This window comes from Molossus molossus, unplaced genomic scaffold (assembly GCF_014108415.1).
Source record: "Molossus molossus isolate mMolMol1 unplaced genomic scaffold, mMolMol1.p scaffold_m16_p_4, whole genome shotgun sequence".
Classification (NCBI taxonomy): Eukaryota; Metazoa; Chordata; class Mammalia; order Chiroptera; family Molossidae; genus Molossus; species Molossus molossus.
In genome coordinates this window covers 97,498,208-97,642,386 of record NW_023425377.1, presented here as the reverse complement: position 1 = coordinate 97,642,386, position 144,179 = coordinate 97,498,208, and positions in this window count along the sequence as shown.

Sequence of the window (144,179 nt, the reverse complement as noted above, 5' to 3'; positions counted from 1 at the left end):
TTTAGGCAAGTAACAAACAATTGCGGAAACAGTGGAGACGAGGATGGACAGCTACAGGGAAAGGACTTCGCAAAAATAAGAAAAATTCTTCCTGTTGACAAGCCTACATTTTGAGATAATATTAGGTTGAAAACAGGCAGAGACGGAAATCTCATACGAGTGACTAGTCTAAGAGTTACCAAAAAAGAAGATAGGAAAGAAAAGATAATTTCCTTGAAGAAAGCAATTCAGAAAATTATAGTTTAAGGTTTCTGTTAAAAGAAGAAAGGAGCCCTGGCCGGTTTGGCTCAGCAGCTAGAGCGTTGGCCTGCAGTCCAGAGAGACCCGGGTTCGGTTCCCGCTAAGGGCATGTACTTCGGTTGCAGTTTGTCCCCGGCCCTTATTGGGTTGTGCGGGTGGCAGCTACTCGATGTGTCCCTTTCAGGTCGATGTTTCTCTCTCTTCCTGTCTCTCCCTCCCACTCTGTCTGAATAAAAAAAAATGGAAAAACATCCTCGGGTGAGGATAAAAAAAATAAATAAATAAAGGAGACAATATTTTAGGACTGATCTTGTGGTCAAATGACAGTCTTGGCATCCTTCTGAGCATGTTATTCCTGGAAACCACTACGAATTGACCACAGATAGCATTCAGAGTACTCACTACCACATATTTCTCTCTCCTACCTGGCTTGCTCCTGAATGAAGTAGACCTGCAATCGTTGTGTTCCCACGCTCCACCTAAGCTATGCACATCTGTGAGACCTTAGCCATTAACATTCAATAGCTAGAATATAAAAGGTCAGATGTCAAATTATCTGTGTCCTGAGACAAGACTTCGCCAGTTCTGACTGCAGATGCTGCAGTTTTTCACTCCTCAGTCTTGCAGGAATGTGCCTATGCCGTTCATTTGACAGCCGTGACATTTTTATATAGTCTAACTGATACCAAAATGAATATTCAAAGAAGTCTTGAAGGGCATGAGAAATCATAAAATGATATTGTGAAATCTGAGTGGGGCTGCACACCTATTTTCAAAGTAAAGGAGTGACCCCACAAACTTCTGCTGTAGCTCAATGAAAGTGGGGATTGTTGTGAACTGTTTTATGTATTTCAACTTCAGGCATTTTTAGACCATGTGTGTAGGGCTTCCTCCTTTGCCATTGAGCAGTGACTCCCATAATCCTTCAGTGTCATTCTCCTCCAACCCTGCCTCATCCCACCAGCTATTATTATAGCTGAGTTACTTTGAAGTAGGCAATTATCTTCTTTGCACTGGACTTTCCTCCTTTAAAAAATGAGATATTTGAGCTAAATGTCCCAGTATGTCTTATATACCAGAGGTTCTATATAAAACAAAAATTAATAAAATATACTTTCTATATTTCAATGTAATATTTTTAGATATTTATGCACTGACAAGACCGGACAGAGCCTAATACGTACTTCTTGGCCAAATACCTTAATCAAATAGTCTAAGTAACAGGATTACAGCTGGATAATTGTTTTAGTCTCTGTAACCCAGACAAGGTATTTTTCTTTTGACTATAAATAAATTGGTTTTTAAAACTGAGTACCTTAAAAGTGAAGCGATTTTTCCAGGAATCATGAAAGTATTTAAGCTACATCACATGGGATTATTTTTGTATATTAAAAAGCATTTGCATTTATAAAGCTTATATAGATTAACTCAACAAACTCTATATTGATTGCTTTTCTAAACAATTATTTTAGGCATATATAACTAATAGGGATCAACATGAGTAAACCACAGACAGAATGAAGTGAGAACTGCAAGCTACAATTTAAAAAGAAAACAATAGCCCTGGCCGGTTTGGCTCAGCGGTTAGAGCGCCCGCCTGCGGTCCGGAGAGACCCAGGTTCGGTTCCCGCTAAGGGCATGTACCTTGGTTGCAGTTTGTCCCCGGCCCTGGTTGGTCGTGCGGGTGGCAGCCACTCGATGTGTCCCTTTCACATCGATGTTTCTCACTCTCTCTCTTCCTCTCTCTCCCTCCCACTCTGTCTGTACAAAAAATGGAAAAATGTCCTCGGGTGAGGATAAAAAAAATAAAAATAAAAATAAAAAAGAAAAAGAAAACAATAGCCTGGGCTGGGTGGCTCAGTTGGTTGAGGCATTGTTCTATACACCAAAAGGGTGTGGGTTCAATTCCTGGCCAGGGCACATATGTAGGTTGCAGGTTCAGTCCCCAGTTGGAGGCCACCGATTGACGTTTCTCTCTTGCTCTCTCTTTCTCTCCCTTCCTTTCTCTCTAAAATCAATAAAAACATATCCTCAGGTGAAGAATAAATAAAATAAAAATAAAACTATTTTCTTAAAAACTGATTGTTTAAGTTGTGGCTTTCTTCTTTTCCACAACTTTTCCCTTTTTCCAAGGTGTGGGGAAAATGGTGATATCTAAGGCAAGTCCCCTTTAAACCCAAACTCAGACTCAAAACCAAGCTATTTGTGGAGCTTCTGGGACAAAGTCCTCTACTCTTCTTTAGAGACTTCTGTTTAGAGAGAAGAGCATGAGAGTTTGCATTCTGAATGACAAAAAGGTGGGGGGGGGGGATAAAAGGAGGAATTCAGTGCAAAATAATGGGAAGGAGAGATAAGAATAAAAGATTCCAGACTCTACCTTCACCCCCACACATGAAATAATTTCTAAATCTTAATAAAGTGGAGAGTTTGAGCGAGAGATTAAGGGATTTGTTTCCCATGGAATTCTGTGGAGGCTGGAAGAAAAACAGTTACATTTTGGAGAGAATTTTAGCTTTGCGACCATTTCAACCTCAACACTGGGAGAGAGTAACCTGAGCAGACCACCCCCGATGGGCATGACAGCTGCCAGGCAGATGATTCAGTAGTCCTGCTTTCAAGCAGAACTAATTTAACATAAGCAACAGATCCCACGGTGACTAATGGAAATATTGGGATGGGGCACATTGCAGGGGACTCTAGTTCCTGGAAGGGTATGTAGGGACCGAATTCAGGGAAACTGTGTTAGACTGAAACTTCACCTACACGGCTACTGTTCTGGAAAAAATGTGTTTCAAGTTCCTTTTATATTTTTTATTTTTATTTTTTTTTATCCTCACCCGAGGACATTTTTCCATTTTTTGTTCAGGTAGAGTGGGAGGGAGAGAGAGGAACAAGAGAGAGAGAGAGAAACATCCATGTGAAAGGAACACATCGAGTGGCTGCCACCCACACAACTGACCAGGGCCGGGGATAAACCGCAACCGAGATACGTGCCCTTAGCGGGAACCGAACCCGGGTCTCTCAGGACCGCAGGTCGACGCTCCAACCGCTGAACCAAACCGGCCAGGGCTCAAGTTCCTTTTAGCATTGAAAAATCTTTGCATTCCTTTCTGCACTCTACACATTGGTCTCAATTAGACTTGTTATTATTTTCAAACCCATCATCCTTTATTCCAAACAAGTTAGACACTAATAAATCCTCTAATAGAGATTTGTTAAATGCCAACTTGATTTAAAATGAAAATCTATAGAAAATACCAGCTCTGCTTCGAAAGCAGTTTGCAGAAATTGGTTTCATGCCACACTGTGGAAAGCGAGCTCGTTCTGCCACCATGTCCCATTCTGCTCATGGGCAAGATAAGGCACAGAGGAATCATCTGAGCAGCCCAAAGCCACACAGCCCATTGCGCTGGGGCTGAGATGGCCTATGTTTAGCCCAGAGGGCTGTACTCTGTGCCTTCTCATCATTTACTGCAGTTTTCACCCCTGGCTTGCTGTCCTAAATAGCCTCTTTGTTCCACACCAAAATGGCTAAGGTCTTGGTCAACAACAATCCGGTGCTGCTACAGATATTTCTATGTGAACCTGTTCTCTTTAACACTCCAGGGAAAAAGAGGAAGTTTTTATTATTATTGATTTGCTCCTTTGCTGGATGATGTGATGTCAAATGAAGAGAAAGGCAAGACCAGGAGTAAGGACTCAATCATTTTAATCCCTGGTCTGTCTGTGGCTTTGGGCAAGGACCTTCATCTCACCAGACCTCGGATGTAAAAGGAAACTCAGAATCCACATTTAGGCAGTTTCTGAAAGAAACCCAGGTATTTTTGTAATATTACATTGGAAAGAATGTATTAAGTTTACATAATTTCTAATTATCAATGGTATTATTGGCATTCTGATCCTTTAATACCTTATTAACTAGACAACAATGATTTGAATTCTTTAAAGAATCTCAAGTTACTGAATTAACAACTGCCTACGGAGTCAACTAATCCTCCTCCTCTTTTTTCTTAAGAAATAGGACATTCTTGTAAAACCCCAAATAAAAATATTTGCTTCAGTTTATAAGAAAGAACTTTTCTACTAGTATGTTAAAAAATAGAATATAAGACAACCCTCAGAAGTAGACAAAATGTATTATCCCCCCCAAAAAAAGAAGTTTGGTTTGGGTGTTTTCATTTTCACATATGAGTCAAAGTGCCTTTCAGCTTTCTAAATCAGAAGTGCTAATAAAAGATGTAAAATCTCTGCCTTTATGACTGTGACAGCACTTTCCCAGAACACTCCTCGATGCCAGCCTAGGTGAAAATTCTTCTCTGTAAGTGTCTAAACGTGGTTTTAGATCTCTCCGATTATTTGCAGATGCAGTTTTGTGTTCATTTATTTTTTATAATTCATAAAAAATGTATAAAAACATAAAACCCCTCCATTCAATTCTTACATCTAAATGGACTCTTTTACTGCCTGCTCAGCCTGTGAAAACCTGCTCCCTTGGCCGGACACCTGCAGTGAATATTCACAATGCTGCATTTTGCCAGATCGACACAAAATGGGCCCTATGCAGGATTCCACTGCAAAGTAAGCCTGGACTCCCTGACTACCGGCGGGGGGGGGAGGGGGGGGGGGAGTACTATCAGGTACTGTAACAGGACAGCAAGAAAAAAGAACTGTAGATAGTAGGAGCAATCTTGAAGGACAACTGGATCAAGAGAGTGAAATCTGCTCCTGACGTTTATTTTAGATTCTCCTTTTATCACTAATATAAATGTTCGTGTCTTTCCTAGTCCTTCAGTGGCATTCTCCTATTTCTTCTTTCATCTATACTTTCCATGAACAGAATACTAGAAGTCAGGTGAGGAGGGTCGAAGAGGTTTGTTTTATTGCTCTAGACGAAGAAAAAGAAGGAGGAGGAGGTGGAGAAGAACAACAAGAAGAATGAGGAGGTCCTGTAGCCCCTACTCCCTCTTCCAATGTCTATTTGTCCATTCGCAGTATCCATGATTTACTTCCTCTGGTGAGTGAATTTATAGCTACAGCAAATGTACTTTCCTTCTTGTGCTTTTCTGGAGCAACTGTTATCAAATGAGCACAGTGCCATCAACAAGACAGATAAGTACCTTCCATTTCCCGATTACATGTGAGTGGACGACAGCACAGAGGGCCAGCAGACTGGATGACAATCCTAAAGGGCAATTTAGAGTCAGGTCACATTGCAGGGGGCTCTGGAGTCCTTTGTAATTGGACTTGCTACCTGGTAGCCATAATGGTTTTTCATTTTCTACTAGATATTTCAGAGAAGATTGTGAAAGAACTGATGTCTTTTAGTGGTATACTTCTACCTGACAGAGTCTAACATAAATACTGAATATAGTAGGCACTCGGGTGGTTTTTTAATCAAATCAGTAAAACTCTTCTCATACCCAACTGTCCAACTACAGTGATTCCCCTAGCCTGGCCCTAACCAACCTCAATGTATAAATAGATTTTAAAATTTTAGAACCAACCTCCTCAGAATTGGGTGTCTTTTTTATCATGGTCTATGCCAAATTATTATTTAATGTACCAATAGGAACAAAGCCACATCCAAAATAAAAATCAACCTAGGAAAATAGATATATAACCAGTCATCCAGTTTTATATGTGTGTGTTGTGTCTGTGTGTATTTATATGTGTGCATATCTATACACATGCATATATATTATATGTAATATGTTTATACACATTATATGTACATTGTGTGTGTGTGTGTGTGTGTGTGTATTCTTTCCCATAGTCATATTTCTTTTTCTTCACAAGGAAATCAAGTAACACCAATTCTAACACTTCACTATTCTACACAAAGCATATGTCCCTTGCTTCACTTTCTCAATCTTTACATTGAAAGAAAGGTTCAATTCATTATCTTATCTTCAGCTGCCATATGAATTATACATAACCAAAAGGCATGCTTGATCTCTTTTATTCTTTCATGTCCATTCCTGGGATACTACTTTTCTTCTGCTTTGTAAAAGACTAGTGTTTCTTCTCATCATTATTTCTGCTCAAGAGAGACTGCAGCTCGAGACCCACCAAATCAACAATATTGACTGGGACAGGGTGTGTGTGAGATTGCTGGAGTTTTTCTATACAAAGGAATGTTAAGGTTTTAAAAGTGCCCAGGGTCCACTAACACTTCCTGTTTTTGTTCTATTTTTTTTTCCAGAATAAAATGTATAAGGTATGAACAACTAATACTTCAGGTTCTATTGCCAGTAGGAAAATGGCTTGCATATGCAGTCAGAAAGACTCCGCTTTCACAGAAGGGCACTTCACCACTCACGGATGATGAGAGTTTCACGTCGACCAAGCAGATGTATTCTTTGTAGCATCATCTGTTGGGAAGAGAGCAGCATGGCAGGCTGAAGACCAGACTTCATTCCAGTTAGGATATATGCCAAATACATCCACAAAGCACAAGCTACAATAAGGTGGTCCATCATTTATATTCAGCATTCCAGAAATGCATTGAGAATGTGTCTTTTATTTGAATGGACTTTAGACAATGAGTGATTCAAGGCAAACTAAAATTGTGAGGGTCTTTACTAGATAAATTATACTGAGACAGAGAGAAGTTGGCCTCCACAGGGTGCCCTCAAGCCACTACTGCAGAGTAATTAGAACTCATTGACAACATTTAACAATAATTGAGATTGTCAGACTTGATTTTGAAAATAAGAAGAATGTGGGAATACAATGCTGTTTAGGCTTCCCGGTAAAGTTTTTCCAATTCTACCCATCAATTCCGTGTACCAAATATCACCTCAGATACCATATACATCTATATTTCTAAAACTAGCAACTCTAGAGCTTAGAGAGAAAGCTGCAACTTACAAGGGAATTCTTCAAAAAATGGTTAAGAGCATACATTTTGGAATAAGGTATAGATTTGAGCACTAATTTTGTAGTTCCTAAATTACCTTAATTATTTTTTTAACTTGCCTACAAAGAACATACCAAAATATGTGGCATAATAATCAATAAATGGTAGCTCTTATAATACTGTTTTAATAGATCAGTTTTAGACACACCTATTTCAGCTATACCTACAATTCTAAGAAAATTGCAAATCAGAAGAGTGAGACTTTAAGATCTAGTTAAGAGATATCTAATCCTAAAAAGAGATGACTCTTGTCAGAACTTCTTAGTTCCATTTTATGGATAGAAATAATAAAGAAAAACATCATGTTGATCATCTTTTTTTCCTTCATTATTGCCTTCTACTGGATGCTGAGTAACCCTGAATATGCATTATTGTCTTTAATCCTTACAAAAAGCTCAGAAAGCAAGTATGTTTATTTATTTTACATATGAAAAAAAAAAAAAAAAGGACACTTAGAGAAGTTAGCTAACTTGCCCAGGAACATAGTTATTACGACAGAAAATAAAGATTATAAACCAAGCGATTCTCAATCCAAAGACCAAAAATCTTAATTATACAATATACTTTATTCTGTGGTATGTTACATATCATGGAAGAACAGAAAATAACTTAATGAAGATAACGTCAGATCTTTCTTGTGTAAAGGCTAATACCTCTACCATTTTTTTTTCAAGATTTTTACTATCAATAATCCATGGTTTCTTAAAACAATGTTATATGGAATGCATGTATTAAGAGAAAAAATATAAGAGCAGTGTTTGTTTGCCACCACAGTTGTTTGTTCGTGTATTCATGCGTAACAGTGTTCTGAAGCATCGGCTTCCTGTGATAGCCTAAACCTCCGACATCTCTGAAAGAAAGCATCAAATCTGAGAAGTCGCTTGTTTTTATTTTTGCTTTCTCCTCATCTGGCTAAGTCACAGTCAGGGACCAAGGGCTGTTCAGTTTCCTTATGTCAAGACTGATGAGAATGAACAGCTTGTGGCTTCTTCTTGAGTTCTAAATTATCGTTAGTTGAGAAACGGCAATGTGGCAGGGGGAAATGCCCACTCCCCTTTCTGCCAGTTTCCACTGCAACATCAAGCATGAGGCAAACGATTTTAATTAGGTCCTTTGTCATCTGTATACCAATAATTCTTCTCTATAGGTAACAGAAATGCTGTGCTGTCAGAATCATGTAGCTTTTCTTTCTGTCACAGACAAGCAAAATCTATACTATCTTATCGATTTGCCCAAACAATTAATCCATTGATTTTTTTCCCTCATTTATAAAAACAACAGCAAAATAGAAGCATACATAGCCAATGAAAAAAGAGTGATAGAAATTAAAAGTCAGCTATGGGTAAAAATCATTAGTAAAAAATAATGCCTACTGATATTTGCTTTTCTTAGTAGCTTGCTTGTCATGGTTTTCCAACAGAATAGTTCACAGCATGTTGTTGAAGCATAACAGAATCCATGAAAATGATATAAGAAATGCCTTAGTAAAAGATGAAACTACGGGTTTATATTTTGTGTACATTTGGCTTCTAGTTCAAAAGTTTATGGTTTTCTTTTTACATTCAGTTGACACACTACTATATCCCGGGCTGACATATCTGAGCACTACCACTCATGAATTCTAAGGCTAAGACGTTTGGAACTTTTACTGGATTTATGGCATTGAAAAGCAAAAATAGAGCAGAAAATGAATGGAACTATAAAGTATATTTGAATCTATCTTGTAAGAAAAAGAAATGAACCAAAAAAGTTTGAAAATTCTAGAAGTTAAAAATGTATATCGGGCAATGGTGACTGACCAAGTGGGTTAGGTGAATGAATGTGCTGAATCGCTTCTGACTGATTATTATATATATTTTGCACTTTTGCTTAAGGATAAGAGTTTTAAAAGACTTTATTTAAATTTCAATCTGGGTCATATAAATTATAAGACAAAGATCACAATATAAAGAGAAAAAACATGTCTCATTCTAGGAAGCTGTGCCATTTTAATGATCCTTAACTACTACATATCTCACTAAGCAGTCTAAAGTTTTTAAGCTGAAATAACCCTGAAGACATATATGTCAATTCGGTAGTGATTATTCATCTTGCATAGGAAACTCCACGTTATATGAAACATCAAAAGCTAGATAGAATTTTAATTTTCTAATCACAGAGATATTCTACTGTTATCTCAAAATTATAAAATATTAGAAAATAACTAACCTTCATAGAATGTGATGTAAACCCAATACATACTGATTAAAAGGCTAGTGTAGCTAAGAAACAGTTCATGCCTGATCAGAAGCAATACTAAAGGAATTGACAGGAAAATCCAATAATAGAAATGCCATGCTGCACATCTTTGGATATTGGTGTTTAATTGGATTTGTGGCCAAGAATGTGGACTTGTGGAGGAGTCTAGAATGCCTCTCACAATTCCAGTTTAGGTAACTGGGGAGATGGTGATAATATTTTCTGAATATAAATAGATTAAGAATGAGATATAATAATTTATTTTGGAACGTGTTGTGTCCAAGCCACCCGCATGACAGGTGAGTGTAAAGATGTGGAATATGGAGCTGTATGTATCAATCAGTAGCTCAGAAGGAAAGTCTAAGCTTTAAGATATGGAGTTGAAGTCATTAGCATATAATCAAATATTTAAATCATAGAAGTGGATAAAATTTACCAAGGAGAATTTATAAAGGGGGAAGAGAACAGACTAAGCCCAAAACAATACCACCAACAAAAACTTGAAACACATTTAAGAAAATATCATTAAAGGAAACTAAAAAGAAAAAGGTACCAAAGAAGGAAATAGGAGAGTAATAGTGAGGGGGGCAAGGGAGCAGAAAAATGACCAGAGAGAGCAATACTTCAGAAGTCAAAGAGAAGGAAAAAAATCTAGAAAATTATTTAGTAATTTTCTTAATCTCCTAGGGCTGCTACAACAAAATACCACAACAGAACTGAATTTCTCAGAGTTCTGAGGGTTGTATGTCAAAGATCCAGATATAGCTAGATTTGGTTTCTCCTAGGCCTTTCTGCTTGGCTTGCAGACCATGCTAATGTGGTTTTTCCTTGCTCATGCACATCCATGATGTCTCTTCCTACAAAGGTATCAGTCATATTGGATTAAGACTCCTCTCTTATGACCACATCGAACCTCAGTATCTCTTAATTATCTTTAAAGGTCCTGTCTCCCAAATATAGTCACACTAAGTGGTAAAACTTCAACATATGAATTTGGGGAGAACACAATTCAGTCCATGAAATATGGACTTGAATGATAAAGACCGAAATGTTTGTGTCCCACTGAAATTTGTATGTTGAAAATTTATCCTCAATGTGATGTCATTTGGAGATGGGTTTGGGGGAGGAAACCAGGTCGTGAGGACAGAGCCCTTAGGATGGAATTAGACACCTTATGCAGGAGGCCCCAGAGAGGGCCTCACCCTTTCTGCATGTAAGGCTGTAGGGAGAAGGCAAGTTGCCTATGAACCAGGAAGCTGGCTCTCACCAGATATTAAATCTGCCAGAACCTTGATTGTGGATTTCTCTTCCTCCAGAACAATAAGAAATAAGTTTCTGTTGTTTATAAGCCACCCAGCCCTTTGGTACTCTGGTTTTGCAGCCCAAACAGACTAAGACATTGACTATTCAATGTGTATAAAATAAAATCCAAATTCCTTAGCATGACATAAAGATCCTTTACAAATTGGCCTCCACCACCTTCCAGTCCTATATCCCATCACTTTCACTAGTGTATATTCATATGTTAATCCCACTGGAGAAATTTCCTTTCTCCTGGTTATGTCTGATGTTTTTATGCTTCTTTACTTTTTTAGATCCATCTTGATTCTCTAGATGAGAAAGTCCTACTGCTTTTGAAAACCTTCTCAAATATCACCTCTTTTTAAAAGACTTCCCTTATCCTTCCTAGCAAGAAATACTTCTCTTCTCTATGCTACTGTTACTATGCCACAAGACACATATTAAATTCTATTATAAGTACCACTGTTAGAGTGTGAGCTCATCAAAGATAACCAATATCAGGTTTAATAAAGAGACTCTTTTTAAACTATAAACTATTAAAAAACGATAACCTATGTCTTATTCATCTTCTATAAATGTGTCCTTTAATATGGTTCCAGGTACATACCAGAGGTTTTCCAAAAGTAAGACAGTAAATAAATGAATGAATGAAACAATAACTAAATTATTCCTATGCTTTATATAATGACGTATTTCTCTAATATAGATGTTATTAAATAGAAAAATGCTCTCTCCAAATTTTTATATAATATTAGTGTTCAACTGCTCTAGATAATCACAGTTGATCAAATATTCATGATGTAAGTGCAAAAACAAAACAAAAAGAAAAAAAACACTATGGGAGAGGTGGTAGAAAATTTTAGATTTTATCAACAAAACAAAACATGTGAACCTCAGTAAGTTTATACATTAAGGGAGAAGTAAGTCAAATTGCATGCTGGAAAAAACAAACAAACAAACAAAAAACATAGGACCAAATTACATTCTTTGAGAACCTACTTGGTGCATGTTTAGTTTATCCTGACATTAGTGAGTACTAAATTTGGTGTATTTTAGACACAGAGGACTTGCATGAGTGGATGATTCATTATGGTCTTCCTCAAGTTCTTCAATATATATAGTCCATCATTACCCAGGTTTGAGTTTAGCAGGGAATGAGCTTTGTCTCCCTACTTTAAAACAGTTACAAAGCTTCGAATATCTGTAGTCTATTAATTAGCAATGGAATTATGTATCCTCCCAGGAAAAGACAACATTAATGTTCTCAAACTGCTGAGGCAAGAATCAAAAGATTTACCAGAAAAGAATATGACCAAGTAGAGGTCCGAAAAGCTTGTCTCCTTCCGTCTCTGTACCGGGACTTAGGAGACTCCATTTTCCTAGTTCCCAAGGCACCGCCTGTCAGTAAGTGATCTTGGAAATACATTAATTCTCTAAAAGCACCCGAGCACAGTTACTTTTCTTACCAGCTGATTTCCAGTGCAGTCTCCTAGCTCTTAGAGTATTGCCTCAAACAACTGAGGCAAGATTAAAATCATTAGTCATTTTCTCCAATAATCCTCCTGTGTCTTTGATTATTTTAATGACAGAGCATTGAGGTTCAGTCCACAGAATTAGTTCAAAATGACCTACTATAGAATTTCAAGATTTCTCCAGTGTCCTTTTTAATACAGTCTCTGTTCAAGTCATTCTGACCTCCAAGTAAAATGCTACATATCGTGTCTTGTTTTACCCAAAACTGAGCAAGTTTGTCAATAGTGATTTTCTTCACAGCTTCCAGAGTAATGCTTTAAAAATATAAATCAAGGAGGGTTGGGGGAATGTGTAAAAAAAGCTGAAGGGGTTGAGAAGTACAGATTAGTAGTTACAGAATAGTCATGGGGATACAAAGTACAGCATAGGGAATATCATCAATAATATTGTAATAACTGTGGATGGTGCCAGTGGGTACTGGAAATATTAGTGGCAACATTTAGTAAACTATACAATTGTCTAACCACTATGCGGTACACTTGAAACTCATGCAAAATAACATAGAGTGTAAATAGTAATAGAAAAATACATAAATCTGATCATTCACTCTCCTGTTCAAAACACTCCCACCATCCAAACTCCACGTGGCCTGCAATGCACTACATGCTCTGGTCCTTGCCTACCTTTTCTACTATTGCTTCTACAAATGTTTGCCTCCCTTTCTCTGCTACAGGTTCATTGGAGCAGCTCCTCTAAGCTTCCATGCTTAGTCTTACTTAGGACTTTTCATTCATTCAAGAGTCCCACTTCCTAGGACTCTTTATCCCTCAAGCTTTACAATGCTCATTTCTTCGCTTTATTCAAGTCTTTGATTAAGCATCACTTCACCAAAATACCCTTTCTGAACATCCTGCCTCTCTCTCTCTCTCTCTCTCTCTCTCTCTCTCTCTCTCTCTCACACACACACACACACACACACACACACACACACACTGATGGAATGGGAATGGGAGCCAACCAAAAAAGCATCCAATGGCTAAATCTAGAACAATTCTTGCAAAAAACAAATAACATGTTATTAGCTTAAATCTCATTGCATAAAATAAATACCAAGATTTCATGCTAACCTAAATAAGTGATTGGATAAATAAATAAATTAGTGAGAATAGACAAATATTAAATGTAGAAAAATTCCAAATAATTTAGGTAGATAGTGACCCTCAAGTTGGTGGAGCATAGCTCCCCAACCTTTAAGTGTGGCTTGCACATAGTGAATTCCTTCCAAAGAATACAATGTGGGAAAAGGGAGCAAAAGAAGATACCTGTGGTGGAAAAAGCCTGACAAATACTGTCTCAGCCAGGTGATCAAGGTTACCCTTAACAGTGATAAGTCATGTTGAGGGTATGTATCCTTGGTATGATTTGATGAGATGTCACTTTATCTCTGTGACCTTTCTCCCACATCACATAACTCCACTCTATTTGTGGGAAAAAGGAAAAGGTAAGACGAGCCCACATTGAAAAGCATTCTACAAAATATCTGACCAGTATTCCTCAAAATTGTCGAGGTCATTGAAAACAAGGAAAGTCTGAGAAACTGTCACAACCAAAAGTATCCCACGGGAACAGAACTACTGAATGTTAATGTGGTGTCCTGGATTAGACCTGGAACAATAAAAGAAAAAACTAAAGAAATTCAAAAAGTGTGTTCTAAGATTAATAATATTGTATCAATATTGGTTCACTAATTATGACAAATGTTTCATACTAATGTAAGATGTTAACATTAAGGGGACCAGGTTGCAGGATATATATATAAGAGAATTCTCTATACTGTCTTTGTAAATGCTTAATAAATCTAAAACTCTTCTAAAATAAAAGAGATTATTAAAAACTAATTGCCCTATTTGTATTATTAAAAGTTAAGCACAAGTTCAAACTCAACAGAATATACCTTAAATTTTCTAGGAACCAATTATTCACATTCTCATTTCCAAGTGAATTATTAAACATAACTTAGAATAGAGGTTTCAACAACTTTACCCTTGAAGTCTCTGTAGTTTTATTTATTTATTTTTTGAATCCTCACCAAAGATATTTTTTCCATTGATTTTGTTAGAGAGTGGAAGAGAGGGAGGGAATTAGGAGGGAGGAAGGAAGAAATATCAATATGAGAGAGACACATCAATTGGTTGCCTCTTGAACTGGGATTGGGGTTCCAATCTGCAACCCAGGTGTGTGCTCTTGACTAGAAATCAAACCCAAGACGCTTCGGTGCACGGGCCAAAGCTCTAACCACTGAATCAAACATGCCAGGACAAAATCTCTGTGGTTTTAATCAGGAAACTCAAATATACATACAATATTATAGATTCTATGCTCTTCTTTCAATTATTATAACAGGCATGTCCAAGAAGAAAGGACAGGACATCAAACTCTAATTTACTGTAAAGAAATGTCCTGAATTGAAGAGTGCTCTCAGAGATACATTTTACACAGGACACTGGGTTGGATATTGTTGCCCCAAAATTCATGTCTACTGGTTATCTCAGAATGTGGAAATAGAGTCTTTGAAAATGTAACTACTTGCATTAAATTGAGGTCATACGGGAATAGGGTGGACCCTAATCCAGTGACTGGGATCTTTATAACAAAGAGAAAACAGATAAACAGAGATAATGAGGGAGAGAGACAGACAGACAGACAGACAGACAGACAGACATGAGACATCGGAGGCAGAGATTGGCATACTCCAGTCAGTTACCACCAGAATGAAGGATCCTCCCCTAGAGATTGGCCTGCCCCTCAAAACCTTTTGATTTCAGACTTCAGCCCTCCAGAACTGTGAAAGAACAGATTTCTTTTGCTTTGCTGCAACCTAGATTGTGGTATATATTTGTTATGGCAGCATACAGATTTGCCAGGGTAACATTGATGCTTATATCTTTCTCAAAACTAATTCCTGGGTTGTACTCTTTTTCCCCAGCAGTGCCAGGGTACTGAGGGGCACAGGAGTGTTGAAATGAACACTTTGATTCTTAATCTTGTACAACTTTATATTACCATTATCTTCTCTTTTTGGGCCTATCTCTGCCTCTTATCTCTGACTGGCAAATTGTGCTATTTGGATGAAGACACTTCCATTTAATTAAAAATTCTTTTCATATGTGAATTATTGTTTCAAAGCCCAAGAGCTTAATTTTAGCTTATTAACCTCATTATGTCCGCGAGATCACGTCAGTGAAAATCTGAAGCTTCTCTCATTTACTTTCTCGACAAAAAGTAAAAATACACAGCAGACCAGCATATTAAAGATTCTCCTCGAATTAAATCTTTTATCTAACATTGACACAGCTGGGAAGGGGAAGCCTTTTACTTCTTCTGGAGTATGTAAAGGGTCTTTCTTTGATCCCAGTCTTCCTGACATGATCTTTTATTTTTCAAATCCATAATATGGTCTAGCTATTCTTTTATACTCTGCTGGGAAAAGGTCAAACCTAATTTTCCAGTCCTCAAAAAAGAAGGCCTGAGAATAGCAATACTTTTCCTCACCCTCATTCCTATTCCCTAGCCTAAGGAACCATGAGATATATTAAGATAAATAGGAAAGAAATGAGTTTTTAACTGCGAGAAAAAGAGAGTCTTTTCAGCAAGTTACTTGAGTTCATATCGTAGAAAAGTGATTTCACAGCTTTGTTGAGGCAGAATGGATCACTGGAAAAAAATCTTCTTTTTAATCAAGATTAGGAGGGAATGGAGAACTTCATACTAATATAAATGTCTACAAAGACCAGAGCAGTGTTTTGTTACCTGTGAAACAGAAACTAGGGAATATAAATAAGGTGACATTAAGTTTTCCAGTGATGTAGGTCATTATTTTTACAGAGAATGATTGCAAAACAAGCTTAGCACTTTATTCCCAGTATTTTGGGAAAAAGAAATAGATTGGCACTAACAAAATAAGACCTATCAAATGAATGATATACTCAACAACTCCAAACTCTCTAGATGACAACCCTACTTTTGCTTTCCAAATCTTTTTTGAATTGCTTATGTTCACGACAATCCATAGAACAATTTCTTTTTCATGTGCTCTATCGGTCAACATTTATTTGGTATTTGTATACAATAAAATTCAAAGTAAGCTGCAAGTGTTCAATAATAGAATACAAGTAGGATGTGTACCAGTAAACACTAACAATTATACATGTGCTAAGACTAAGCATCAGAACTTATTTCTGTGTATGCTCAGAATAAGTAAATATAACTAACAGCAATTACCATCTATACACTTGTGTAGAATCAGGTAAGAGTCATCATTCCCACCTTTGACAATACTGTAGTTAACTCCCAAGTTATTTCTGTTTTAGTTGGGATTCACAGAAGACAGATGTTTAGAAGGAAAATTGCTTGCTGGAGGTTTACCAGTATGCTCTTGCAGAGGGAATGAAAACACGCCTTAAGGAAGTGAGGCAGGCAGGATTAGGCAGAGGGAGACATTGAGCTGTGATGCAGTCTCAATGGTGACCTCAGTCAATCTCACAGAGAGCCCTAACATAGTAAGTCTAGGTCTTCCAAGATACTCCAAAATGAGGTAGGAGGGCTGGACTTTTGTAACCCTATATTGACAACTCATCAGAAATGGGCTACTGGTGGGAACTTGACTTAATACTAGGCAAGACGGGTCCCTTTCAAAGGCAATTGCCAGAGAGAGACTCAGCTATGAGCTATCAGCCAGCAACACTTTCACCAGCTGAGGATGAGGGTCACAGCCCTGAAGGGAGAAGTGGCAGAACACCTGTGCATCTACCATAGCTTCCCATTTGTTCCTAGCTTTTGTGTCTTTCTCTTTGTGCTTATTTACACCACTACCATATCTCATTCAACTGTTCTTTTCTCCTAAATTTCACTCTTTATAAATGTTGGTCCTGATGGCTTACCTATTCAAGACCCTAAATACTCACTGACTATTCCAATGCTGGCTTGGGGATCTCAATTCAGTCTGAGTGTAGCCATTAAGGTCACTGGTGCATACGTAGAGTCAGGGAAAGAGGAAGTTCTCTACTGCATGTAGCAGATGCCATTGGTGCATCCCACTGTCACCCCTCATCCTCAACATTTCTCTTCACGATGGCTGAATTCCATCTGCCATCACTGTATTTCTTTGACTTATAGTTTCCTCTGTTTTTTTTAAGAGTTCATGTTGCCCACCTCTATGCAAACCAGAGAAGCCTGGGGGAATCTAAACCAATGACTGATGAAAATTGGAATATAAAATACCTCAGTTCCCACACTTACCAGCTGATATGTGTGTTCTACCCTGGCTGTCAGATTCCCCAGTGGGATCAAGCTCCATTTACCCACAATGACTTGCTGGGTTACAAATCCTTTTGTGGAGGTCTTCCCTTCCCTGCCTCACTTTTACACTCCCTGATGAAGTTTACTGGGATCACCTCCCAAATAAAGTACTTAGAGGCAAGTCCTTGTGTGAGGGTCTGCTTCTTGTACAGCCCGATCTAAGATAGATACATCAGTTGAAATGCATATGGGGGAAAAAGACAGGTGGTGATGGAAGGAAAGAGCAGGAGGAAATATAAGCAGAAGATTAATTTATCAATGAAGATTATCTAAAGGGAAGATTAAAAGAATTAAGATAAAAAATATATGTCAGAGGAAAATACCAATATTTCAGAGGATTTATGATTGATGTATATATTTTTCCTCTTAGATACTGTGGTTTAGAACCAGTGTACTCTTCAAGTAACCACAATAATGAGATTTACAGATAAGTCCTCATCTTCATCCCATACAAATAACTTAATAATATGTTGGTTGTATTTATCCCAGGGACAAGAAACAAGATAGATCTGTGTAGTAAACATGTGTTGTACATTAATTGTCCGTCCTCAAATTCTCCCCACTTAGTGCTAGTCTCTCTCTTTGGGGAACCCTTCTTTAAGGATCATCTTTCGAGATGGTAGTCACCTCTCACTATGGAAGCCAAAGCAATAGTTTTCTCTTTTACTTTCCGGCTCTGGCACAATCAGAGAATAGGTTCATAAGATACTCTCTTCCAAGACTTTGAACCTTGAATCATCGCAGTGATATAGTGAGGCTGGAGGTCATATACATCAGTGTCACCATTTAGATCAAAATGTTTCCACGAGGTGACCATGAATGTGGATCCTGCACTATGTTCTTCCCAAGCTTCCACAGATCCACCCTATTTTCCCAGTGTAGCTTTCAGCCTCCAACCAATCCCATGAGTCCCTAACATCCTTTCAATAAATACCATTTTTGCTAAGGGAAGCAGATTAACACAGATATATCATGAGTATATAGCAGCCAGCAGTCCCTCTGGGAAACATGAAAAATTTGGTATTGGAGCAGCAGTCCATGGAACTCCTGTTCTTGTTTCTGTGAGACCATTTAGAGCTCCCTGATACTTGTCATTACCAAGCTATGATCTTTCCAGTATGTTTTTCCAATACATATTCCCTTTAAGGTGCTCATTTTATTGTTTTTAATCACAGAAATATAATATATAGGTTTTTTAAGTTATACATTCATAAGTTTTATAATTTATATAGACCTGAGTCCATGTGAAATTTCTTTTTTTTTAATCTAAAATTATACATTTATGTCAACCTGGTCTATAGTTCAAACATATATTTCACACTTGTATATTTTCTAAATCTGACCCACATTAAAAAAGAAATATATTTTCTCATTAATGGTTTATTTTATTTTTTCATTAATAATTTATTTCAATTTGCATTAAATGAAGAGAAAATTAAAAGCTATGCAGAAGAATTTGCTAAATTCACTAATCAAGTACTGTGAGAAAACATTGAGAAAGTGAATTTACAGTGCATATTTAAAGATCATGCTAAAGAGATGATCCCTTTATAAAAGCTTTAAAAATAATGATTTTCAAATATGTTCTTATTTAAAAAATCAAATTTCATATTGCCTATTTTTTAACATTTGAAATGAGTATCTTTTTATCTAAAATTAGTTAAGAAAAAGAAGAAGGTTAAGCCACAGAAGAACATCTGTGTATTCAATATGTAAGTGTATTCAACTGTACCATGTTAATTGATCCAAGACATCTTACACTCTGTTTTGATTATCTGCATGGCTTATCAGGAAATGGAGCGAGAAAGCAAAGATTATTTGTGTGATTATATTTATTGTAATTTTTAAACTGTTTAGTTTCATTTATCTGAAAGAAACACCTCTGTATTTCTTTGGTGACTTAGATTAATCGATTTAAATCTAGCCCTGGCAGGTTTGGCTCATTGGTTAGAGTGTCAGCCTGCGGACTAGAGTCACAGGTTCGATTCCAGTCAAGGGCATGTACCTCAGTGGCATTTCAGTCCCCAGCCTGGTTGGGGTCATGTGGGAGGTGTTCAGTTAACGTGTCTCTGTCATTGATGTTTCTCTCTCTCTCTCTCTCACTCTCTCTCCCTTCCTCCCTCCCTCCCACTCTATCTGAAGATAAATGGAAATAAAATATCCTGATTGAAGATTAAAAAAACAAAATTGATTTAAATCCAGGTGTGAAGTTTCTCCTGGGTTAGAGGGGCAACAGTAAGGACATGAGTACATAGGATCTAGCAGGGGAGTCTAGGTCTATACAATGATTAAATAAAAGCTTAGTTATTTAGAGAAGATCTGATTAATGCTCCTAAAAACAAAATTTATGTTATTTTTTATTTGTTGAGAAGTAAAGCCAGTAATTCTTTTTGTATCTTGACCTCTTTATAGAGAGGGAGGAATGTATTTTATGATTATACGTAACTTAGAAAATGGTCTCTACTGACCATAATAATGATCTACCAAATAATGAACTGAACTACCAAAAGGTGAAGTAGTTTTACTTTGGAGATCTGATGTATTACTTCCCAAACATACTTTTAAAAAACTTCCTTTGACAAACTAGATGAACAGTAGAATAAATTCTACTTTCCTATAGCCTACAGAAAAAATAAAACTCTTTACATGTCATACAAGATTTTTTAAGATCTGAATTCTCTAAACTTATTACTTCTTCACCTCCATATAAGCCATTTATTCTTGCAATATTGAACTTCTTGAAATGTCTTAAATTTGTAAGTTTTTGTCTTTCTATGTGCTTCTACCTAGTTATCTCTATGTTCTCATTAAATATTTCTTCATCTCAGATACCATTTCCCATGGTAAACTTGCCCTAATTCCCCAGACTTCAGCCTGTCCTCTGTGCACAGCACATGTTTCATAATTCTATGGGCACCCTGATGGCCTGTCTCAGTCATCTTGAAGGAAACTGAGAATCATGGCATCTCAGATAACCAGTATGGGAAGTGACATATACTGGGTCCTGATATATTTTTATTTTACAAATGAAGGAACAAATGTCACATTTCTCTATAAGAGTGATGCCTTGAAATATGCCATCCAATTATTGGTTGCAGTGACAAAAGACTGAGAAAGTCTCTTTGGCTACAAAATACAGATATTTAAAATTAGAAGTGTTTTTCTCATTAATTCATTCCCATCTTTACACAATGCCTATTTTTTATATATTATATATATCATCTGTGTTTTGGAACTTTCTTCTGATAGCTGGAAAGGCAGGCTTATCTACCTATGGTGTGAACTCACTGTGCAGATGTATAATTTAATTATTTAAATAGTATGTAATAAGTTAAAACATAAACCAAAACTAATGCAAGTCAAGAGGTACTGTATTGTGGAAAAGGATTAGGACTAGAAGCTCATTATTTTAATTTGCTAACTGTCAGATAGCAAAGGCTATTTGACCAAACTCGACAGAATCCCTTTTTAAGCTATCTTAACTACATTTACACTTTCTCATTATTCTTTTATTTTCTATCACTGTTTCTCTTTTGTCTACCTCCTTTTATCACTAATTTTTCAACTCTGGGGGTATTCCATTCTTTTTTAATCTGTGCCAATGATTCAACTATTTTACAAACCCAAGAATGGATGTTAGTGATTATAATTAGAGAGTAAAAAAAAAAATTATTAAAATGTGACAAGACACAGAACACTGCCCGGAGAAATGGATGTACAGCCTGTCCTGATTTCCTTCACCACTGGACAGATGCATTTCTACATAACTGAGGACAAAGCCAGAGTATTGCAAAGCAACCAATCATTTGTATAATTGTATTTATGGAAAAGGTTATTAAGGGGGTATTTTGTTTTTGAATCATAAGAAAACTTTGACTCCATTGTGGTGTTTTTATTACCATCAACAAAAAACATATAAATACTGGTGGCCACGTGGCCCCAAATGATAGATAGCCCTTCAAAACTGTATGCCCCTTATAGTAAAGACAGTACTTAGAAATAAAAAATTAAAAAGGTAAGTGACTCATCTTCCTTAAATAATATAAATTAATATAATGATAGTCAAAAAGGCAGATCCACAGACAGTAGTAATATTAGGTTTGGATCAGAAAGGAGCCAAAGGGATTTTGCTTCCACATAAGGAGAGTGTATTAAAGAATATTTCATTTAAATGACAAAAACATTAGCAGGAATTTCCAAAACGTGGAAAAAAAAAAAAGGAATAGAAGACTCGCGTAATGAATAAAGAATTGGTGACTATAAAAGTAACTGCTAGACTTGTGCTGTCCAATACAGTAGTCATTAGCCATATGTGGTCATTTACACTTTTTAAAGTACTTCTTTTTTTTAGTTTTAGGTTCACAGCAAAGTTGGAAGAAAGTACCTCGATTTTCCAAATTCACTTTCCCCTCATGCATGTATAGCCTCCCCCATTATCAACATCACTCACAGATATGTATATCTGTTATAATTGATGAACCTACATTGTGATATAATGTAAGTGTGTTTTTAATTTCAAATTACACTTGTTCATTGCTGCTACATAGAAAAGCAAGTGACTTTTCATACTCACTTTGATCCTGCAACCTTGCTGCAATGGCTCAATAGTTCCAGGAGATTTTTTTTGTTGATTCTGTTGGGTTTTCTACATAGATGATCACGTCATCTGTTAATAAAGACAGTTTTATTCATTCCTTCCCAAGCTGTACACGTTTAGATTTAGAAAATTTTTAAACATTAGCTGGCTTGACTAATGGGGTTTCAGAAAAAAATCAGAGTTCCTCCCATCCTTCTAGTCAGAAGAGAGGCTAGGACATTTACATTCAATAGCATAATACTCCTACAAAGCACTTCACGCAGGCCAAGAGATGTTTTCCAGAGAAAATGAAGTGTGAGCAAACTTCCAAAAGAGTCATATCTACCCAGTTGAAGGAGAGCATTGCAGAAGAGAATTGAACAGGATAACAAACTTTTTGCCATGCTTAAGAAATAGAGGATCTTACATAACTGGAGACGTCTGTGCAAGCTAGAGCACACTTGAAAATGAGTTTAAAAAAAAAAAAAATAGCACTGTGGCTTACTTGACACATGAGTATGACATGGATCATTGTAACATTGCAAGTCAAGTGACACAGTGAGATTTTGAAAGCTGTTCCTCAGAAGTCGTTCTAGGCTCAATCCGGAAGGTGTGTGGGGTTGAAGTGAAAGCAGCAGTTATCCCAGAGGAAGTGGAGTCAAAAAGAAGTGACACAGAAAGAGGTTATTTAAAGACAGACCAAAGTTTTGATCACTAATTAGCCAAGAAAAGTGAGCAAATGTGGAACCAAAAGCTTACCGTAAATCATAGTTTTCTCCACTATCATTCAACACCCCGACGGTGAGGTTTCTTGGTGTGTGTTGTTTTCTTTCTTACTAACCTTCCAATATAATTAAATTCTACCATCTTACACCTACTCATAAGTCGAAAAAAAATCAGATCTCACTTTATTGATTTCATTAACTCATTAGCAACTATTATTACAAGAACCAGCTCAGTAATTTTTAAGATGAGATTTAGATGCACCTAATTAAGAATAACAACTGCAGATTTTCCACTGGGAAAGTGTTTTCCTTACCATAAAGTGATAGTCATTTAGGCAAATTCATATTTAGTCATAAGATTAGCACACAGTATCATCTGTAGGGTTATAAACTGAAAGGGATCACTCAGAATAATCAACCCATGTGATTGATTTATCAAAAGATAATGATACATGAGATAAGCTTTGAGCCCCATAATTCTGTGGTCTGTTAATCATTATCAGCATTGGCTAACTATGAATCAGGTCAAATATATGTACATTCCTCCCCCACCCATGCCTCAGTTGACAGTCTTACTAGGAACTCGGTGTTCTTTTACGTTGACCACATTCCCTAACTGCCCAGAAACCTCAGTAGGACTGGTCCTCCTACAGATTCTCACTTCCTGCTCTTTACACTTTTTCCTACATAGTTAAGAGGCAGAAAACATGGATCTGAATCTCAGAGCTACCTTAATTAACTGTATCATTTTTTTAAGTTACTTAACATTTAAACATATGTTTTCTTATTTGAAGTTCGAGATAGTATTTGTATGCTTCATGGGCTTGTTAAGACGTTTGAATAAATTTGCACAGGTTTAATAGCCTGCAAAATGCCAAATACCTAGTAGCCTTTCAAATAAAAATAATAGTTATTAGTATAATTATTACTATCCCTATTCTATTAGGATACTATCCTCTGGAAAATGAGAGACCCTGTAATCTGAAAATTAATTAATAATGACACATTCATAAGTGTTAATATTGTAAACTTGATTGGTCTTGAATGTTAACTACCAGGTAAATATTTGCAAATAAGGAGTTTCCTTCTGCAGTTAATACTTACCCTTGTGTTCATTTTATTTATGTCCTTGATTTTAATAGGTATTAGTACCTCCAAAAAGTTTCCATTTCCAAATATGGGAAATGCTGGATTAAAGAAATTTGATAAGGAATTCCTTCCAGTATATAATTCTTTAACATGTTTATATACATTGTGAGCATTTGAATAAAAATCTTAAGAAACCAACTGAAGCATTTGAGCAAGAACTTGGGTTCCATGACACATAGTATGGAAACTCTGATACCCAGGGAGGCCATAATGATAAGAATGGAATGCAGTCAGCCACAGGGTCTAGTCCTTCTAATATATTTCCTCGCACAATTCAGGTCACTCCCCAAATTAGTTATCCAAGTTATAGCCTATAGACCACAAATATCCACATCAAGATTTCCTCAACTATCTAGTCAAATTCTGGTCATAAAATTAGCATTTCTAGTATTTCCCAAAGAGTACTGAACCATGCCACCTTTATTTGTTTTTCACTGCAAAGTACTTGAAATGTGGGACTTGCTTAGAAAGTATACCTATTCCTGTCTCTATTCATCTCTGCATAAGAATTTTCACCCAATACCTGCTGTAAGATGCTAACTCTCATATTATTTCTTCTACAATAAGCTTTGAATTATTTCTAGGTAATCAAAACCAATGCCTGTTCATGCTTTCTTCAAGAACTACATATAAAGAATTCAAATAACTAAAATGCTTGGCTTAGAATCTACTTGTTTTTGTCTTAATTTTCCAAAGTAAAAGTGGTAGCCAATAGCAACCTCAGTGTCATTTAATATACATGATGCTCACCAGCTGACTACAAAAGTGTTATTACTTTCAACGAACAGAAATTTGTTGCTTTGCCATCTGGGAGCATGGCAGCTGAAGATAATCATGTGACAATAAAAAGCAGCCTCCAGAACACCTGGGCTGGGGGGAGGGCACTTCAGATAGAGCCACAGGAATGGGACTGAGGTGAACAAAACAAAACAACAAATGGGAGGGGCACTATTATCTGATTAAGGACACTTATCTCAAAGAGGTTCATTATTATTCATTATACATCAGATTAATTAAAATAATTAAAGTTTAAAATAAACATTTCTTAGAATCTTAATAATAAATATTATACTTATTATACTTATAAAATATTATATATTTCCCTCTCCTTTTATTTTAGCTATAACCAGGAATGGTCAAATATATTCAAATAGAAATAATTTTCTTAAATAAGCAACAACCTGTATGGCAAAAAGTAACATTTTAATGTGTAAATATTTACATGCATTGTCTCATTTATAGAGAGATTTCTATAATTTTATAGACTGAAGCATAGACAGCATTGTACTTTTCCAAGACAAAAACAAAAACAAAACAAAACTGCCAGAGCCAACATTCTCAACTAGATCACTTCAGGGCCCAAACTTTTAACTGGCTAAACCATTATGTTATTGTCCTCTCTTGCATGAATCATGAGCAAATAGACTTCACAATCTGCTACATGTGCCTACAGCCATTCTACAATCAGACTTGTCTCCTTGTGAGTCCATGAACATATTTCTGGAAAACTAATTTCTATATTTTCTGAAAAGCATAGCGTATATTTGGAAGTCTACTGCAATATTTTGTCTTCTCAGTAGCTGCCTAACCCTTGACTCATACTGCATTTCTTACTGTCAGCCCACTTCTGTTACTTGGTGGATTTGACCTAAAACTTTCAGAGACACTGTTTGATGATCTAGCAGTGTGAAGGTGGCCTGACCTGGCTTATGGAATTGTCAAAATCTGTAACAGAATTTTCCCTTCATTTAACATATCTGTTAGTGACTATTTTTAAAACAGAATGATATGAGATTGAAAACTAGGTCGGTGCACTTTATATTAAGGACTTCACATAAGCATTGCCCTCTCAATTCTTGAATTTATATCAAAGAATATTAGAAATTAAAATTACTTTATGAAACATCTAGTCAAGTCTTCCATTTTCTAGATAAGAAAAACAGGATCAAGAGATTGGCCTCATGAGATGGCCTTTTCCATTCAAAATACAACTTTATTTCTTAGGTCTTCATTCAGAATCATGTTTGAACAATTATTTTTTATTTCTATGTAAATGGTTTAGCATGCAAGAGACTTTAAGAATACTACAAAGACCTCAGTAAGATTTCTCATACAAATAAGAAAATGCATTTTTTTTCTCTTTAATATCAGATTTTTCCCTTATAATAGGCAGATTTTCATTCCATTTCTTGATTTTCAATCCTTGAGCACACCCTTTAATGCAAGGTTAGGTTTATCTTAGTGTACTAGTTTACCATTTTATAAATGTGATTCTGAGTCTCCACATAGATTACCTCTGTGTTATCTCCTATGAAATTTTTCAAAGTCCAGTTTTCAAAGGAAGCAATTAATAACATTTTTTCTAGGAATTTAATTCAACTACCTACAACTTTTATGTAAATTTTCCTGTTGAAATCTATAAGCATAATTTTAAAATCTACTTTTATTTTCAAAGACAGAGAAATAGTATAGAGTATTTGGAGAAAAATACTTTTTAAAAAATTAACTAAGAATCAGAAATCTAAGACATTATTCTTATTCTTATGTGATTCGTTTAAACTTTTTAAGTATGGCATGTTTATCAATAACCTAGTACTAAAGTTACCTGTCCTGTTTATCATGTATGGTTTATTTGAGATTAAATGTAATAATAAATATGAGACTGCTCTGTTAGCTGTTAGTCACTATCAATCAAGTTATTCATTTATTCATGTATTTATTTATCCAACATTTAAAAGCTCCTACCCTATGTCAGGCTCTCTGCTAAGCAATGGACACACAGTAATGACCCAAAAGCTACGGAACCTGCCACTGTGGGTCTTATGGTTTAATGGGGGATGCAGACATTAACCAAAAAAATACAGAAATAAGTATGTAATCAAAGTGTGGTCAGTTGATGAGAAAGACCAGGAGACTGAGAAAGAGTGAGAGGGGAAACCTGCTTTAGATTCAGAGAAAGTCTCAAGTTAACAGCATTTGAACAAGGTTGAGCAGGTGATCTCCAGACAAGGAGGTTGGAGGTGAAGAGCACTCCAAGTATAGGACACATATATATAAATCCCTTAAAAGGGAACTATCTTGAATTTTCTAGAAATAACATCAGGTAGAAGAGAATGATATAAAATAATGTTAGAGAGAGAGGCAGGAAACGGATATCCCAGGAAATTTTACTTCTTATGAAGAAATTTGGTTTTTACTCTAAGTGCAATGAAAAGCCATGAAAGTGTGTTGAGCAATGGAATGATATAATATGAACAATAATGATAAAGAAACACTTCAGTGTCTATGTAGAGTATATTTGAGATATACTTGTGATTTAAAAAAGAAAAAAAAAAAAAAACAGAAAAGAATGGATGGTGAATTCAGAATTGACACAGAGTGCAGGAGAAGAAAATGTGAACAGAAATGATGTTTGATTCCTTGATTGATGACTAGCTGATGGAGTTGCTATGTGCTGCCATGGAAAAGCTAGACAGCTGCAGACTTGAAGGAGGGTCGGGGGTCAAGAGTTCATTTGGCAACTTGCTAAGATTAAAAATGTATGTTACCATAATGTACAAAGGTAGTCAGATAAAACTGGGGTCAACATTTTTAAAATACTTTGCTGGTCCATGACGTCACTAAACATTCCTTTTTGTGAGAGTTCATGGCTCTAAATAGGTCTGTACAATTTGGACACACATGAAAACTTTCTAGCAGTATGTTTCACTTCAGTACAGCTTCATTCAGATTTTAAGGTCCATCATCTCTTATGTGAAATTTAAAAATCTGAAAATTATAAAATCTAAGTGTGTTTTTATAGCTCACGAACAAAAGTTAATATAACTTAACCAAATTTGGCAGCAAAACCCACCCTGAGCTGTTGGGAAGCTTGATATTCTTTATTTCAGCTCACTCAGCTTGACTATATGCATGTTTCACAGAAATATAAACATATTTGATTATAAGGTGCAGCCCCTGTGGGCCATGTTGTGGAATATATAATATGTGCACCTTCAGAACTAGAACAAATACTTCAAAAGTTCATATGGAACCAAAAAAGACCCCGAATAGCCACTGCAATCTTGAAAAAGAAGGACAAAGTAGGTGGGATCACAATATCAGATATCAGATTATACTACAAAGCCACTGTAATCAAAACAGCCTGGTACTGGCGCAAGAACAGGCAGATAGACCAGTGGAACAGAACTGAAAACCCAGAAATGGACCCAAGGCAATATGCTCAATTAATATTTGACAAAGGTGGCAAGAGCATACAGTGGAGTAAAGACAGCCTCTTTAATAAATGGTGTTGGGAAAATTGGACAGCTACATGCAAAAAAATGAAACTAGACCATCAACTTACACCATACACGAAAATAAACTCAAAATGGATAACAGACTTAAATGTGACCCGTGAATCCATAAAAATTCTAAAGAAAATGTAGGCAACAAAATTTCAAACATCATACGGAGCAGAATTTTCACTGATACATCACCTAAGGCAATAGAAACAAAGGAAAAAATGAGCACATGGGACTACATCAAACTAAAATCCTTCTGCACAGCAAAAGAAATAATCATTAAAATGGAAAGGCAACCCACTGTATGGGAGAATATCATTGCCAATGATGTATCAGATAAGGGGTTAATTTTCAATATATATAGAGTGCTCATACAACTCAACAAAAGGAAGACAAAGAACCCAATTAAAAAATGGGTAGAGGAGCTGAATAGACACCTCTCCAAATAGGACATACAAATGGCCAAGAGACATATGAAGAAATGCTCAACATCACTAATCATCACAGAGATGCAAATTAAAACAACAATGAGGTATCACCTCACACCTGTCAGAATGGCCGCCATCAACAAATCATCAAACAACAAGTATTGGTAAGGGTGTGGAGAAAGGGGGACTCTAGTGCACTGCTGGTGGGAATGCAGACTGGTGCAGCCACTATGGAAAACAATATGGTGTTACCTCAAAAAATTAAAAATTGAACTTCCATTTGACCCAGTGATCCCGCTTCTAGGAATATACCCTAAGAAGCCTGAAACACCAATCAGGAAGAATATATGTACCCCCATGTTCATAGCTGCACTATTTATAGTAGCTAAGATCTGGAAACAGCCCAAGTGTCCATCAGTAGACGAATGGATAAAAAAGCAGTGGTACATATACACAATGGAGTACTATGCAGCAGTAAGAAAGAAAGATCTCTTATCCTTTGAGATGACATGGAGGGACCTGGAAAGTATTATCCTAAGTGAAATAAGCCAAACAGAAAAAGGCAAATACCACATGATCTCGCTTATATACGGAATATAATGAACATAACTGTTTGAGGTATATGGTAGAACCAGAAACATGGAAGTAGGGCACAGACTGACATCTCAGAAGAGGGGGTAGGGGGTGGAGTGGGAAGAGATAAACCACATAACTTACATGCATGTATGCATGACCAACGGACATGGACAACTAAGCCAGGGACGGGGCAGGGGTGGGGTGGGGAGGGGGGTGCCAATGGGGTAAAAAAGGAGAAATATCTGTAACAAAAAAATAAATAAATAAACTCATCTTTATTGTTGAATGTAAAAAAAAAAAAAAATTTAATTTTTTCCAGGACCAGAAGCCAATCAGGATCTTCTTTCGCATTGAATAGTTGTTGGCTGAATAGGACTTAGCCTTATTGCAGAACTCCAGAGTGTCTGCTGTGATCCTCCTATTAGAGCTTGCCAGATGCTCTGTGGTCTCGCTATCTGCCACCAACAGATAAAACAGACCATTGGTTTTGCTTGGTCACAGGGTCCACGTAGCCAAGACTACCAAACTTCAGCCTGAACTGATTCAGGGCTCTTTCTTATTTTAGGTCCCCCTAAAAACTGTCAGCTTATAAAGTTACCCAGTAAATGGGTTGATACAGCATGCCTAATTGTGATATATGTTGCCTCAAATACCCAAAATAGGATTACAAAGCATGAGTGATAAAAGGTACAATGGCTTTTCTCTCACTTCAGGAAGGATGTCCCAATAGGCTTTAGACCACTGATCCCCTATGAACTTCACTGATATTTTGGCCCTTGAATTTTCACAGAGTTTCTTTCTCTCACCCTTTGGCCAGCATGTATCTTCTTCCATCCATAGGTGTTGATTCCTAATAAACATTTTAAACGCCAAAAAATAAATAAATAAATAATATGTGCACCTTATTGCCTTTCTAAAATCTTAAAAATTCTGATCCCAACACACATCTGGGCCCAAGGATAAGGGAATGTGGGCCTATAACAATATACACCTTTTTTTGGAATCATGAATATTTTTTAATCAGTCAGTTGATTGACAAAAGGACAAGATAATTGTTTCTATGTTTAATTGATTTTGGAGATAGATTTGGGAGCAGACTCTCCTAATGAATAGATATTACCTACCCTCACTGCAACAGAGAAACTGGGATTTGGACCAATTTCAACAATTGTTTTATTTTTTGTTTTGTTTTATTTATTTGTTTTTAGATAAAGATAATCCAAAATACTAGCCAAGTAATAAGAAAAGGTTTAATTATTTGTCCTTTCCCAGATCTTCATTTGGTTTTGGTTCTGGTGTGTTAATAGGAAGAAGCACATGTATAGCTTAGGTACAGTCATGTAACCCATGAGTCCCCACTGATAGAATGGCCAAGGCCCAGAGTGAGAACAACATAGCAACTTAGATCTTTTTTTTCTTCTGGCAAAGTAATAACTGCTACTGTAAACCCAGAAGAAAAAGTTCTAACCATGTCCTGGAAGAGAAGGAATCAGACTTTCATATCAATGTGACTTTTCAGCAATCTTAAGTCTCTGTGTGCAACACAAATTCTAGATCCTTCATCAAAGGTTAGAGAGTAAATCAAGCATAATGCACATGTACACAGAGGCCAAAGATAAGGATCCACCCTCAAACAGCATGATGAGGCAAAGCTCTGGCTGCTTTATCCAGCCAAATGTGTCTGTCTGCCCATTTAGCTCTGCAGAGACAGGACCATATCTGGAAATGAGACACAACTGTCAGGGGCCTTTTGCAATTCCAGCCCTAGATAATTGGAGCATACTAGAAGACAGGTAATAATAAGGGCAATAATTATTACTTTAATATTAATAAGTAATTAGCCTTAAGTTTTTAATATCTCTGTCAGGCACTCAACTGGATACTTAACATGTATAATCATGCTAAAATGTATAACGACCATGCAAAATACTCATTGTTTTCCATTTACACATGTGGAATGAGAGGCACAGTGAGATTAATTTACCTGCCCAAGAATGCACAGCTCATAAGAAATAAAAGAATTCCAACTCTACAGAGCTCACGTGATGGTCCAGGATTTAAAACATGTTCTCAAAATAATAACAACTAACATTTGCATGCATTTGGAAGTGTAAAATACCTTAACTTTTCTGATTCTTAAAACATTTTGGAAAATATATGCGCAAGAGGTGAAAGAGGTGAAAGAGGTGGCATGTGGGCACCTCCTTTTCAGTCCTCCACTTAGACACGAGGGAAGTTCGCTGCTCAGGAGGACACGGACAGGACAGTGTTTGTGGGAATTTAGAGGCCCATGTAGGGGAAGAGATCCTTCAGGAGCTGTTCCTTCAGATTTGATCCACAGGAGATTCCAAAATGATGGCAGAGTGAATGGAAGCTACACAGACCATGTCCCAGGACCGAACTGGAATTACAACTAAAATAAAGACAAATCATCAGGCAAAAACAACAGAAAAGCAGCTTGAGTGGCCCATATAACCAGGGACACTGACTCGATTTTGATAGGATTGTGGAGGCACGAGAGGGGGGTTGGGAGCCCACAGACTGCAGTGGTCTGAGCTGTGAGCAGCGCCCTGGGCATTACACTCCTAAGCAGATCCACAGCGCAGAGCCAGGACAGACAATAAAATAGCCACAGCCACTCACCTGGGGCTCTGGCACAGGGAGGGTGGACTGGATTGGAACTGTGTACGGACACTCAGGATTTGCAGGGCACTCAGAGCGTTTGCTGAGTTGCGGCCATGCAGGATCATGGTCATCTTACTCCTTTTCAGTGCTCAGGGGAGAGGCAGCGGCCCCTCCCTCAGAGATTCAACCCCACCCTGACGGCCATTGAAATGCAAATTGAGGATATTTAACAATCAGCATCTGCCCCACCCTCTGGAAATCCCCTTACATTGAACACATGAGGGGGTTTTTCAGTCAACTGACAACCCAAGGATCTTCAAGTTACCATGACTAATAGCCTCCAGGTGAAAAGCCAGAGGATAACTGAGCCTTTCCTGGGCTTCCAACTGTACCCAGGAAAGTAAGACTTGACAGGGTTGTTTAACGTGGGTTCTCCCACATTCATCCAAACCCAGTAGAGGGAGCCATAAACAGCAGAACACCAAAACCCACAGGGAAAACTTGGCAGGCTCCAAACCCCATTGATATAGCCAAAATGGTGAAACAAAGGAACAAATCCCAAATGAAAGAACAAGAGAACTCTATCAAAGATGAGATCAAGCCCTGGCCGGTTTGGCTCAGCGGTTAGAGCATCGGCCTGCGGTCCGGAGAGACCCGGGTTCGGTTCCCGCTAAGGGCATGTACCTCGGTTGCAGTTTGTCCCCGGCCCTGGTTGGTCGTGCGGGTGGCGGCCACTCGATGTGTCCCTTTCACGTCAATGTTTCTCTCTCTCTCTCTTCCTCTCTCTCCCTCCCACTCTATCTGTGCAAAAAATGGAAAAAAAAAAATGTCCTCGGGTGAGGATAAATAAAAAATAAATAAAAAAATAAAATAAAAAGATGAGATCAATGAAATGCAGTTAAGCAAATTATCAGAGGTAGAATTCAGAGCCATGATCTTGAGGAAGCTCAACAGCATGAGTAAGGACATCAGCACCATGAGTAAAGATACAGAAACATTGAAAACCAACCAAGTGGAAATAAAGAATGACATAGCAAAAATTAAGAACACATTGGAAGGACTAACCAGCAGAGTAGAGGAAGCTGAGGATCAGATCAGTGATTTAGAAGACAGGGTAGAAAAAAATCAACCAATCAGAAAACCAAAAGGAAAAAAACAATTAAAAAAAAGAAAGCTTAAGAGAACTGTGGGACAACTGGAAACGTAATATTATTCGCATCACAGGAGTCCTTGAAGAAGAAGAAAATGAGCAAGGGTTAGAGAATATATTTGAAAAAATAGTGACAAAAAACTTCCCTAATTTAGTAAAGGAAGAAGGCATTCAAGGTCAAGAAGCACAGAGAGCCCCAAGTAAGAAGAACCCAAACAGGCCCACACCAAGAAACAGAGTAATTAAAATGCCAAAAATTAAAGACATAGAAGAATTTTAAAGGCAACAGAGATAAGCAACAGGTTACCTACAAAGGAACCCCCATAAGGCTATCAGCTGACTTCTCAAAGAAACACTACAGGTCAGAAGGGAATGGCATGAGGTAATCAAGGTCATGAAAAACAAGGATCTGAATCCAAGACTACTCTACCCAGCAAGGCTATCATTCAAAATAGAAGGTCAAATAAAGAGCTTTCCAGACCAAAAATAATAATAATAATAAAAGGCTAAGGGAATATATTAACACCAAAACAGCACTGTAAGATATGCTAAAAGGACTGCTGTAATTAGTAGAAGAAATAGGAAGAAAAATAGAACCACACTACACAAAAAATGGCAATAAATTATAAGTACATATCAATAATCACCTAAATGTAAATGGTTTGATTGCTCCAATAAAAAGACACAGAGTAGCTGATTGGATAAGAAAACTAGACTCATATGTTGTTTACAATAAACCCACCGCACAACAAAAGACTCATGAAGGGATGCAAAAAAATCTTCCAAGCAAACAGAAAGGTAAAAAATGCTGGGGTAGCAATACTCATATCTGATAAAATAGATTTTAAAATAAAGGCCATAACTAGAGACAAAGAAGGCCACTACATAATATTGAAAGGATCTATCCAACAGGAAGATATAACCTTGGTAAACATATATGCACCCAATATGGGAGCACCAAAATGGACTAAAAATCTTCTGGAGGATTTCAAAGGAGAAATCGACAGCAATACAATCATAGCAGGGGACTTCAACACCCCACTGACATCACTGGATAGATCCTCTAGACAAAAATTTAGCAAGGAAACAAGGACTCTACATGAGGCACTAGACCAAATGAATTTCATAGACATCTACAGAGAATTACACCCCAAAACTAAAGAATTCATATTCTTCTCAAGTGCACATGGGACATTCTCAAAGACAGACCACATGATAGGACACAGACTAAATCTCCACAAGTTCAAGAAGACTGAAATCATATCAAGCATCTTCTCAGATCACAATGGCATGAAACTAGAAATCAATTGCAACAAGAACATGCAAAGACATTGGAACACATGAAGTCTAAACAGCATGTTATTAAACAATGAATGCGTTACTGAGGAGACCAAGGAAGAAATTTTAAAATTCCTGGAAACCACGGAAAATGAACACACAACAACACAAAATCTATGGGATGCAGCGAAAGCAGTTCTGAGAGGGAAGTTCATAACACTACAGGCCTACCTCAAAAAACAAGAAAAATGTCTAATTGACAGTCTAGCCTCATAACTTAAAGAACCAGAGAGCAAACAAAAAGAAAACCCCAGAACAGGTAGAAGGAAGAAAATAGTAAAGATCAGAGCAGAAATAAATGACATAGAGACCAAAAAAAAAACAATTCAAAGGATCAATGAAACAAAGAGCTGGTTTTTCGAAAAGATAAACAAGATTGATGGACCCTTAGCTAGACTCACCAAGAAACAAAGAGAAAGAACCCAAATACACAAAATCAGAAATGAAAGAGGAGAAGTAACAACTGACACCACAGAAATACAAATGATTGTTAACAAATACTATGAACAATAATATGGCAACAAATTTGACAATCTAAGCAAAATGGACAAATTTCTAGAAACACATAGTCTCCCAAAACTGGACCAGGAAGAGATAGAAAACTTGAACAGACCAATAACAACAAAGGATATTGAAGAGGTAATCAAGACTCTCCCAGCAAACAAAAGCTCAGGCCTTGATGGCTTCATGGGGGAGTTTTAGCGAACATTTGGAGAACTACTACCAATTCTCCTCAAACTATTTTTTAAAAATCAAGAAAAAGGAAGACTTTCAAACTTGTTTTATGAGGCCAGCATAATACTAGTTCAAAAACCAGAAAAAGACACTACAAAGAAATAAAACTACAGGCCAATATCCCTGATGACCATAGACGCCAAAATCCTGAACAAAATACTAGCAAATCGAATCCAGCAATACATCAAAAAAATTATTCACCGTGACTAAGTGGGATTAACCCCAGGGATGCAAGGCTGGTACAATAATCACAAATCAATAAATGTGATACACCACATAAACATAATGAACAATAAAAACCACATGATCATATCAATAGATGCTGAAAAAGCATTTGACAAAATTCAGCACCCATTTCTAATAAAAATGCTCAGCAATCTGACAATAGAGGGATTATATCTTGAAATACTGAAGGCCATATATGAAAGACCTCCAGCCAAAATCAAACTCAAAGGGCAAAAACTAAACGCATTTTCCTTAAGAACAGGAACAAACCGGGATGCCCACTTTTACCACTCTTATTTAACATAGTACAGTGATACCTCAGTTCTCGAACATAATTCATTCCAGGGGACGGTCGAGAACCGAATTGTTCGAGAACCGAAGCAATGAAACCCAATAGGAAAGTGTGACTCCACAAAGCGTGACTCTCTCTCTGCACTCACACTGATGACGCAAGCAAGGCGCGCTGGGCCGAATGAACGCCATTCGGCTCAACTCGGCTCATCTCGGAAGTTCGAGTTCCAAATATTTGTTCGGATTCCGAGACAAAAGTTTCTCAAATCTCCTGGTCGAATACCGATTTGGTTGAAAACCGAGGCGTTCGAGAACCGAGGTATCACTGTACTCGAATTCTTAGCCACATCAATCAGACAGGAGGAAAAAATAAAAGGGATCCAAGTTGAAAAGGAGGAAGTGAAACTTTCATTATTTGCAGAAGACATGATATTATACATAGAAGACCCTAAAGACTCCATCTAAAATCTACTACACTTAATAAATAAATTTGGCAAAGTAGCAGGATACAAAATTAACATCAAGAAATTGACAGCATTCTTATACACCAATGATGAACTCACAGAAAGAGAAACTAAAAATACAATCCCATTTACCATCACGGATAAAAAATTAAGATACCTAGGAATAAACTTAACCAAAGAAGTAAAAGACCCATTTGCAGAAAACTACAGGACATTGAAAAAAGAAATAGAGGAAGATATAAAAAAGTGGAAGCACATACCTCATTCATGGATTGGAAGAATTAACATAATTAAAATGTCCATATTACCCAAAGCAATCTATAGATTCAATGCAATCCCCATCAAAGTATCAATGACATATTTCACAGAACTAGAACAAATACTTCAAAAATTCATATGGAACCAAAAAAGACCCCAAATAGCCACAGCAATCTTGGAAAAAAGGGACAAAGTAGGTGGGATCATAATACCAGATATCAGGTTATACTACCAAGCTACTGTAATCAAAACAGCCTGGTACTGGCACAAGAACAGGCATATAGACCAGTGGAACAGAACAGAGAACCCAGAAATGGACCTAAAACATTATGCTCAATTAATATTTGACAAAAGCGGCAAGAACATACAGTTGAGTAAAGACAGCCTCTTTAATAAATGGTGCTGGGAAAATTGGACAGCTACATGCAAAAAAAATGAAACTAGACCATCAACTTACACCATATGCAAAAATAACTCAAAATGGATAAAAGATTTAAATGTGACTCATGAATCCATAAAAATTCTAGAAGAAAATGTAGGCAACAAAATTTCAGACATCATACGCAGCACAATTGTCACTAATACATCACCTAAGGCAACAGAAACAAAGAAGACAATGAACACATGGGACTACATCAAACTAAAAAGCTTCTGCACAGCAAAAGATACAATCATCAAAATGGAAAGGCAACCCACTGTATGGGAGACCATAATTGCCAATGATATATCAGATAAGTGGTTAATTTCCAAAATACATAGAGTACTCATACAGCTCAACAACAGGAAGACAAAGAACCCACTTAAAAAATGGGCAGAGATGCTAAATAGACACCTCTCCAAACAGTACATACAAATGGCCAAGAGATATATGAAGAAATGCTCAACATCACTAATCATCAGAGAGATGCAAATTAAAACAACAATGAGGTATCTCCTCACACCTGTCAGAATGGCCGCCATCAACAAATCATCAAACAACAAGTATTGGTGAGGTTGTGGAGAATAGGGGACTCTAGTGCACTGCTGGTGGGAATGCAGACTGGTGCAGCCACTGTGGAAAACAATATGGTGTTACCTCAAAAAATTAAAAACTGAATTGCCATTTGATCCAGTGATCCCACTTCTAGGAATATACCCTAAGAAGCCTGAAACACCAATTCAGAAAGAATATATGTAACCCCAATTTTTTTGGCAGCACTATTTAGGATAGCTAAGATCTGGAAACAGCCCACGTGTCCATCAGTAGACAAATGGATAAAAAAGCGGTGGTACATATACACAATGGAGTACTATGCAGCGGTAAGAAAGAAAGATCTCTTATCCTTTGAGACGACATATAGGGACTTGGAAAGGATTATCCTAAGCAAAACAAGCCAAGCAGAGAAAGACAAATACCACATGATCTCACTTATATATGGAATATAATGAACATAACAGTCTGAGGAATTGGGTAGATCTAGAGACATGGAAGTAGGGTACAGACTGACAACCCTCAGAAGAGGGGGCGGTGGGGGGAAGGGAGAGATAAACCACAGAACTTATATGCATGTATGCATAACTGATGGCCATGGACAACAAAGCCGGGTATGGGGTGGGGGAGATCGGGAAGAGAGTGTCAATGGGGAAAAATAGGAGAAACATCTGTAACAAAAATAAATTACTAAAAAATTTTTTTAAAAAAGAGAGAGAGAACATATCAAACCCATGAACACGGACAATAGTTTGGGGGGGGGGGCATTTTGAAATGGAAAAATCACTTTTCTAGATAACCAGACAGAGACGCACAGAGGATGAATGGTTTTCCTTACCTTGTCCCACTGGAGAGTGGTAGACCCAGGACCAGGACGCAGAGCTTTGTCTCTAAGCTGAGCCCTCTTCTGTTACCCCAGGTGCCGCCTCAAGTTCAAAGATTTAGAATTGAAAATGATAACTTTATTGTCTCTTTGTTGTAACCTGAGAGTTTGAGTCTTATAGGAGATAAGGATCAGAATAATGACCTGTGGAATAAATTGGTCACTTGTTTGCTTATTTAAACAAATCCCAACTTTATTCACTGTGAGTTCACACTACATTTACTGTTCTTTGGCAGCTGATTTTGTTCAGTTCAGCATATCCTTTTGCAAACCTAAGACTCAAATATATAGGAATTATTGGTTAGCATCTGCCTTCATCTAACCCACATTATTTCATTCTTACAGGAGTTTTGTAGGTATACAATATATATAATAAATGAACCTGCCTAGAAATAAGTAGACAGCCCATCTAGACTTCCAGATCAGTGAAGACAATGCATCCAATTAAAATAAGAAAATATAAAGAGAAGAAAGAACTATAGTTCACGTTGTGTCCGAAATGGTGAGCTACTTCTCCCCAATCCCCACAGCCCCCAAATCAAGACCTAGAACTAATGTGGGGAGAAAGATGGGGCTTTAACTGGAGAGATTTAGAAGGTCCTCTTGAACTTCAAATTCTTTGAGTCTCTTTACTCTCTAGTTTGGGCTAAGAAGTCAACTTCTCTGCCTTAAGTATGTGTTCATCCCATAATTCAGAGGTGATGCGGAGGAAAGGAAGTAGAGCAGAGAGCTGCACCCTTTGGAGACTCAAAGGCACAAAGAGCCTTTGCAGTCCCTTTTGGGTTCTTTGGCCCAACTCAGTTCCAGTAGTACATTTAGGCACAAACCCTCTCTAGAAAAATAGACCGTGATGATGCATGCGCTGTTCTACTCAGACACTCATCACTGCTCCCAGCTCACACCAACTCATCTCTCAAGAATCAACTTATATTGCGTCTTTCTGAAAATGTGTTTCTCATGCCTCTTTATCTTTAAATGTTCCTCCCAAGTATTCCTAGGCTGCCCTATTTAATATCAATCTTTTTAAAATATATAATATCATAGATTTATATCCTCGAGGACAGGACTGCCTCACTTTGTTTCTCTACGATCTTATGGAATCATGAATGATGACATATTTTTGACACAACTTTATTTTTACTTCCTAGCCTCACTTTAAACATCCTCAATCATGACTTCTCTGCTTACTCTTAGACCCACTTAAGTAAGAACTATGTTGGTTTGTTAATTAAAATATCCCACCCAGTGCAGTAATAAAAACTCTGACTACGACTTGCAGTTAAATCTTCTCTCTTCCATCAGCGAGGTCTGGATTTAGGCAGGCACCTGACTTCTGAGAAGTGAGTATAAACAGTTTTTCCCTCTTTCTCTGCACTTCCTGGCCCAGCTTGCAGTCTACACCTTCTACCTCCTCTGCAATTTGAGTGCAAGGGGAGAAAAGAAAATATTCTTTCCAGAAAGTTTAGCTTGACTGTCTTTCTATTTATTCTCTGAGCATAGTGTTAAAGTTGACTTTTCCTCTCGGGTGATTTGATGAGTATGGGGACCCTTCCCCCTAGTGCCCTTCCCCCACTCACTTCTCCTCACTTGCCCCTCCCCCTCCAATTCTCCTATTCTTCAACTGCTGGTTTTTCGGCAGTCTTACAAAACAAAACTGTGATGTTAAAAAAAATTTAGTTGAGTGTATTTGAAGATGTAATTAGCTGTATTGGGTGAATCAGGAATTGGACATCATCCCATCTAGAAACTAGAGAGGTGCTCCCCAGGGCTATAAAGATTTTATAGGCAGAAGTATGGTGGGAGGAGCAAGTTATTTGCAAAAGAAGAGAAAGGATTGTTTGAGGCCAGGACATCGTTGGGGGGTGGGGGTATCTGGGGTCTTATCATGAAGATACCTCACTAGTGCTCATCAGGAAATTTCAGATTGACTATTTAAAGGTCACATTCCTGGGAAAGGTTAAAACTGCAATCCATAGTTTGCTGTTCTGGGGGCAGATGACACCATTTGAGATCTGTTTTATGTTTGCTTGTGTGTATGTTTAATTTGATTGTGAATATTTACTGAGAAACAATATAAAATTGATGTTGCCGAGAAGAGTAAAAAAAAAAAATCTTCAACCTGTATTAAACATCGTAAGTAATTTGGAAAAATCCTATGATTGAATTGGAACTCTAGGGAACAACAATGACAGAAAATGCTTTGTTATTTCTTTTTTATCCTCACTGGAGGACATTTTTTTCAATTTTTATTCAGAGCGGGAGGAAGAGAGAGAGAGAAACATCAATGTGAAAGGGACACATCGAGTGGCTGCCACCCACACGACCCAACCAGGGCCGGGGACAAACTGCAACCAAGGTATGTGCCCTTAGCGGGAACCGAACCCCGGTCTTTCTGGACCACAGGCCGTTGCTCTAACTGCTGAGCCAATTAACAGTGGTTACTGCAAAGAATGCCTGTTTGTGAGAGCCTTCTCACCTCCAGTAGAAGGTGTTGGGAGCAAAATGCCTTTTATGCTGATAGTGGGCTGGCATTTCTAGGGTAGGATCCCCATGGGAAGAGAGCAGAGTTACTTCAAGGGGGGCACCTGCACCCTCTCTCCGCTCTCCCACCTCGCTGCTTGCGGCAGCCTCCTGCCTGTGAATTACTCCACCGTGCATCTGACCACCGCCTATTCTCCTACAGAGCTCTCCTTGAGAGTGCAGATTGAGACATGAACCACCACCACCCCTACTCCCCTCAAAAGCTCCTTAACTTAATATCCACTCTTGATAAATCAATGACCTCAAAGTAGGTCAGAAATTTCAAATGTTAGAAAATTGCATTTTGGTGTTACCTTTGAAAATTCTCTTTTCTACCTGGATTTTCACTTTGGAATTTAAATATTTCATCCTAGTGCCTCAGTCAAATGCCCAATTGTCCTGCCCACCAGTAGAGTACGTGGCACGCAGTGGGCACTACTCATTTTTTAATAAAAAAGATGTCAATTTTATAACACTCTTTAGAGCATATAAATTGCCTCTTATGTATTTTCCAGAGAGAAACTTCTAGATTTAGTACTTTTTTACTGAGGTAATTAACAAGACCCATATTCTATTATAATAAACCTCTTGGCAAAGACATCTAACAATCACGATCTTATTTTAATAACTGCAGTCTCTTCTTACAGCTTATCTACCAGCAGGGCCAATGCTCCAAACTTTGCCTCCTTTTCTAAGTGCTGACTGAGCAACTTCTTTACATGGATCGTGCTTCTCACTAAATCAGACAAAATCAGGAACAAGAAATTGAATGTGTATAGGATGTACAAAGGAGAATTTGAGGTTGAGAAGATTGAGCAGACAACAGCTTTTGAATTTAAATGTTATCAACCAAAACAGGCCATTCTGTGCACTCATGGAAGATTCATAGTAAGCCCCTTGAACTTCAGAAACGAAGTTACCTGCTAACCCAGCATAATTTATATATAGTGAGCTGTATTTATAGACACACTGAAACATCTTTTAAGATTTCTATTTTTTTTTTCTCTTGGTCGTAAAAGGAACTTAACATCTGTACTAAATTGTTTCTCCTGTTCCTCCTATTTTTAGGTTCAATGTGAATGTCTACTATAAAGGAGGGTATATTTAGATAATTATTAATGTGATTATCTCATGTCTTTATGATTATCTTTATGAGATCTTTACCTATTCAGTTGAAAGCATACATTGGCCCATGGGATAAAATTAGAACTTTTTAAAGAAAGAATTTGAGTGGTTAGGGAAGCTTTTACCCATTAAACAAAATGTAATTTTGCAAAAACAAAGTCCTTACAAGCCTGATTGTTAGGTTGTTGTCTTGAGAAAGGATTTCTCAGATGCTCTTATTCCTCATCCCACCCCTTAGTAGCATAGTAAAGATCAAGCCTGGAAGACTTAAATCATGCAGTACTCTCACAAAGTAGAGGAAATATCCTTTATTCTTTGAAAAATGAGACTATGTGTTAACCTAGAAAATAGGGTAACTAAGTAAAAGTATGCTTCCTTTTGGCACAAGGAGGCTTTTAAGAGGAGAGAGAGAGAGAGAGAGAGAGAGAGAGAGAGAGAGAGAGAGAGAGAGAGAGAAGCGAGGAGAAAACAAATGGTTGACTATCTGTATCCAAATATCTTCCATTTCAGTAAAATATCCTCACTGTTTTGGGAGGTATTCACACATTGCCACCCATCCCAAACTTCTTCTATCTAAGAAAGTGAAAAGAGATTTCCTCTCAAAATGCTCTAACCCAACCCAGGGGCAGCCATTCAATTCTTTTTTGGAAAAATAAAGTCCAGAAGTAGCAGCTCAAGGAGGCAGACATTGAGTCTATCCTAGCAAACTGGAGTGCTCTACAATAAGAGCTGCATAAAAGAAACCTACACCCTTACCCAGGCTTGGACTGGCTAGAAACAGCAGCAAAAGTTCAGAGGTCCATGGATGTGATGCAGGCATTCTGGGGGTCTGGGTACCGGAGCGTCCACCACCCTCTGTGGGTTCTTTGCTTCATGCAGAAAATAAATGAAACGTAAGCCAGCATAGAGCTTTACGTGAAAGTGAGTTTGTTAGTGAAGCAGAGAGATGGAGAGTGGTTTACTGCACAAAGCAGCCCTGCTAGTGGAATTTGCTCCCTTTATTGGGGTTGATTCAATCTGAGGCTAGGGTATTCAATAAGGGGAAGGAATATTCAGGATCTTTGTGGGAGTTCCATCAGCCTCTTTGTGTCCTTATATGGGCTTTTCCATACTGGTAGCACAGGATGTGTCCTTTAGCATGCTGATGTGTTACAGTGAGTTACTGGTGAGGCTAGGGGTTATCTTTAGGTGAAATTAATTGCCATGTTGGATGAACTGGTATCTGTAGGTTTTAAGCCATAACTCCGGTTGGGGTGGTCTTACCATCTTCTTAACAATTTCTATAGCTTTTATCAATAGCAGCTCTTTCAGCACATACTCTGTCTCAGTTGAGGTGAGATGAAGCTTTACCCAAACTGAAGGTGGCCAGATCACACTATCCTCACAACTGCATTGCAAATGCCAGTGTGACAGGCATCAGCCAAGTGGGCTTGGTCTAGGAGATGGACAGCAGGCCACACCCACCCTGCCACCAGGAAGCATCAGCCACAACCTCTCCACAGAGACTAGTCATCATTCTTAGATAGAATGGAATGTCAATTTCAAGTAAAACAAAATGGGTCTTAAATACTATTTCTCCCTTGATTCTTTTATTTTCTCTAATTTCTTTCTGAGTATATATACTCAAAGCATTTTAATGATTACAACTGAACTGGATGGTCAATTATGTTTATAACTAGTTCAAAATGTACCTATTAAGTCAAAAGACTATAGTCAATTTGTATTTGAAAACCACCAACCCTCCTATCAAAAAACAAAACAAAAAAAAGACCACAACAACAACAACAACAACAAAAAAAACACCACTGTTTTCTATTTATCTTTCAAAGGTTCTTGTCAGGGAAATACATGAAAAAAAAATTACCTTCATCAAAAAACTATAAAAATAAACCCAAAAAAAGAAGGAACAAATGAGTAACTATATTACTATTGCTTTGTTTTTTGTTTCTCTGTTTTTTATTTAACTTATTGGGGTGACACTGGTTATACACTACTATTGTTTTAAAACAATTCTTTATACACTCCTATTTTATAACCTCAACCAGGATTTGAGATATGAACTCAAATTATTGTAGCTAACATTTATTTAGCACTTGATGTAAACAAGACACTGTATACTGGGCTTTCCATTAAATCTCATGAATATACTCATTCCATCTTCTCATTAAATATTCTCATTCAGCATGCATCTTCTTGATGTCAGCTATGCCCTAGGAACTGTGCTCGTTACTGGGTAGAGAGTGGTATCCTGTGTTAGATAGTATCTACACAGATACCACTTCTGTCCTCACTTGGCTTCACTTCTTATGGAGAATACACACGAAAAAGAAAGCCAACTGATAAATAACGAAATTAATCCAATTATAAGGATCATCATAGAAACATGTGAGAGATAAAGAGAATAACACACAAGGATTTTCTTTAGTGAGTGTAGTCAGGGCAGACATCTGAGGAAGACGTCTTTAAACTGAGGCCCAACGTGAGAGAACCACATGGAGCTGCAGGGAAGTGTGAGCCCAGGTGTGGGAGGAAAACATGCCATGCAGACGGCATACATGAAGCCAAACGGCCAAGGTTAGAAGGGGCTGGGAGGGGGCACAGGACTGAAGGAAAGCTTGAAAAGGGAATCGCACAACATAAATTGGTAAGATATGTACCAAACATTATGTACCTTAAGAGCCGTGGTAAGAAATATGTATTTTATATTAAATTCAGTGAAGCCCCTATAAAACACAAAGCAGAGAAAGATAATGTGATCCAACTTAGATGCTAAAAATATAAAGTAATAGCCCAGCTGCTGTGGCTCAGTGGTTGAGCATCGACCCATGCACCAAGAGGTGGCTGGTTCGATTCCTGGCCAGGACACATGCCCAGACCTGATCCCCAGTGGGGGGCATGCAGGAGGTGGCCACTCGATGTTCTCTCTCATCAATGTTTATCTCTCCCTCTTCCTTTTTCTCTCTTTAAAATCAACAAAGAGAAAAAAAAAACTACTTAAAATTTTTTAAAAAGATATAGAGGAATAAAGAAAATGTCACTTTAAATAAAAAAATCTTTCCAATTGTGACAACTTGGATGAACCTAGAGGGCATTATGCTAAATAAAATAAGTCAGAGAAAGATGAATACCATATGATTTAACTTATATGTGGAATCAAAATAAACAAACCAGCAAAATAGAGACTGACTCATAGATACAGAAAACGAACTAAGGGTTGCCAGATGGAAGGGAGTTGATGGACTGGGTGAGAAAGTCAAAGGATTACGGACTACAAATTGGTAGCTACAAAACATCACAGGCATGTAAAGTACAGCATAAAGAATACAGTCGATAGTATTATAATAACTACATAAGGTATCAGATGGGTACTAGATTTAATCGGGGCGATCACTTGATAAATTGCATACTTGTCTGACCACTATGCTGTCCACCCGAAACTAATATAAAATAATATTTAATGTCCACTGTAATTGAAGAAATAATAATAAAATAAAAGGGCAACACAAGGAAAACTAAATAAACATATGAAGGCGTTCAGAACAAGATGTGCTACTTTGGCATGTGGATTATTTGGAGCTGAAGATAATTAGACCCTGCAGGCTCATGAGAAACGTTTACTTCTCCCTTAAATAATTTAAATTGGGGTCTTGCCCATTTGAAGAGTTATTACTACCAGAAATAAGTCTTTATGACCTATTTACTGGATAGGGCAAACTTCGAATTACTGAACATCTGCTCCTCTTATTGTCCTGCTCCTTTGGATGACTTTCCTCCCCTCTGAAACTTCAGTATTTTACCTCATCCTTAACTTAGAATGTCATAAATACTTCATTTTAACTTTTTTTCTCTGAACCTCACATGTCTGTGGGGTCTCTGACTCTCTCATGTATATGGGGTTCCGGTATGTACATAAGTACTTAAATTTGGTTATAGTCTCTTGTTAACTGTCTTGTATCTATTTAATTATTAAAAAGCCAGAAAAATCTAGAAGGGAACATAAAAATATCTTCCCCTCCCACAATATCACAGCTGCAACAATGTGGAGCCTGAATAAGGGGGACATGAAAATGGAAAAGGACTGGATTGTAGAAGCTGGTAGCAATCTAAGCAGAAGATGACAGTGGTTTGACTAAGGAGGTAACATTGAAGATGGATGGAGAATGAAGGGGAGCAGAACTTGTCGCCCCAAAATATTTGGCATGAGGATTGTTTTGAGAGAAGGTACTCAAAACCCAATAGATTTAGAAAAAGACCTTTACCTTCTCCTCAACTGCCAAAATTCATATCAAAATGGGGGTCTATATCAGGTAAAAAGCTATTACCAAAGACACCTTCTCACCTAAGAAACCTATGTGCATAACTGGACAACCTTTGTTTTCTGAACATCTCCTCTTGCCTCCCTGAGAAAGGCATTCCTTCCCTTGGTATCCTCAGACCCCTACTCCTTCCCTTAGCCCAGGATGGTCTATAAGCCTCAACTACCTGGCTGCCCTTCGAGCCATCATTTCTTTTCAGTGCTCCCATAGGTACAAAATTAAATTTTTTTTTCTCCGATTAATCTGTCTTGTCAATTTGACTATTAGACCAGCCAAAGAACTTAAAAGGGTAGAAGAAAATATTCCCACCTCTTCAATAGAATAAAGCTATATTTTGGAAATAGAATCAGGACTGTTAATGGCTTTAGTGTTAGGGTATGAGTGGAGGGAGGAGTCAAAGATCATTTCTTTCCATGAAAAACAAGAGTTATTTGAGGTGTGGTATGAAATCCAAGTGGAGGTGCATAGGTTAAAAAGTTAGGAATGTAAGTCTAAAGCACAAAGGAGAGTCATGTGTTGGAGACATCATCATTATCTTGAAGATGGGATTAAGATTCATGATAATTGGGGAGAATCCTCAGAGGAGAGTAAATAGTAAAAGTAAGAAAATAAAAATGTTGTTCCAAATACCATACAATCCTTTGAGAGAGGTATTTTATAATATGCCTATGCGATAGCAAAGGTCATTTAACTTGTCCAAAGGTTAAACAGTTATTGAGAAACCCAAGGCCCATTTCAGTTTAGGGTCCAAGCTCTGATCCAAAGTAATTCAGACCTAAACATCCATCCAAGAAATATCAAACAAGCAAATAAAACCAGGCAAACCCCATCCGTTGGCTTCCTTATTTCACTTTTCTCCTATAATTTACCTAAAATTTCTTGAACATGACAGGTTATATATTCAGTATATTTTCTCAGTTTAAATCTATACATGATAGAAGGTGGAATAACTTAGTTACTCACATTCATCTATGGATAAACCCTGTTTACTACTTTGTTACAAGGTGAAGAAGTTGGTTTCCCACAGAGTCAACGTATGTAACCTTCTCAGCATCACTTAATGCAGTTGTAACTGTATTAACCATAAAATTAAAAGACTTATTAGCACTCCTTTTTTAAATTATAATTTAGCTTATACAGAGTGATTATTGTTTTGTGTTCTATGTAAAGTTGAATAACCCATTAGTAAAATTTCAAATAAATGTAATTTATGCATAATACACACCATGGGGTGAACATAATTTGTACTTATTTTTCAAATAAAATTTTTAGCAAACAAGAAAAAGTTCTACAGGGTTGTTATTGTTTTAAATTCATGAAAGTTAATAATGTTCAGAAAAGTTTAAAAAGGTGAATTATGATTTTAATTTAAGGATTTCATCCCCATCCCATTCCACAACTCAGTTCAGAATAAATATTGTTTTGCAAGAAAAATTTTGAATAAGATTTTTTTTAAGTTCTGCACAAATATTCTTTACTTTTCTGAAATTGGTTACAATCACATTGCTAAGCAACTTTTAACAATATAAAGAACAGGCTACCTCTGCCCTGGACGGTTTGGCTCAGCCAGCGGTTAGAGCATTGGCCTGCGGTCCAGAGATATCCAGGTTAGATTCCCGCTAAGGGCATGTACCTCGGTTGCAGTTTGTCCCTGGCCCTGGTTGGGTCGTGCGGGTGGCAACCACTCGATGTGTCCCTTTCACGTCGATGTTTCTCTCTCTCTCCCTCTCACTCTATCTGAACAAGAAATGGAAAAATGTCCTTGGGTGAGGATTAAAAAAAACAAAAACAGGATACCTCATGGATAAAAGATAAAAAGACATATACCTTCTTGAGATCTGGGGGATTGAATAGAATCAAATTCACAGGAGCTCTGGAATAGGCAGTACTTCCTAGAATGGGCTATAAAAATCTATTTTCCATATTATCAAAACTTTATAAATTTGAAATATCCACATTCAGAGTTGTATGTGTTTTATAAAATTAACAGAAACTAAAAGTCTGGTTTTTGATCCAGTAACTTGTATATGGTGCAATGAATATGAAATACAGTAAAATATGAGCATTTTGGCCTCCAAAAGGAAGACTAGCATATATAACTGAGGGAGTTTGAATAGATCATATGGCTATATCCAGTAACCTATTTCACAGAGTTGACATATTTTCAAATGCAATTCAGTAGTCTCAGTCTGAACTCTATAAAATGCATATGGATAGGAACAAATGGATCACACTTGAAGCACAGTACATTATTCAGGAACACACCCCAAGCATTCCTTACAGATTTATGGAGTAATTTATATGGAAAAATATATACATCTGAACATTTCCATTTTATTCCAACTACCTTCATTAAACTCATACCACTTTAACCAATGTATGCTAAAAAAAAAAAGTCAACCTGAAAAATAAAATAATATCTGTATGACTCATAGTTTTGAAAAATATTTTCAAAAAGATGAACTCAAACCTATTTATATAGACAAAGATTTTTAATATGACATTTTTACCTAGATAAATCTTTCTTATAGAATATTTTTGCAAATACTGAACTTGGTACTTATAATTTCACTATCTCCCAAACCAGAAAAATTTATTTATTTATGTCTAAGGTATTATATTGGTAAACTTAAGTAAACCAAAACCATAAGAGAAGACACTTAGGTTCCTGTGACTCAATGTAATGAAAAAGGGTTTCATTGTTAGTCAATTAAGCTTAATTTTATTTTCACAGCAGAAATGATAGCTTTTCAGGGACTTTTATTTACACTTTAATAAGAGTAGTATAGAAAACCGAAAAATGGCGGCGGAGTGAACGGAGCTACACAGACTGTCTCCCAGAACCAAACTGGAATTACAACTATAACACAGACAAATCGACGGGAAAAACCAACAGAAAAGCAGCTTGGAGGACCAGACAATGAGGGACACTGACTCCATCCCGGTAGGCTTGCGAAGGCGCGAGACGGGGCTGGGAGCCCACGGTCGGCAGCTCGGCAGCGGCCTCAGCTGGGAGCGGCGCCCTCGGGTCACACTCCCAGGCTGCCCCACAGCGCAGCCGGGACAGAGGCTGAAACAGCCACAGCCACTCACCTTGGGCTCCGGCGGAGGGAGGGCGGACTGGACTGGAGCTGTGTCGGGACACTCGGGGTTTGGAGGGCGCTCAGAGCTTTGGCTGAGTGCAGCCACTCAGGACGGCGGCCATATTGCTCCTTCCCAGGGCTCTGAGGAGAGGCAGCAGCCCCTCCCTCGGAGATCCAACCCCACCCTGTGGGCCAATGAAGTGCTAATTGAGGCTCACTAACGACCAGCATCTGCCCCACCCTCGGGAAAGCCCCTTGGCTGAGCACCAGAGGGAGTTTTTCAATCAACTGACAACCCAAAACTCATCAATTAACCTAGACTGCTAGCCTCCAGGCAAAAAGCTAGAGGATGACAGTACGTTTCCTGGGCTGGCAACTTTAACCAGGAAAGTAAGACTTCACAGTGGTGTTCAACGTGGGTCCTCCCTCGCTCATCTAAACACAGGAGAGGGAGCCACAAACAGCAGAACACCAACACCCAAGGGAGAACTTGACAGGCTCCAAAGCCCACAGTGATAGCCAAAATGGTGAAACACAGAAACAGAAGCCAAATGAAAGAGCAAGACACCTCCACCAAAGATGAGATCAATGTGGAGCAATTAGGCATGTTAACAGAGCTAGAATTCAGAGCCATGATTGAGGAAGCTGAACAGCATGAGTAAGGACATAGAGACACTGAAAATAAGCCAAATGGAAATTAAAAACCAACAAGAAGAGATAAAAAATGACATATCAGAAATGAAAAACACATTGGAAGGTTTAAAAAGCAGAGTAGGGGAAACTGAGGACCGGATCAGTGAATTAGAAGACAGGGTAGAAAAAATCAACCAATCAGAAAAACAAAAGGAAAAAACTATTAAAAAACAGGAAGACAGCTTAAGAGAACTATGGGACAACTGGAAACGTAATAATATTCGCATCATAGGAGTCCCTGAAGAAGAAGAAAATGAGCAAGGGATAGAGAATATATTCAAAAAATAGTGAGAGAAAACTTCCCTAATTTGGTGAAGGAAGAAGGCATTCAAGTTCAAGAAGCACAGAGAGTCCCAAGTAAGAAGAACCCAAACAGGCCCACACCAAGACACATAGTGATTAAAATGCCACAAATTAAAGACAAAGAGAGAATCCTAAAAGCAGCAAGAGATAAGCAACAGGTTACCTACAAAGGGAACCCCATAAGGCTCTCAGCTGACTTCTCACAAGAAACACTACAGGCCAGAAGAGAATGGCATGAAGTAATCAAAGTCATGAAAAACAAGAATCTGAATCCAAGACTACTCTACCCAGCAAGGCTATCATTCAAAATAGAAGGTCAAATAAAGAGCTTCCCCGACAAAAAAAGGCTAAGGGAATACATTAGCACCAAACCAGCACTGCAAGAAATGTTAAAAGGACTGCTGTAATTAGCAGTAGAAATGGGAAGAAAAATAGAACCACACTAAACAAAAATGGCAATAAATAAGTACATATCAATAATCACCTTAAACGTAAATGGATTGAATGCTCCCATAAAGAGACACAGAGTAGCTGATGGATAAGAAAGCATGACTCATCTATATGTTGTTCACAAGAGACCCACCTCTCAACAAAAGACTCACATAGGTTGAAAGTGAAGGGATGGAAAAAAATTTTCCAAGCAAATGGAAAGCAAAAAAAAGCTGGGGTAGCAATTCTCATATCTGATAAAATAGATTTCAAAATGAAGACCATAACTAGAAACAAAGACGGCCACTACATAATATTGAAAGGATCTATCCAACAGGAAGATATAACCTTGATAAACATATATGCACCCAATATAGGAGCACCAAAATATATTAAAAATCTTCTGGAGGACTTCCAAGGAGAAATCGACAACAATACAATCATAGCAGGGGACTTCAACACCCCGTTGACAGCACTGGATAGATCCTCTAGGCAAAAAATTAGCAAGGAAACAGAGACTCTAAATGAAGCACTAGACCAAATGGATTTAATAGATATCTACAGAGAATTACACCCCAAAACTATAGAATACACATTCTTCTCAAGTGCACATGGGACATTCTCAAAGATAGACCACATGATAGGACACAAACTAAATCTCTACAAGTTCAAGAAGATTGAAATCGCCCTGGCCGGTTTGGCTCAGCGGTTAGAGCATCGGCCTGCGGTCCGGAGAGACCCGGGTTCGGTTCCCGCTAAGGGCACGTACCTTGGTTGCAGTTTGTCCCCAACCCTGGTTGGGTCGTGTGGGTGGCAACCACTCGATGTGTCACTTTCACGTCGATGTTTCTCTCTCTCTCTCTCCCACTCACTCTATCTGAACAAAATATCGAAAAATGTCCTCGGGTGAGGATAAAAAAAAAAAGAAGATTGAAATCATATCAAGCATCTTCTCAGATCACAATGGCATGAAACTAGAAATCAATTGCACCAAGAACATGCAAAGACATTTCAACACATGGAGGCTAAATAGCATGTTATTAAACAATGAATGGGTCACCGAGGCTATCAAGAAAGAAATTTAAAACTTCCTGGAAACCAATGAAAATGAACACACAACAACACAAAATCTATGGGATGCAGCGAAAGCAGTTCTGAGAGGGAAGTTCATAGCACTACAGGCCTACCTCAAAAAACAAGAAAAATTTCTAATTGACTGTCTAACCTCACAACTTAAAGAATTAGAAAGCAAACAAAAAGAAAACCCCAGAGCAGGTAGAAGGAAGGAAATAGTAAAGATCAGAGCAGAAATAAATGACATAGAGACCAAAAAAACGATTCAAAGGATCAATGAAACAAAGAGCTGGTTTTTTCAAAAGATAAACAAGATTGATGGACCCTTAGCTAGACTCACCAAGAAACAAAGAGAGAGAACCCAAATACACAAAATGAGAAATGAAAGAGGAGATGTAACAACCAACACCACGGAAATACAAAAGATCGTTAACAACTACTATGAACAACTATATGGCAACAAATTCGACAATCTAAGCGAAATGGACAAATTTCTAGAAACACACAGTCTCCCAAAACTATCCCCGGAAGAGATAGAAAACTTGAACAGACCAATAACAACTAAGGAAATTGAAGAGGTAATCAAGACTCTCCCAGCAAACAAAAGCCCAGGCCCAGATGGTTTCACGGGGGAGTTTACCGAACATTCAAAAAAGAACTAACACCCATTCTCCTCAAACTATTTCAAAAAATTCAAGAAGAAGGAAGACTTCCAAACACGTTCTATGAGGCCAGCATAATTCTAATTCCAAAACCAGAAAAAGACACTACGAAGAAAGAAAACTACAGGCCAATATCCCTGATGAACATAGACGCCAAAATCCTGAACAAAATATTAGCAAATCGGATCCAGAAATACATCAAAAAAATTATTCACCATGACCAAGTGGGATTCATTCCAGGGATGCAAGGCTGGTACAATATTCGCAAATCAATAAACGTGATACACCACATAAACAAAATGAAGAATAAAAACCACATGATCATATCAATAGATGCTGAAAAAGCATTCGACAAAATCCAGCATCCATTTCTGATAAAAACGCTCAGCAATGTAGGAATAGAGGGATCATATCTCGACATAATAAAGGCCATATATGAAAGACCTACAGCCAACATCATACTCAATGGACAGAAATTAAAAACATTTCCATTAAGAACAGGAACAAGACAGGGATGTCCACTTTCGCCACTCTTATTTAACATTGTACTGGAAGTCTTAGCCACAGCAATCAGACATGAAGAAAAAATAAAAGGGATCCAAATTGGAAAGGAGGAAGTGAAACTGTCATTATTTGCAGATGACATGATATTGTACATAGAAAACCCTAAAGACTCCATCAAAAATCTATTAGACTTAATAAATGAATTTGGCAAAGTAGCAGGATACAAAATTAACGTCAAGAAATCGACGGCATTCTTGTACATCAATGATGAACTCACAGAAAGAGAAACTGAAAAAACAATCCCATTTACCATCGCTCCAAAAAAATTACGATACCTAGGAATAAACTTAACCAAAGAAGTAAAGGACCTATTTGCAGAAAACTACAGGTCACTGAAAAAAGAAATAGAGGAAGATATAAAAAAGTGGAAGCACATACCCTGTTCATGGATTGGAAGAATTAACATCATTAAAATGTCCATACTACCCAAAGCAATCTATAGATTCAATGCAATCCCCATCAAAATACCAATGACAAATTTTATAGAACTAGAACAAATACTTCAAAAGTTCATATGGAACCAAAAAAGACCCCGAATAGCCACAGCAATCTTGAAAAAGAAGAACAAAGTAGGTGGGATCACAATACCAGATATCAGGTTATACTACAAAGCGACTGTAACCAAAACAGCCTGGTACTGGCACAAGAACAGGCATATAGACCAGTGGAACAGAACTGAAAACCCAGAAATGGACCCAAGGCAATACGCTCAATTAATATTTGACAAAGGTGGGAAGAGCATACAGTGGAGTAAAGACAGCCTCTTTAATAAATGGTGTTGGGAAAATTGGACAGCTACATTCAAAAAAATGAAACTAGACCATCAACTTGCACCATACACCAAAATAAACTCAAAATGGATAAAAGACTTAAATGTGACCCGTGAATCCATAAAAATTCTAGAAGAAAATGTAGGCAACAAAATTTCAGACATCATACGGAGCAGAATTTTCACTGATACATCACCTAAGGCAACAGAAATAAAGGAGAAAATGAACACATGGGACTACATCAAACTAAAAAGCTTCTGCACAGCAAAAGAAACAATCATCAAAATGGAAAGGCAACCCACTGTATGGGAGAACATCATTGCCAATGATGTATCAGATAAGGGGTTAATTTCCAATATATATAGAGTGCTCATACAACTCCACAAAAGGAAGACAAAGAACCCAATTAAAAAATGGGCAGAGGAGCTGAATAGACACCTCTCCAAACAGGACATACAAATGGCCAAGAGACATATGAAGAAATGCTCAACATCACTAATCATCAGAGAGATGCAAATTAAAACAACAATGAGGTATCACCTCACACCTGTCAGAATGGCCACCATCAACAAATCATCAAACAACAAGTGTTGGCGAGGGTGTGGAGAAAAGGGGACTCTAATACACTGCTGGTGGGAATGCAGACTGGTGCAGCCGCTATGGAAAACAATATGGTGCTACCTCAAAAAATTAAAAATTGAACTTCCATTTGACCCAGTGATCCCACTGCTGGGAATATACCCTAAGAAGCCTGAAACACCAATCAGGAAGAATATATGTACCCCCATGTTCATAGCAGCACTATTTACAATAGCTAAGACCTGGAAACAGCCCAAGTGTCCACCAGTAGACGAATGGATAAAAAAGCAGTGGTACATATACACAATGGAGTACTATGCAGCGGTAAGAAAGAAAGATCTCTTATCCTTTGAGACGACATGGAGGGACCTGGAAAGTATTATCCTAAGTGAAAGAAGACAAGCAGAAAAAGACAAATACCACATGATCTCACTTATATACGGAATATAATGAACATAACAGTCTGAGGAATACAGTAGACCCAGACACATGGAAGTAGGGCACAGACTGACATCCCTCAGAAGAGGGGATGTGGGGTGGGGGGGTGGGAAGAGATAAACCACAGAACTTATATGCATGTATGCATGACCAATGGACATGGACAACTAAGCCGGGGACAGGGTGGAGGGGGGTGGGGTGGGGGGTGCCAATGGGGTAAAAAGGTAAAATATCTGTAACAAAAAAATAAATAAAAATGCATAAAAAAATATTAAAAATTTTAAAAAAAGAGTAGTATACATTTAAGAAAATAAATTCATATTTCTTCATCTGATATATTTTTACATATCACTTGGCTCTAAAATCTTATAAAATCTGAATTGCTAGACATAGAATTTAAATCTTACACTTTTCCAAGGCTTCATTTTCTTATTTTTAGAGAAAATAGCAAGAAAAACAATGAAATGAGTTAAAGATGTGTCAAGAGTACCTACTACTCTGCTGACAATTGTGTATATTGCAGCCTCTTGTAATTCAGATAAAATGTAAAGAAACTCCTCCTGATACTGATTTCCTTAATATAAAACTATTCTTAAAATGAAATTGTGGCCTTGGCCGGTTTGGCTCAGCGGTTAGAGCGTTGGCCTGCGGTCTGGAGAGACCCGGGTTCGGTTCCCGCTAAGGGCACGTACCTCGGTTGCAGTTTGTCCCCAGCCCTGGTTGGGTCGTGTGGGTGGCAACCACTCGATGTGTCCCTTTCACGTCGATGTTTCTCTCTCTCTCTCCCTTCGACTCTATCTGAACAAAAATATCAAAAAATGTCCTCGGGTGAGGATAAAAAAAATAAATAAATAAAAATAAAACTATTCTTAAAATGAAATTGTGGCCCTGGCCGGTTTGGCTCAGCGGTTGGAGCGTTGGCCTGCGGTCCAGAGAGACCCGGGTTCGGTTCCTGCTAAGGGCACGTACCTTGGTTGCAGTTTGTCCCCAGCCCTGGTTGGGTCCTGCTGGTGGCAACCACTTCATGTGTCCCTTTCACGTCGATGTTTCTCTCTCTCTCTCCCCCTCCCACTATACCTGAACGAAATATCAAAAAAATGTCCTTGGGTGAGGATAAAAAAAAAAATGAAATTGTGGATTTTTTGCTCTGAAGTTTTATTTTTTTAATTTGTTTTTCTTTATTGATTTTAGAGAGAGAGGAAGAGACAGAGAGAAGAATCAATAAGAGAGAACATCAACTGGCCGCCTCCTGCACGCCCCCCACTGGAGAGACTCAGCCCAAAGCCTGGGCACATTCCCTGACCAGGAATCGAACTGGCAACCTCTAAGTGCATGAGTCAATGCTCAACCACTGAGCCACACCAGCTGGGCGCTCTGAGGCATTCTTATTACAGTATTTTTCTTTGTGACTGTGCACAAAAGGCCTTGTTGGTAAAAAAGGACATTACCAGATCTGGCTCTAAAGTAATGAGAAAATTCCATAGGCCAGTTTTCCACAAACTATGTTATTACTCTGTAGTCACAGATGAGTCTAGATGATCATTTATGGTTCTGTTAGAGCTACTAATCCATTGCTAAACAGAAAATGATAATTCAGTTATAATGGATGCTTCTGTTTTAAAAGCTATCTATTAACAGATGCTGCAACCACCAAGAGGAACATTTGCCTGGTTCGGGTTTCTTTGTTTTCTTCTTAAAATTATATATATATAGCATGAGACCAAACCTGAATATTGTTATCCTGTCCCCTACCCCTGAAGATACACATGTAATAGACTTGATAAGAAGTGTGTCAGTCTGGTCAGAGGAAGGTTAACCAATCTCTTAGTTAAGCATGTGAATGATGCTATAGGACATAAAAATGAAGTGAGTGGAAAAGCCAGAATTACTCTGATTTGGATATATCAATACCCCGATTCATATGTTATGCATATAGCCTCCATACTGAGCTTTATTTTCTCATTTGTTCACACTCCATTGTTTTGTGGAGGAAAAGAATATAGTAATGAGAATCATATACTTACAGCACTGTTTTCAATTATAAGATTTGAACAAATAGGGAATTTGAGTCATATATGAAACCAATAGGGGATAATACCATCTGGGAACAAGGAGGCAGTAAATCCATGGATAGAAGATGATTAAACTTACTATAGAACTATGAGACATCAGGGTTGAGAGGATGTTTAGTCAACCCCAGTATATTAATCAATGCCAGTAATTTCTGACGTGACGAGAGAGAGAGAGAGAGAGAATTTTCAAAAGGAAGGCATTTTATTTAAAGGGAAGTATAGGGTTTTCTATTTGGATAAAAGTTGATTCTGCTACATTGTATCAAGGATAAATAGAAAGAAATTGACACACTATGGCTGAACCCTGTAGCAAAGAGATTTCAGTTTTGAGTGGAAACTCAAACTCTAGGCGTCAGAAGTATCCTCAGTGCTTGTGCTGTATCCCCAAATCAAGCATTAAACCTGAGCATTGTAATTTAGGTAACATTGGAAAGGCCTCCACCCAAATTATCTTCCAGAATCCTGATTCTAACATTTCAAATTGCAGCAACGCAAATCCATTCTCTGTTTCACCTGTGTGACCATGGGCAAGTGACCTCACTTCTTTAGCCCAGATGACGTTAAGTGAAATGAAATACTGCATTCTAAGCACTCAGAAGTGCCTGGCCCATATGAAGTATTTTAATAAGTGTATTAATAATGAGAGATATAATTAAGAACTTTTTTCTACAGAATGACTCTCTGAAGCAATCAATGTTGATAGAGACAGGGCAGGGAGAGAGAGAGAATTCACAGACTAAGGGGAAAAGGCCAACCCCGAGATGCAGGCCAGGGGAAATGATCAGAGTGGAGAAAGCCAGAACAGACAGACGCGTAAGAGGAAATTAAGGGACGAAGGAGATTTTTTTAAAAAAAGAAAGAGGATTAAACATGCCACAATATTAAACATTCCACAGCACATAAAAGAGAGGCAGAAAACATAAACTATTAGATTTGATCCCAGTAAAGGCTTTCTCTAAAAAATATGTCATAAACAAAGTCAAAAGATAAATCCAAAGTTGTTACAAATCAACACCAAAAAGTGCTTTCTTCCTAGCTTTATGAAAGAGTTTTTTTAATCACTGAGAAAAATATGTGTATGTGAATAGAAAAGAAAAATAGTTAACTTCATAAATTCACATCAGAAAGAAAGAAAAAATACCCATATACATATTTAAAATGCTCAACTGCACTAGTAATCAAAGAATTGCTATTTAAAACAATGAGAAGTCTTTCATTTTTTACTTTAAAAACAGAAAACATTTTTAAAATATGCCTATTACTGTTGCGATAAATACAAGCATTGTTTAAAAACAATGATTTGGGTGTAAACTGTTGATTTGGGTGTAAACTGGATGAAATATTTCTTAGGATAATTTGCAAGATCTTTAAATATGCTGAGAATTGGGATCGTGAGATGAACACAAGGTAGCTTAGCACACAGCTAAATTGCCTTCCCGAATCTCCCTGGGACTGTGGTGTGGTCCAGCCATGACCAATTTCTACCAAGGGATTATGAGTAGAATTCAGGCCACCTACGGGATTGATGCATATAAACCTTGTATGCAATATACCATCCTGCTTTTCTTCCTCAATCTGTTGGTTGGACATCAGCTCCCAGTGTGACCACTGAGGCCATGTTTTGAAAAGGTCAGTCTGCCATCATTATCCTGGACTGAATAACGGCCTTCCTTCTGAACCAAAACCATGCCTCACCCTGACTGACCTTCACGTGAGCAAAAACATAGCTAGATAAACACGGATATCTTGGAGTTTAACTGCTATGCAGCTAGTACAACTAAAGCAAACCTCTTAAATCTACTTCTAGAAATGTATTCTTATTACGTTTAAGGACATATATTAACACATTAACTATAATACCAGGAAAAATGTGAATTGTCTGTTTAACAAAATAAATGATAAAGTTAACTACAGAATATTCATTTAATGGGATATCTTGCCACATTTAAAAATCATATTTAATTATATAGGGAAATGCATACAAAACATCGGTTTAAAAAAAGGCAGTGAACAAAATTGTACACAATATATGATCACAATTTACACACAGACAATCCTACCACAGTTATTTGGAGGTGAGAGAATCATCAGTAACTTTAAGTTGTTATTTATATTTTTATTATCCACACATTTTATAATAAGTGTTTATTTGTTTTATTCAGAAAAGCATTTTTATAAATTTATATTAAAAGATGAGTGGAAAGAAGGAGGAGTAAAAAGCCCAAAGTCTTCATTTCTAGAACTGCACTACCCGATTTTGCCAACACTGCCCTCTGCACATGAGTGTAGAGCTTTGCCCCAGGGTATGTTATGAGTGGGGCCCAGATGTGCTGGGGTATTGATCCTATCACTGGGCAAGGTCCAGGGTTACTATCCAAGACTCCAGGTAGTCGCCTCAAGGTCATCAGCAATCTTGTTATTGACTTTAGTGTTCTATATAAATAGTAACATTTCTGTATGTGATGTGACACAAATAATGTTAGGAATCATCCATTTAACACCCTTGTTGAAGAAAAATAATACATTTCATACACGCCATGACCTTTTATCCAAAGAAGATATCAGACTTAATAACTAGTGTTTACATTTTTTCAAAATATTGAAAAATGTATAACACACATGAAATCACATAACCTGGATTAAATTACTAATAAAAGCCCTCTATCAATAAGGCAAATAATAAATCTAGTATTACTATTTTAATAGTAGTTAAATGGTAATTGCTATTTTCTCTGACAAACTTACTACTGAAACCCGGAGGAACTTTATTTCATGTTTAGATGTTACGCATTTCTCTTCATTTAAGTCAAATGTAAATGATGTGCTTCATATACACCATCAAAGAGAGTATTAATAAAACATTTTAAAATAACTGTACTGTGCTAATAAAAATGCTACAATATCTTATCAGTCAGAAAAATGACTAGAAAGTGAGCCAGATTTTTATCATTTGACTTTTTTGATGAGCATAAATGAAGATTCTTTAACTAGAATAACTTTCTAAAGTCAGGACACATACTGAAACTTGACGGAATATTAGCATATGAATGATACAGAGCAGGAAAAGTTCATTTAAAGGAGTCTGTTATCATGGCCAGCCACTGTGTGATATTAAAGGAGTCCCAAAGAGTACATTGGTCCCACTGAAATTTGCTTCATAAAAATAAAACTGTATACTAAATGTTTTGCCTAAAACAAAAGAAACCCCACCAACATCATCATGCACACCTACCAGTGATGATTAAAGAAGAAGAAAAAAATTCTTTTTAAGCATTTAAATGTAGAGCTTAAAAATAATTGTGAGCTACTCTTTCTTAAAATAAATAAATAAATAAATAAGAAAAAAAAAGTGAATTAAACTTAGGTTTTCATCTTAGTATTCAGGCATTATGCTTAGTATGTTATATTTTTTTAAGGAAAACCAGAAGCTAAATTTAGATTCTGCTCTAAAATTTCTTCGTGGTAAATTAGAAACTGAAATGTATTAAAGAACAAATTTTCTACTTTAAAAATATGCGTGTTTATTAAAAGACCTTAAACCCAGAAATGACCTAGAATTTCCAGAAATGTTCAATTCTCTTTTAAAGAGAAAATGTGCTAAGAAGAAGCATTCCTGGGCCCAGGAAATAAAGAACTTCTTTGCCCTTCTCCATCCCAAAACATCTGAAGAGAACAATGAGCCAGCTCTACACCAATGTAGCCTGGGTGGATCCCAAATGGAGAAGCTGGGAGCCCCTCCTTGACCTGCCCAGCACCCTCCACTCCCTCCTGGCCACTGGCGCCCTGCACTGCTTCCCAGTGGCCTGTTCACGATCTGTATGTGCTTTCTGTGTGGGAAGGACCGATGTTTCATATCCATCACTGTATCCTCAGTTACTAGCACTGCGATGGTACATATTGGACTCTCATTAAATGCATGTGAATAAATGAGTTTATTCATTTCTACATACAATCTACACCTACTTACTAGTTATTATGTGTCAGGTATTATCCCAAGGACTGGGATGAAGTGATGAATAAGTTACAGCATTATGTCAAAACACAAGTCTGTGAGTAGAAAGGGAATCGGCAGAGAGAAGCATTGTTATCAAGGAAGACGGCAGCAGGAATAGCAAGCTCCATCCCCCGGAGGCTCCCTGAGGCCCAAGACCAGGAGCACATGAGAGGCCCAGGAAGACTTAGTAGAGGGCTGGGAGGTTTCCATTAGAAAACTAAGACACAACAGCTCTCTGGTGAGATCTACAATCAACTGAAATGTGGACATAAATGATAATATGAAATAATTAGTAATCACAGAATGGTGAGACCTGAAGAGGTTTATGTTATATAAGATATTGATCATAAACCAAATTGTATATACTTTAAAAAGCCTTAATCATAGAATCATTGCAAAGAAATATTTTCAATACACATGTCCCTTTTTGTTGTTCATATACACATTTAGTAGAAGTGATATCTAGAGCAATTTTTTCAGTTAGTATTTTTGAAATATGTTTTTATTGATTTTTTTTGAGAGAGAGAGAGAAAGGGAGAGAGAGACAGAAACATCAATGTGAGAGAGATATATTAATCAGCTGCCTCCTGCATGCCGCCCACTGGGGATCAAGCCCACACCCCAGGCGTGTGCCCTGACCAAGTATCAAACCGGGACCTCTCAGTCCATGGGACGACACTCAATCCACTGAGCCATGCCAGCTGGGCTTAAGTCAGCACTTTAATGGTTTTCATGTTTTTAAACATTATAAAAATTTGTTATGAGTAATTTAAGAATATGTTTTCAAAAGGAAAGTGAATCTAGCACAGAGGAAATGCTGCTTCTTCCACGTGTGTGTGCCAATAACGTGCCCTATAGATTGTGATTTTTTTCAATAATAAAATCAAATAAAACATATAGCTATGTAGGTACATAGATCAATAGATAGGTAAGAAAAATAAGAATACGAAGAAAACTAAAGATCAACCAAGTGTTTGCTTGCACAACTGGTTTTAAAAAATGAGCATTGGATACAAATTGCTCAGGTAGAAAGAATCTGTGTCAAACTTTGAAACACAAATGGGAAGATGGAGTTTCTCATCCCAGCTGAGTCACTATGTGTACACATATTATATGTCTAGTATATGGATATAATACAGATTTATTTACAGATCTAGACATACATATAAGTTAGATACAGTCTATGATCCACTAAAATTGTGTGTATTGATTACATGGACTGAGGGGTTCCCAGGATTCAAGATTTTCATTGTTAAAACCAGCAAAGTTCCTGCAACCAAGATGAGTTGATCACTGTGCTTGTGCATACTCATTTCTGCAGTAGGACTTGCCTTTCACAGATCTGTATTATGGGCTTTGACCCTATCCCTTGTAGCAAACTATATTTTAAAGGGTTTTAGGAGCTTTGGAATTTCAATCCTTGAAAATCTCGTGCACCAAAAAAAAAAAAAAATTAATTTCAAATTAATCAAATATAAAGTTAATTGTATGTGTACAAAGTTTTATACTATTAATCACAAGGTTGAAAATAAAATTTTCATTATTTTAATTATCAAGACACTAAATTATATGACACAATGATAAAATTTATCATATTTATTAAGATGTGATCCCTTGTCTGAGTTTTTTCATAGAATAGAAAGTTGAGGGAACAAACAAATGTAAAACTAGAAAAACATCAATCCTGTCAGGTAATATTATATTAGTCACCAACTGTACACTTCCTATTGGAGACAATATACAGACATGTTTTATTCACTTCATAATAAAAATAGCTTAATAATATTTATAATAACATTGCTTTTACTACCCAAAATCTCATCTGAAAGATATGGAATTAGTTTTCATTCTATTGTTATTTTCCTTTTCCTTCTCAGAACAAAAGTTACCACTGGCCTCTTGGAGGCCATTACTCTTTTATAACTTATAAAATCATATGGCCGATTTCTAAGACCCAAGCAAACTGTACTTGCCAATAAATAAGCAGCAATATTTGATTTTCTTCAAAAGAGAGTGTAGTGACTGCATCCATGAATGTAGTTTCTTGCTCTTTTGATAAAATTTAAATCTATAAAAAACATAATTTGTTTTTATTTTTATTCTTATAAACATTCACACAGTGAGAAGTCACTCCAGAAATCACCTGACGCATCATAAATCTTTACAAATTTAATGCAAGGGTAGTTTTTATTTGTAAAAGCTATCCAAGTAGAGGAATAAAACTTATGATGTAAGAGCTTAAAAACAAAAGGTTGGAAACATTGCTGTATATCCTGATTTTGGCCGAATATTTTTTCTTCCAGATTTTGTCTTTGGTAGCACTGTAAGATAGTGAGTGTGAGTTTAATCTCCCTCAAAGCAAACATATATCTATATCCTTTTTCTATGTTCCTTAAAAGTACAAAGCAAGTGCAACATTTCATTATATCCATAAGCAAACCTGAAGACAATTGCCAGAGAGGGCAGCATCATGGCTCACTGTAGCCAAACTCACTAGCCAACATCTACGGATAAATTCTATCAAAAGGAGCTAACAGCCCAGCCAGTGTGGCTCAGTGGTTGAGCATTGACCCATGCACCAAGACATCACCAGTTTGATTCCCGGTCAGAACACATGCCCAAATCCCCAGTGGGGGGCATGCAGGAGGCAGCCAGTCTCTCATCGATGTTTCTAACTCTCTCTCCCTCTACCTTCCTCTCTCTCTAAAAAAAAAATCAATAAAGAAAAAAAAAAGGAGCTAACAACAAAACCTTCAAATGCTTCAAAAAATTAACCAAGAAGAAATAAATCAAAGGCCAATGAACATTTTGAAATTGTGAAAACAACTAGCTGTAGGCATGATTCAACTGCACCATAACATTTTTATGGTATTTTATATCAGCCATGGTAACCTGTGTCCAAATACATATCTTAAAAGGAATCTAATAAAACCATGCCTCCATGAAAGTCTTTAGCACACCAGAGGACAGCGTGTGGTGACTTGGGATTGCAGGAAAGGGGAGAAGAACTGGTTTATTTTGGTCTAGATGTTTGCTCTGATAAGTCATGAAATGTCACAAGAGTCAAGTCACCAAGATCCCCCCACCCTACCCTACCCACCAAAAAATCTTTCTCCATCACTCAACTCTTCCTCCAAAAAAGACCTGATAGGAGGAGTCTAAATCTGAAAAATCTTCCTCATGTGCTCTCTCCGTAATTTATCCAGAGCTTTCCTTACTTATAAACTTCTCTGTATGCTTTATCAATAGGAAGAAAGTTAAATAATGTTGACCTGCATTTTATCGTGGTGACTTTTATTTTTAGTTTTCCTGAAAACTGTACTGTAAAAATGCAAAGTTTAGATGATCGTACTGATATGTTTTTATTTCAACAACACAGTAATAAAGTTAGTTAATAACACATAGGGTTTATCATGTAACAAAGAAAAAAGAATTATTGAACACCTAGAATGTGCCAATTTTGGAGTTACACCAATTTTAAAAATATGGTTTCTATTCTCCTGGATATACCGGGTGAAGGCCATATGCCTCACAATTCTTTCAACTTGCACAGGTCTGAGAATAATTTGTTCCCACTGAGGAGATTGAAGAGGTTTTTTAATACACATTTCTTCCAGTGCAGACCTCAAGAGGCTCACACCTTGATAGAGGATAAATTCTACCTAAAGGAAAGGCTGAAACTCACCAAAAAAAAAAACAAAAACAAAAAAAAAACTTAGAAGTAAGTAGGATCAAACTAATCCAACAATAACTTAACTTATATATATTCATCTTCCATTGCTGTGTAAAAGTTACCACAAAGTTATCTGCTTAAATCAGGTTGCAGTCAAGATGTCAGCCAGGCTACAGTGTCATCTCAAAGCTTATCTGGGACGAATCTGCTTTGCTTCAAAGCTCAATTAGGTTGTTTGCAGAATCCACTCCCTGTGGTTGTAGGACTGAGGGCCCTGAGTTTTTGTTTGCTGGCAGTCAGAGGCCAGCCTTAGGTCCTAGATTCCACCTACAGTTCCTGGTCACAGTGGCCAACCAGCATGGCCACTTTTTTCACCGAACCTGCAAAGAAGGCTTCCAGCTCCAGTCTGATAAGATGGCATCTCATGTAACATGAGTAACATCCCATCATCTTTGCTATATATAACATATCCCAATGAGGAGAGTGATACCTTGTTATCTTTACTGCATTCTCATGATTAGAAGCACTCAAGGGGAGAGAATTATATAAGAGCATAGACACCAGGAGGCAGGGGTCACAGGGCCACCCTAACATCTTTCCCCAATGTGTGCTATATCAAACTCCAGCTCTTAAATGAATGCAACAAAGTCAAATATCCAATACTGTAAAATATACACCCTTTGTCAACCAGTCAAATTTACCAAACATGAAAAAGCATCAGACATGTCCTATAACCAAAGTGAAAACAGATACAGAAATTATATAAATGATGGAATTACCAGGCAATGACTTAAAACAGCTATTGTAAATCTTACAAATATTTTCAAGAATGTAAAATAGAAGATGAGCACAAGAAGAGAACATATGGAAGACTTAAAAGATCCTAATTGAACTTACAGGGGAGAAAAGCTATACTATCTAAAATAAACAATATGATGGGTAGGATTTGGCAGATTAACACTGCAGAAGATGTGGAAACATAAACATCATGTGATAAAAGTCATAGATAAGAGAATTAAGAATAAAAAATATACCCTCAGAAAGTTATGAAATAATATCAGTTTAACATATGTGTAATTGGAGGTCCAGGAGGAGAGAAAAGAGATGGAGGGTGACAGGAAAAAAAATTTTTTTTTTTGTATGTGCCCCTAGTGGGAACCAAACCCAGGACTCTCTGGTCTGCAGACCGAGGCTCCAACCGCTGAGCCAAACCGGCCAGGGCAGGAAAAAATTTTTGACGAAATAATCGTGGAACATTTTACAAATTTGATGAAAATTTTGGATCCATACTCAATAAACAACAAGCAGAGGAAATATATAAAAAGTCACACCAAGGAGCATTGCAATATGTTGCTAAAAAGACTTTACAGTGTCTCCTAGTATGCCACATACTAGAAGAAAATATTTACAAACAACTTACTGATAAAGAATATATACCAGACTAAGAAAAGAACTCTCAGCATGCTATAATAAGAAAAAAAAACTAATAAAAATAATGAGCTAAATTTAAAATACACTTGAATAAAGAACATAAACAGATGGCAAATAAGCACATAAAAGAATGCTTAATTCCATTAGTCATTAGGAAAATGCAAATGAAAACCACAGTGAGATATCATTACACATCCACTAGAATGACTGAAATTAAAAGACCAATAATACTAATGTTGGCAAGGATGTGGAACAACTGGAATACAGACTAAATGATACACTCATGGGAAATTTTGGCAATTTCTTCTGAAGTTAGCATAAAACTTACTGTCGATCGCTCAGCAATTCCACATTTAGGATTTACCCAAGAAAAATGAAATGCTCACAAAGACTTGTACATAAATGTTCAAGCAGTTTTATTCACCATGAACCAAACTAGACACAACCCAAATGCCCCTCAACGAGTGAATGGAATAACAGGCTCTGAGTTTTATTTCATTGGAACAAAATCCTACTCAGCAATAAAGAACTACTAGTACACTCAAAAACATGAACAAATTTTGAAATAATTATGCTATGTGAAAGAAGCTGAACACAAAAGAAACGAAAATGTGTCATTCCATTAAATATAATTCTAGAAAAGGCATATCTAGAATGACCGAAAGCAAAGCAGTGGTTGCCGCATGGCAGGCATAGCGGGAGGACACTCACTGCACAGGGTGCTTGTTGGGTAGTAAAGTTTTTCATATCTTTGATTGTGGTGGTAAACAAATGTGTACATTGTCAAAATTCATCCAACTGTACATTTGAAATAGGTTACCTGTACTGGATATAAATTACACCTCAATTAAATTAAACAAATAAATGAACATGTGAAAATGTCTTAAAAAAATGTTAAAGTCAAATCAGAGTTAAATAAATAAAGTCAATTGATACGTGTCATGGAGAAAAATAAAGACGCAAAGGAGAGAGGGTGCATCAGAGTGGAGGAAGTGTTGGGGTATTAAATAGGTGGTCAAGATAAACCTTACCAAGGTGGACACAAGCAAAGATCTAAAAGAAGTGAGAGAAGAAGCAATGAGGCTACGGGGGAAGAGTAGGAGTAAATGCCCAGAGGCTGGAGCGAGTCAATCAAGCAGGAAATCAGTGTATCTGGAGCAGAGGGAGCAAGTGAATCAGGTCAGAGAGATAAGATGGGCTGCATGAGGGTGGGTCTTTAGAGCAGAAGACACTGTCAAGACTTAGGTTCTTAGTATGAGTGAAATAGGAATCCAATAGGAGATTTTGAGCAGAGGAGTGAACTTTAAAATTTTTTTCCAGATATTTATTGAAGTATAATTGACACCGCCTGGTTAGTAGAGCTCACTGGTTGAGTATCGACCCATGTACCAAGAGGTCACCGGTTCAATTTTCAGTCAAGGCACATGCCCAGCTTGTGGGCCTGATCCCTAGTCCGAGGTGTGCAGGAGGTGGCCAATTGATGTTCTCTCTCATCGATGTCTCTCTCTCTCTCTCCCTCTTCCTTCCTCTCTAAAATCAATAAAGCAAAAATAAAAAATAAAAGAAATATAACTGACATATAACATTGCATTAGTTTATGGTATGTGACATAATAATTTGATAATTGCATATATTGCAAAATTATTATCACAATAAGTTTAGTTAGCATCCATTACCTTAAACAGTTACAATTTTTTTTCTTTTACTTTTTATATGCATCGTTCCAGCAACTTTCTAATTTTTAAAAGGATCATCTGGCTTATTGAAAACAATTGCAGGAGTGACAAGAGTGAAGGCAGGGAAGACTTCCGGTCAAGATGGCGACGCAGGTAAACGTGGTATCGCGTCCTCCCACAACCACATCAAAGTTACAACTAAACTACAGAACAACCATCATGCAAAACTACCTGAAATCAAACTGAATGGAAGTCCTACAACTACGGAATTAAAGCAGCAACCACATCCAGACTGCTAGGAGGGGTGGAGGCGCGAGGGGCGGGTCCCACACCCACGTGTGGCGGATAAAAATCAGGAGGACACCTCAGCTGGGAAGGTCCTTCCTGAGGACTGAGGGGTCCCCGTCCCACACCAGGTGTCCTGCTCAGGGTTCCAGTGCCAGGAAGAGAATCCCCATAACTTCTGGCTGGAAAAACTAGCAGGAACTGAGGCTCAGGGAGGCTGACGCAGCTGGAGCCCCAGGCAGCTCCTTAAAGGGCCCATGCACGGACTCATCGGACTCTCTCCCTCTAAGCTTGGAGGGGAGGCAGCTCGAGGGGCACCAGAGACACACAGCGAAGAACTGAGCTGTTTGGCACTGGAGCGAGGGCTGGAGAGGGGGCTTTCTCCTGGACAAATGTGCTGTCAGAGGCCTTTGTTCCTTTGGTGAGCCCTTCCCTGGGGCAGCAGACAGCCACCATATCTGGGGCTCCAGCAACCTGGCTCACACTGGTGGCCCCGCCCTGGTGACTCCCTGAGGCCCCGCCCCACCCAACTTTCAGGCCAACCCAAGCTGTTGCCACTTGCTTAACCATAGGATTGGCCTGTCTTGGATCCTGCTTCAGGTTTTCCTAAATTCTTTCAAACAAGCAGCATCTGGTCTCAGCTCCATACCTCTTGTTAAGTAATATACAGAAACAAACACAGGGAGGCAGCCAAAATGAGGAGACAAAGAAAAAGGTTCCAAATGAAAGAACAGAACAAAACCCCAAGAAAAGAACTAAGTGAAATGGAGATAAGCAACTTAACAGATGCTGAGTTCAAAATACTGCTTATAAGGATGCTCAATGAACTTAGTGAGAACTTCAGTGAACTTAGTGAGGGCCTCAAGAGCATAAAAAAGGACCCGTCAGAAATGATGGATGCACAGTCAGAAATGAAGGAGGCATTAACTGAAATAAAGAATAATTTACACAGATTCAATAGTAGAGTACGCAAATCCAAGAAGCAAACCATCGATTTGGAATATAAGGAAGCAAAAAACACCCAATCAGAACAGCAAAAAGAAAAAAGAATCCAAAAAAATGAGGATAGTGTAAGGAGCCTCTGGGACAACTTCAAGCGTGCCAACATTCGCACCTTGGGGGTGCCAGAAGGAGAAGAGGGAGAACAAGAAATTGAAAACCTGTTTGAAACAATAATGGCAGAAAACTTTTCTAACTTGGTGATGGAAACAGACATACAAGTCCAGGAAGCACAGAGAGTCCCAACCAAATGAACCGCAAGAGGCCCACACCAAGACACATCATCATCAAAATGCAAAAGGTTCAAGACAAAGAGAGAATCTTAAAAGCAGCAAGAGAAAGGCAGCTAGTTACCTACAAGGGAGTTCCCATAAGACTGTCAGCTGATTTCTCAAAAGAAATTTTGCAGGCCAGAAGGGAGTGGCAAGAAATGTTCAGAGTGATGAAAAGCAAGAACCTACTACCAAGATTACTTTATCCTGCAAAGCTGTCATTTAGAATCAATGGCCATATAGTTTCCAAGACAAGAAAAAGTTAAAGGAGTTCATCACCACCAAACCGTTATTATATGAAATGATGAAGGGTCTTTTTGAAGAAAAAGATAAAATATATGAACAAACAAAATGGCAATGAATACATATCTATCGACAATGGAATCTACAAACAAAATGAACAGGTAGAACAGAAACATTCTCATAGATACAGAGAACATTTTGTTGGTTGCCAGATGGGAGGGGGGTTGGGGGAATGGTGAAGAAAGAGAAGGGATTAAGAAGTACAAATTCATTGCTAGACTGACAAACCTCAAAGGGAAAGGGGTTGGGGGGTGGGAAGAAGTAAACCAAAGAACTTATATGCATAACCAATGGACACAGACAACAGTGTGGGAAAAGGCAGGAGGGTGGCCGGAGTGGAGAGGAGGGGGTCGGTGGGGGAAAAATGAGGAACATCTGTAATACATTCTATATCCAACAATAAAGATTTAAAGTAAATTAATTAATTAATTTTTTTTAAAAAGTGAAGGCAGGGATATGTGTTCAATCATCACAAGAGAAATGACTGGCGCTTGCACCAGGGCATAATAGTGGAGATGTGCTTGAATTCTGAAATCCTTTTGAATTTAAAGCAAATAAGTTTGCTTAAGGATTGGATATTGAATATTAGGGAGAGTGGAGTTAGGGAAGAGTAAAAGCCAACTGAAAATATAGAATTGTCTGTTGTTGTTTTGTTGTTGTTGTTTTAATCCTCACCTGAGGACATTTTTGCATTTATCTTCAGATAGAGCCGGAGGGAGAGAAAAGGAGGAAGAAAGAGAAAAACATCAATGTGAGAGAGACCCATCAACTGGTTGCCACCCACACAACCCCAACAGGAGCTGGGGACAAACTGCAACCAAGGTATATGCCTTTATTTTAGCGGGAACCAAACCCGGGACTCTCTGGTCTGCAGGCCGACATTCTAACCATTGAGCAAACTGGCCAGGGTGTTGTAGGTTTTTTTTTTAATCCTCACTCAAGGACATGTTTTTACTGATTTGGGGAGAGAGAGAAACATCCATGTGTACCCCTGAGCGGGGATCAAACCTGAACCCATAACCTAGATATGTGCCTTGGTCTGAATTGAACCCACACCTTTTGCTGTATGGGATGATGTTCCAACCAACTGAGCCACGCAACCAGGACTAGAATTGTCTTTTAATAAAATAGAAACAAATGTAGAAACAACAGGTTGGTCTGGCTGGTGTGGCTCAGTGGTTGAGCATTGACCCATGTACCAAGAGGTTGCCGGTTCAATTCCCAGTCAGGGCACGTGCCCATGTTGTGGGCCCCATCCCCAGAGGTGGCCAATCAATGTTCTTTCTCATCAATTTTTCTATCTCTCTCTCCTTCTCACTTCCTCTCTCTCTGAAATCAATAAAGGAAAAAAAAATTAAAAAGAAACAGCAGGTTGTATGGTGTATGTAGGGATGTGTGTGTGTGTGTGTGTGTGTGGATGTGTGTGTGTGTAGGGGTGTGTGTGTGTTGGAGGAAAGATCAGGAGTTTGTATTTGGCCAGGTTACCATTTCAATTTTTGATTAACTATCCAGGAAGAAACATCAAGTAGAGAGTGTATGGAGAAGGGGTCTGAGCTGGAGATACAAATTTGGAAGTCATCAATATATGGATGGTGTGTGCATGGATGCCGGAACAGGAGAGGGACAGTCAAGTAAGATCTTCCCTGTTTCACCTCTCTTCGTTCAACGTCATACCTTCTCCAACCCAATCCTGAAAGATTCAGAGAAAACTTGTAGGGACTGGGGGAGAATTGGTGAATAAGAAAGGCACGATGGGGCACAGCAAAGGGGCCACCACAGGACTGCCCCTCTCAGGCTTCCCGATGGAGCAGACCTGAAGTGGGGATGGGAAGTGTCAGTTCAGGTGAAGTTGAAGAATGTTGATTATTATTAACATTAGACTGGGCATTTTAACTACTGAAAATAGTATCTGTTGAGATTAGACCTGATCAGAAAACTTTCTATTATATAAAGAACTACCAGAAAACTACAGAATCAGATTGTAATTCTATCCAGGGTAGAGAAAGAAGTGGTTGAGCAAAGAGAGACTGGTAAGGAAATAAAGTTGCTCTATAAATGTAACTCTTACACACACATGTACTAGTGTTTTAATATGTCATATACATATATGTTAAATATATAGCCACAAGAAAGAATATAAAATAAAAATGAAAATAAAATAAACTATATTTTTAAAATAATTATCTCATTTAACAGTATAAATTGACTATTAGCAACATATTAATGACAGAAATATGATTAAAATGTTTTATTCTTATAATTTCGTTTAGCACTTTATGGCTCAGCAATTCTGGTTGTACATTCAGTTTGTTTTTATTCTAGGTTTGTTAGCAAGCATAAGTGAAAAAGACAACTCAAAATTTATAAATTAAAGAAATACATTGTGTTTTTTCATTTCACCAATATTTCAAAAGTTTTTGCTGAAATTCAGCTTATAGATTTCTATTTTCTCCGATGTCCTTCTGTGGGCTGGCAAACTCATCATAAATTTCACTGTTAAACAGTCATTGAGCGCTCAGTGTAGGTCAGGCACTTGCTAGGTGCAGGGGATGAGATTTAAAAAGACAGTCCCTGCCATAATGGAGTGCATGGTAGTGAAGGAAATGAACATCACTGAAAATCAACTCAAAATTGTCAAATCCCTCCTATGAAAAGCTCATGTAGAGGAGATTTGCACTTCTGGGAGGTTTGTCCTAATTGAGGAGGTCAGGGAAGGCTACTGTGAGAATGCTTGAGCTGAGGTCTACAAGGAGAGCTGGAAAAAAGAATAAACCAGGCAAAACTGTTTTTAGCAGAAGCAGAAGGGACTTAATGGTCCTGTAACATGAGGAATGTGTTGCATTTTTACATTTTTTTAAATGGGTATTACGCTAAGTAAAATAAGTCAGTGAGAGAAAAACAAATATCATATGATTTTACTTTAATGTGGGAACCAAAGACCAATATAGATGAACAAATGAAATAGAAACACACTTATAGACACAGAAAACAGACCACTGGGTTCCACAGGGGAAGGGGCTTGGGGGAATTGGGTGAAAACAGTGAAGGGATTGAGAGGTACAGACTGGTAGTTACAAAACAGTCATGGGGATGTAAACTGCAGCATAAAGAGTATAGACAGTAACATTCTAATGGCTACATATGGTGCCAGGTGGGTACTGGACATATCTGGGAAAACACTTGGTAAAACTTGTGACTATCTAACCCCTGTGCTGCCCACCTGAAACTAATACAAAATAATACTGAATGTAAGCTTTAACTGAAAAAAAAAAAAAAATACCTTAAAAAATAAAATAAAATAAAATAAAATACACTAAAACTTTTTTTTTTTTTTTTGCAATCTTTAAAAGTTAAGAAAAATTTGTTTTCAGGGTTTTTTTAAAGAATGGAGACGGGAGAATTTTTATGTTATGCCATTATTTTCAGGCAAAAAAAAACCCCCACATAATAATAAAAGTATTTGGATGAGTGGATGAATGATACATATGATTGACCCATTAGCTGATATTCTCTCTCTCTCTCATTTCTTCTTTCTTTTTCTGTCATTCTCTCTGTATTTATTTGTTTCTCTTCCCCCTCACTTTCTTTCTTACACTTAGGCCATAGATGGTCTGGAATACAGAGTGATTTCTCCAATCCAGCTAGTGTGGGAACAGCTCCTGCCATGTAGGTCCGGGGGGGTGGGGGTTTGGGGTGAGGAACACCCCTCTGTGATCCTGCAGTTTGTCCAAGGCCCATAGCAATAATCAAGGCATAAAAGTAGCCTAACACAGAACAGATTATTTTTTTTAAGTTTAGAAAGAAGTGAGGCCTAATAAAAGCCCTCAAAACAAAAAGCCAAAATCTTAGATTGAAAATTTGACCATAAATAGATTTTACTTTTGTAAAATTCACAGACACTAATTAAGCCGATACATAGCTGCCAAATTAATCTTCCTAAAGTACAACATAAATATTATCACTCCAGGCTTCTACCAAGAATAACATTCTGTCCTAGGCATCAACCATTGAGAGGAATCTGAGGACTTGATTAAAAACAAATGGGAATGATACCTCATAGTTGTTTTAAATTACATCTCTCTGATGATTAGTGACGTTGAGCATTTTTTCATATATCTCTTGGCCATTTGTATGTCCTGTTTGGAGAGGTGTCTATTTAGGTCTGCCCATTTGTTTTTAAATGTTTTCTCTTTATTGATTTTTAGAGAGACAGAGATAGAAACATCGATGAGAGAGAACATCAGTTGGCCGCCTCCCCTATGCCCCTCACCAGGGATTTGGCCCACAACCTGGGCATGTGCCCTGACCGGGAATCAAACTGGCGACCTCTTGGTGCATGGGTCGATGCTCAACCACTGAGCCACACCAGCTTGGCCTGCCCATTTTTCAATTGGGTTCTTTGTCTTCCTTTTGTTGAGTTGTATGAGTACTCTATATATTTTGGAAATTAATCCCTTATCTAATGCATCATTGGCAATTATGGTCTCCCATATAGTGGGTTGCCTTTCCATTTTGATGATTGTTTCTTTTGCTGTGCAGAAGCTTTTTAGTTTGATGTAGTCCCATGTGTTCATTTTTTCCTTTGTTTCCCTTGCCTTAGGTGTTGTGTCAGTGAAAATTCTGATACATGTGATGTCTGAAAGTTTGCTGCTTACATTTTCTTCTAGAATTTTTATGGATTCACAAGTTACATTTAAGTCTTTTATCCATTTTGAGTTTATTCTTGTATATGTTGTAAGTTGGTGGTCTAGCTTCATTTTTTGCAAGTAGCTGTCCAATTTTCCCAACACCATTTATTGAAGAGACTGTCTTGACTCCACTGTATGCTCTTGCCACCTTTGTCAAATATTAATTGAGCATATTGCCTTGGGTCCATTTCTGGGTTCTCTGTTCTGTTCCATTGATCTATCTGCCTGTTCTTGTGCCAGTACCAGGCTGTTTTAATTACAGTACCTTTGTAGTATAACCTAATATCTGGTAATGTGATCCCTCCTACTTTGTTGTTTTGTTTGTTTTTTTTCAAGATTGCTGTGGCTATTCAGGGATTTTTTTTTTTTTTTTTTTTTTTTTTTGGTTCCATATAAACTTTTGGAGTGTTTGTTCTAGTTCTGTGAAATATATCATTGGTATTTTGATGGGGATTACACTGAATGTATAGATTGATTTAGGTGGTATAAACATTTTAATGATGTTAAATCTTTCAATCCATGAACAAGGTATGTACTTCCACATTTTTATATCTGCCTCTATTTCTTTTTTCAATGACCTGTAGTTTTCTGTGACGAGATCCTTTACTTCTTTGGTTAAGTTTATTTCTAGGTATCTTAATTTTTTTTGCTGCAATGATAAATGGGATCACTTCACACCTGTCAGAATGGTCACCATCAACAAATCATCAAACAAGTGTTGGCGAGGGTGTGGAGAAAAAGGGACTCTAGTACACCGCTGGTGGGAATGCAGACTGGTGCAGCCACCATGGAAAACTTTATGGTGTTTCCTCAAAAAGTTAAAAATTGAACTGCCACTTGACACAGTGATCCTACTTCTAGGAATAAGAAGCCTGAAACACCAATCAGAAAGAATATATGTACCCCCATGTTCATAGCAGCACTGTTTACAATAGCTAAGATCTGGAAACAACCCAAATGTCCATCAGTAGAGGAGTGAATAAAAAAGCTGTGGTACATGTACACAATGGAACACTGTGCAGCTGTAAGAAAGATCTCTTATCATTTGAGATGACATGAGGGACCTGGAGAGTACTTTGCTAAGCAAAACAAGCCAAGCAGAGAAAGACAAATATCACAGGATCTCACTTATTTGTGGACTATAATGAACTAAACAAACTGATGAACAAAATTGACCCAGAGACACAGAGGTAGGGTACAGACTGACAAAATTTAGAAGAGGGGATTTTGCGGGGTAAGAGATAAACCACAGAACTTATATGCATGTATGCATGAACAATGGACACAGACAACAAAGCCGGGGATAGGGCAGGGGGGATGAGAATGAGGCTGTCAATGGGGGGAAAAGGAAAGACATCTGTAGCAAAAACAAATTAATAAAAATAATTTAAACAAAAAACAAGTAGGAATAAATTTTGAACAGATAACCCTAGAAGGAAACAGAAACTTTATCATGTTAAGAACAAAGACAAATCTATAATCCAGGAGATGCAAATAATTTAAAGACATTTTTTTCATAAAGTAAATGGAGTAGCACATTACTATTAAATCTGTATTTTATGCAGAAAATTGCCCTATAAAAATAGTAAACTATTTGAGTCAAAAATTGATTTTTATTTGATCACTTAACACATGGTTAGGATTTAAAGTTTTTTATAGAGAGCTAGAGCATGATGCTTATGTGTTTACTCAAGTGGTACAAAGTTTTCCTGTGACAATGCTATCCTGAGAAATCTACTTATTTGTTCCTTATGTTTGTCTTCTACAATTCCAAACAAATATATGCAGCCTTCAATTAGTGTTTTTCTTCCTAGAAGTCATTGTTTCACAGTGCTTCAATTTGCCCCCCATTAAAATCTTTACTGTCTCCTTTTAGCTCTTTGAATTACACCTTTTCTTTCATTATGCCTATAGTCACTGCTTCTGTTATTTTATTAATTGTTTTAAGGTAAGTCAGAGGTGAAGCAGTCTTACGATAATGACTTCATCATTAGAACAGGTCATCAGTGGCTAAATGCTAGAAAAACCGCATTCATGAATAAAGGCAATACATGCAAGCCAAGTTAGAAAAATATTGATCTGTTGTCTACCTGCCATTATCCTCTCTTTTAGTTTTTTTGATTGTTTGGGGTTTTTTTTTGCCAGAAAACTCAGCTCATTTTTTTTCTTGCTTTTCGGCCTTTCTTTGACCATTTCTTCCTCTCCTCTACCATGCTGTAATCTATTGCCCTATTACGTTCAGTCATTCATTCACAGCTAGGCACTTCTGTTCTGCCTTCTTCAAACATGATTTCGCTAACATTTTCTCCTTAGGTTCCATCCATTACTGTAATTATCACTCAATCTTCTTTCTGCCTCTGTTTCAACGTCCTTTGACTTCACTACCTGTTCATTCTTCTCTCAAATGTGTCTTATTCCTTGTTTTCACAGGAAGAATAAGGGAAGGAGGGGTTTTATGGTTGTTGTTTTTAACAGAAATCACTTTTTATGGAGCATTTGGAGCCCCCCTTTGATGGATAGCCAGAAAGAATTCCTTATGGAAACTGGGTATTTTCTATATAAATGTGTACACAATGCTACACTTCCTTATGAAGAGAATCAGAATTTATTAACCTGTAGAATTTTTTTAAAAAAAGAAGGAAAAGAAAAGAAATCTTGAAGGTCATCCAATTCATTGTTTTCTAGATGAGGGCACATGGAAACCAGCAGTAACTGATCCTGTGAATGTGTCAAGCTTTGTATTTTGTGTTGCTGTTGTTATTTTTCTGTAATTGTTAACACATATATTCTTATAATCATCCCAAGTTAAATATTAAATTTAATACCATAAATATTTACTATGCACCGCCACAATACTCAGTCCCAAGGGAAAAAAATAATAATAAAAACCATCATGCAAGGAGCACCTTTGATTTTTCAAGTTTTTATACTCCAACTCGCTTAATCATCACAGTTTGACACAAACATTCTTATCTCCATTTTGCAGAAAGTGAAACTGAGCCTCCAAGATGAGTGATAACTTGCCAAGGATCACAGAGCTATGAAGAGGCACAGTGAGTATCTATAATCACATCTGTCTCGGTCCAAAGTATGTTTTTATCTGTTTGCTTGTTGCTTGCTTGCCTTTACCATTCAGGGTTGTCTATGCAGAATAAGCATAATGATGTCAATCTCTCAACCAGATTATTGGTGGTCCCAGAGTTCCCAAACCAAATAACAATTGTCCTTCTAATTCTCACCTTTCCAGCTTTAGCCTTTGTTTACCCTAATTATATGGGCCATTGTACCTATGCCATGTCAGCCTGGGCAACCTCTTTGTGTGGGTGTGGTCGATGTTTACTAAATGCATTGGTGATGTTATCAATGCATTTGGAAGACAGAATGGAAGAAAGAGGCAATAGATTTGGGTAATTAGTTTTAAGGAACCCCCCCCCCTTTTTCCCCAAAAATATGTTTTTATTGATTTTTTAGAGAGAGAGGGAGAGAATGAAACATCAATGTGAGAAACATCGACAGACTGCTTCCTGCATGCCCCCTACTGGTGACTGATCCCACAACCTGGGCATGTGTCCTGACTGGGAATTGAACCAGGACCTCTCAGACCATGGGATGATGCTCAATCCACTGGGCCACGCTGTCTGGGCAAGGATTCCCCTCCCCTTTTAAATTAATAAGTATCACTTATTTTTAAAGGTATAGTCTAATATTTATTTTACTAAACAAAGAGCTTTCCCACTCATTTATAATTTTATTTTTAGTGATTTTAGTTTCTTTCATTATTTTTTTTTTCCATTCCTTTTGTTCACTCCCTCACTCAGTAATGTGATTCTTCTTTCTGACCTACAGATGCTGCTTTTGCCCAGCCACTGTGGCTCAGTGGTTGAGCACTGACCCATGCATCAAGAGGTCACTGGTTCAATTCCCGGTCAGGGCACATGCCCAGGTTGTGGGCCCAATCCCCAGTGGGGGGCATGCAGGAGGTGCCCAATCAATGTTCTCTCTCATTGATGTTTCTATCTCTCTCTCTCCCTCTCCCTTCCTCTCTCTAAAAATCAATAAAGAAAAAAAATTTTTTTAATAAAATAAAGATACTGCTTTTCCTTTAATGTAATAGCAATTCACCTTGGTATCAATGACATAAAGTCCAACTCCTTCACTGGATTCATTTTTTGAGATAAAGAATAGCAAAACATTAGTTCAAACTTGAGAAGTCACTTTAAAAATATGATCTTGCTAAATATAACCTATCAAAAACAAAATCCCACACATTTAGTTTAGGTCTTTACCCTTTTTAATAATTAAACATTCTTGACTATATTCCCTTATCTCTATTATGCCTTTGATATTAAATCAAGACAACTGTGTTAAAAGATTTTCTCCTATTCATTTCTCCTATTTCAATCTCGGGCTATTAAATTTGCATTGATATTAGTGTTTGATCCGTCATCCATATAAGGAAGGGTGCATACACATTGATCAATTTAAGAAAAAAAAATCACTTAGAAAAGACGCTTTTTACCCTTACAAGGATGGCACTTCTGTTTAGCTTCACCCATCAAGTGGGAGTTCCTTGAAGAAAAAGATCTTGTTTTGATTATTCATAGATGCTATTACTGCCATAGATTATATTTCACAGTGTTCAGGAACTAAACAAGCTGAGGAATGAACAAAAGCAGAAGGGGACTAACATCATTTAACAATTATTTTTTTAGAATCTACTAAGTGTCAGGAACTATGCTAGGAACTTGAGTTACGTTATATTATTTGTCCACATGGCAACTCTGAGTTACGTTTTATTATACTCATTTTTAGAACAGGGAAACAAGTCTCGGGCTGATTACAAGTGTTTCCAGACGACACACTCAGAAAACGGGGGAACTAAAATTTGAATCCAGGTCTGCCTGTCTCAAATGTGCATGTTCTTTCCACTTCACCCAGCTCCTTCACATCTACAAACAAAACCCATGAGCAAAGGTTACTTACTCTTCGCTGATAAACAGTACAGCTCCTCATACAAACCAATGACCTCAAATGCATTCCTGAACACGGTTATGTAACCAGCAACCACAGTCTGAGAAAATGATAAATTCATTAAAGACTTCAGTCCTGCTGAGTCTGTCTCCGTCACGTCCTATAAATTCCAGTCTGCCGTGAACCCTGGAACAGCCGGCAGGTACAGAGTGCGCATTTACAGATGCCAGCATCGCGGCGGGGGTACATTCAGGCACGTGTTTCTGCACCGCACACACGTCTCCGCTGTCTGTCCTCTGAGACAGGGCCCGGCGAGGCTCTTCACCTCCACTATGTTCTGGGAGGACATGAGGTAGCAGCAACCTTAAATAACACACCGTTCTTCAAAGGTGACACCCACTTGAAGAGGAACTGTGTGGGCACTGTATAGGGTCCAGATCCGTGGTTATCTCCGCAGGAGTGGATGCAAATGCATCAGTCTTACTTCTCCGTTTGTTTTCGTCAGTGAGCCCTCCTAGAAACACTGTGCAGATGTAAGCCAGTCTCGGGGCTGTTCAATCATCCTCTGAAGCAGCCAGACTCAGGGCCAGATGAGGTGCTGGGTCCAGGGAAGGGCTCCTATAGAACTCTACAGTGTCCAATCACTCTCAAATGACCATTCTGCACGATTGTAAATTATATTCACTTTAAATGAATATACTTGTCTTTTTCAAAAACAACTTACATAGATTCACTTTTGTATATATGCTAATCCTGCACGCCCCATCCCAGCTGTTCCACATGTTTCCAAAATCCATTTCCCTTATCTATTTCTGCCTCAGTATTTATGCCCATTCCCATGCCCTCTCTGACCTGAAAAACCAGCCTTTCTGAAGAGCTACATCTTATTCAAATGCTAGTAAACATATGAAAGTTTACTTCGTTCTACAACCTTTCTCAAACTCTCCAACCATAGAAAGCTCTCCCTCCTTTCAACATTGGTAGCACTTATCATTGCTGTCACTTAATTGATACTTAGGACATTCTACCTAAATTTATTAGATAAAAGGAACAAAGATATACTCGAGCCTTGGACGTCACTGACTGAAGAGCATCATGAATGTAGTTACTGCCTTTGGGGGGAACAGTGATGTGATACATCAACAGAGCATAGTGGAGCCAGGGAAGAAAAAGACAGTAAATTCCATTTAGTAAATAAGGAGGCTGCTCATTCAGAGGAACAGCAGGTGCCCCCAGGCCAGAAATCTGATTATTAGCCTAGAGTCCTCCGCTCATCACTATTCAATTAATATGTTTTGCTTACTATTTCTCAAATTTAAATGCAGAACCCTTGCTCCACTGGTAACTGTGTTATTTATTTTTTCATTCAAAAACTATTTATCAAGCATCTACTGTGCACCAGGCACTACTCTAGGTGCAGAAGATACATGGTAAATAATCTTTTTTTTTTTAAAGAATCACCATCATATTGGAATGTACATTCTAATGGAAAAAAAGAGATTAAAAAAATAATAGCAAATTTAAAAATATCTTAGAAGGTAATCATTTCTAAGAAAAGAAATAAAAGGAGTATGGATGCTACCTACAGAATTCAGTTTTTAACTAGGATCATTGGATCAGTCCTCCCTGAGAAAGCAGTATTTTAGCAAATGTGCGGATGGTGAGGAGTTAGCCAAGCAGATGGCTGATGTGAAAGTCTCCTGTTCCGGGCAAAAGGAACAGGAAATGCAAGTGGTCTGAATCAGGGACCAGTCTGTCAAGTTTGAGAAACAGCAAGGACCCCAGAGCAGGTGAAAAGTGATGAGAGTAGGAGAGATGAAGTCAGAGAGGAAACGGTGAAGGGGGAGGATCCAAGGACTTCGGCTGGTTCCTCAGAATAAAATAAGAATCCATCAGAAGAGTCTGAGTGGAGGAATTAGGATCTGACTCGTCTTATTCTCTGGGGAGAACAGACTGTAAAAAGGTTCTATGTTCTGTTGTGATAGATTAATTAATTCAGAACAATCCTCCTGCTGAGAACTAGAAAGATAGGATTTTAAAAAAGCAGAGACCACTTTTTCCTTAGGAGTGAATACTTTTCGGGAAGAGATTGCTGGGAGGATGAGAAGCAGAGCAGAGCCTGCAACAGGCACAGAGGACTAGGGACCAACACTGGACTTCAGAGCTGCTGAGTGCCCCGCCTCCGCGCTGGGAAGAGGAGGAAGCACTGACTGACAGTGGACTTTCACAGGTAACACATTTGTGTTGTACGCCACCAAATAGCCACTAAAACAACAGTGAAAGGATGTGAAAGCACTAGGCTGATTAAGGGAGAAAAATGCAATAGTAATTATTTTTTTAAAAAGGTCAATAAAGAAGAGATGAAGAAACAAAACAGACTGAATAAAAGCAAATAGCAAACTGGTAGGTCCCAAGTCAAATATGTTAGTAATTAATGTAATAGTAATTATACGTATACAGATTAAACATATATTGACAAAATCCTCTAGTGTAAAAACAACGGCCGTCAGACTCTGCTTTTGAAAATGAAACCAGCCCTGGCCAGTTTGGCTCAGCGGTTAGAGCGTCGGCCTGCGGTCCGGAGAGACCCGGGTTCGGTTCCAGCTAAGGGCATGTACCTTGGTTGCAGTTTGTCCCCGGCCCTGGTTGGTCGTGCGGGTGGCAGCCACTCGATGTGTCCCTTTCACATCGATGTTTCCCTCTCTCTCTCTTCCTCTCTCTCCCTCCCACTCTGTCTGTACAAAAAATGGAAAAATGTCCTTGGGTGAGGATAAAAAAAAAAAAGAAAATGAAACCATATGATGTTAAAAGAAGTCCTTCTACAATGCAAGAATAGAGAGTGTGAAGTAGAGGAGGAAAAATATATATCATAGTTGCTGGTTATGTATCATCTCTCATTTCTGAAAAGATAAAATAAAATAACCCTTTCGATTCCACTGTGTAACTCTGGGACTGTGTCCTGACAACTCTATTTCCCGACTGCCCTCTGGACTTCTGTGACTTTTTCTAATGAGGGCCACTAGACACACTTTGGGAGGCCAGAGGAAGGGCAAGGGGCTGACTGCTCCCTCCTGTTTCACCGTGATCATATGAGATGGCCTGGGAGCGGCAGGCCAAGGCCATCAGCTTCCGTTGACACCCCCTGAACCAGCCTCGGGCAGGAGCTGGGCAGAGCCCGCTCTTCAGAGGTCTGAGCAACAGTCCCTCCGGCCACTCCTCTGTGGCTTTGAAGCTCTCTTTCTTTTCAGGATCTTAACACCCCAGAGGGCCTTTTCTTTTTCTTTTTCTTTTTTTTTTATAATTAATTTATTTATTTTTTTACAGATGTTTCTCCTTTTTGCCCCCACTGATTACCCCCGTCCCCTCCCTCCCCACCCTGTTCCCAACTTTGTTGTCCATTTCCATGGTTCTTGCATACATGCATATAAGTTCTGTGGTTTATCTCCCTTCTTCTGGGGATTGTCAGTCTGTACCCCACTTCCACGTCTCTGGGACTACCCCCTTCCTCAGACTGTTATGTTCATTATATTCCACAAATAAGTGAGATCATATGATACTTGTCTTTCTCTGTTTGGCTTATTTCACTTAGGATAATACTTTCCAGGTCCCTCCATGTCGTCTCAAAGGATGAGATCTTTCTTTCTTACAGCTGCATAGTACTCCATTGTGTATATGTACCACTGCTTTTTTATCTATTCGTCTACTGATGGACACTTGGGCTGTTTCCAGATCTTAGCTATTGTAAATAGTGCAGCTATGAACATGGGGGTACATATATTCTTTCTGATTGGTGTTTCAGGCTTCTTAGGGTATATTCCTAGAAGCGGGATCACTGGGTCACATGGCAGTTCAATTTTTAATTTTTTGAGGTAACACCACAGTGTTTTCCACAGCGGCTGCACCAGTCTGCATTCCCACCAGCAGTGCCTAGAGTCCCCCTCTCTCCACCGCTCGCCAGCACCTGTTGTCGGAGGCTTGTTGAGGGCGGGGGCGGCCGTCCCGACGGGCCTTTCCTTTCACAGCAGCCTTTCTCCTCTGTTCCCAGGAGCTGCTTCCTGCACTCGCCTTCTGGTCCGAGTTTGCACTTCAGCTCTGCAAACCCATGTAACCAATTCCCTTTATTAAATCCTGTATTGAAATATCTAATGGGCTTTTGTCTTCCTGACTGAGGAAAAGAAAAAACAAACGTAAAAATGCTAACCCAAGGAAGGCTGGTGCAGCTATGTTACTGACAGATGAGGTAGACCGAAGTGAAAAAGCCCGACTGGAAACAGGGACACTTCGTAATGCAGCGCACTAGTCAAATATTGCAGTTCTACCTACATGTGTCCTAATAGCACGTCCTTGATGTTTATAAAGCAAAACAGAACCAAAGAAAAAACTAGGCAAATCAATAGTTATAGTGGTAGTTTGTCACAAATCTCTCTCAGAAACTGATAGAATAAAGATTGAGATGAACTGAGCGACACCAGGTCAGAGCGGCGGTGGGGAGCCGGAGGCAATGGTAGGAGGACGTCGGAATCCTTCACAACATCTGGGCAAGAGACGATGGAGTTATAACTAGTGGAGGTTCAGAGAAGAGGGTGGATTCTGGATAGACTTTGAAGGTCGAGCCAGGATCTCCTGACATTGGATGTAGGCTTGTGAGGAAAAGAAAGAGTCAGAGACCTGGGCAAATGCAAGCATGGCATTGCCATTAACTAAAATGTAGAAGACTTTGTGATCATCGATCGCTTTGGGAGATAAGGCTGGGAGTTCAATTTAGATATTTGAATTAGAAATGTCTTTGATTTCTACATCTACAACCATTCCACTTTTAAGCCGTGTACTTACTTCACTTAAAAGTGAGGCTTGCACCCAGCCAGTGTGGCTCAGTGGTTGAGCATCAACCCATGTACCAAGAGGTCACCAGTTCAATTCCTGCTCTGGGCACATGCCCAGGTTGTGGGCCCGATCCCCAGCGGGGGGCATGCAGGAGGCGGCCAAATGATACTCTCTTTTCATCAATATTTCTATCTCACTCTTCCTCTCTCTAAAGTCAATAAAGAAAAAACTTTTTTTTTTTCTTTTAAAGTGGAGGCTCGCTGCTCTCAGGAGCTCCTTATAACAGTCTCCCTTTCCGGGTCCGGCCTCTGCTTGCCTTTCCAGCCTCACGTCCCAGCTTTCTCTCCTCGCTTCGTGTGTTCCTGCCATTCCGAACCACTGGCATCTCCGCAGAGCCTTCCTTACTTCTAAGCCTTTTTCACATCATTTTTTTATATTTAAAATAGATTCCCTCTCTTTGCCTGAATAGGTGGGTTTGTCTTTCAGCCACGTAATCATATTCCTGAAAATGCTCTGCTGAAGACGGAAGCTGGCCTGCATACTGCCTCGGACCCGTTACCACCATCCTTGGGTTTTCCACTGGTGTATGTATCACTGATCATACGATACTGCAATCGTGTATTCATTTCTCTGTTTCTCTCGCTAAACTAAAAGCGCCTTTGGGACAAGTAGCAATACCTGTAAGCACACCTGATACAAAGGTGTCTGATATATTGCCTCGTACTAATAAAAGCCTGTTAAATAAATAAATTCTCTATTAAGGCACAAAAACAGTAGCTGTGAGGATCTATGACTCCCCAAAGATTGGAAAGCATGGCTTTAAAAATCTTTGTTGTGTGTCCTGGAAATTTAATGTTTAAGGTGTAAAAGCTATCACATCACAATGGGGCTGGGGGAGATGAAGGGGAATACAGCCCTCAAGCTTCTTCAATACAGTAACACTGAAAGCCTGTTCGCACATTGGCTTTCGAATTGAATTCACCTTGTACTAACACTGTCACTCAGCATGTGGATTCCTGCTGACTCCTACTAAACAACATGCAACAAAAACATCTTCCACTTCCTTTGGCTTTGGGGGTGTATGATGTTTTTTATTCTCAAGCATGTGAAAATAAGTAAGCTAATTATGAACGTTGTCAGAAGTTTCTCTCCTACAGAGAAATAAAGAATCTCATTGTCAATTGGATTTTGAAAAATAGCCCTTATTTTCCTGGCACTGTTGGTTTTCAATATGCCTTGGGGGTGGCCCTTCAGTGATGCATGCCAGTGATCTGCCTGGCCCGTGTGGCTCAGTGGATTGAGCATTGTCCCGGTTCAATTCCCGTCAGGGCACCTGCCTGAGTTGCAGGCTCCCTCTCCAGTCATCAATGTTTCTCTCTCCCCTCCTCTCCCTTCCTCTTCATTTAAAAAGTTAATAAAAATATATGTTTTAAAAAGGAAAGAAAGAAACAGTGACCTTGTCTTGCTGGTCGCGGCTTCGAGTATTTCCATCTGACCATAAACCTGTCTCATCTTACCTGGGACAAAGTGTGCGGCTGGATTCCATCTCCAACCAACATTTCTCAGACTCAGGGAATCCAAGGCTACCTACTCCCTTACATGTGTAAACAGATGAATCTAAAAACACACAAATAATCAAACTTGTGTAGACTGAAGGAAGGGACCTCTGCTTCTAAGAGTCCTAGATTTGGAAGGAAACTTAAAATTAAACATTTTTTTCAGAAAAAAAGTTTTCAAGGCTGGTATGTTCATTTTTCTCATGTAATTCATGACTCTAATGATGTATGTGCAAAGGGGAAGAAAGCAACAAACATTTCCAGAAATTAGACATAAAATTCCTGTTCTCAAAAGCCTATGCAGTGATGCTTCATAACTATTTTGTATTTTATTTTTTTCATTTTTTTTTATCCTCACCCGAGGACATTTTTTCCATTTTTTGTTCAGGTAGAGTGGGAGGGAGAGAGAGGAACAGAGAGAGAGAGAGAAACATCGATGTGAAAGGGACACATCGAGTGGCTGCCACCCGCACAACCAACCAGGGCCGGGGACAAACTGCAACCGAGGTACGTGCCCTTAGCGGGAACCGAACCCGGGTCTCTCAGGACCGCAGGCCGACGCTCTAACCGCTGAGCCAAACCGGCCAGGGCTGTATTTTTTTTTAATATATAATTTTAAAAACAGTTAAATGACCTGTATCAGTCTAATCACTCTGAGCTTCTTGTTACATTAACCACTTTAGGTAAGAACTACACCCCTCGCAGACATGCTCTTTTTGCTCATTTTGTACCAAATATTTCCAAAGTCCCAAGTTCCTTTGATGTTGGTGTTTAGCTTTGTATTAGAAAGCTCAGTGGGAGGGAGAGAAAGCAGCAAGATGAATTCTAACATAAGGAGTCCATCTCACAAGACTCTATAACAAGAAGAAAAACAGGTGTGTTGCTAAGCAAAACCTTTTTCTACTATCCTGTCCATGCCCTTTTCAAACACCTCATCTATGAGTCCAAAGCCGATAGCACTGCACTATTTTGTAAGCCAGAGCTCATGTATTATTCTCTCCCTGCTTCTTAGAGATCTAGATGGTGTTGGTTTTTAATCTTATTGTTTGCTCCTTAACATATTAGAAGCATAATACTAATAGGTAACGGTTGCTAATTGGAACATAAAGATCTTTCATTTTATACAGTGGGTATTTCAGCCATATACGCTTATCTAAAGAATAGACATTTAGTTTGAGATATAAAGTCACTGAAAGAAGGGAGGATACAGGCTTTAACCATAAAATTGTACAAAGGCAAGGAGGGTGGGAGTAGAAATTTATTAATGTTTGCCCTAATGACGCTTTAGAAGACCTGGAGGAGGGGACATGGGGAAGTCGTGATCAAGAAATAGAGGCTGGCACCAAGCATCCCTCTGTGTGGACTAAGAAGTCTCTGCGCTCACGTAGGCATAGATCAGATTTCTCTTTCATTTGTTCTCTAATTTCACCCTCTAAGACATTTTTTAAATCTTTTTTCTTTATTGATTTTAGAGAGAGAGAGGAAGGGAGACGGAGAGAGAGATATAAACAGAGATGAGAGAGAACATCGATTGTCCGCCTCCTGCAAGCCCCCCACTGGGGATTTGACCCACAACCTGGGCATGTGCTCTGACCGGGAATCGAACTGGTGACCTTTTGGTGCGTGGGTGGACGCTCAACCGCTGAGCCACACCGGCCGGGCTCTTTAAGATGTTTTTAACAAATTGCCTACAATACAGCTTTTGGCCACTTTCAATTTTCTGCATCAAGGTGCTCACACCTATTATAAAATAAATGACAGAAAAGAAATTTTAAATTAAATCTCTATGTTTTTGGATATGCCGTTTCTGTCAATATTCATGTCCCACAAGGAAGGGACGTGGAAGCACATTAAAAGGATTCTAAGCCCCAGAGTTTTGGTCAACGCTATTGTTTTAGGCACAGGTGATGGTTATTAGAATTACCAAATAATTTTTATGCAAAAATCATTTAAAACCCATCCAAAAAAAACCTCACTTGCTGAACCCAAAGTTGACTTGCCTATGTTCCGAATTAAACATTTCAGTCAAGTTGACAAGGCCTGCTGAAGGATACATGGCCAGATCTGTCATCTAATTATACCCGATGCGCAAAGATCCACAGGTCAGTCAGCGGACTGTTTGCCTTATATTTTCTGGAAAGGTGAAGCCTCTTAACCGAATCCTCCACTTAATCATCCCCAAATCCCAAGCTGTATCTCCTAATCCCTGTTTCGATTTAAAATAAAATTCATATTTTGGTATGCTGTGTGAGTGCGCTTCAAGCCTGACTTAGAGATTTATGAATAGCATTTACTGTTTGCTTGCTGGCTACTTCAGCGATTCGGATTCCTCTGGGTGGTTCCCACAGGGCTGGTGGTGGGGCGGGGGGTGGACTGGAGAATGATTTCATGCAGAAAAACACTGCACCTTCACACCTGAAGCCAAAACAAATACTTTGAGGATGAACTGAGCTCCTGGATTCAAGTAGCACATTTGATTTGAGAAGACACTGATGTCTGCCACGCAGGCTGTTCCCAATATCCCGGCTGCATTCTCCTTCTGAAGAAAGTGCCCCCTACTGCGGAGATGAAACCCAATGGGGTCATGTAAATGAGGAGTCCTCCTTCATTTATTGGCCAGTATTCAATCTGAGTTTTGCTAAAAGTAATTTTTTTTTTTCTCAGTTGGAAGTTAGGGTCCAGCGATAGAGAATGATGGCAGCAGCATTGCCCAAAGTCCTGGAGTATTTGTTACAGTGAAAGAAGGGGGGAGGAGGGGAGGTAGCACTGGAAGGAAAAAGCGCTGTGTGTGCCACGGTGTAGAAAACTGGCCAACAGCCTGTAGCATCCAGTAGAAATAGGCTACCCCTCAGTCCCCAAAGTTTAACGCCCTCTTAAAGTTTCCACATTGATGATGACGCCTTACTTCTCGAAAGCCTCTCCTCTCCTGGCCCCTGAGACCGAGCCTTCCCTCTTGATTTTCCTGCTGTTTGAGTCACCTTCTTCCACAGACTCCAACTGTCCACGCCCTACTGAGTGCTTCCCAAATGCTGTCCACTTGCGTGAGAATCCCTGAGTGCGAATCAGAATTCCTGGACCTGGAACAGGGAAAGCTGTGTTTGCTCGGCTACCTAAGTGGGACTTTTATACCCAGGAAAGAATCCCCGCCTGAAAAGGTCTTGTCCAGCATGTTTCTCTCTCTCTGCTCACTTCTGGGACAATCACATGCATGATATTTTCTTCCAACTCTCACGTATTTATCACAATCACTCTCAAGCCCAAAATAATCTTTTGGTTTCTGGGTCCTCTTTATCAGCATTCTACTATATAGCTCCACTTATATGACCCATTGGAACCATAATCCCCCGATCTCTCTCTCTCTCTCTCTCTCTCTCTCTCTCTCTCTCTCTCACACACACACACACGTTTGTTCATAATTCACAATTCTTATCTCGGATACTTGCAGTGATACCTACCCATCTTCCCCATTCACGATCCTTGGAGTAATTCTAAACACTTTGCTACTTATGTAGCAAGTTTTGTTAATTCTATCTTTTAACAATCTGTACCTAGATCAGTACTTCATGGATTCTCATTTGAATGACTGAAGTATCCTAATTAGTCCTCCAGCCTTCAGCAAGAGAGATTATCATACAGTTTAAAACAAAACAGAACGAAACAAAACAAAAACAGGTGTCACTTCCTTTCTGTGTGACTTCAGGTGATTTCATTTCCCTCCTCCCAGGATAATTATTAAAGCAATTAAGCACGTAAAACATCTAGCACAAGACCTAGAAAAGATAAACATGAAAAACTTGCTATTTTGACTCCTTCAGAGTAGAGAAACTTTCATACTGTTTTTAAAATATTTCTTCTGACATGCAAATCTTATACACAACATCCAGTAGAAATAACTTACCCCTCAGTCCCCAAAGTTTAATGCACTCTGAAATTTCTGACAATTCACAAATAATCATGTCATTCACCTACTTATAAACCTCCAATGACAATTTGAATAAAGCTAAAAGTATTAAGTTGGCATTCAAGGCCCTTCATGTTCTACTCCTCCTGCCATTTTTTCTCCTCCAGCTTTTTCACGGGTCCTTGCACCAATTATTCCTAGAATTCCATCACTAATACAAGAATGGATTCAATAAGCAAAGTAAATTTCCTTGGCGCGTAATAAAGGTTGTCTCTGTCGTCTGCTGCCCCCTGCTGGACACTGGAGTGAAGAGCTAGAGCTGCCTCCTCGCCGAAGGGACCCTCTTCGTAACTCATCCCAAGTTATGATCTACTTGTGTAACAATGTACTTGGACATCCAAGGCTGGTTTTACACATCACTTTCAGAATCTTTCAAAGTGGCGTGAGCTGAATAGCAGTATGGATTTACAGCCAGGCTTTCTAAGCCATTTAGCATTCTCCTAATAACGAAATACTGTTACCAGTGCTTCCGTCCCCACCGGTTCAATCTATTCATTTCACTGAGACCAGGACTTAGACATAAAACCCCACTTTTCTGTACAATGGGCCCCGGTGCCTCTTCATTTAAAGGCTAGTCTTAAGATAAAGGAGAAGGGTAATTTTGAAAAGTCTTTCTTTGGGGTTTGTTTCCAGAGGAATTCTTGAAAGCCTTTTATAGCAAAAGAGACCCTGTTTCAAGGGGAGTAGTACCAAAACCCCAGTGACACACAGACCTCTCATTCCCAAAGCTATGGGGGTACTCTAGCCTACAGAACAAGACTGGTGACCCTTGTAAATATTCCACGTGACCTTTTTTTTATCATTCTAAGGCAGAAAAATTATAGGCTAATATATAAATTAAGCAGAAACAATCTTCTCCCTATGACATTTTAGTTGGGTTTTAAAATTATCCCTGATCATTCATTTGAATTTATGGTGGGAACAGGTGAGACTAAATATATTATATACTCCACATATGAGCAGCATGTAATTTATTGCATTAAAAAGAATTCTAGATTTTCCTTAGAAGAGATTCTGATTGCATAAAAAGTTGTTTATTATTCTAGTGTTGTGAACATAAATACACCTGATCCATAAAGTCTATTGATAATAAATGTGTTCAATAATCCATCTTTCACAGTGAAATAGAAGTTCAGATGTTTTCTTCCTGTGACATCAGTGTACCAAAATGCTATTTTACTAAGCAATATATTTCTAAGTCTCAATCCCTGCAATTTACATGTCCCACCTTCCCAAATTCACCTCCCATCCTTCATGAAAGCCACTAGGCTATTTTCTGCTTATTTCCTCAAAAGAAGGATGTGACAAACACAAGTCTGGGACAATAAGAGTATAAATATTTTTCTGAGTTTTGTGTTTGAAATAACAAATTCCTTGGAGGAATAAGAAAGCAAAGACAATATATTGAATGGGGGAGGCATACATTTTTTAAAAGATTCTATAGGCAAGGGATGGGGAGAGACAGGGAGGAAAAGAAATACTGTGGGGATATTAATGATGATATAGATGAATATGGGTCCCAGATAAATAGTTTCCGAACTTGCCTCCCCAGGAAGACAGTGTCACTGCAGATTAGTGTGTGAGACCCAAGATCTCCCTGGAAAGAGTCCTCACAAGGGGGTGTGGTTGGGCAATGTATCTAAGTAGACTCCACCTATTTCACTAACACCACAGGAAAATGAGGGAATGATTCTTGTGTCCCCACGTAAAGCCTAGAAGAAGCAAAGATGCCACCAAGACTTAAAGGGGCCAGGCAGACAGGCCCAGGGGACAACTCAGCATGATATTCAGGAATCAAAAATCAAGGTTCACACTGGCAACTGACATCTCACTAGATCTGTGCATGGCAGGCAACAGCTATTCTTCACTCTCCTAATCTCATGGAATTTTGTTGAACCACTTTCATTTTATTCCCCGCATGTTGCTATCTACCTTAGGTAGAGGACTCTCTGGAATTGGCCAAGATTAACTTTTTTCACTGTAGGAAAGTGGGTATTTGAAATAAAAATTAGGCTAATTTTTTAATGTGGAGCTACTTTTTATAAATGTAAATTTGCAACACTTAGAGTTCATTCTAAATTATCCATCTGTTTGAATCTACTTAACATTCTAATTCTTTGTCAGAACTCATCACCATTAGTGTTCCCATGTGCATTGTTTGTCATCATGACCCAAATACTTATTGATTTGTGTAGGACATTGATGTTATGTTGAACTGGAATACATGAGGGGTACATTTTATCCAATGAAATGTGTTTCTAAGTTTTTAGGAGATTTAGGGAGAGAGTAAGATAGTTAACAGCATTTTTGAGGAAGTCGCTGAGTCTATAGTAGTACATTTCCTACTGAGTATCAGGAGAGAGAACATGGGGCCAGCTGAATAGCTTCAGAAGACTAAACTGATGAATATTTGAATCAAACCCATAATCAGCATTGTCACAGCTCATGAACCTGTAAGACAGGACCCATGAAGTCCAACTAATTGAGCCAATTTTCACAAGTATATATCCTTTGAGTTTTTAAAACGGCTGGAAGTATTTCAAAGTTTGAACCACTTATTAAACTTCCAGAAAATACTCAAGTTTGACTTCAGAACTGATAATTAGAATGGTACTCTACGTCAGATCACACTGTTTCTTCCTCTCTCAATATTCTTAGCTACTTCAAGGTGTTTGATGTGTTAAGAATGAACAAAAAGCTCAGGTAGTCTGGCACAGTTTACAAGTAAAATTCACAAAGGCTGCCTTCCCTTTTTAGCTTCAGACTCTCCCACAAGGGGGAAAATTCCATCTGACACATTTCTCAAGAATTCTTTTATTCTGTCACTTTTCAAGCAGAGAGTTTAAAAAAAAAAAAACCTTTCCTCTTCCCCTACTAATATATTTTGTGATTTTCCATCAGCCCAGGAACTCTGAAAATCTGCCAAAATTTGTTTTAATGCACCCACATACAAAACTACAATTTTCTCCTAGAAGGACAAAAAGAAAGTTCATTTCACTGTGAAAACATATATTTTATATACAGGCATATTAAATAATACAATAATTAAAAATAAGCCCAGCCAGTATGGCTCAGTGGTTGAGCATTGACCCATGCACCAAGAGGTCACCGGTTCAATTCCTGGTCAGGGAACATGCCCAGGTTATGGGCCAAATCCCCAGTGATGGCCATGTAGGAGGTGGCCAATCGATGTTCTCTCTCATTGATATTTCTCTCTCTCTCCCTCTCCCTTACTCTCTCTCTAAAATCAATAAAGAAAAAAATAATAATTAATAAAAAATAATACAAGAATAAACTGTTTCATGTACTCACAACTGTAAAACTACTTTTGCCAAACCCTGTGTGTGTGTGTGTGTATACACACACTTATAGTTCTAGGAATGGCTAGATATTTTAACATGTAAAGTTTTAAAAGATGTAAAGAGAATAATTCAAGAGATGTGGTGTGAAAATACAAAGAGAAAGACCATATCCCAAATTTGTACAATATAAAATAACATGGAAATCAAAATTTAAAATGAGAGCTTTATATTCACCAAATGATATATCCAAACCATGAAAATGTTAAGGCTTTGAGTTAGAGGCAGTTTAGTTAACATCATAGCAAAAAGGCTTCAAAATGATACCAGCACAAAGAACAAAAGTGATGCTCTGGTAAAATATTCACAGGGACATCTTAATAGTTTTATACTATATAGGTTTCTTTCTGGTATAAAGCGATGGGCAAAGACTGGGGAAGGTGATTGTAAAGTAGAAGCAATAGAAATTTAGAAGTTTGCTACAAAAGATTTTTTTTTTCTTTATTGATTTTAGAGAGAGAGGAAGGGAGAGGGAGAAAAAGATAGAAACATCGCTGAGAAACAACATCGATTGGTTGCCTCCTGCACACCCCCCACTGGGGATTTGGCCCACAACCTGGGCATGTGCTCTAACTGGAAATCAAACCAGCGACCTCTTGGGCATGTGCTCTAACCGGAAATCAAACCTCAGCGACCACTGAGCCACCCTGGCCGGGATAAAAGATATTTTTTAATTCATTGCCAAAACCATATTGTGGGTTTTAAATGAACATGAATGATCAACACACTCTGTACGTCTTGAAGAGCCCATGTCTTCAAAGAGCAGATTCCTTCCCTATTTCAAAAGTCCTACCCTCTCATTGCTGTTTTTTCACCAAGATAATAAAAATAGCTTGTGCCTAGATTCAAATATTGATTAGTCCCATTTCTTTTAACTGGATGATACTAATAAATTTTCTAATAATGAATGATGGAGTATCTCAGTAATAGATTTTATAAAAATATTTATATGTTATAAAACATAAAAATAAGTCTAATGGTTCAGCTTTCCTAACCTTTATGTTCGTCTCTAATATACAAACATTAACTTCTTTGTAATATATAATTCTAAAAATATTAAGTATAACTCATCAATTTTATTGATATTAGGGGAGAAACCTATAATCCACTCTAATTTTTTTAAAGTAAATTATTCACAAGGTTAGGTATGTTCAACTCTTCTTACAAATTGTGTTGCAATTGTATGACTAATTTAAAGCTGAAAACATAGCAGTGAGTCAAAAAGTTAGATAAAACTGGTACAATTAAAATCTATTTCATAAGTGTAAGAAATATCATTGATCTTCTTCCTTAAAAGCTATACACATTTAATACAAAAAAGTTAACAAGCCATAAGTCAGCAAACCTATACTACACAAATGATTCTATCTATAATCTATTAAGGTCTTATGGTTTAGACCTATTATAAGGAAAACATAATCCCTTCAAAGTTTCCCAAATTTAATAGCACAAACATTTTGAAAGATAATTAAACACTATAATTTTTATTAATCAAACCACAAGAAAAGAAAACTTAAAACAAAAAGAAATAAATAATCTGACTTATCATCGATAAAAATGCATATGAAATAAGAAATTTAAAATAAGTTTCAACTTCCTCTTAGCAGATCAACTGAAGTATATAGTCGTTAAATAGAGAAATGCGTATTAGTCATCTCACCATTTATAGTAACCTTTCTCTAGGCAGTAGAAGTAATACTTATATATATTTGGAAACAACAAATAATAAATTAAATCAATGTTTCAACATAAGGACAAACTTTAAATTGTAATTTTTTTGGAATTATTTTCCTAATTTTAATTCATGTATAATTATTTCCAAGTACATAATGGTATATTAAAATGATTCTCAAACATTTTGTACTTTATTTTTGAGATTGAGATTTTTTTTTCTAATAGCAGCTTACTGTTTGAGTCACCTTGGTTATTTTTATACAATGTAACATCTATTTTTTTTCCATTGGATGTACATGCAAGAAATTCTGCATAAGAATCAGTTGACTTGTAACTCTAAAGTGTTCATTTTTCTCAGTTTGACAAGTAAACATAAAAGCCTTTTTTTTTAAGCTGCCTATTGAATTTTTTGATAGGAAACAAAACATAAAAACTATTACATGTTCCTCCAGGCAATTCTGAATCAGTTCAGTTGTTCATGCAGACCTGAAAAATCTCCAGAACTCAAGATGAGTAATCTACATCGAGATGACAGAGTTAAATACAAATGTTTTAAAAGAGTCAGTTTATTGAAATATGACAAGCTATTGATATTGATCTACGCCTTATCATAACATTTGAAAACTAATCACTACAGTACTTTATTGTTACTCATGGGTGTTCTCAGAAACCTTTTTCAAATGGAAATTCTAAAATTTCTTCTCTCATGATATGTGACAACAAACATCTCAAGACAAGACCTACCTTCAATTTATATTTCACTTGATAAGTAATGGAATGTATACTGATCACATGAAAAAACAAATCTACCTAGGTGGCTGAGCAATACTATGCATGACTAGAACTACAGTTGCTACAATATACTTAGTTTCCCAAACCAGGTAAGAATTTTCTCATATTTACAGCTGTCCCTGAGCCTCTACACCCCTATCCCCAGGTGCAAAACTGTCCCAGAGTCCTATTGATTCTACCACCCTAGTGACTCTGCAATCCATCCATGCTTCTCTATTTCTACTGCAATTGCTTTATTTTACTGTTACGTTACTTCTTACTTTCAGTACTGTAGTTGCCTAGTCTCCATGCCTCAAATTTTTGTACTTTGTGATGCTGTTGTCCTACCTCCAATCAGAATGAGCTTTCTCTGACCCAAGTTCTCTTCTTCAGTTTTCTCTACTGCCTAGAACATCCACATCCCTAGAATAGAATACAGTAGAATACAAAGCATCCATGATCTAGCTGGTCTTTTTAGCTTTATTCACCCCAAAGTCCTCTCATCTTATATTTCATATATATATATATCTCCTCACCCAAGGACATTTTTTCCATTTTTTTCCATTTTTTGTTCAGATAAAGTGGGAGGGAGAGAGAGAGAGAAACAGCGACGTGAAAGGAACACATCGAGTGGCTGCCTCCTGCATGACCCAACCAGGGCCGGGGACAAACTGCAACCGAGGTACGTGCCCTTAGCAGGAACCGAACCCAGGTCTCTCTGGACCGCAAGCGTCCAACGCTCTAACCACTGAGACAAACCAGCCAGGGCTTATTTCATATTTTAAAACCACTATCAGTTCCTTGAACATGCCAGAATACTTCATGCTTCCAAGTTTATGTTGCATCCTTTGCCTGTGCAATTCTCCCCTCTCCATTCCATTTCACCCACAGCCATGTATCTGCGAAATAAAGTCCTTCACGACTGCTTCAGCAATCCAGAGGAGAAGTGATCAACATTCCTGGTGATGCACACTGTGCCCTGCACATACGCCTACCATAGCCCCAGAAGCTATTGACCGAATACTCACATGTTTTATTGTCCTGTACGTTTTTTGAGGATGGAGGCTGTCATATTCCTCTTTGCATCCTAAGCACCTGGTAAAATGTGTGGATCATAGCACTGAATCAGTGTCTATTGAATGAGTCAGTGAATCGATAACACAAAAGTTTATTCTGCCTTTCTAAGGGTAGAGCTCTGTCAATTACATATTGAAATATCTCTCAGAACTACAGACTAGCTCAATAAGGAAAGATATTGGCAGTCCATGAACTGCCATTCTTTTTTTAAAAAAAAAATTTTATTTGAGTAGACATGTCTGCTACATTAAACCACATAGCGGAGTCGCAGAGTGAAGAATCTCTTAACAAGGTTTTTCCATTTGGCCTTTTGGAGGCCTGTGGACTCATAGTCTAAAGGAAGAACTTTTTAATTTCTCTGATGTCATCAATGACCCAATTCTACACCAGTTGAATTAAAATGCTCTCTACCTCACCTCTACCTACTTCTCAGTACTTTAAACTCATTTATACTCTCATAAAAGCTTGAAATGTGGTAAAGAGGATTGTGTTTTTAAAAGGAAATTGATATGGGGTCAAGACACCTGTGTTTCACTACTGGATGTTTCTCATATAAATTTTGCTATTTTGTCAGGTTGCAAATGCAGATTAAAACCATAATGAACTATCACTCACACCTGTCAGAATGGCCATCATCCATAAATCAACAACAACAAAAAAGTACTGAGGAAAAAAAAAAAACCTAACAAGATACCTTTAAGAGCTTTATTTAAAATGTTTAAATATTACTGAAGCTGATAAAGCAGATGGTTTAAATGGGAAAATATATCCTCATGTGAAACTTCATAAAAGTATCAATCATTTCTAATTTGTCTATAAATGTTATACCATTTAAAACAAAATCTCAGTAGAACGTTTTGTGGAACCCGAGGAAGTGATCCTAAAATTTATATAGACTAGATAAGGGTCTAAAACAACTAAGTGAAAAGAAGCTTTGGGAAATTTTCCCCACCAGATGTCAAGACTAATTATAAAACCACAATAATTACAAGAGTGTGGTGGTACTAGGCAGTCAGCTAAAGCATCAACGGAACCGAATGCAGAGCTCAGAAACAGTCCTGTGGACATTTGAGTAGACATATGACAGAGGTGACAGTAAAAGCACAAGAAACACGGACTGTTCACGAAATGCTGTTGAGGCAATGGTCAGGTGACCATACAGAAAAATTAGATGCACACTTTATACTGTCAATAAATAATAAATTCTTGGTACTTTCAAACCCTAAAATAAATTTTAATACACATAAATGAAAACATGCACAAATACCTTTATGGCTTCTGATCAGGAAACATTTTCAAAAATAAGGCAACAGTACAAAACAAAGTTTATGTTAAAAATGAAATGTTTTATGTACCTCGGTTGCAGTTTGTCCCCGGCCCTGGTCGGTCGTGCGGGTGGCAGCCACTCGATGTGTCCCTTTCACGTCGATGTTTCTCTCTCTCTTTCTCTCTCTCTTCCTCTCTCTCCCTCCCACTCTATCTGTACAAAAATGGAAAAATGTCCTCGGGTGAGGATAAAAAAAATAAATAAATAAATAAATAAATAAATAATGAAATGTTTTATATATCAAAAGGTACCATAAACAATGACTTCTAGAAATTTATTTCATAAATATGAATATGCACAGTGATTTTGATATATGTTCATTCACCAAAGTGTTATTTATAATAGTGTAAGAGTTTCCATTGATGTTCCAAAAGCCAAGAACAATATGATAGAAGCCAAGGCATTGGGCCACCAAGGCCTCTATGATCCTTTCCTCATCAGCCCGTCACTACCATTCCCATCAGGTATTTTTAAAAAGTAGATGGAAGATGCCCATTGTAAGGAGGATTTTATTACAATGAGAGTTTCCAGTTCGTGAGTAAAAGATACTCTCAGCACACTTTTCAAAACAAGAGAATCACTGGCAAAATTTGATATGTGTCCTCTGGAGGTTATAAGGACTGGTTGGTGTTTGACTAGCACATGCATGAGAAGTTTAAATGAAAGGGGCTGACTGCTGGTCAAGCTACAGTAGAAAAGATTTTGCTGGTAACTGCCCGAGTTTGCAGAATTTTGTGGAGCAGTCCTGAACATGTGTATTCCTAAGTGTTGTGGACTGAATGGTGTCCCCTCAAAATTCATGTCAAACTCCTAACTCTCAGAATTTTACTGTACTTAAATATAGTATCTTTAAAAAGGTAAAATGAGTTATTAAGGTAGATCCTAATCAAATATGACTAGTGTCCTTATGCAAATAGGAAAACTAGGCACAGACACACACTGAGGGAAAATCATATGAAGTCACAGAAAGAAAGTGCCATCTACAAGCCAAGGAGAGAGGCCTCGAAAGAAACCAACCCTGCCAACACCTTGATCTTAGAATTCTAGGCTACAGAACTATAAAACAAACAAATTTCTGTTGTTAGACCACCTGCTCTGTGGTCCTTTGCTATGGCAGTCCTAGCAGATTCATACACTGGTGGTCCAGATGTGGACCCCATAGCAGTGAGCTAATGTTGGTATGTTTTTATACAGGCTCCACCCAAGAGGACCATCAGGGGGGTGTACCCCAAGAACGGAAGAGGGAAGAGAGTAAGAAGTTATAAGCATTAAGAAAATTAACTTTGGAGTACTCCGGAAGAATTTTCTAGTAATCCATAAAAGGATCACACAAGAGAAAATGTATGCTTACTATCTGCCCTGATACTCAGCAAGTAGCAATGCTAGATTACAACTGTACACGTTTAATAGAACCATTTCTTTCTTCTTAATTCTTCTCTCTCCCATAAGTTCCTGACTCTAGGGTAAGGGGACGGGTAAAATTAGCAGAGAGTGGGAAGTAAGTGGAGAAAAAAATCGAGAAATCGACCACACATCCTTTCTCATTACAGGTTTCCCAGTCAGAAGTAAACCTAATCTGGGGAATGGAGGAGCTGTAAATTTGATAAAGATTGGAGATGGGAAACCAGAGGGGGCTGAACCTTTTATAACCATCAGTAGAAAGTGATGAGAAACTCTAGGAGAACAGCCTTCGAGTAAATCCAGAGATGGAAAAATATAACCTACTTGAGAAAGTCAGTTTAGATTTTTTAAAATTTTATTTTGGAGAGAAAGGGGAAAAGGGAAGAGAGAGAGAAAAAAATGATTTGTTGTTCCACTTATTTATGCATTCATTGGTTGATTCTTATATGTACCCTGACTGAGGATCAAACCCACAACCTTGGCACATCAAGACAACGCTCTAACCAAGTTACCCAGCCAGGGCCAAGAGAATGAGTTTAATAAGGAATGATGAGAACGACTGAAGGTATTTCCTACTAAAATCAAGCAAATCCATGGCTTTAATAAATTAGTTACAACCAAATAAATACCAGAAACAATGCAAATGACCGATATGAGATATTTATTATATAATGATTCAAATCAACATTCTTTATAGTAGACATAACTACAAATGGTGGACAATTGACCATTTTGCCTCCAAATTCTTCTTTGCACACATTTCTTCATCATTTATTTATTCACTCAACAAATTGTTTTTGAGCATGTCCTATGCCAGGCATTATGCTAGACTCTGGCAGTACAGTGGTGAAAAAACTGCACGCCCTTGTTGACTTCAGAACATGACAGTGAGATGGGAAACATTTTACAAATTATGATGCAGAAGATAAAGTAAGTCACTTGCTCAAGCCTTTGGTCAGCGAGGAAGGCACACTGGCCACCCTAAATCTGGGATTGCCAAACTCAAATCCTGCATTCTTTCCATTACAACATTGGATTCTTATTTCTTTGAAAAATCATTATAATTGAGTGTTTGTAGTTCCTTCTTATACAGTAGGTCTGAAAGGTTAAAGAAAAGTCATGCCATGAACTACTTATGTGTGTCCAGTTACATAACCTTATCAGGAGCAGTTTCTTCATTTACATGACACAGCATTTAGACTGAATGATTGCTAGGGCTTCCTGAAGTTCTATTTTTCTTATTCTAAGCTAACAACATAATTGTAAATTTGATATATTGATGCAAATACTACTAAAAATTTTAACTTTGAACATGTTACTATTGGGTCTTAAATCTTATTAGAACGAAGACAGGGAGACATAACTGAAGTTACTATTCATAACATTATATTATAAAATGAGAGCGCAAGTTATATCAGGTTAAAATTTGGGAACCAATAGTAAGATATATTATTATTATTTCATTGTAGCCCATTAAAAACATGAAATTACATTGACTACATTATGCTAAGGCTATTAATATTAAGATTATATTTATCTTGAGCCAATATCATCTTGCTGATCATTTCTGCCTCTGCAAATTTCTTTTTTATTATAACTATACCTATGATTATGATTATCAGTCCTTTCCACAAGAAAATGAAAGATCTTGTCTACCAAAGAGAAAAATTCTCAGCTTTTTTTAGACACAGTTGTTATTCTCTGAGACCTGTAGAAGTACAACATTAAGTCCTTATTGGAAGGTCTTATACATGGATGGATAGTTATCCTTTTGCCCCCTTGATAATCTAAATGTATTACTTAAAAAACAAACAACGCTTGGCCAGTGTGGCTCATGGATTGAGCGTTGTCCCATGCAATGAGGGCTTCCAGTTCGATTCGAGTCAGGGCACAGTCAGGACACATGCCCAAAATTGCGGGCTCTATTTCCAGTGGGGGCGTGCAAGAGGCAGCTGATTGATGTTTCTCTCTCACATCAATGTTTCTATCTCTCTCCTTTCCCCTCTCTCTAAAAAAGTCAATGAAAAAAATATATTTTTTTAAAAAAGGCAAAAAACATGGAGCAATTTTTTTTCAACTTATCAGCTCCCTCAACACCCCAATCAGAATAGAACTTATGGTACAATATAGAAGCAATTTAATAAATAATTGTTGAATACATTAGTAAGTAGGTAACACAAGGGAATAATACAGAAAACACAGATTATGCTTTTTTACACCTCACAAATCTAAATCTTGTTCATAACATCAGTTAAGCTGGTGAACTTGAGTAGATTTGAAAACATAAATAAGCTTATCAACTAAAATTTTTATCCTAACAATAGAAAGGATGATACAAATCTTAAAAATGACTAATATTTCTAGATTTGTGACAAATAAATTTTTTAGTATATAAAATTGAACAATGGGGTGTATTTAAACTTTGGTTGAAAGGCTGGTGACATCAGACCAATCTATCGTATTTGACAATGTCTTTGTACTGCTTCTGTGATTTGTGAATATGTCTTTCTGCAAAACAGAGTTGAAAAGATAGATGTATCTTATTGAAATAAAAGTCACCATTTACTGCTCAGGTTTCTTATAACAATTTCTGAAAATATAAAACACTGTCATATAGACCTCTAATGTCAGAGTGGATACATAGCCCCCATACCTCCCATTTCCTAAAAATCAGAGTGATACCCTTGGTCTTACACACCCTTTCCCTTGGTGGCAGAGTGACTTATGATTGAAGAAGGGGCGGGAAGAGCTTAGTTCATGCTCTTCTCTCTCAAAGTCCACCTGACTACAGTGAGGATATGTTTTATGTTCTGATCTTCTACTCCACGCTCATTCAAAGACAAGAGGACTCCTACCGCCCAGCATTCCCTGAGAATGAGTGAGGAAGGTTTTCTAATTCAGGAAGAAGGATTAGCAAGCCCCATTTGGCACTCACAATAAGCCATGCCCTTTAGTAACTGCTTCCTCAGTATTTAAATTGATATATTGATCCCTATTTGCCTAATTTCCATATCTCTCAAATGCTTTCTAACTTGGATGAGGGAGAGAGGCACTATTTATTGGACTCTCTAACACCTCCATATTTAAAATGGAAAAAAATAGGATTTGTGGCAAAAGTGATGCTTCGACAGCAAACTTCAGCAAACCCAAGGGAATACTAAGGAGAATTTACAAGGAGTTAATTAATAGGTGTACATATGGTAGCAAAAACACTTGGCAGAAGCCTTGTGTTTGAATATATCACCGAGCAAATCCGCTGTAAACAATGTTGATTTAGCTTTCAGAAAATATTTTAATGGAATTTAGTCTTATTTAAGCTTTCACATTGATAACCCTAAAATAAATAGATTCTTTTAAAAATTTACACAACCAAAGTTACTTAGGTGCAATCAGGTAAGAATTTTAGGCCACTTTTAAAAGACATACCCTTCACACAACCTTTACTGCCCTTCATTCTTTCTCTTTAAGTCCTGAAAGTTATGCTCAGTTAGAATTTCAGACAATACTGTAACCAACCTATGTTCCAGGGGAACACATCGCACAATTTGCTGGATTCTCCAGGAAACCACGAACCCACTGGCTCACTTGAGACAAAGGGGTACTGCTTGGAGCTTCCTTTCTGACACAGACAGTTTGAGTTCTGACTTCCAAATGGTAAGCTGACACATTCAGTAACTTTCTTTTTTCCCCAAATATTCAACCCACATATTTCTCATGAAAAACAAATAATCTACCCCGTAAGGAAAAAAAGAAATCCCCCCACCTAGGCTGCCAAATATCTTCCTCTACTTTTAGAGGCTACTTTGATTTCACTTATCTTTCTAGAATCCTTAATGTTTTCATCTCTGTGGTTCTTTCCTGCTCTCTCCCTCTCTCCTCTGTCTTCAGTTATGTGCAATACTATGTTATACTACTTGTCAGTGTTTTCATTAAGTAACATAAGTAAAGACACGTGGAAAATTGATATTTTTCTAGTATATTTTAATGGAAAGACATGTCTGGGCTACTTTCAACCATCAATTCTCCATGTAACAATTTATATGACAACACTGATATATATCTTCAAGACTGCCTTACAAATATGTCTTAAAAACAATTTCCTTAAACATATATTTCCTAGACATTTATAATGTATTTGAAAATTAAAATATTGATTTAATTTATGTACCTTGATTATCATCTTGCTTTATGGAATTGCAATTTTAGAATGCATAGATTATTCTTCCTCCAGAGGGGAAAATCCAATCAAGCAAAGACCTGCACACAAATTCTGTTCTGTTTCTTTCTATAATTTGAATAATATAAATAAGGTACATGTTCTGAAATGATTAGAGTCCTAAAAAATTATATTTGAAAAGTATTTTTTTTAATGTCTCTTCTTTCTCATGCATTTGCTATTACCAATCAGAAAACCACAATATATCATTTAAAATGTTTTTAAAACTGTGTTAGGAGGTGTGATTCATTTACTAATGTAACCACTTTGAAGATTCTCACATAAGAGAACTAGAAGTAAAATATTTGGAATGTAACTATAACCTACTCGTTTTTTATTTTCTATATTAGAAAACCAAGAACTCTTTTCTAGAAGAAGAAAAAAAAAAGTTACTTTCCATGTCTAATTATGGTAAGGAAGGCAAAGAGATAATCACAGTCAATGTGAGAAGTGACAAGATATCTTTGGCAAGCCATCTGCTAGAGTTGCTCAGTGATAGTCCCCCATTTCCTTGTGAACTGCCCCAGCTGTACTGTTTATACTCTCTCCCCTCCAATCACTACTTTTCGGGTTCTTATTGTTGTCTGAGGGAGTTTGCCTAAGGTTGCACCAATCAATCTCATCTCTACTCAGCAGAAAAAGCAGCTCAACAAAGTCCTGCTGCTGACTCCTACGTGTGATCTACAATTGGCTTGTTTTCTGATAAATTTCTTGCTTGTCAGGGCTATTGTCAGACGTTTTGTATTTATAGCCTCTGGGATGATCAATTCTAATACTGTGTTTTATGCTAAATTTTGATTCAAGATCACTCCTGACGTTGACTTAAATACAGCACAGTCTAGCGAGGATGCTCACTGCCGTGCCTTTGGTAATAAAACAGGGAGAAGAGTGACAACGTCATATTTGATGATGATAACACAGGGCCACCATTTAAGGTAATGAGCCACTTCACACCTGTGCCACCTCTTCTGTTTGTATTGGATCATAATCTAAATTTTGCAGGTGCATTCTTTGAATCTGAAAAGACTATAAAAGAGACTCTGCCACTTATTTTTTAAATGTGCACTAAGAACCTATTCACACTGATAAACTTGTATTTAAACTCATGATTTGCAAAAATAATGCAAAGTTAATGTAAAGCATGTATTCTCATTCCTGTGTAATACACACAATACTCATATCATCCAATCCAACACCCCGAGATACTCTATTCATATTGTACACGCAGTTTTTTGCCAGTTAAAATGTATCCTTATATGAGGCATAAAACAGGTTAATAAAGCCCCATGCCAAACCTGGATGGTGTGTCATATTTCATATTGAACAAAGCTTTCCTTAAAATTCTAAATTTATTTTCCCTTGCTGGATTGATCAATTTATTTGGACTTGACTTCATTTTGACTTACTATAAGGGTATGGGAAGACATTTGACTAAATCTAAGAACATATAGTTGTTACACTGCTATATTTTGAATATAAAAAAAAACAGAATGTATAAATAGAATGCACCAATGTTTCTTATACAAACAGTTCGTCTTTTATATAAATGTATATTTTAGGAATATGGCACATACATCATATGTTCAAAAATTATTAAAGAAGACAGTGCAGGTGATATAAACTTTAACACTTTGTGAAGAAAACAGTCTTCTTTGGGAGAACTGCAAAGTGGGGTGGAAGCTTGTATAGAATTGAGAATAAAGAACAAGGAAGAGACAAATGAAAAATATCTGACTGGCTGGGGCCACACCGTCCACTTTGCCTGGAGCGAGAAGGCGCAGAGTTGGCTTGGTCATTGGGGCTCAGCTCTCTGGATAGGTCGCATTTCTGGTCAAGAGGAGCATTTCCAAGGACACAGAAGTAATCCAAATTTTGGCTTGCTGATGTGGAACCCCAGGCAATAGCAGTTCCATCTTGGTCCCAGAAATTTATTTCAACACATATGTATGTATGTATGTATGTATACATGCATTTATGTATATATGCATATTGATAAATATAATAAATTAAAACAAAAGAATAAGTATTTACAAGAAAATGGAGACTGAAGAATTGGACTTTAAGCCAGTCTCCTGCAGGGTGTTCTCTAAATACAGGGTGGGGCAAAAGGAGGTTTACAGTTGTTTGTATGGAAAGTAATACAATAATTAAATAATAATGATACAAGAATACACTCTCTGTTTCACATGCGAACAACTGTAAACCTACTTTTGTCCCACCCTGTATAGCTTTTCATTTTAAACATTGTTCCCTTAATTTTTTAAATGTACTTTTATGACACACCAATTTTCTTGAAGTTATTTTATAAACCTATGCAATCTAATCACATACCCTCTGTTGTTCCTAAAGTGCATGTAGTTTGACTCTAACAAAAAAATTTATTTCAACTCAACTAACATATACGTTAAATACCCATTTATTTGCACAATTGGGACACGCACAAAAAAAGCCTGTTGAATGAAAGTTCAAATTTTGTCATTCACTTCATACCAAGTTTTATTCAACAAATTTCTATGTTATATATGTCACATTTTTTAAAATATTTTTTCTTTATTGATTTTAGAGAGAGGAAACGAGAAAGAAAGAGAGAGAAACATCGATGAGCAAGAACATCAACTGGCCACCTCCTGCATGCCCCACATTGGGGATGGGGCCCACAACCTGGGCATGTGTCCTGACTGGGAATTGAACCAGCAACCTCTTGGTGCATGGGTCGACGCTCAACCACTGAGCCACACCAGCTGGACTATGTCACATATTTTTAAGTAAAGATAAATATCTCTTACCTTACGGAAGTTTAATTTCTTATATAGAGGGAAAGATTTAAAATTATATAGAAATTAGCATCAACTTTCCGTATTAAAATTCTATTAATTGTACTTTTTTAAGAATAGTATTGAATTAAGTAAACCTCTTCTCAGCTGCAAGAAACTAGAAACCTAACAATTTTTTAATACAGTTAACAACAACAAAAAATAGTGTAGACCTATTTTTGACTAGAAGAAAACATTTTCTTCTTTACCCACATTTTATAAGGATAAACATTTTTAACTTTTAAAAAATATTTTAAATATGTTTTTATTGATTTCTGAGAAGAAGGGAGAGGGAGAGAGAGATAGAAACATCAATGAGAGAGAAACATTGATCAGCTGTCTCCTGCACAACCCCTGCAGGGGATCAAGCCCACAACCCAGGCATGTGCCCTGACAGGGAATTGAACCAGCGGCCTCTTGGTGCATGGGACGATGCTCAGCCACTGAACCACACCAGCCGAGCAAAGTTCTTAACTTTTCAAAATATTTTCTGATGGCAAAAAAGAACATATGGAAGGGAGGGATTTAATTCGTACATTTCTTTGAGAAAAAGATATTCATCTGTTTTAAAAATCACTTCTAGTTTTCCCATTCTGTCCTGTGGGCTGGATAGACAAATTACCCATCAGCTGACTGAAAACAAAACACAGAACTGACCGAGAGCAGCAGGGCTGTTGTGTCATTTTTTAATACAAACTGCCATAGTTCATGCTAGTATTTACTAGAAAACTTTTAAAAATGCTGACGCCTAGGCCTGCTTCAGACTAATTAAACCTTGGAAGCAAAAGGTAGACACTGGTATTTTTAAAATCTTCCCAGAGGTTCTAATCAAGGGGTTACTGCTTAGATCCTCTCTTCAGAAGTGACGGAACGCCAAGGGCAGCACAGACACCTTCCACCACACCCGGGACATGAGCCGAGGGGCCAAGTCTGCCTGGAGTGGGTAGAGTGAAGAGAAGGTACAGGGGATTCTCATCATCTTAAGAGCCCTCAAACGTCATTTCATTTATTTCAAACAAATACTCTAAAAGGGTAAGGAGGCTACTCTGCGTGGAATGATTTGCAAACAGACCTCAGCACAACCAGAAAGGATGGTGTGAACTCCATCAGAGTCTCCAGAAGGGGCAGAACGTGCTGCGGCCACCTAAGTCCTTGAACACCTCAGAAGTGCCCAGAATAACGTCCTTGCCTAAGGGGAAGAAACCCACATTGAGGGAGAGGAAAGATCTGCAGGGAATCAAATGCCCCTTGGAGAGTCAGAAACACTGTGCTCAATTACTGGGCGCAGTTTGCTGAGAAGGCAGATCTCTGAGGCCACATTTTTAGTACTTTGTGGTAACAACAGAGGAGAAAGTCCTTAAGCAATAAAACCAAGGATGCTACCTTGGTGCACTCCATCCCCTGCTCAGAAATGTACTCTCGAGAAGGCAGGAAATCTCATCTCATTAAACATGAAAGGAAGAAAAAGATTGCCATGCAAACCCATGAAATTATGGCCTCAGAACAAAAGGAAGAAGTCCTGATAAATGTGCTAACAGATAACGAATCTGAAGCCTAATATTAAATATGAGATAAAATGCATTAAGAAAGGGGTAGAAGTTTTGAAAGTAAAGCATACATCAAAGGAGAAAAGATAAGGAAAAAAATGTGCCTATACAACAGGTAGTTGTCAAAAGAGAGTTGACAGAGCTCAGAAAACACTTAGGGAAGAAAAAAGAGTAAGTCAAGGTTCCAACATGGCAGCGGAGTGAACGGAGCTACACAGACCGTCTCCCAGGACCAAGCTGGAATTACAACTATAACACAGACAAATCCACGGGAAAAACCAACAGAAAAGCAGCTTGCGAGGACCATATAACCAGGGACACTGACTCCATCCCGGTAGGCTTGCGAAGGCGCGAGACGGGGGCTGGGAGCCCACCATCGGCAACTCAGCAGCGGCCTTAGCTGGGAGCAGCGCCCTCGGGTTACACTCCCAGGCGGCCCCACAGCGCAGCCGGGACAGAGGCTGAAACAGCCACAGCCACTCACCTTGGGCTCCGGCAGAGGGAGGGAGGACTGGACTGGAACTGTGTCGGGACCCTCGGGATTTGGAGGGCAGTCAGAGCTTTTGCTAAGTTGCAGCCACGAAAAACGGTGGTCATCTTGCTCTATCCCAGGACTCTGGGGAGAGGCAGCAGCCCCTCCCTCGGAGATCCAACCCCACCCTGTGGGCCATTGAAGTGCTAATTGAGGCTCACTAACAACCAGCATCTGCCCCACCCTTGGGAAATCCCCTTATGCTGAGCACCTGAGGGAGTTTTTCAATCAACTGACAACCCAAAACCCTTCAAGTAACCATACTGCTAGCCTCTGGGCAAAAAGCTAGAGGATAACAATACCATCCCTGGGCTAGCAACTCTAACTAGGAAAGTAAGACTTAACAGTGGTGTTTAACGTGGGTCCTCCCTCACCCATCTAAACCCAGGAGAGGGAGCCACAAACAGCAGAACACCAATACCCACAGAGAAAACATGGCAGGCTTCAAAGCCCTCTGTGATAGCCTGAATGGTGAAACACAGAAACAAAAGCCAAATGAAAGAACAAGAGACCTCCACCAAAGATGAGATCAATGTGGAGCAGTTAGGCATGTTAACAGAGCTAGAATTCAGAGGAAGCTCAAGAATCATGAGTAAGGACATAGAGATGCTGAAAATAAACCAATTGGAAATTAAAAACCACCAGGAGGAGATCAAGAGTGATATATTAGAAATAAAGAACACATTGGAAGATCTAAAGAGCAGAGGAGAGGAAGCTGAGGACTGGATCAGCGAATTAGAAGGCAGAGTAGAAAAAATCAACCAATCAGAAAAAAAAAAGAAAAAAATGATTAAAAAACAGGAAGACAGCTTAAGAGAACTGTGGGACAACTGGAAATGTAATAATATTTGCATAATAGGAGTCCCCAAAGAAGAAGAAAATGAGCAAGGGTTAGAGAATATATTCAAAGAAATAGTGACAGAAAACTTCCCTAATTTGGTGAAGAAAGAAGTCATTCAAGTTCAAGAGGCACAGAGAGTCCCAAGTAAAAAGAACCCAAACAGGCCCACACCAAGACACATAGTAATCAAAATGCCAAAAATTAAAGACAGAGAGAATCCTAAAAGCAGCAAGAGATAAGCAACAGCTTACCTACAAAGGAAACCCCATAAGGCTCTCAGCTGACTTCTCACAAGAAACACTACAGGCCAGAAGGGAATGGCATAAAATAATCAAGGTCATGAAAAACAAGGATCTGAATCCAAGACTATTCTACCCAGCAAGACTGTCATTCAAAATAGAAGGTCAAATAAAGGGCTTGCCAGACAAAAAAGGGCTAAGGGAATACATTAGTACCAAACCAGTACTACAAGAAATTTTAAAAGGACTGCTGTAATTAGTAGAAGAAATAGGAATAAAAATATAACCAAACTAAACAAAAATGGCAATAAATAAGTACATATCAATAATCATCTTAAATGTGATTGCTGAATGCTCCATATAAAAAGACACAGAGTAGCTGATTGGAAAAGAAAGCATGCCTTATCTATATGTTGTTTGAAAGAGAACCATCTCATAACAAAAGACTCACATAGGTTGAAAATGAAGGGATGGCAAAAAATTTTCCAGGCAAACAGAAAGCAAAGAAAAAGGTGGGGTAGCAATACTCATATCTGATAAAATAGATTTCAAAATGAAGGCCATAACTAGAGACAAAGAAGGCCACAACATAATATTGAAAGGATCTATCCAACAGGAAGATATAACCTTGATAAACATATATACACCCAATATGAGAGCACCAAAATATATTTAAAATCTTCTGGAGGACTTCAAAGGAGAAATCGACAGCAATGCAATCATAGCTGGGGACTTCAACACCCTGTTGACACCACTGGATAGATCCTCTAAACAAAAAATTAGCAAGGAAACAAAGATTCTAAATGAAGCACTAGACCAAATGGATTTAATAGATATCTACAGAGAATTATACCCCAAAACTACAGAATTCTCATTCTTCTCAAGTGCACATGGAACATTCTCAAAGATAGACCACATGTTCAGGCACAAACTAAGTCTCTACAAGTTCAAAAAGATTGAAATCATATCAAGCATCTTCTCAGATCACAATGGCATGAAACTAGAAATCAATTGCAACAAGAACATGCAAAGACATTTCAACACATGGAGGCTAAATAGCATGTTATTCAACAATGAATGGGTTTCCGAGGAGATCAAGGAAGAAATTTAAAACTTCCTGGAAAACAATGAAAATGAACACACAACAACACAAAATCTATGGGATGCAGAAAAAGCAGTTATGAGAGGGAAGTTCATAGCACTACAGGCCTACCTCAAAAAAAAAACAAGAAAAATTTCTAATTGACAGTCAAACCTCACAACTTAAAGAATTAGAAAGCAAACAAAAAGAAAACCCCAGAGCAAGTAGAAGGAAGGAAATAGTAAAGATCAGAGCAGAAATAAATGACATAGAGACCAAATAAACAATTCAAAGGATCAATGAAACAAAGAGCTGGTTTTTTCAAAAGATAAACAGGAACCCTTAGCTAAACTCACCAAGAAATAAAGTGAGAGAACCCAAATGCACAAAATCAGAAATGAAAGAGGAGAAGTAACAACTGACACCACAAAAATACAAAAGATCACTAACAGCTACTATGAACAATTATATCACAACAAATTTGACAATCTAAGCAAAATAGACAAATTTCTAGAAACACACAGTATCCCAAAACTGGACTGGGAAGAGATAGAAAACTTGAACAGACCAATAACAACTAAGAAAATTGAAGAGGTAATCAAGACTCTACCAGCAAACAAAAGCCAAGGCCCAGATGGCTTCAGGGGGAGTTCTACCGAACATTCAAAAAAGAACTTACACCCATTCTCTTCAAACTATTTCAAAAAATTGAAGAAGAAGGAAGACTTCCAAACTCGTTTTTTGAGGCCAGCATAATTCTAATTCCAAAACCAGAAAAGGACACTACAAAGAAAGAAAACTAAGGCCAATATCCCTGAAGAACATAGATGACAAAATCCTGAACAAAATACTAGCAAATCAAATCCAGCAATACATCAAAAAAATTATTCACCATGACCAAGTGGGATTCATCCCAGTGATGCAAGGCTGGTACAATATTTGCAAATCAATAAATGTGATACACCACATCAACAAAATGAAGAATAAAAACCACATGATCATATCAATAGAGGCTGAAAAAGCATTCGACAAAATCCAGCATCCATTTCTGATAAAAACGCTCAGCAATGTGGGAATAGAGGGAGTATATCTCAACATAATAAAGGCCATATATGAAAGACCTACAGCCAACATCATACAAAATGGGCCGAAACTAAAAACATTTTCCTTAAAAACAGGAACAAGACAGGGATATCCACTTTTGCCACTCTTATTTAACATAGTACTGGAAGTCTTAGCCACAGCAATCAGACATGAGTAAAAAATAAAAGGGATCCAAATTAGAAAGGAGAAAGTGAAACTGTCATTATTTCCAGATGACATGATATTATACATAGAAAACCCTAAAGACTCCATCAAAAATCTACTAGACTCAATAAATGAATTTGACAAAGTAGCAGGATACAAAATTAACGTCAAGAAATCAACAGCATTCTTATACACCAATGATGAACTCACAGAAAGAGAAACTGAAAAAACAATCCCATTTACCATTACAGCAAAATAATTAAGATACCTAGGAATGAACTTAACCAAAGAAGTAAAGGACCTATTTGCAGAAAACTACAGGACATTGTAAAAAGAAATAGAGGAAGATATAAAAAGGAAGCACATACCTTGTTCATGGATTGGAAGAATTAACATCATTAAAATGTCCATATTACCAAAGCAATCTATAGATTCAATGCAATCCCCATCAAAATACCAACGACATATTTCAAAGAACTAGAACAAATACTTCAAAAGTTCATATGGAACCAAAAAAGACCCTGAATAGCCACAGCAGTTTTGAAAAAGAAGGACAAACTGGGTGGGATCACAATACCAGATATCAGGTTATACTACAAAGCGACTGTAATCAAAACAGCCTGGTACTGGCACAAAAAAACAGGCATATGGACCAGTGGAACAGACTAGAGAACCCAGAAATGGACCCAAGGCAATATGCTCAATTAATATTTGACAAAGGTGGCAAGAGCATACAGTGGAGTAAAGACAGCCTCTTTAATAAATGGTATTGGAAAAATTGGACAGCTACTTGCAAAAAAATGAAACTAGACCATCATCTTACACCATACACAAAAATAAACTCAAAATGGATAAAAGACTTAAATGTGACTCGTGAATCCATAAAAATCCTAGAAGAAAATGTAGGCAACAAAATTTCGGACTACATACGGAGCAGAATTTTCACTGATATATCACCTAAGGCAACAGAAACAAAGGAAAAAATGAACACATGGGACTACATCAAACTAAAAGCTTCTGCACAGCAAAAGAAACAATCATCAAAATGGAAAGGAATCCCACTGTATGGGAGAACATCATTGCCAGTGATATATCAGATAAGGGGTTAATTTCCAATACATATAGAGTGCTCATACAACTCCACAAAAGGAAGACAAAGAACCCAATTAAAAAATGGGCAGAGGAGCTGAATAGACACCTCTCCAAACAGGACAGACAAATGGCCAAGAGACATATGAAGAAATGCTCAGCATCACTAATCATCAGAGAGATGCAAATTGAAACAACAATGAGGTATCACCTCACACCTGTCAGAATGGCCGCCATCAACAAATCATCAAACAAGTGTTCTCGAGGGTGTGGAATAAAGCAGACTCTAGTGCACTGCTGGTGGGAATGCAGAGTGGTGTAACCACTATGGAAAACAATATGGTGTTACCTCAGAAAATTAAAAATTGAACTTCCATTTGACCCAGTGATTCCACTTCTAGGAATGTACCCTAAGAAGCCTGAAACTCCAATCAGAAAGAATAGATGTACCCCCATGTTCATAGCAGCACTATTTATTCTCTCCTGGAAAAAAGAAAGAAAAAGAGTAAGTCATTTCTTACATGCTTTTTAAGGTTTAAAAAAGAGACTGGCTGGAATTTCATGATGTGAAAAGTTCTCTCTCTCCTATTGAAAATAAACTAGAAGGTGGTCAATAAATACTCTGGGTTAGGTTGAAGGTTAGGAATAGGACTTTTCTGTTTTCAGCTAGTAGATATCACTCTTTTACTCAATTGGAATCCATTAAATGCCTATATTGTGTAGCATTGGACATACCTCAAGGCCACTTTAATAAAATTAAACAATAACCATGATTGCAATATTCTAATAACTCTCTCTGTCATACACACAAACTTATTTTGGAAGGTCCATTAAAGAGCTGACACTAAGGTAACAAGCTAGATCTGAGTATCTGCTGACAAATAGGCACTGTTTGTATTAAAAGAGTGACACAAAGAAAATAAATGTGGTTTCAGATCTGAGCCCTAAATCAAAAGTCACAAGGACAGATACTCTAAGGCAATCACTTGCAATTGAGTTGCTTCTCCGAGGGAGTCCCCATGTAGTCGGCTCCAGGCTCAGCAGCCACAGAGATTAATCTGTGTAGAGATGACCAATGAGTTCCTGATAGAAGGCCAGTTAGGCCAGCTGGCAAATAAATAATATGGAGGACAAGTGGTAACATGAATATAGCAGGTGGTAGTTGTGGTGTTCTAACAGCTGCTACTCAAAATGTGGTCCGAGGGCTGGCACCTTGGCATCATCCAGATGCCTGTTAGAAATGCTCTTTCAGGTTCTTCCACAGATCACTTAAAGCTGCCTCTGCACTTCAACAAGCCCCTCAGATCACACACACAGATTTGAGAAGCATGTTCTAAAGGATGTAGGTGATTTTGTTTTGTTTTGTAACACAGTAAAAGATATTGCAATAATCAAAAATATCAAGTTTTCATAATTTAGTCATTCATTCAGTGATTATCCTTTTATAAGTGCTTACCCTGTGCTATGAACTATAAGTACTGAAAGATAAGATTTTTGTTCTTATAAAGTTGATAGTCTAAAAGGAAATAACGAGGTTAATTTAAAAACTAGAAGGGTCATCAACAATATGAAAGGACAAAATACAAGAAGATATAAAAGGACCTAAACTCAGCTTTGCTCGCCCAAATTTGAGAAAATAATTGTAGCTTATGGGATGTTTCTTACAGGTTGAGGAAGCACTTGGTTTAAAACAAACCCTGCTTGAGTAGCTCAGTTTGATAGTTTTCACCCCATAGCTCTTGACATCACCAAGACACAGTTGTGTGAACTCAACCATTCTAGGAAGATTGACTAGAAAAACAATACAGGAACTAAAGGATTAGCCACCTCTGATGATCCAGAATGAAAAGAAAAATGACTTTGGATAGCTCTTACAAATAGGTAGCTCGAGAGCCTTCAGCAGCCCTCTTACACTGAAATTTCCTTCAGCAGAAGTATTTGCTGGCTGTACTTTGAATGGCATCCCGCCTAATGGAATAGGCTGGGTGCTATAGGCACTCGTTACAGATGCATGTTTCTAGTAACCAAAAAAGTGGCATGGAATTGAAATCATCTAGGCTCACTTGTATTGTGTTCTATTTGAGGAGCCAGTGAACGGGTGATTACATTAAATGACCATTTACATTAATTGCTTCCTTTATATCGTTCAGCGTGATGTAGAAGGACTTTGAAGACAGATTTTAATTTTAAACCCCACACCATTTTTGTCAGCTTTATGATATCAAGAAAGCTACTTATCAGCTCTGAGCATCAGTTATTTATCATATCTATAAGATGTCGATAATTGCTGCCTCCAAAAATAGTTGAAGAAACTGAGTATGAATAGAACATTTTTAAGTGCCTAATACAAAGTCACAAAATCAAGGTGGCTTTCCATCATATGTAGTTCAAATTTCTGAGTTTAGCATTCCCAATGCTCTAATCTAGCTATCTGGCCTTTCAAATAATTTTTCCAACTTTGTAACAGTTCAGTTCAATTCAAGCTTCTGTTACATGTCAGACATTTTACTAAGTACAAGGAATACAGTGATGAATAGTTAACATGACATGGCTCCTATCCATGCACAGTTTATATTTAGTGATAAAAGCAGAAATGTCAATAGACTGTGAACAGTACAATGATAAAAGTGTAATCAAGTTCAATGAAAGCACGGGGACATTAGACCTCACTGCAAAGGTTAAAAAAAGTGTTCTGCAGCAGTTGATGCCTGAGCCAAATTTCTAAAATGAGGAAAAATGAACCAAATTAAAACTGATTTGGGGAGGGCTTTTTTTAGGTAGAGGAAGAACATTAGCAAAGACTGTGTAATGCCAAATAGCATAGCACATGGAGCCAACTACTACAGTGTTACAGGAACACAAAGTGTACCTCGTAAGACAGGTGAAAGACGAAGGCAAAGAGATGGCAGGGGACAAGACTCCAATGACATGTTAAGAGTCACAGATGTGACAGAAAACCATTGAATGTTTTTTTTTAAATGGTTACAACGCCAGATTTGTATTTTGTGCCTCCCTAGTGTCTGAGTAGAACAATAATCCTCACTTCCAGTATCAAAACTCACAGATGTTCTCCAGCCAGTGTAGCTCAGTGGATTGAGTGTCAACCCACGGACTGAGAGGCCCTGGTTCACATGCCTGGGTTGCAGGCTTCATCCCCTGTAGGGGACATGCAGGAGACAGCCAACTGATGTTTCTCTTTCACATGGATGTTTCTGTCACTCTCTCCCTTCCTCTCTCTCTAAAAAAATCAATAATAAAAAAAAATTTTTTTTTAAATCACAGATATTTCTCCAAAAGGTGAAGGCATGTTGAAAGTTTTTCATTATTAATAAAGTAAAAAAGTTTATAAAACTTATTCTTTAAAAGTTATGTTAGAGCAAATTAACAGTCTTCTCGATTATTTATTAGTAATTCACTTCTCTGATATGCTTTTCCAATTTCAAAGTCATCGCCATTATTTGTCATTATTTTTCACTTACTTTTTTTTTTTTTTTTTTTTTTATCAGAAGTATGAGTTTATTAATTAATTTTTGTTACAGATGTTTCTCCTTTTCCCCCCACTGATTCCCCCCTCCTCCTCCCTCCCTGCCCTGTCCCCAGTTTGTTGTCCATGTCCATTGTTCATGCATACATGCATATAAGTTCTGTGGTTTATCTCTCCCCCACCATCCCCTCTTCTGGGGATTGTCAGTCTGTACCCCATTTCCACGTCTCTGGGACTACCCCATTCCTCAGACTGTTATGTTCATTATATTCCACAAATAAGTGAGATCATATGATAGTTGTCTTTCTCTGTTTGGCTTGTTTCACTTAGAATGATACTTTCCAGGTCCCTCCATGTAGTCTCAAAGGATAAGAGATCTTTCTTTCTTACAGCTACGTAGTACTCCATTGTGTATATGTACCATAGCTTTTTTATCCATTCATCTACTGATGGACACTTGGGCTGTTTCCAGATCTTAGCTATTGTAAATAGTGCTGCTACATATGGGGGTACATATGTTCTTTCTGATTGGTGTTTCAGGCTTCTTAGGGTATATTCATAGAAGTGGGATCACTGGGTCAAATGGAAGTTCAGTTTTTAATTTTTTGAGATTTTCACTTACTTTTTAATATGCTTTTCCAGTAGGGAAAAGGGCAGACTCCAAGCTAAAGTAAAATTTGCATAACTCTGGGTAATTCTCTTAAATTATGTTATAAAAATGATGGTCTCCATTTGTCAAGGTGGCAATTGTTATGGAGAATAAGTTGGCAACCTAGAACTCATCACTATCTATAACCTCCCCTAGAAGAAGAGGTACCATCCGTTTTGGTTATCTCCTCCCACATCACTTCTCCATGTTGTAGTTACTTATCTAAATTCTTTCAAGTTAGACATATGTCATGGATTCATAGACAGGAGGTCACATATGGAAAATGTAAAAGGTAAACGTGTTAATTCTTTTAAAACCATGAGCCCAATTGATCGTACGTCTTCTTCTAGGTAACTATAGATATTTGATATTTTTCAACTGGCTATAGCTCATATAGCAAAAAGAAGTGTTTTTTTGTTTTTTGGGGTTTTTTTGTATTACTGTCATAGGTGGTTATTTTACTGAATTTTCTAAATTCTAATTGATCATTAATTGATTCTGTTGAATTTTTTTTTGTTGTTGTTGTTGTTGTTGTTGTTGTTAATCTCCACCCAAGGATATTTTTCCACCCATTTTTAGAGAGAGTGGAAGGGAGGGAGGGCAGAGAGAGAAACACTGATGTGAGAGACACATCAATTGGTTGCTTACAGCACGACCCCCACCAGAGCCAGGGATCAAACCTGCAACCCAGGTACATGCCCTTGACTGGGAATCGAACCAGCCAGGGCAGATTCTGTTGAATTTTTTAGGTATATAACATATTATGTAGATATAGTGACAGTGTTTTAGTTTTTTTTCAACTCTATCCTTCCATTTCATTGTACTGAACATTCATTTCAGTGGTGAATAGAAATGATGGCAATGGTCATTCTGTCTCCCTCTCTCATCCTCTTTTTTTTTTTAATTCTTTCTTCCTTTTGTCTGCCTTCCTCTGATCTTCAAAGGTGATGAGGCATAAAGAAACCTCTTTCTTCTTGCTCCTGAGAAGGTAGTTCTGGTGGAAGCTCATCATTTGTGACTTAAGGCTTTTCTCTACACAGCTTCTATACTAGTCTGCTGAGCTGCCTCAATGGAGGCAATGCATAAAACCTGTCCCATCCTCCAAACCCAACAGAAGATGCATACAGGGATTTATGATAACCCCAGATCACAGAACAATATGGTCACTATGTGCCCTTAGGGCAGTGATTCTCCAGCCTGACTCATGACTAGAATCTATGAAGGATTATAAATACACAGATCTGGATACCATCTTGGCCCTTCTAAATCAGAATCTCTGATGATGAATGGGGCTTAAGAATTTTATAAATTGTCTCAAATACTTAATATTGAGAACTTTTATCTATACTTTCAATGCTATGCTTAACATTTGGGGGCAAAAGCATAAAAATTAATTTTTCTCCCACATTTTAAGTCCTTCTGGCTGGAATCAAATTAACATGACACAGATTAACAGGAGAAAATGTCCAAGTTTAATGTATATGTACACATGAGAGATGCCATAAGAATATGAGATCAGAGGACACATTGGGCAGTTGAGGCTTATATGTCATCTTGGAGTGAAGGAGAAGGGGATGGGGAAGTTGTGGTTTGGGATTTCCAAGGGCAGGGAGGCAATTCACATGGAGATGGTAAACACATGTTCTCAGGAGCATCTGTAACAGTGGGTCATAGAGTGGACTTTGATCCATGTGCCTTGCTAGGTTTCTTCCTGTCACACACACTAGTTCATATAAAACTCTAGTTGTCTATGATGATAACGTCCTTTTTGGAGCAAGTCTTATACCTAAATTCTGTTTAGGCAGTTAGGGGGAAAGTCAAAGGCTCTTCCTGAGTCTTTCATTTCTTCAAAATAACCACATTAAAAAAAAATCAATATCCCAAAGAGGCATATTTTAGGGAAGCAAATTCTGCACCCCCTCTTCTCATTTTAAACAAACATATTTACAGAGAAATTATTTTAAGAAGTTGTTGGTAAACTTCTCACTATTCTTCCATGTGCTTGTTCCAGTCTTTGCTTATATGATTCCCTCACTTCCTCTCACCACTCCTACTGCTAGTGATCTTCAAGCTCAGATAGAAATGCTTCTTCCATGATTCCAAACACTGTATTATTTTCTTCCTTGTAAGACAAGCTACAAAACCAAGTATGTTGTTGTCATACGGCATATTTGCTCTCAGTTTGTGCTGTGTGCTTTAATCTTGTCTCTACACCTAGGTTTTCAAGTAGTGTAAAAAGGAAATCATATTTTTGCTTCATTTTTAAGTCTTCGAAGAGCAGGCATTATCCAGAATCAATGAAAATTCCATTTAGCCCTTTAACCCTTTCATCTTTCCTCATAAAATGGTCTCATCCTTTTTTGCTGCATTTCAGAAAAACAGAAAAAATGGATGTGAGGAATTGTGTCTAAATCAAATATTTCATGGAACAATAACCTTTTAATTGGGAAGTCCCTTGAGAAGAAAATGATATTCTTAGGGAATCTGCTTTGCTTTGCTTTCGTTCCCATTTATCTAAAGGTGAGGGAGGGATCCCAGCCAGTGTGGCTCGGTGGATTGAGCATCATCCCACAGACTGAGAGATCCCAGTTCGCTTCCAGTCAGGGCACCTGCCTGAGTTGTGGGCTCAATCCCCAGTAGGGGACATGCAGGAGGCAGCCAATTGCTGCTTCTCTCTCCCTTCCTCTCTAAGAGATCAATAAAAATAAATAAAAAGTAAAGGTGAGGGAGAGAAAAATTTATTTAGTTTGTCTTGGCTATGCTCGTGTGTCTTGGCAACCTGAATTTCTCCCCACCACTTTCTAGATTCTTCCCTGAATGTCAGGGGTTAAAATGCTGGAACTAAAGGTGAATGACGCTCTGCCAATGGGGTAACTTTGTGTGAGATTTAGAAAGCAGAAGAGGAGCAGAATCCATTGTCCGTATCTTCCAAAAGCAGTGGTGAATGGTTGCGTGGACGTCAGCAGAGAAGAGGTTTTTACAAAATGGCCTCCGGGTGTCCATTAAGTTCCCTCCTGACATTACCCACCTGGATGTGGCTGGGAAACGATGAGCATATGAAGGAGTTTCCCAGTGATTCCTGAAGAGAGGAAGCATCAACCTCCTGATTTGCTGAACATACTTGAAAGCCCATGCCACCTTCACTGACACCCACTACTGTGCCTTTCCAGTGGCTTTATAAGCCTTTCACTCACTCTATTAAATCTCCTTCTGCCTGAGGTACCTAAAGTGTCTGAATCCTCACTGATTAGTTGGACATCCCACTAACATAGCATTCTGACCTTGAAAACATCATATTTTCAAGGGAACCACGAGGGATAGATTTATAATTTCACCAAGCAACAGTGTGAATTTTTTTAATTTTTGTAGTGTGCTTATTTTGTTTATTTGTGTGATCCCCTATTGACTTCCTTGAGTAATGAATAAGGGAATCCCTACAATGAATTTTTGGAGGAGGTAATAAGAGGACGCGACCACCAGTTGTCTCACAAACTGGACCTGGCAATCAGAAGCTCCTCACCTCCTTCCCTGTCCTTGGAATATATGCTCTGCCCACTGTTCCCACAGTGGGAACTGTTTTCAAGGACATTGCCTTGAGAGAGCCATATGTTGAGACTACCTGGCCAGTATTTGTGACTAAATACCTAGGCACTATGTGTGACTGTATAAACATTTAAGAATCTGGCAGGCGGGTGTGGAGATCTGCTCATCTTGCAGCACCCAAGAAGAGCCTAGCAAATTCCCTTGCTTATTGAAACTGCCCCCTACCAATCTAGAGTGGTCTGCCTCTTTCTTGGGTCTCTCCTTGCCCTCCACGTACAGTGGCCAATTTCAGATTTTTCCCAGGCATTCTCAAGAGTGTTAACGAACGTAGATAGAACTTAGGTGTTTAGAGGGAGAACTAAAATGGGGAACTAAAAATTTGTCTCCCACTGAAAGCAGCTTTGGAAGAAACAGGAAACAAATATATGATTAGAGAAACTGCCAGAAGAGGAAAAAAAAGAAAAAGAAAAAGAATTCCCTGGGGCCTACTCAAGAAAGAACAGGAAATCATGGGCAGTTGGTTGTGCTTATGAAGGTACCCAGAGATCAGTATGCACATGTACCTAGCCATGAAATCAGGCCTCTTCTGACTCTGCATCCAACCTACACATGGGTGTTTCCACTATGTCAGAAGAGTCCCTCACAAACATCGTTTCTCCATGGAGACTCTTTTCTAAGGACTGTGATTTTAATGTCTTTTGCTATTTGCCATTCATTCCTTGACTCATTTAACAATTGTTAACTGATTACCTATTATATCAAGCACTGCTGTAAACACTGGGGACACTATGATGAAGAGCATTGCCAAGTGTGATTATGGTGTGGGAAATAGGCGTGCCAAAGATAAACAAACAAAATAATTTCAGAATTTTCTAAGTGATGAAAAGGAAATAAACTAGATGATAAGTTGATAGTCGTGTGGGTTTGAAGGGAAGTCATTTTAGGTATGGAGGGCTGGGAAAACCTTGTGGAGGAGGTGGTATTTGAACTGTAAGCCAAAAGGTAAAGAATCAGATTTATACAAGGATGGAGTATTCCATTCTTCTGCTCTTGACAAAGAACATGAGTAATATCAAGTGAAAAGGCCCTTGAAAGGTACCAAACTATGTTTAAAAGGGAGGATGGGGATAGGGAGTGAGAGGTAGGGTGCTGAGCAAAGCCAGATAGGTAAGCAGGATCTGTATCATGGAAGGTTCGATGGTCAATGTGCCAGAGAGATTTGAGTTTATAAGTTTATCTCCCCTTTCTCTCTCTCTCTCTCTCTCTCTCTCTCTCTCTCTTTCTCTCTCTCTCTCTCTCTCCAAGAGGTCATGCACCAAGAGGTCACTGGTTTGATTCCCAGTCAGGGCACATGCCCATATTGCAGGCTCTGTGTCCAGTAAAGGTTGTGCAGGAGGCAGTCAATCAATATTCTCTCTCATTGATGTTTCTATCTCTCTCTCTCCTTCTCCCCTCCTCTCTCTGAAATCTATAAATATATATATATATACATATATATATTTGGGAAAAATGGAATGGAAGTTTAATTAGATTAAGATATTTCTGGAATTGGAAAGTACTAGGTAAGTTAATTGGAAGATCAGGAACTGATGTCATTACGGATGTAGCAAGGTCTAGGATATATGTGAGCATGGCAGCAGAATATCAAGGGAAGTGGAGAACAGAATTTTGGAAATGAGATTTATGATTTAGAAGGCAGGATGTTGAATGAGTCCTCCATGTGAACGCTAAATTTTGACTATGAATAATGACTGTAATAGGAACAGAGAGGAAGAAAAGAATAATCTGCAAGCTAAATATTTCAGTGAATAAGAGAGAGTGATCAGGATGTTGGTAGAAGTGGTGGGTGGTTAGTGGTGTATACTTCAAAGAAGTTAAGATATTTTTAATGTGGAAGAAAAATGAAATGGATGTGGTATTGATAAGCAGGGATTATATTTATTCTATTTCTTGGCCCTGGGAGTCACAGGACATGACAGATTAGATAGATGATAGATAGATAGATGATAGATAGATGATAGATAGATAGATAGATAGATAGATAGATAGATAGATAGATAGATAGATAGATGAGAGAGAGAGAGAGATGTCGTTTCTACTTATGGCAACTTTGTGTTATTAGTACAAGTTGAGTGATTTCCAGTGATGGTGATATATAAGCTTTATGGGTTACACCTCATCATAGGATGTGCTGAGAAAACTTATAGAGTGCTAAAAATATTTTGAAACCTACAGAAAGCCTTGAAAACTGTAAAATTGAGGAAAATGGTATTTAATTTTCAAAAGCAAAAGTCTTCTGTAACATGATTACTTAAAACTGCTCTGACACAAAGGATAACAGGAACTGAATTATAAGTGTCATATGTAGTTTATAAAATCAACCAGAGTCACTATTATCACAAAAAGTTAGGCATCTGGAAAGATAAAATACCAAAGAGGGTGAAATAAGATTATAATTTGAAAGCATTTGAAAGGTAAAGATTTATAGACACATACAAGGTCATAGTATTATTATGAAATGCAAATGGAATGTGAAATAAAAGATTAGCCTTCTGGCACTTAGCTCTGTAGGTATATTGTTCATTTCTCAGTTGTGTTTAAGCTCAGGTTGGAACACCCATCAGTCAAGTATTTAGGGTCCCCAGCACAGTGGGCTACACAAGTGTTTGCAGAAATAGGTTCTGCCCTGATGAGGTGAACAAATTCTTTATAAAAATTATTGGAGTAAAAAACAGCATGTAGCCAGCTACTAAATGGTAATCATAAGACCACAAGCATAACAAGGATTCAGAAAAAGTCATAATCGTTAGGCGTCAGAGTGAAAATTAATTAGATTATCCTTACACTAGGCTGCCCCTCAATCTAATAATTTATTTCAGTGACTGTCATCAGTAAGAGCTTTTAACACATAAAAAAGAAATTAAATAAAACTAGAATAATGCAAATGAAAGCACATTTTATCACTCTTCTCACAAAAAGGTCACTCTGAAGAGTTTTTTGCCCATAATAACCACAGTAAATTATTTGTTTAAAAGACATTCCAACTATCAAAACAAATATTAATGATTTTCACCTTTTGAACTCTTGTCAATAATTGAGAAACCCTCTACAATCAAGCACTTATTCATTCAAAAAGGATTTATTGAGCACCTATTTCATATTCAGGTGGTATGAAGTGTTATTGGTGATATTCTTTCAGTGTTAAGATACAACCTATGACTTTAAAGAATTTACTGTCTAACTGGGGTAACAATTAAAACAGATAGAGTATTGCAAGATGGTAAATAATTAGTTCTAGTGTTTTTCTAATTAGATGCTCAAAAATTGTAGTACAGCATTTAGTATTTTAAAAGCTACAAAAGGAGAAGACCTATAAAAACTGAAGGACACCAAGAAGCCTTCAAAGAGAAAGCAGAAGATGGATTGGCTTAATCTGAATGAGCAGGAAGGCTGAACAATGGAAAGACCAGATTCTCAAATGGAAGATGCATCCTACATGAAATAATACTAGAGAATATGTCTGAGTCTTTAAAAGCCCCCAAAATTAACATGATCAATATTCAAGAACTTGACTCAATGGCAAATGACTTGAAGTGTTGTTTTTAGGTAAGCACAAATATATTAGAGTAGATTGCAAAATATGTAAACATTTTTCTTTATTTTTTTGTAAATGTTTTTTAAAAAATTTTTTGAAAAGAGAGGAAGGGGAAATAGAAAACTTGATGTCAGAGAGAAACATCTATCGGCTGCCTCCTGTACACCCCCGTACTGGGGATCCAGCTGAAACCCAGGCAGTGCCCTGAGCAGGAATTGAACCAGGACCTCTCGGTCCATGGGATGATGCTCAATCTACTGAGCCACACTGGACAGGCTATGTGAACATTTTTCAAATGACAGGTGAAAGGTTGTTCTTTCATCTCAAAATATGAAATAATTGTCTATGAAAAATAAGGCAAGGTTGTCAGAAAATACTGCAAATTATGTATCAGAAAATATAGAATTGGGCCTGGCAGTAGTCAATGCGTATTTTTTAAATAAAGGAAATACATTGATAGATAAGGAAAGAAGAGAAATAACTGAATAAGTAGGTCATTGAAGCCAAATATAGGACTTTTATTTACTTCCTGATACACTGCTGTTCACTACCAGAAGTATGTAAGATTTAATAGAAATATGAAAAATCTTTTAAGTTCCCAAATAAGAAACATAAAGATGGAATAGAAGTGCAAATGGAGGTGGGGGTGTAAGATGGTCACATCAAACTTCTGCTGGAGAAGACATGGCTCGAAAAGCATGTATGTTAACAGCAGCAACACAAAGTCTGGAGAAATCGGGTGAGAGCACTTCGGGATCAATATCAAGACTAATTATAATGTAAATTTTGAGTTATATATAAATTTCTCAATCTTATTCATCAAAATGGTTTCAGGTAGTAGAAGACAATACAGCTACTTAAATGGTAGATTTATACTTTCTGTCTCAGAGAACGAGAAATACCATATGATATCACCTATATGTGGAATCTAAACAACAAAATAAACAAAGAAAACAGAAACAGACTTACAGGTACAGAGAACAGACACAGACTGATGGTTGACAGAGGGGAGGGTGTTGGAGGATGGAATAAAATAAATGTAATGGGATTAAGAAGTGCAAATTGGTAGTTGAGAAATAGGCATGGGGATACAAGGTGGAGCATAGGGAATCTGGTCAATATTGTAGTAACTGCCGTGGCCGGTGGTTAGAGCATTGGCCTGCAGACCAGTGAGTCACAGGTTCAATTCCAGTCAAGGCCACATACCTCAGTTTCAGTTCCATCCCTGGCCCTGGTCAAGGTCATGCAAGAGGCAACCAATCGTGTGTGTGTGTGTCTCTCTCCCCCTCCCTCCCTTCCACTCTGTCAAAATATCAATGGAAAAATATCCTCATGTGAGGATTAAATATATACATATAGTACTATTATTATTATAGTAATATATTATGAATAGTAATATTATTATTATATATTAATTATAATATTATATAATTATTAATATAATAGTAATAGTGATATATAGTAAGTAATAACTATGGTGCCAAGTGGGCACTTGAATTATCAAAGGGAACACTTTGTAACCTATAGGAAATCTATCTGCTGTGCTGTACACCTGAAACTAATACAAAATAGAGTTGAGTGCAAACTGTAATCAAAAATAAAACAATAGCCCTGGGTGGTTTGGCTCAGCAGTTAAAGCATCAGCCTGCGGACTAATGAGTCATGGATTCAATTCAGGTCAAGGGCACATACCTTAGTTGCAGTGCGTCCCCGAGAAGCAACCGATCGATGTGTCTCTCTCACATTGATCTCTCTTTCCCTCCCTTCTACTCTATCTGAAGATAAATGAAAAAAATATCCTCGGGTTAAGATTAAAAAAAAAAATAAAGCAATAAAAACATTTTTAGAAGAAAAGCATAAACCCTGACAAGTCAATATCCTCTTTAGCACTTCCACTGGGTTTCACGTAGACACCTGTGTCCACACCTGGAAGCCATAGGCGGTGCAGGAAGCAGGCACTGCTGGTGGGGTTGGTTCTAGGAAGAGGATCACTGTCTGCCTCAGGTGATGCTGGCCATGGCAGCTCATTAGCAGAGGAAGGAAAAGTCGGAAGGATTCACCGGTCAGCTCTGGTAGCTGAATTTAATGTATTTCCTGGCGAAAACGAAAAAGTAACAGTGGCCGAACAGTCAACACATATAGACCCAGACTATGAGACTATCCGACTGCATAATGCTGTTAATTTTGAAAGCAGGAGCTTAACTGACTACAGCTTACCACCTGTGGTTGGTGTTCTGGCTTCAGTAGAAAGAAGAAAGACAACCAGAGGATAGTGACTTTAGAGACCAGAGCTGCCTCCAGCTGGGCCTCTTAAAGAGGGTGTTGACAATTTACTCTAAACCTCTCTTAGAGGGGTTCTCATTTTCATCTATAATTTGTTGATGAAACAAATTATACCCTCACACTAGTGTGACTCATAATTTGCTTAAATCGTTTTTGCCATACTTTGAAAAACAGAGAACCCAAAAGTGGAATTTTCAGAGCAGCTAAGATCTCATGCTTGTTTTCTTTCTTTGTGTTATTCTGATTGAAAAAAAAGCAGTGGCGGGGAGCAGCGCAGAGAGGCTGGAGCGACTGCAGCAGCACTTTCGGAGAGACTGAGCCTTCGGGGTGTAAAGGACATTCTGTGAGAGTTTTAAGATTCCGTGAAGTATAATTCCTCTTTCCTCTGTGACTCTCACAGATGTCACATGCAGACTTTCTCTGGCACGACAAAGGGAGAATCCTGACCTTCTCCCCTCCAGCCGTAATGAAGCGAAGATCATGGTATAAAACAACATCCACTGGAGAAAGAGTAAGATTTAATCCCACAGAAAATTCAACTTTCATGGAAAGTAATGATTCATGTCACATGGAGTTCAGAGGAGCAGTAGGTCCAGGGTGAAACTGAATTCCAAACGTCTTTTACAAATTATTTGATCATTGAAATAAAGTGCACAAACCATTCACTCTTACATCTCTCTGTCTTTGCTCAAGATGTACCCTTCGCCTGAAAGAGAGACTCATACTTTACTCTCTCCTCCCTAAACTCACCCATCCTCCACCAAAGGAAAAAGAAAAACTAGTGCATAGCATGTATTATAGAAATGTCAGTTACTAGTTTATCATTATTATCTTTCACGATTGTTTAAGAGATTAGAAATAATAGGTGCAAAACACCTACCATAGTTCCTACCACAAAGGAACTATCCACTAACTGCTCATCATCGTCCTTATTGTTATTACGTGCATATCATTAAGACAACTTTATGTGTCTGTCTCCCAGCTAGACTGTTAGCTACTACTGGACAGACACAGTATCTTCATTTTATGAATATTTGTTAAACACCTGCTGTGTTGAAGGCGCTGTGATTTGTACTGAGACACAATGGAGGACCAGCCAATGGTGATCTCAGAATTTCCTAGACTAAACTACCTGCTCCAAGTATTAGTACCTCATTGCATTCTACAGTCCCTGTCACTTAACACTATATTTAAAATATATATTTAAATGTTTGTCTTATGGAGTCAGAGAAGACTTCCCTTGCCTTCTTCATGATTGTACCAATTTAATAACTATAAATTGATTGTCTTTATTTCTAGAAATCACAGTTGCGTTAATAAAACATTAAAATGTACATGAACAATTTCCCCTATAGTCTAGTTTATGAATTTCTAATTTTTTTAAATGTCTTTATTGATTTTGAGAGAGAGGGGAAGGGAGAGAGAGAAAGAAACATCAATCTGTTGCCTCCTGCACGCCCCCTACTGGGGACCGAGCCCAAAACCCAGGCTTGTGCCCTGACCAGGAATTGACCAAGACCTCTCAGTCCATGGGAGGATGCTCAATCCACTGAGCCACACCAGCCAGGCTGAGTTCCCACATTTCTGAACAAATAGATAATATATTACTTTAATCAATTAATTAATTAATTGTTTTTTGTTTCACATACATGATTGTTTAAACACTGGAAAAAAAGTATGTGTGTATATATATATATATATATATATATATATATTTTTTTTTTTTTTTTTTTTAATCCTCACCTGAGGATATTCTTCCATTTATCTTCAGATAGAGTGGGAGGGAGGGAGAGAAAAGGAGAGAGAGAAACACCAATGTGAGAGAGACACATCGACTGGTTGCCTCCCGCACGACCCCAACCAGGGCCAGGGACTAACCGCAACCTAGGTATGTGCCTTTGACCAGAATCGAACCCATGACTCTTTGGTCCGTGGACTGACACTCTAACCACTGAACAAACTGGTCAGGACAACACTGCAAATATATTTTATATGAACTTGATTTTTATTTTCCAGAGTAAAAAAGGAACATATAAAGTCACATGAAGCTATTGTTTCTAGATTGAGATGTGAGATTTTCTTCAGTTCAAAATCTGAGTGTAGACAATAAAATGGTAAAGTCATAAACTCCAAAAAATATTTATCTGGGTGAGACTTCTCAGAGATTTTTAGATTAGAAAATTCACTGGAACATTACTCCATCAGACTCAGTCACCCTCATTTCTATCACGGCATCCACACTGAACCTTGTCAAGCAGGTTTCCATCTTCGAGAATAGCTCCTTGCTATACATGCATCATAATAAAGTCTACTCATGAATTTTTTTTAATCCTCACCCAAGGATATTTTTCCATTTGTTTTCAAACAGAGTGGGAGGGAGAGATAGGGAGAGGGAGAGAGAGGGAGAGAGAGAGAAACATCGACGTGAGAAGGACACATCAACTGGCTGCCTCCTGCACCACCCTGACCAGGGCCAGGTACCAAACCGCAACCGAGGTATGTGCCCTTGATCAGAATCAAACCCGTGACTCTTTGGTCCACAGGCCAACGCTCTACAGCAGAGTCAAACCAGCCAGGGCTACTCATAATTTTTTAATGTTGAAAGCAAGTTACAATTTCACTCTAATTGCAATCACAGAAAATTAAAGGTGAACTTTTGATATCGATTTTAACCCTAATTTCTATTCCAAAAACCACTTTTCTCAACAGAGGACTTGAGGCCTTCCAGTCAAGACAGTAGGTAGGTAAACGCGGTATGGCGTCCTCCCGCAACCACATCAAAGTTACAACTAAACTACAGAACAACCATCATTCAGAAGCACTAAAATTGAGCTGAATGAAGTCCTACAACTATGGATTAAAGAAGCAGCCGCATGGAGACTGGTAGGAGGGGCAGAGGCACTATGGGCTGGTCCCACACCCACGTGTGGTGGATAAAAATCAGGAGGACACCTCAGCTAGGAGGTCCTCCCTGAGGACTGAGGGGTTCCCCTTCCACACCAGGAGCCCCGCTCAGGGTTGCAGTGCCAGGAAGAGAATCCCCATAACTTCTGGCTGGAAAAACCAGCGGGAATTGAGGCTGAGGGAGGCTGAGGTGACTGGAGCCCCAGGCAGCTCCTCTTAAAGGGCCCACGCACAGACTTACTTAGACTTGCTCCCTCTGGGCTTGGAGGGAAGGCAGCTTGAGAGGCACCAGAAACATACAGGGAAGAACTGAGCTGTTTGGCCTCGAACTAGGGCTAGAGGGGCGGCTTTCTCCTGGACAGACATGCTGGCGGAGGCTGATGTTTCTTTGGTGAGCCCTTCCCTGGGGCAGCAGACAGCCGCCATATCTGGGACTCCAGCAACCTGGCTCACACTGTTTGCTCCACCCTGGTGATTCCCTGAGGCTCTGCCTCACCCAACTTTAGGCCCACCCAAGCTGTTTCAAAAGGCTTTACCACAGGATTGGCCTGTCTTGGATCCTGCTTCATACTTTCCTAAAATCTCTCAAACAAGCAGCATCTGGTCTCAACAAGCCCCATACCTCTCTTTAAGTGGCCCCAGGCCTGGCACTAGAACAACCAACCTTGGTTCACAACTTGGCTTTTCCTGGATACCTCCAAACCCAACACAAGAAGCAGCCATCTGCATATCACTTTGTACCTTATGCCGGGTGGCCCTGGATAGAACACAAGCAGTGGCTGACCTTGCCCCAGAGCCAGCACACCCAGTGGACAGCTTCAGACCACATCGAAACACCACCACCCAACCACCTCCACAAGTGACACACTCAATGAGCGGACTCAGTGGGTACCAGAGCACTGCTGAAGTAAGTCTTGCTCTGTATGTTGGGCCCCTACACAGCTGATCCTCCAAGGGAGTCAGAATTCAGTGGCAAGGAGGCACAGCCAGTCCTTGCAGCTGATCAGCCTGAGTAAATCCCTCCCACTGACATGCCGACAGCAGTCAAGACTCTATTGCAACAGAAGGTTATACAGTCCACACGAGGGGTGCACCTTGAGGGCCCAGCTGGGGTGATCAGGGAGACTGTGCCACTGGATCCTACTGGCCACCCTACAAAGGCCACCCTACAAAGCCTAGGAGACATAGCAACTCCAGCTAATACATTGAAACAATCACAGGGAAGCAGCCAAGATGAGGACACAAAGAAACATGTCCCAAATGAAAGAAAAGAACAAAACTCCAGGCAAAGAACTGAACAAAATGGAAATAAGCAATCAATCAGATGCAGAGTTCGAAACGGGTTATAAGGTTGCTCAAGAAATTTGGTGAGACATTCAAGGAACTTAGAGAGATCTTCAAGGAACTTAAGGAGACCTCCAAGGAACTTAGTGAGAACATCAACAACATAAAAACAGACCAGTCAGAAATGAAGGATGCACTAACTGAAATAAAGAACAATTTACAAGGAATCAATAGTAGAGTAGGTAAAGCCAAAAAGCAAACCATCAATTTGAAATATAAGGAAGCAAAAAACACCCAATCAGAACAGTAAAAAGAAAAAAGAATCCAAAAAATTGAGGACAGTGTAAGAAGCCTCTGAGACAACTTCAGGCATGCCAACATTCACATCATAGGGGTGCCAGAAGGAGAAGAGAGCGAGCAAGAAATTGAAAACCTATTTGAAAAATTAATAACAGAACTACTTCCCTAACTTGGTGAAGGAAACAGACATACAAGTCCAGGAAGCACAGAGAGTCCCAAACTAGTTGAACCCAAAGAGGTCCACACCAAGACACATCATCATTAAAATGCTAAAGGTTAAATACAAAGAGAGAATCTTAAAAGCAGCAAGAGAAAAGTGGTTCATTACCTACAAAGGAGCTCCCATAAGACTGTCAGCTGATTTCTCAAAAGAAACTTTGCAGGTCATAAAGGAGTGGCAAGAGAAATTCAAGGTGATGAAAAGCAACAACCTACAACCAAGACTACTCTATTCTGCAAAGCTATCATTTAAAATCGATGGACATATCAAGTGTTTCCCAGACAAGAAAAAGCTAAAGGAGTTCATCACCACCAAACCAGTATTACAGGAAATGTTGAAGGGTCTTCTTGAAGGGGAAGAACAAAAATATGAAGAATAAAATGACAACTAATACATATCTATCAACAATTGAATCTATAAACAAAATGAGCAAGCAGAACAGAAACAGACTCCTAGATACAGAGAACTTTTTGTTCCTTGCCAGATGGGTGGGGGCTGGAGGGATGGGTGAAAAAGATGAAGGAATTAAGAAGTGCAAACTTGTTGTTAGAATGATGAACCTCAAAGGGAAGGGAGAGGGAGAGTGGAATGAAATAAACCAAAGAACTTCTATGCATATATGCATAATCAATGGACACCAACAATGGTGTGAGGAAGGCAGGAGGAGGTGGGATTGGGGAGAAGGGAGGGGGTCAATGGGAAAAATAGGAGGGAACATCTGTAATGCATTCAACAATAAAAATGAGTTTAAAAATAAAATAAAAATAAACAGGGGACTTGAACAGTTTTCAGAGAAAAGAATTTATATTAGACTCTTAAGCTGCTGAAATAAATGCAGGCATAGAAGATGTATTTACATATCAGCAGAAATTCTGCATACACGCAGGGGTGGGCAAAGCAGGTTTATAGCTGTGAGTAACATTCTTTTGAGTTAATAAAGTTATTTTAATAATCATAACCTGCATGTCTTTTTTCATATGAACAACTGTAAACCCACTTCTGCCCACACCTGTATTAAAAGATAGGTGAAAATTAACAATCGTATAGTAATTAATTTCTACTTTTGTTACCTGATATAATAAATAATATCTGATTGTAATTATCTTCAACAACAGAATCTATTTTTTTTAACTTTTAAGAGCTGAGGATAGTTTTAGGTTTTAATTCTAAAAATCAGCTCTATGTTCTGCTCACACTTGCTCTTCATTAAGAGAAAGCCCATTTTCTCTGATATCATCACATCTTCTCCACTGACACACTAATGGATCCCTCTCTGTGTTACAAGTTTATAGCTATATGATTCATTTCTATGATAATCTCACTTTCATTAATATAACAGCTCCAATTGTAGTACATCAATTCCTGAGGTATCCACATTCACATCCTAATGACTTTCCTACCCTTAATGTGTTTTAAAAGAGAAGAGTCACTTTGTTCTGTGGGAAGAAAAAAAAGTATGAGACTTCAACCAACTAAGAGGGTCCTCTCCATAAAATTACAAGACTATAATAATCCAACATTTTACATTCATGCAAAACATCTCCTCAAAAAGACCTCCAAAAACATAGTAAGAAAACCAAAACTAGTCCAGCCAGTGTGGCTCAGTGCTTGAGAGTCAAGCCATGCACCAAAAGTTCGCCAGTTCGATTCCCAGTCAGAACACAAGCCCTGGTTTTGGGCTAGATCCCCAGTGGGGAGCATGCAGGAGGAGGCCAGTCGATGTTCTCTCTCATCAATGTTTCTATCTCTCTCTCCCTCCCCCTTCCTCTTTCTCTAAAATCAATAAACGAAAAAAACTTAAACTGAAACTACAAAGAATAAAAATAAATTTTCAAGGTGATTAATACATATTGCTACATATTCTAGGTTATAGTAATTATACTGAAAGGATATTTAATCTGATAGGCTGGTCCTGAGAGTTCATGGGTGAGCTTCATAAAAGTAGATAACAACCCTGATGATGTAGAAAAAAATGTTACATTTGCATATATTTAAGGAGATAGTTCACAGTTTTTATCGTATTCTAAAAGTAGTCTACATGATCCAAAAAAGATTGAGACCTCATTCTTGGCTATCACTGTAACCTTGACTAGAGGAAAACAGATTGGGAACTTGGACTATCAGAAGTAATTCAAATGTGAGTAGAATTTGGGAGGAAGTGGAAATAGTAGTTTAACCCTAAATACCCATCTCCTGAGTACCAAAATGGATGTGGAATTATAAAAAAGAGAATTGATAGAAAGTTATATGTTTCACTTAAGCAGTCAAAAGGGAGTCTTAAAATTGGAATTCAGCAATAGATCCTTATATTCTTTTTATAAGAAACATACCTGTTTGGATCAAAGACAGATATTTTCATGGAAATACGTTGAAGAATCTATCATCAATGGTGGGAAGAAATAGAGGTAAAAAAAAAAAATCTATGTAACTAGGTGGAGAAATTGTTTTACCTTTATAGTTGGCATGGCAATTATTTTTCTTCTGAGATCTCTTTGTGGGGGAGGGGAATAGCCTACCTGTAGCAAAGTCCACTTGGAACATAACTAAAGCTCACAGATTTTCTCCTGTGTTTTATACTTTTAGTGCTTACATTTAAGTATATGTCCCATAATAAGCTCATTTTATTGGTGAGGACATCTAAGTTCTCTTTTTTTTCTTTTCTTTTCTTTTTTTCACATGACGTCCAATTGTTCCAGCACCATTAGTTGAAAAGATTATCATTTCCCAATAGAATTACCTTGCATTTTTGCCAAAATCAATTAATCATAATAATGCTAAATATGTCAAAATCATGGACATCCAGATATTCCTTATTGTAAATAACAATTACTGATGAAAGCTTGTTGTTTGCCAGCAGAAGCATGAAAATGCATATGCATTCAATTTGTTCAGTAAACAAATAATCGGTTACTTGCAGATAATATTGAAAATACAAAGGTAGTGTGTGATGATCATTTTTAATGTATATAAATATCAAATCACCTGATGTACACCTGAAACTAATAAGATATCATGTGCCAATTATACTTTAATTTTGAAAAATACAAAGGTAAATCAGATGTAGAATCTACTATCAAAAATTTTTCATTTAGACAAGGGAAGGCACAGGGATTCAAGAGGGTAAACAAAAAGTGGATATTTAGGGAGTAAGAGATTACCTCTAACCAAGGCTATCTGTGTAGACGTCGTGGTGACATTGGCAATAGCGACAGAACTTGACAGACAGGTGGAGTCTAATTCTATGGAAATAGGTTGAAGGGCTTTCCAAAATGAGTATAAAGCCTGGACACAGGCAAGGAAGCATGAGAGAGAGAAAGCAAGATAGTTGGGAGGTGTAGGCTGTATCCAAAAGAGACAAGAATGGTACTATGGAAAACTAAATTTGAAAAGGTGGGTGCTAGACTAAAGAACTGGATTTCATTTTCTAAGCAGTAGGAGTGACTTAAGGTTTATGGTGAGAAAAGTGTGCTGACTGATGCTCATAGCCATACCGGTAACAATAAAATAAAATTGTTAAAAAGCCTTTACTATTGTATCTAAAATTATTTAATTTCACTTAGGAGATGCTATATTTCAGTTTCTACTTTCAAATTTTCTGTGAATATTTAATCCTGAAACCAATAATATATTAAATCTTTAGATTTGAGCATTCTTTTTTCTTAAAGCTTGTCATCCATTCATTCAACAGATATATTTAGGTGCCTTCTCGGCAGTAGGCTATGGATATATATATACACATAGAGATAATTTACTCACATACACATTATATATGTAAATTGAAATATATTAACTAAATTATAATGATTGCTAAAGAGCAATAACACCTTCTATTTAAATAGACCTTAATGTTTTAAATTTTTCTTTTGCATTTGTGAAAGAGGACACTATTATAGGCCTCACTTTACATGTGAGAATACTAAAGAATGCAGGATTACCTCATTCAAGATCGTAAGGATGGAACATTAGAAAGTCAGTACTCTAACTCATATTTCCTAATTCTAAGCCCAGTAATCTTGCCATGGTGTTTAAAGGTTTTAAATTATAGACTTTTTTCTAAATTAATACAAAAAATTTTTAGTGTCTAGCTTAATCTATTGTATGATACACAACACTGGAAAAAAATATTCTGTTCATTTAGATACATTTCTTAGTCATTTTCTTCTCCCTACCAAAACACCCCTGCCCAACCTACCCCTTTTCTACACACACACACACACACGCACACACATGCACACACACACACACACACGGGGATACTTAATACCACTCTGGTCTAATTCTGACTACTTAATTCTGGGTCACATATACAGCAGCTCATTCTCTGAACAAGAAGGAGAAATATGATCTCTTAAAAAAGCAGTTGTTTATCAAAAGGTTTCGAAAGCTCAGCCTTAAGCCTCTCAAGGTAGGAAGATGAAAAAGAAAAAACATATGAAAGCTGAGAAAACCTGGAGAAATCTGTAAATAGGTCAAATATTTCTAATTGCTTATAAACTGGTGAATTTGGCCCAGAAATATATCCTGAATTCAGGAAGACTGGCCTCCAACAAGATTCATTCTAGAATCACATAAGAGCTAAGATGTTGACGTTTAATGCTTTCTTAAAATAAATGATTGTTTTCTTAAAGCCACAATTTTGTTGTTGCCATGGCACTGTGGTTCAAAGTTGGTTGTAGAGAATTAGATATATTTTTAAGGTAATGCATTTTTATTGTGTTAGGAACTTATTTAGGAAATTTCTAATAATACCAATGTTATTATATGAGAAATTTATTTTAATATACAATTAAACTTTTCACAAAAGATTCATTAAGAATTCTGTCAAGATCATAAAAATCTACATGTAAGTGTCATATGCCAGATGTCTTTGTTTTTCATTCACACTATTTTTAGGTTTATTAGGAACAGTGCTGAATAACACAACATAGATCAAATGGAAAGAAAAAAATTACAGGCTATATCTCATATGTGACAAGGAAACATAATCTTAAGTAATTTTAAGTGAAAACAGTCATAGAATATTTAAGACACATTGAGAGGTTAAGAGGAGTACAGATTCCTGACAAAAATTATTTAAATAAAACATTTTTGCATTTAACACTTTTGTTTCTAATAACTGTCTCTTTCATAATCATCATAAAATTATCATAATTATTTATTATGATGATGATATCATAATTACTATATCATCATTAATTATAATAAAAATAATCATAGCTCTAAAATAGGAATTAGTTTCATCTCTGGAAGATTAACATAGCATAATCTAATAGGAGAAATAATCATGACAGTTTTTTTCAACTATTTTTATTTTTATTTTTTAGTATTAACATTTTTTTATCCTCACCTGGGGACATTTTTGCATTTATCTTCGGATAGAGCAGGAGGGAGAGAGGGAGGAAGAGAGAGAGAGAGAAACATTGATGTGAAAGAGACACATCAGACTGGCTGCCACTCACACAATCCCAACCACGGCCAGGAACAAACTGCAACCGAGGTACGTGCCCTTAGTGGGAACCGAACCCGAGACTCTCTGGTCCATGGGCCAATGCTCTAACTACCCAGGGCTATTTTCATTTTCATTTTTATTTTTAAATAATTACATATTTATAGAACGTTGCAAAATTATTTGGAGTGATACAATGCATCTTTTTTAATCCAGCCACCTTCCATTTAACATGTTGCATGACTATAGTTGTATATCACAACCAAGAAATTGACTGTGATCCAATCCATAGATTTTATTCAAATTTTTCCAGTTTTTCATGGTTTCTTTAAAATCACACCTCCTCTCTCATTCCTAACTCCTTATGGCAACAATCTGTCTTCCATCTCTAAATTTTTTTTTGTTTCAAAAATATTATATAAATGGAATCATTACAATATGTAATTTTTCATCATTTTTCTCAGCATAATTCTCTGATAATTCACCCAGGTTGTTCAGTGCCTCAATAGTTTAATTGCTGAATGGTATTCCAGAACATAGATCTACCACACTTTGCTCACTATTCACCCATAGGAAGATATTTGGCCATTACAAATAAAACTGCCATCTGGCTGGTGTGGCTCAGTGGTTGAGTGTCAACTCATGCACCAAGAGGTCGCTGGTTTGATTCCTGGTCAGAGCACATGCCTAGGTTGTGGGCCTGATCCCCAGTAGGGGGCTTGCAGGAGGTGGTTGATCGATGTTTCTTCCTCTCTCTTTCTTTCCCTTCCTCTCTCTCTAAAATCAATAAAGGGGAAAAAATTTTTTTAAACTGCTAAGATATCCATATACAGGTTTTGCTTGAACATAAGTTTTTATCTCTCTGAGATAATGTCTAAGAGTGCAATTGTTAGGTTATATGCCACCTGCATGTTTATCTTTATAAGAAACTATGAAAATGTTTTTCAGAGTAGCTATTCTATATTACATTTCCACCAGCAAATTGAGAGCCATCCCATTTCCCTACATCTTCATCAGCACTTGAGACAGTAACTGTTTTGTTCTGAAGCCATTCTGATAGGGGGTTAGTGACATCTCATTATGGCTTTCTTATTTCCCCAATGTTTAATGACATTCGACATTTTTACATGTGATCATGTTTCATCTGTACATCTTCTTCAGTGATATGTCTGTCACCCATACTTCTGATTGAATTGTTTGTATTTTGATTGTCAAGTTGTCCAAGCTCTTTATGTATTCCAGTTACAAGTTCTTTGTCAGATATATAGTTAGCCAATATTTTCTCATGCACATAAGTTTTATAAAAATGAAAATGGGGAGACTGTTAGTCATGATATGTAATTAAATTATTTCTCCCAGGAAATATCAGATCTAATCAGGACTCATGAGTTGTGGGGAGAAATACAGAGAATCATTGCAATCACATAGAATCTCAGGGTTAGAGACACTGATAAAGAGCATTTTAGGGGTGGGAAATGCCTGCCACACTTTATCATCATTCTCAAGTTCAACCTCTTTGTGGCCCACTGACTAAAAGCACCAAACGCCCGTGGAAATGTGTTTCTCCATCCCATTTCTGTGAGGTGCTTTTTTTTTTCCCACTGAAATGTGTTTACTAGATATAATTATTATATTACTTCTGGGTTCACATAACACCCTAAATCTAGAGAGCATAATGTTTTTATGGCAATGCAAATATTACTGGTTCTGATGTATTCTGATTGTATTTATTACAATCACTAAAAATAAACCAACTTGAAATTTTTTATCATCTAAAATTATCCTTCAATATGGCACAGTGACTGATTCATACGTTGAATTCAAGTTCTATCTGAAAATCTTGTCGTACTTAAAATATAATTCAAATTTAATCTTTTCCTTCAAATGTTTTTGTGAAACAAAACTGAGTTAAAAGGGACTGAAAAGCAAATATTAAATGCCTGGTTGTCCAATTAAAAGAGAGCACTCACTACCATTTTGATAGAGAATTAACACATAAAAAGACTAATAGACATACTACTTAGTGCTCTCCTGTGATTATTTTTGACATTCAAATTCATATTCCCTTCACATAAATGGTTAAAGAAAAATTATAAAGTGGAGTTTAAAAAGAAACAAAATTAATATTTTGCTTACATAACACCATTCCATTGAGAAATGGCATGAAGTAAACTTGTTTTATATTTATATCATCACATTGTAGTTATATGAGAAATGCTATTAGGCAGATTCAGCACATAAATACTGATGAATGATTTTAGCTTGTGTGTATGTATGTGTACATCAATTTATCAGGATAAAACAGTAGTATGTTTGCAAATAGTTGACATAGAATTTGAACCCTGAGACATATTAACATAAATATAAGTCAAAACAGCCCTGCCGGTGTGGCTCAGTGGTTGATCGCCCACCCATGCACTGGGAGGTCACCGTCAGGGCACATGCCCAGGTTGTGGGCCCGATCCCCAGTGAGGGGCGTGCAGGAGGCAGCCAATCAATGCTCTCTCATCATCGATGTTTCTATCTCTCTCTCCCTCTCTAAAATCAGTAAGAAAAAAATATTTTTAAAAAATCTGTATATCTATATCTATCTATATCTATATCTATCTATCTATATATGTATAAGTCAAAACAAAATAATAGAAGTCTAGCGCAGTTTCAGAGTATTTAGACAACTGAAAAGTTTTCAAAGCTTAAATGATCTTAGAACTGGGAACCATCCCCTGTGCAGTCTGGTTGCTAAAAAGCAGGTACTTCTCTGAAGTTAAGAAAAAATAATGGTAGTCTGCCATCTAGAGGCAAAGGGGGTCGCTTTTAACAGTTTGATAGATCTTCATGGAACCGTTCCCTGACTGCAGACCAGGAGCGTGGAAAACTTGCCCTGCGATCCGATCCCAACTCTCCTAATTTACAAGGAGAGATGTTTTTCTTCCGACAGGTTTTTTTAAACATCCAATCTCTGGTGAGCGGCCAGGAAGTGAACCTATTCTAACACGTGGAAAGGAAGTTGCTGTAGGCTAAAAGACAAATTTTATGGTGTGACTTTCTGGGTCAAGCAAAAGTCAGTAAAAATAAAAGCATCTAGATTCAGACATTCAGGTGGAACTGAGTTTGCAGATGCGATCACTCGGGCTAGAGGGGAACGAGGTCGGAGGTGAGGCGCAGGCTGCAGAGCCGCGGGCGTGGGCAGCAGAACCTCTATTTTCACTGAAAACGGGGATGGGGGATTTTCTTCCCGGGCCATCTCTGAATAAGCACTCTCAAAATGATTTTAAGATAAACTGCTATAACATGAGATGGTCTTTCTGCAATGAAAATACTATTTTCAAGCAAATTTCTAGGAAAAGAACTCATTTTCACTATAATTTTTCCTGTGATGTGTTTATCATTGTTTCACTTATTCAGATCAAATAAAGGAATAAGTTGAGGTGGAAAATGTGATTCAAAATGTATTGTTTAAAAATAGCCCGGCCAGCCCTGGCCAGTTTGGCTCAGCTTTAGAGCCTCAGCCTGTGGTCCAGAGAGACCCGGTTCGGTTCCGCTAAGGGCATGTACCTCAATTGCAGTTTGTCCCCGGCCCTGGCTGGGTCATGCGGGTGGCAGACACTCGATGTGTCCCTTTCACATTGATATCTCTCTCTCTCTCTCTCTCTCTCTCTCTCTCTCTCTCTCTTCCTCTCTCTCCCTCCAACTCTATCTGAACAAAATATGGGAAAAAATGTCCTAGGGTGAGGATCAAAAATAAAAATAAATAAAGCTATATATTTCTTTAAAAAAAAAAAAAAAACAGCCCGGCCAGTGTGGCTCAGTAGTTGAGCATTGACCCATGCACCAGGTGGTCTCTGGTTCAATTCCCAGTCAGGGCACATGTCCAGGTGGTGGGCCCAGTCCCCAGTGGGGGGCATGCAGGAGGTAGCCAATTGATGTTCTCTCACATTGATGTTTCTATCTCTTTCTCCTTCTCCCTTTCTCACTCTCTAAAATCAATAAAGAAAAAATATATTTTTTAATAAAATAAAAACACTTGAAGTTTTTCCCCCAGACTACTACTTCTCACTTACTACTAACAGCATTCTGTACCCTGGAACAGAGTACATGAGTTCACACCAACTCGACAATTATACAGTGGCAAAACACATCTGGTGTGTCGCCATTCACAGAGAAATTCCAAGGTGGTATTTTTGCTGAAACTTGTCACTCTAGGCAATCGGTTTAAATATATAACATGTAAAGCTATAAAACTTTTAGGGGGGGAAACTAGCAGAAAGTCTTCAGGACCTAGTGCTAAGGGAAGAGTTCCTAGACTTCACACAAAAGCACAATTCATGAAAGGGAACATGGATAAATTGGACATCAAAATTTAAAACTTTTGCTCCATAAAATACTGTTAAGAGAATGAAAAGACAAAGGATAAGCTACAGACTGGCAAAATAGTATTTGCAAACATCACACAAAGAACCAGTATCTAGAATATGTACACATAATTCTCAAAACTCAACAATAAAATAAATCTAACACGGGCAATATGTATTTCACCGAAGAGGATTTACAGATAGCAAATAAGCAAATGAAAACATGTTCAACAGTGTCAGACTTTAGGAAAGTGAAAATTAAAGCCAAAATGAAGTAATACTACACATCTATCAGCATAGCTAAAGTAAAAAACAGTGACAGTAACAAATGCTCATAAGAATGTGGAAAACCTATATATCTCACATTTTTTTCTGGTGGGAACGTCAAATGATAAAGCTATTCTGTGTAGTAGGTTGACAGTCTCTTATAAAATAAAAATGCCATTACCATAAAACCCAGCAAATACACCCTTGGAAATTGATTGCAAAAAATCCAAATTTATTCTCATGCAAAAAGTTATAAATGTTCACAGCAGTTTTACTTGTAATAAGCAAAAACTGGAGACTACCTCAATTTCTATCAGTAGATGCATAGGTAAACAAACCATGGTACATCATACCATGGAATACTACTCAACAATAAAAAGGAAAGGACTATTGATACATGCAACTTGGATAGATCTCAAAGAAATTTTCTGAGTTAAAAAAAATCCTAAAGTTTATACAGTGTTTAACTCCATTTTTATAACATTCTGCAGGTGATAAAATTATAGACACAGGGAAAGGTTAGTGGTTATCAGGGATTAGAGGGACTAGGGAGTGGGGTGGGAGATGAGGATGAGTGAGGAGGAAGGTAGATTTGCAATAAAAGAACAATGCAAGGAATTGTTGTGGAGGTTGACCTATTCTCTTTCTTGATTATGCTGTTAGTTATGAGAATCTTCATGGGTGATAACATTGCATAAAACCAAAAGACACATGCACATATGAATACATGTGAAACTGATGAAACCTGAAAATGTTATATAGCTTGTACCAATATCAATTTCCTGGCTGTGCTATTACACTATAGTTATGCAAGATGTTACCACTGGGGGAACCTGGGGGAACAGTGGATAAGATCTCTCTGCATTACTCTTTACAACTACATTTGAATCTATAGTTATTTCAAAATAAATATTTAATTATAAAAAAGTGAATCAATAACAAAAGTAACTAATAACTAACATAATTCAATAAAATAACAAAATATATAATATATAAAGCAAACTCAATTTTTTTAGAAATGTGCAGGAGTTGAGTGGGAAAAAATGTAGCAAGACTATATGTAACTTATAGTAAATATATATATATATTTCCATCATCATTGTTTAGTAAATCTTTAAAAGACTCATGGAAGTCCAAATGAACAAATCTTTCTACTTTTCTCTATCTTATTAAAATGGGACAGAATATTAGTAATCCACACAGTATGGAGGAAGAGACCTTGTTTGTATAGGGTAAAGACTTAACTAGCAAGTCTGAGCTGAGAGAGCTATGCATGTATAGAAAGGCCTGTTTGCAAGGTTGACCTTTGGCTGGTATATGGGCACTTGGATTGTGAGAGTGTTTCCACCACCCTCTAACAGATAAGTGTGGTATACTATGCCTAAATTGTTTGTACAGACAACATGGTTTAGGCTAAACACCTGTTTTTCTTCTGGGAGTCTAGTATTTGGGTATGTGTTAGACAGTAACACACCCAACCGACCGAGTTTCTAAGGGGCTTCCTTGGAAGGCAATATTTCCCACATCGCACTCATTGCTGGAGGAATTTAGCACATTCTGTGTGACTACACTGGTAGAGGAAACTAAGAAGCTTGGGCCTGGTTTCCTCTGGACTTTGTCCCAGTACCTTTTCTCTTTCTTGACTTTGCTTTGTAGCCTCTCGCTGTATCAAATTTTACTATGACTATGACGATCTGCTGAGTCCTGTGAGTTCTTCTAGTGAATCATTGAACCTACAGTGATCTTGGGGACCCCTGACCATTTGGATTTAAAAAAAAAAAAAAACCCTGGGAGATTCCAAAATGGCAGCAGAGTGAATGGAAGCTACACAGACCGTATCCCAGAACCAAACGGGAGTTATAACTAAAACACAGACAAATCAACGGGAAAAAAGCAACAGAAAAGTAGCTTGCGAGGGCCATATAACCAGGGACACTGACTCGATCCTGGTAGGATTGCAAAGGCGCGAGACGGGGGCTGGGAGCTCACAGACAGCAGCGGCCTTAACTGGGAACAGCACCCTCCAGTTAAAGTCTCACGCAGCTCAACAACCCAGAGCTGGGACAGAGGCTAAAATAGCCACAGCCACTCACCTTGGGCTCCGGCAGAGGGAGGGCAGACTGGACTGGATCTGTTTGGGGATACCCGGAATTTGGAGGGCTCTCAGAGCTTTTGCTGAGTTGCTGCCATGCAGGATGGTGGCCATCTTGCTCCTTCCCAGGGCTCTGGGGAGAGGCACTAGTCTCTCCCTTGGGGATCCAACCCCACCCTGTGGGCCATTGAAATGCTAACTGAGGCTCATTAATAACCACCATCTGCCCCACCCTTGGGAAATCCCCTTATGCTGAGCACCTGAGGGACTTTTTCAATCAACTGACAACCTAAAACTCTTCAAGTAACTGGGACTGCTAGCCTCCAGACAAAAAGCTAGAGGATAACAGTACCTTTCCTGGGCTAGCACTTTAACCAGGAAAGTAAGACTTGACAGTGGTGTTTAACATGGGTCCTCCCTCCCTCATCTAAACCCAGGAGAGGGAGCCACAAACAGCAGAACACCAACACCCACAGGGAAAACTTGACAGGCTCCAAAGCCCACTGTGATAGCCAAAATTGTGAAACACAGAAACAAAAGCCAAATAAAAGAACAAGAGACCTCCAATGAAAATGAGATCAATGTGGAGAAGTTAGGCAAGTTAACAGAGCTAGAATTCAGAGCCATGATCTTGAGGAAGCTCAACAGCATGAATAAGGACATAGAGATGCTGAAAATAAACCAATTGGAAATTAAAAACCAACAAGAAGAGATCAAAAATGACATATCAGAAATAAAGAACACATTGCACGGTCTAAAAGCAGAGTAGACGAAGTTGAGGACTGGATCAGTGAATTAGAAGACAGGGTAGAAAAAATCAACCAATCAGAAACCCAAAGGGAAAAAAACAATTAAAAAACAGGAAGACAGCTTAAGAGAACTGTGGAACAACAAGAACAGTAATAATATATGCATCATAGGAGTCCCCGAAGAAGAAGAAAATGGGCAAGGGTTAGAAAATATATTCAGAGAAATAGTGACAGTTAACTTCTCTAATTTGGTGAAAGTAGAAGGCATTCAAGTACAAGAAGCACAGAGACTCCCAAGTAATAAGAACCCAAACAGGCCCACAACAAGA